At 34.9% G+C, this 144,179-nt stretch overlaps 5 protein-coding genes and 2 long non-coding RNA genes across 9 annotated transcripts; 4 read left to right on the forward strand and 3 right to left on the reverse strand.

Annotated features, from left to right (window-relative positions):
* Positions 1–1,748: 1,748 nt before the first annotated feature.
* Positions 1,749–14,025, reverse strand: LOC128996899 (uncharacterized). 2 transcript variants are annotated; one of them, XM_054422425.1, is made up of 6 exons: positions 13,973–14,025; positions 5,389–5,577; positions 4,550–4,740; positions 3,831–4,025; positions 2,942–3,076; positions 1,749–2,191 (listed from the first exon to the last, which is right to left on the reverse strand). In XM_054422425.1, the coding sequence occupies exons 2-6, from the start codon at positions 5,540–5,542 to the stop codon at positions 1,976–1,978; spliced, it is 891 nt and encodes a 296-aa protein (XP_054278400.1). In that variant the 5' UTR covers positions 5,543–5,577; positions 13,973–14,025; the 3' UTR covers positions 1,749–1,975. The 2 variants fall into 2 exon arrangements, with proteins under 2 accessions (XP_054278400.1, XP_054278399.1); XM_054422424.1 differs by having other exon boundaries at positions 13,898–14,009.
* Positions 14,026–18,579: 4,554 nt separating this feature from the next.
* On the forward strand, positions 18,580–21,036 carry LOC128996219 (uncharacterized). Its single transcript, XR_008491031.1, has 3 exons — positions 18,580–18,732; positions 19,514–19,587; positions 20,911–21,036. It is a non-coding gene; the product is annotated as an uncharacterized LOC128996219 (long non-coding RNA).
* An 871-nt stretch (positions 21,037–21,907) lies between these two features.
* On the forward strand, positions 21,908–31,642 carry LOC128997380 (restin homolog). Its single transcript, XM_054423016.1, has 10 exons — positions 21,908–22,030; positions 22,878–23,017; positions 23,750–23,819; positions 24,261–24,540; positions 26,123–26,247; positions 27,077–27,178; positions 28,012–28,170; positions 29,569–29,727; positions 30,257–30,412; positions 31,481–31,642. The coding sequence occupies exons 1-10, from the start codon at positions 21,971–21,973 to the stop codon at positions 31,640–31,642; spliced, it is 1,413 nt and encodes a 470-aa protein (XP_054278991.1). The 5' UTR covers positions 21,908–21,970.
* Positions 31,643–31,858: 216 nt separating this feature from the next.
* LOC128996794 (peroxisomal N(1)-acetyl-spermine/spermidine oxidase-like) lies at positions 31,859–35,089 on the reverse strand. Its single transcript, XM_054422269.1, has 3 exons — positions 34,973–35,089; positions 34,001–34,267; positions 31,859–33,244 (listed from the first exon to the last, which is right to left on the reverse strand). The coding sequence occupies exons 1-3, from the start codon at positions 35,053–35,055 to the stop codon at positions 31,915–31,917; spliced, it is 1,680 nt and encodes a 559-aa protein (XP_054278244.1). The 5' UTR covers positions 35,056–35,089; the 3' UTR covers positions 31,859–31,914.
* A 2,655-nt stretch (positions 35,090–37,744) lies between these two features.
* Positions 37,745–42,634, forward strand: LOC128996255 (uncharacterized). The gene is made up of 3 exons (XR_008491035.1): positions 37,745–37,845; positions 39,860–39,958; positions 42,592–42,634. It is a non-coding gene; the product is annotated as an uncharacterized LOC128996255 (long non-coding RNA).
* Positions 42,635–44,390: 1,756 nt separating this feature from the next.
* LOC128997381 (uncharacterized) lies at positions 44,391–67,886 on the forward strand. Its single transcript, XM_054423017.1, has 16 exons — positions 44,391–44,612; positions 45,157–45,186; positions 46,078–46,101; positions 46,778–46,810; positions 49,145–49,258; positions 50,486–50,590; positions 51,347–51,475; positions 53,769–53,798; positions 59,845–60,107; positions 60,894–61,047; positions 61,389–61,556; positions 62,332–62,391; positions 62,763–62,871; positions 63,493–63,564; positions 66,329–66,461; positions 67,609–67,886. Exons 1-16 carry the CDS (start codon positions 44,391–44,393, stop codon positions 67,781–67,783), a joined length of 1,821 nt encoding a protein of 606 aa, XP_054278992.1. The 3' UTR covers positions 67,784–67,886.
* Positions 67,887–70,095: 2,209 nt separating this feature from the next.
* LOC128996324 (uncharacterized) lies at positions 70,096–112,256 on the reverse strand. 2 transcript variants are annotated; one of them, XM_054421576.1, is made up of 5 exons: positions 112,185–112,256; positions 101,303–101,369; positions 93,608–93,659; positions 72,554–78,358; positions 70,096–71,183 (listed from the first exon to the last, which is right to left on the reverse strand). In XM_054421576.1, exons 4-5 carry the CDS (start codon positions 78,347–78,349, stop codon positions 70,449–70,451), a joined length of 6,531 nt encoding a protein of 2,176 aa, XP_054277551.1. In that variant the 5' UTR covers positions 78,350–78,358; positions 93,608–93,659; positions 101,303–101,369; positions 112,185–112,256; the 3' UTR covers positions 70,096–70,448. The 2 variants fall into 2 exon arrangements, with proteins under 2 accessions (XP_054277551.1, XP_054277552.1); XM_054421577.1 differs by lacking the exon at positions 93,608–93,659 and having other exon boundaries at positions 112,185–112,250.
* Between the last annotated feature and the right edge of the window lie 31,923 nt (positions 112,257–144,179).

Genomic DNA, 144,179 nt, shown 5'->3' on the forward strand with positions numbered 1-144,179 from the left:
TGTAACCTAATGTAAACCACACAACGAAACCGAGATCTAATAGAGAAAAATCTTCACACCGTTATATCCTAAGTTCGTTTATCTACAGGGTAAATGGTAAAATGAACCGCCATCTTGTAAATTGTACTATAGTACATACGACACGTAACCAATCTTAAGGGTGCTTTATCAGTTACCATTAATGATCACTTTTGTTGATTTATGCTTTGCGTAAACCTCACCTACATTTTTGCTGGGGTGAGTAGAATTGTTTAATTAGTGTTTCCGAAACGAGAAAAAATTTCCTTTCAAAATATTAGATGAAATATGATTAACTGTAATCAAAAAAAGACTTTTAACTCACCAAACACAAACTTCAATTGTAATGTTTGCTAAGGTTTACAGTTTTTCAAAATCACATTTTGAGAACGCTTTAAATGTTTATCTCACAATCCCAAGTAAAAAAGTAGATGAGGTACCTATATTATTTTAAAACCTGAAAATAATTACTCTATACTAAAAGCGATGTGAAAATGTGTGGATGTGACTAGTCAAATCTTGTGCGTTGCTCTGAACCGATTCCTTTGCTCCACTCTACCTACTAGTCTAAGGATGAGGTAAAAAAAACTTTTGTACTGGATCCCACAGCTGAAAATAAATGAGTTTTTAAAATGGACATCAGGGTTTGCATAATACCATTGACTATTGGATACAGAAGTTGTATTAATAGTCAAAGATAATACTCTATAGCAAGGCAGGGAGCAATCACCTGACTTTTCACAATTGTAATACTTAGCTTAGCAAGTTTTTAAAATCCCAATCTAACCTAACTAAAATTCTTCAGATTAAATCTCAAAGAGGGTGTAGTATTTTTCGGTGTTGAAATTTTGGAATCTCTCTCGACAGCACATAATTGGTTTGAATTTATGCTTAAGATATTCGTCAATTTTCGTATACTCAAAGAAACAATCTAAAGAGTTTACAGGGTTTCGCCCTTTTCGGGAGAGGCGAGATCGAATAAATTTTGGTGTGAATTGCCTGTAACTCTTGGGAAGGAATAGTTGTGTATACAGGGTGATTGATATAAGTGTGCCAGCCGTTTTATTCGAAAACTATAAGAGATATCAAAAAAAGTTAAATAGTAAGTGCCTTGGATTTTTTATTAAAAAAATGGTAGTCAAGTCAAAAAAATTATTTTAGCCGCCATTTTTCCAATATGGCCGCCAACTTTGATTTTTCTTATGGAACACCCTGTATTTTATGATGTATTCTGGTAGAAAATGTAATTTTAAGACGATTTTATTCTTGTAATTTTTTTCATAAACCTAACCGTTTCAAAGATAATAATGGTTAAAGTTTTGAAATTTCTGCATGAGAAAGAGTTTCGATAAAGGCCTAAGCAAGCATGCCAGCTGTTTTATTCTAAAACCATTCAAAATTTCACAACTTAAACCATTATTATCTTTGAAACGGTTAGGTTTATGAAAAAAATTACAAGAATAAAATCGTCTTAAAATTACATTTTCTATCAGAATACATCATGAAATACAGGGTGTTCCATAAGAAAAATCAAAGTTGGCGGCCATATTGGAAAAATGGCGGCTAAAATAATTTTTTTGACTTGACTATAATTTTTTTAATAAAAAACCCAAGGCACTTACCATTTAACTTTTTTTGATATCTCTTATGGTTTTCGAATAAAACGGCTGGCACACTTATATCAATCACCCTGTATATTCCTTCTTTTTGAATTTATTTTGAATTATTGAGTGTTTTTTTTAAATCCTTTGCAAAACATCAATTGAAGATTATGGACTAGACATTCAAAGGAACAAAGGAACAAAGAACAAGCTAAATTGGTAAAAAATAAATATTTCCCAACAATTGGGTTCAGCAATGTAGCTAGCAAGCACACAAAAGTACATTGCAAGGGATAATTTACGTTAGCTGTTGGAGATCACAGTATAAAAGATGTGTTGACTTAGCGAGGGTTGGGTCAGTGGTGGTACTGCTTGCTGGTGCACGGCTGCACGTCGTCCACCGGCCAGGAGGGAGGGCGAGGCTGAGAAGTGTGGGAGGGGGAGGGGGGGACTGGCCGCTCCTGCAGTGTCATTGTGCTCGGGTCCTCGTCCACGGGACTGTACTGGCCTCCGTCACATCTCGTCAGCATCGACAACACGAGGGCCTCTAGTGCACATATGTACCCTAGACACTGTAACAGAGAAACAACACGTTAGCCTGTGAGGAATAAGACATAAAATAATCCAGATCTATAGCAAAGGTTGTTTGTAAATGAAGGTCTCCGCGGCCAAGTGGCTTGTTCCCATCTGTATCCTGACATACCTTGTACTCTGATTAGATTTAAACAAACTTTTAATTTAAAAATTTAACTAAAAACGGTTTAAGGTACCAACTGCTAATTTACTTCAACACCAATTGACAGACAGGAACAGAGTAAAATGTTGGGATAAGAAATTGTACCTAAAGAGAGTTTGGATGTGGTCATTAACCATTGTACAATGTTTGGAAATGGAGTAGGTTGGCTAGGGTCGTTAATCAGTCTCTTCTTAGGCAGTGGCCAATGTTTAGGGAACTCTGTATGCAGATAGCAGTTTGACTGAACGAGAGATACTGAAAGGGAAGCTCTCAATAAGATTCGGCTATGATAACAAAACTTAACGTCAGATAGGGGTGGAACAGTAACAGTTCGGTGTTGGGACAACCGAATGGTTGCTATAACAAAATTAGAACATTCATTCAAACTAATGTGTAAAAATATTTTATGGATTATAATTGCTCGATGTTTTCACTGTTGTAAAAGATTATAGTTTTATTTAATTTGATTTCATATTCTTTTGGACCTGAAGGCAATGTCAAAGTGTCATACTTTTAGGTCTACAGAGGCACATTAACTTAGACTTCTTAAGTTTGCAGGAAAGAGATCAAGACCGTATTGACTCACGGAAGTGATGAATAACTGATCTCTCGTCCACTTTGGCACCCAGGGGTAAGTCTCTGAGTATGTGTGAAGCAGATGCAGCACCAGAGATGAACTTATCAGATACAACAAGCTCACACTCACATAGAAGAACGCATTCTGAAACACAACAACATTCAAAATCAACAAGCCTTATTGTTTAAGATGGGGAAATATTTGGTAGATATTTCTAACAAAATTGGAAAACTTTTGAAAATGTTGAGTAGGTACCTATTTGTTAAAATAAAAAAATAAAACCCCATGTATTCTAAATCAATCCGGCCATGATGCACAATCACTCTTCAAACACTACCTTGGTCAAAATCTTTTTATCGGCAAAAAACTAAGTATTGTTATATTCAAAATTACATCTGTGACAGTCACAAACACGTAATACATCCATCACAGCAAACCTGTAGTCTAAGACAGGTTTTAAAAAAAACATAAAAAAAGCTAAATGTATCCTTAGATCAACGCCCAGTAGTGGTAACATTTACTGAATGAGTGTCCTACTTACGTTAGCTGCTGCAAGGAAAAATTAAGTTTTTAATACATTTTGAAAGTGTAGGCTACAACACTTGCCAAAACTTTCATACACTTATTTGTTTACTCTAAATGATCATAAATTAAAATTAATTTGGTTAAGTACTGACAGCGTCCCAACTCAAAACAGAAATTCAAGCTTTTCCTGTAATTTTTACATAGCCTATTCATGGGGATGTTGGTAAAGAACTTCTTGGTCAGGTACAAATGGAATCAAGACAACATCGCAGCTTGTCAAACGAAAGCCTTTCCAAAATATTTCAGGCACATTTTTCCTAGAGCTTTGCTACTTTTAATATCAAAAGCATGAGAGGACAGAACCAAGACTCACCAACTTTCCCCAGTTGAATGGAAACAAGTAGACGACATGGGATATGTCGAGGAATAAGAAGAGGCAGGTAACAAGCAGACTAAAGATGGTGACAAACATCATGAGTCGCAGTCGCCCCATCAGCGGCAGCATGAACAAGCCAACCTTCACTGTTCCTGACGAGCAGAGACAGGCGAGGCAAGCGATTGACGATATCTGGAAAACAGATTTTTATTTACAATGTTATATTTTTGGATTGGACTACTATGAACATGGCATCAACTTAAATGATTCCTGATACCGTACATCCTGTATTCCATACATTGCTGTACTCTAGCCTCTTTGCCCTGCAGATGTAAGGGAAGGTTACAGATACAGGAGCGTAAACAATTTATAATGTAAAATTTCAACTATTAAACATAAGCAAGTGACACACACACACATAAGCATATCACGAGATTCAGGAGCAAGCTAGAGGTAGAGCACAAGACTTCAGTCCTCGAGAGAGAATCAAGGTTCAAATTGCGCTAGTCACGAATAGATTTTATCTGAATGATAATGCTGCGACCCTCAAGGTCTAGCCTGAAGTAATGAGAACACGGTTTTGGCCTATAGCCTACCTCCATAGGATCTGGGATGTTAAAGTGAGACATAAAAAAAGACAAAAGCCAGATTATTGTTTATTACTGCAGAAGAAACATCATAAATATTTTTAAAACAAAGACAAAGTAGGTACTCACGACCAGTAACAGTCGTATGATGCCGGTGCCGCTTTTGACGTGAGTCTCGTCGCAGTACAACACCACTCCGCTGAAGATGGAGTGTGTTGGGGACGAGCCCGGAAGGTGTTGCTTGTAGTTTGCGTGCGAGTCCCATGACCTCACAGTGCCTACGTCACCTGGCGTCTCCCCACCTCCACCAAGCACTCCTCCTGTAACGGTCACATTACGTAAAATATCTCTGGGATTATATGAAGACTAAATGTAGCTGATAGATGTTAACCCTTAGTGGTCAGAGTACTTTAGGTTACCTTAACCAGTCAAAGGTAAATTTCACATTTGGTCGATCACTTAGGTAGATAGCCATTGGTAGGCATACTAGCCAACATGAAAACCAAGCACGTTTGGAAGGCTAGCATAAAGACTTTCAAATTTCTATGCCAATCAGTTTAACAAATTATAAGAGCTTGTTTGGTTTCAATCTCACACTACCTTAGCAAACTCTTGATATAGTAATGGCTACTGCAAGTAGTCTTTGTCATCTTATTAATAAAGTTGAAGTATGAACATGTTTGGAATGTTTTAAAATTTAACTAGACAGCACTGAACTAACCAGCAACAGTGGGCCGACTAAAAACCCGCCCAAGCAACTGTTTTACATGTAGCCATCTTGATTAACACTAATATTGTATACATTTTTTAAACCAGTGAAAACCGTTGGAAATAAACAAATAATATCAACATCACTCTCTCCTATTGCCTTCTCCATTCAACATCTACTGTAGTCTAAAAATAAAAAAATGCCCATTTGGAGCAGAAATAAAACAATTTTTTTAACCAGAGGAACTCGGTGGTCTTACCAGTTTGGGAGCCTGCGATCTCAAAGTCTTGAAGGTCCTCCGGGCGATAGCTCGCCGGCTCGAGTTCCCGTAGCTCCTCCAGTAGGACTGATATTTCGTCAGCAGCGTACAAATCAGACACTGAATGGAGGTAGTGGCTACAGTCCGACTGCATCACACCAGAGCCATCTCACTCATCACTCCCTATATCTGCGGCAGACAAACATATTTAGCTTTGACGAACCAATTGCGATTGCAGTAACTTTTTACTAAGGCCTGGCGCACACGGTCAATTTTTTGACCGGCCGATAAAAAAATCTGCCAAAAATAAATCGCCCTTGATTCATATCTAGGCGCACACAAGCGATTTTTAAGTTGAGAAATTTAAGTTTTCGAGTGGGTAGCTATCCTTGGACTTTCCGGGCGACAATCGCCTCACCTACAAATCTACACCAAAATGCAGATTTTAAAATCAGCGCAGTTCTCGATCGCCTGTGTGCATGCTTCCATTCTAATACATGATGCACAGATCGGCCGATGAAATAATCGCCTCAAAATAATCGCTTGTGTGCGCCTAGCCTAACACTGTCTTTTATGCACAGTTGTTTTATCTGGTATTTAATGGCATTATGTTGTTGTTAAGAGTAGGCTAAATGAACCATAGCCTATTTTGTTTGTACAACATTAACTGCAAATAGAATCTGAACATTTCTTAAACTGATGTTTGAGTGACCTAACTTTTTATCCAAAAACCTTGTGCTAAGTTCAAGTCATCATGAGTACGGCCTAATAGTAAGTGGAATAAAGTACGGTAAACTAAAATATATTTTGTAAATTTAAATTTATATGATTAATGTACATTCATGAGTTAATTTACTTTTTAATGAGGAGCCAAGAGAAATTATTACCAAAGATCGTCCAAAACTAAAGGATTGCATGACCAAAAAAGAACACAACTTAAGGTTCTAAAATCTATCTAATTTGCTCTGTATTATAACAAGCTAGCCTACATGAAGTGTTTTATATTAACAAATTATTTAAAATTTAAATATACGGTAGAACCCCTGTTAACCAAAATAAAGGGGGGAGAGCCGTTTCGGATAACCAATTTTTCGGTTAACCCGTCATATGCTAATAATAGCCTATGTATTACCACGGTGTGTAGGAAAAATTAATTTAAAACAATGTCTATAAAACAGTGTTTTATTTCAGCTACAGAAATGTTACAATGGGTTAGAACATACTTTAAACTAAACAACTGAAGTTACTAAAGCTTTTTACCCTAAGTATTACTTATATTTTAGCCCTGTATTATTTTATGAAAACGTTTCGATTAACCCGGGTTTTGGTTGGGTTCTACGGTTCTACTGTATTAACACGTTGACTGCGCGCGCCGACTTTACAGGCGCTCCCCAGTGGCGGACGAAGCCCCGGCGCGCAACCGAATCAGCGAACGCAATTGGCATTCAAATATTTCAGTCTGACGAATCACAAAAGAGCAGTGGTGACTGTGCTGCGTTACCCCGAGAGTGGATGTAGTTCACTGAAACACCCAAAGGTAGCAGCACTGCATGGATCCGTATCCAGTGTCTTTGTAATGTGGGTTGAAGAGAAAAAATCCCCGAAACCGGGACAAAAGCATTGCCAGACAGGATTTTACGGGAAATTTTAGTACCAACCTACACCAAAGTAAAGCTCGCATTTTAAGCTGGCAGGCTGGCAACGATTATAACGTCTCCGTCTGAGGCTAAGCTCACACTGACTCAATATATTTCTGTTGGTCTGGTGCCGACTTTAGTCGGCGCGCGCCACCTGGGAGCGCTGGCGACGCCGACTATAGTCGGCGTGCGCAGTCAACGTGTTAAAAAAAGTTGTAAAAATTGTGAAGGGCCTAACTTAGCCTATCTTCTGTGTGTATTTTGTAAAAACCCCTATTCACGTCATATTGTGCTGGCAGCACTTTAAGCAACTTGGTACACTCCTAATTCGAAATTGAAATGTCGCATTTAACTGTGTAGCCAAAATCAAGGACATGAACATCTTCTTTAAGGATGAACAACTTAATTTTTAAGTAATCTCATAGAAGGATCAACAGATTATCCTCCTTAAATTGGCCTAGCTAACAACTACTAAATAAGAAACTTTACTGGATTTCCGAGCTGGAAAGAGCATGATAACCCCCCACCCCTTCCGCTAACCTTACCTAAGCCCAGCCCCTGCAATGCTTTTGCTGGATACCAATGTAAATTATAAACTATACTCTTAGTATTCATGAGACAATATTACAGACTAACAAACACTAACAATCACAAACACGTCATAATGCACTAGCTAAATAAAAAAAAAAAAAAATGTTCTAGGAACATCAAATGTTTAAAACACTAATGTAATCAACACGGTACAAAATGAATAATTACCTTAACATCATGCAAAATGACTAGGCCTGAATAGTAAAACTTTTGTTTTTAGTTTAATACATTCTGTAGTGTATCCTATCATAATTTGTTACAGAATAACATAAAAAAAACAGAGTACAATTGTAAATATAGGTACTAATACATTTATTTTTAGTCTATTTTGTATAACCAATTAAGTTTACGACAATCCATTTAACCAGTGAAGTTAGCCTTAAAAAATTAGTTTAGCAACAATTGACTTTAAAAACATTAATTTACAGGAGACTAGAGATTCAGATGAAGCATTAAGTTAAAATGTCCTCATACGCATTTCAATCTCATACCCATAGGCCTACTCATACTGTTTGGGTAGCCTACGGTACTAAAATTACCCAAACAGTTTCATAACACAGGTAGGCTAGGCCTAATCAGATTTTTTTACCTTACTTAAATAACTCTGCACTAAGTTAAGTATGAATTTATGGGAGAAGGACTGCCACCTTGCTACAAACATTGCTTTTAAAAAGCCATTTAAAATGGCTCAAAATATTTTTAAGGCTGCAGAAAACCTCCTAGAGGCCTATATAAAAATACAAACCGGAACCACCTTGGACTAAACACACTTCCTGAAGTGTAAAATTGTAGCCTACAAAATTAAAATGTTTTTTGGAGTATAACTTAAGTGGGGAATAGCAATATTAAGTTAGTCACAATAATTGGCTGGAATTCAATAAAATTGACTCTAACTTAACGGTACCTAAGTCCAGAGTGCACGAAGATTCAGATTAAGATTCTGATTTTCAGCGACAGGAATGGCACTTGCTTCAAATGGAAGTGGCTGTAAGTTAGTGGCTACCGGATTTCGAACCTGCGCGCAGGCACCTGCTCACCGGAATGAATTCATCATTCTGGTTTCAGATTTCGCTCCCTACGCATAGGCCCTACTAACTTATTTAGTTAAATAAATTTTGCTTTTATTGTAATTTTTTAACTAGTGTACCTGTTGCTCAAAACGAGCAATTGCAAAGTATTACAGGTGTTATTTTAAAACGAGTAGCAGTCATAATTTCCGACGACTTATAAAGAGTTGACTCAAAGATTTTATGGAAATCACAGTGGATACGCGTCCGGTAACCAGACGTGGATTAAGCGTCCGGTTGTGGGGTCCCGGAACGCCATTACCACAACGATACGGTATTCGGCCAGCGTTGTTCGTGGTGTAGTGGATAGAGTGCTCGTATGATAACCAAGAGGTCCCTGGTTCGAAACCCATCGGTTTCTTTAACTTTTTGCCCCAGATTTTGCTTTGAATGTAATTTCTTCTTAACTGTACATCTTTTGTTTGAATTTTTGGCATTTATAATTTTATGTTATGAAGAGAATTGAACCTTCATTTGATTTTAGCGAATTTCCCATATAGGGAATAAGCTATTACCGTAGTACTCATGGTAAGACCTGGACGCGGGACCGATTTTTTTTTCGTTTTGAGGTCCCTAGAGGCCAAAAACACCATCCGTTCAAATTCATATATATATATATATATATATGTGTGTCCGTCAGCATGATAACTCGAGCAAAAATGATCCGATATTGATGAAATTTGGTACAAACGTGTAAACGTACGTTAATTCGAACGAGTTCGCGATCCAGCATAATCGGACCATGGGAACGGGGGTTTACGGGGGGTTTTATGGGGTAAAAATAGGTTTTTCCCATTTTTGACCCAAAAAACATAAAATTTAGCAATTTCTTTCCAAACTATTTTGTAGAGCTTAAAAAACAAATAATTTAGTATATTGAAGCGTTATTATGCGACTAATGGTTACGGAGAAAATTCAAAAAAAATGTAAATTTAAATTTTCTATGTTATTCTTATGGAGAATAAGTAAACTGTTGTAGTTTGCTTGTTTGTGAAATATTTTGATCAAATTTGGAAAATGTTTTCATTTTTTACTAACTATTCACATTTTACAAAAAAAAAAAAACTATAGGGAATAAGCTATTACCGTAGTACTCATGGTAAGACCTGGACGCGGGACCGATTTTTTTTCCGTTTTGAGGTCCCTAGAGGCCAAAAACACCATCCGTTCAAATTCATATATATATATATATATATATGTGTCCGTCAGCACGATAACTCGAGCAAAAATGATCCGATTTTGATGAAATTTGGTACAAACGTGTAAACGTACGTTTATTCGAACGAGTTCGCGATCCAGCATGATCGGACCATGGGAACGGGGGTTTACGGGGGGTTTTATGGGGTAAAAATTGGTTTTTCCCATTTTTGACCCAAAAAACATAAAATTTAGCAATTTCTTTCCAAACCATTTTGTAGAGCTTAAAAAACAAATAATTTAGTATATTGAAGCGTTATTATGCGACTAATGGTTACGGAGAAAATTCAAAAAAATTGTAAATTTAAAATTCCTATGTTATTCTTATGGAGAATAAGTAAACTGTTGTAGTTTGCTTGTTTGTGAAAGATTTTGATCAAATTTGGAAAATGTTTTCATTTCTTAGGCCTACTAACTATTCACATTTTACAAAAAAAAAAAAACTATAGGGAATAAGCTATTACCGTAGTACTCATGGTAAGACCTGGACGCGGGACCAATTTTTTTTTCGTTTTGAGGTCCCTAGAGTCCAAAAACACCATCCGTTCAAATTCATATATATATATATATATATATATATATGTGTCCGTCAGCACGATAACTCGAGCAAAAATGATCCGATTTTGATGAAATTTGGTACAAACGTGTAAACGTACGTTTATTCGAGCGAGTTCGCGATCCAGCATGATCGGACCATGGGAACGGGGGTTTACGGGGGGTTTTATGGGGTAAAAATAGGTTTTTCCCATTTTTGACCAAAAAAACATAAAATTTAGCAATTTCTTTCCAAACCATTTTGTAGAGCTTAAAAAACAAATAATTTAGTATATTGAAGCGTTACTATGCGACTAATGGTTACGGAGAAAATTCAAAAAAATTGTAAATTTAAAATTCCTATGTTATTCTTATGGAGAATAAGTAAACTGTTGTAGTTTGCTTGTTTGTGAAATATTTTGATCAAATTTGGAAAATGTTTTAATTTCTTACTAACTATTCACATTTTACAAAAAAAAAACAAAAAAAAAAAAACAGTTTTACCCTCCCTGATGCAGCACACCTAAGTACTTGTTAAACTAATTCTATTTAAATCAAGAATAAATGTTATATTTTTAAGTAGACATTTCAGTATAAATCCAATCAGTCAAATGGAAATTCGCTTAGTCTGCAGGTTTGCTGCGGCGGGGGTATTTTTCATTATCAGCAAGTTTGGTTGGATAGGTTAGGTTATGACAGTAACTGCCGGACGCCTAATCCACGTCCGGTTACCGGACGCGTATCCTCTGCGTGGAAATAGTCACGATGTAAGTTAACAGTTTGATACACTCAACATTTCTTGTAAATAGGCAGACCTATCTTAAAATTTTCCAAGCTGGTCTTGTTTTAGCGAATTTCCCTATAGGGAAGTAGCTATTACCGTAGGTCTCATGGTAAGACCTAGGCCCGGGACCGATTTACTTTTTCATTTTGATGTCCCCAGAGGCCAAAAACACCATTCGTTCAAATTTTTATATATCTATATATATAGATAGATATATATATATATATATATGTGTCCATCCGCACGATAACTTGAGTAATTTTTGTCCGATTTTGATAAAATTTGGTTTGAAGGTGTAAGGCGGGATACACTCGAACGAGTTCGCGAACCAGCATGATCGGACTATGGGAACGGGGGTTTACGGGGGGTTTTATGGGGTAAAAATAGGTTTTTCCCATTTTTGACAAAAAAAAATAAAATTTTGCAAAATCTTTTCAAACCATTTTGTAGAGCTTAAAAAAACAAATAATTTAGTATATTGAAGTGTTACTATGCGCCAAATGGTTACGGAGAAAATTCCAAAAAAATGTAAATTTTAAATTCCCATGTTATTCTTATGGAGAATGAGTAAACTGTTGTAGTTTGCTTGTTTATGAACATATTTTGATCAAATTTGGAAAATGTTTTTATTTCTTACTAACTATTAACATTTTACAAAAAAAATTTTACCCTCCCTGATGCAGCAAACCTAAGTACCTGTTAAAATAATTCTATTTAAATAGGAAATAAATGTTAAATTTTTAAGTAGACATTTTAGTGTAAATCCAATCAGACATATGGAAATTCGCTTAGTCTGCAGGTTTGCTGCGGCGAGGGTATTTTTGTGTTTTTTTACAAATGAACAGGAAAGTAAGTTGCCAATGAAATTAAGTTAACTTAATGTCACGGTAGGCCTACTAACTGTAGGCTATTTCATGCGATTAATGTAACATAAACTTGTACCGTTCGTGGAACTGTAACTTAGGAGCCTATAAATTAGATTAAGGCCAAGGTTTCATTGGGTTGCTTTGATGGTGTACAAGTCAATTAGGCCTAGGTATAGGTAGGTATAGCTTAAGGACCTCTGCCTACTGAACAAACATGAACAAAATTAGGTTTAACTTAAGACAGGGTTAAAAATTACTTCTTAGTCCATCCACAATTTTGGGCCTATGCCATTGAGAAGAAACTAGTGAAGAAAAAAGTACGAACCAATAGTTTGTAGATCAGCCTAGGCCTACAATTTATTTGTTTCTTTAGCCATTTAACTTGGAACCTGTTGCAATATGCTAGGCTACAGGGATGGCAATTGGTAAGACAATGTTACTAGCTTTCAAAGTTGAATATTTTCATTATTTAAATTAACTTACTATTCTTATGAATTTATAGCCACAGCCTTTGGTATTCACTTAAAATTGCATGGTTTGACACTAGAATGACGCTAAATTAACATGATACCATTAAACGCAATCCACTATCATTCCCTTAAAAATGAATTAAACAAGTCACACTATCACTATAACTTAGGAGCCTATAAATTAGATTAAGGCCAAGGTTTCATTGGGTTGCTTTGATGGTGTACAAGTCAATTAGGCCTAGGTATAGGTAGGTAGCCTATAGCTCAAGAACCTAGCCTACTGAACAAACATGAACAAAATTAGGTTTAACTTAAGACAGGGTTAAAAATTACTTCTTAGTCCATCCACAATTTTGGGCCTATGCAATTGAGAAGAAACTAGTGAAGAAAAAAGTACGAACCAATAGTTTGTAGATCAGCCTAGGCCTATTAATTTATTTGTTTCTTTAGCCATTTAACACATTGGGTGCGGCGGTATCCATATGGATACCTGGAGTCCATCACGTAGAGGCGGCGGTATCCATATGGATACTTGGGTCCTCCTGAAATTCAATATTTTTCTGTGGCTCAGCCGTTTGATATTTCGAACTAATACTTTGTAGCCACCTGCGTTGACACAGTTGAATGACCGTGGTGACCTTGGTTTCTATTTTTGTCGCGTTATCAGTAGGGGGGGGCGGGATGGGGGTGGGCGAGCGCGCCACGTGCGTTTGTTTACGACCCTTTGCAGAATGTTTCCACGTTAGCGTGTAGTGGGTGACTTGCTTTTTGTTGTGTTGTAGGTTGGTAGTAAAATTTCCCCATAAAATCCCCGTCTAGCAAACTTAAAAATCAACTTTTTGTCCCGTCTTTCTCCCTCCAATTGTTAATACGATGGGACCGGCTACGTTCCAAGCAGTGCTGCTATATGTGAGTGTTTAGCGAACTACGTCGACTCTTGTTATAAAACAGGACATCACCGCACGTTATTTGCTATTCGTCATACCGAAATATGAGAGCCAATCACCCGGCAATCGGGTTTGTTCGACGCTGCGGGCTGCGCCGCACTGGGGCTACGCCTGCTGTTTGATGGCCCGCAGCGAACGTGTTAACTTGGAACCTGTTGCAATATGCTAGGCTACAGGGATGGCAATTGGTAAGACAATGTTACTAGCTTTCAAAGTTGAATATTTTCATTATTTAAATTAACTTACTATTCTTATGAATTTATAGCCACAGCCTTTGGTATTCACTTAAAATTGCATGGTTTGACACTAGAATGACGCTAAATTGACATGATACCATTCAACGCAATCCACTATCATTCCCTTAAAAATGAATTAAACAAGTCACACTATCACTATACAGACACTGTTACACTTACGTGCATTAGTAATAAAATAAAATCACAAACTGCAGAACAAATGCTTTACACATTTCCAATAAAATGTAAATATACCTTCGACATTACACCCAACATATACCGTAAATGACATTCGGCGTCCATGATGGATGGATATTTTTTGGATATAATTTTCCTCTTCTCTCTCAGTACGTACGCTTAGCTTTGATTTTAATGAAAAGAAGAAAAATATACATAGAGGAATTTTTCATAATGAGATTTGGTCTCAGTAAGTTACTATAAGAAAAAATATTGCTATAAGCGCCTAATAATACTCCCTTGGATAAGCATAATATCATAGATAAAACCATAAAACTTGTGTTAGTTAGTCTATGATAAAACCTTGAGGAGTATGTTTATGATAATGTTATATCTATGATGAAATGAAATGAAATGAAATGCTTTATTGTCGTTAAAACTGAGTACAAAGTTCATGACAATCGTCAAAAGAAAAAGAAAACAATCAAGATGGCAACTAAAACTAAAACTCTAAACCAAAGTACTCTTCATGTTTATACAGGCAAGCCTGGGTTAGAGTAGTTTTTAAAACATGTTTAAATTTTGAAACACACAGGTTTTTGATGGATGCAGGCAAGAAATTGTACATTTTAACACCTTGGTACTCAAAACTATTTTGAGTGGCTGTATACTTATACCTTAGTGTAGACAGATTATCTTTAGATCCTAGTACAATAGTTGTGAACATCAGATATCTTTTCAAAGTGAGAAATGTTTTCTTTTACATACAACAAACTTGCCAAAACATACAAGGATGGAAATGAGAGAATGTTAAGACTCACGAAAAGGGGCTTACAATGTGTTCTTCTATTCACACTACAAATTAACCTCACCGCCTTCTTTTGTAAAGTAAAAAGCAGCCTGTTAGCATAAAAACTGTTGGCCCACAGTGAGGTACCATAGGACAAATAGCTATGAATGTGGCCATAATATATACAAATAAGGACATCATCTGAAACAGTGGACCTAAGTGCTCTTATCATAAATATGCCTTTTACAATTTTAGATGCTACAAAATCTACATGTGAAAACCACTTCAAGTTTGACTGCAAATGAAAACCCAAAAACTTCAGAGTGTTTACATCATTACCATTACTGCTTAGACTAATAGTCAGGTCCTGAGTCTTATCAGCATTAAGACATAACTTGTTTGCATTACACCAGTCGTTAATAACAGCAGATTTTGTGTCCAATGTGTCTGTAACATCATTCAAAGAGTTACCCCGTACACACAAGGCCAAGTCATCAGCAAAAAGAAAGCTTTTTACAGATAAGTCATTAATATTACAAGGTAAGTCATTTATATACAGTATAAACAGGGTAGGGCCCAATATAGAGCCTTGGGGCACTCCGTGGGGCACTTGAACAGGACTAGAATAAGTGCCATTTAGATAGACTTTTTGCCATCTGTCACTAAGATAAGATTGAAAAAAACCTAACCAAAACATCATCAAGGTTATAGCAAGAAAGCTTATTCACAAGGAGATCATGAGCCACTGTGTCAAAGGCCTTAGACATGTCGTACGATCTGAACACTATACCACTTTTGGCCTCTAAACTTTGAAAGCAATTTGATATCAGTGCCTGGGTTGCTTGGACAGTGCTGTGTTTGGGCCTAAAGCCAAACTGACTACTTGCTAAAAGGTTACTATCCTCAAGATACTGAGAAAATCTACGATGTACGAGATGTTCCAAGACCTTCGACACTGCAGGGATAATAGATATAGGCCTATAGTTAGCAATGACATTTTTAGGCCCTTTTTTATGGACTGGTATAACCTTAGAAATCTTGAACTTGTTTGGGTAGCAGCCTTGTGTTATACAAAGATTAAATAGGTAAGTCAAAACTTCACTTATGTAACTAGAAGCTAACTTCAAGATGAGGACATTAATTCCGTAAATATCTAAACAAGAGCTATTGTTAAGACTGTTGATGGCTGCATACACCTCTTCTACAGTAAATAGTCCAATCCTAAAAGCATTGTTGTCCTCAATAGTCGGAAGAGCGTTGCAAGAGGTCAAATTTCTAAGATATTGCTCAGGACCATTTGAAGAGGCGGGAACATTACTTCTCAGGTTTTCAACACAGTCGACAAAGTAGGAGTTCAGTCCATCGGCAGTTAGGCAGTCAGGAATAGACAAAGGCTTACTATTACAGTTGCTTATTTCATTAATGATTGACCAGGATGTTTTAGAAATATTACTAGAGTTTAGCAGTAAACTGTTGTTATGGTCAAGTTTGGCTTTCTTGATTTCTTTGCGGTACTGCAACTTTAATGAGTTGTACTTAGTTTTAACTTCAGCAGTCCCTGCATTACAAAACAAAAAATATAGCCGGTCCAGCTCATTTTTCATATTTACAAGTCCTTGATGATACCACCTTTTGTTAGGTTTGTTGTTAAAACCGACAGTAGTTTTCAAGGGAATCGAACCATTTAAGGCCCACAACAGTTTGTCAAAAAACACTTTGAATTTAGCATTTAAGTCTAGGCTATGGTCATATAATTCAAACCAATTCAACTGACTAAGGTTGGATAAGAATTTTAAGGAATTCTGAGGATTTAATTTCCTAGTAACCTTTCTCGGTAAAGAAATTGGATTAGATTTAGAATATGACTCGATGTTCATTGACAGAAAGGCCGCATTATGATCTGAGACAGGAGTGTGTATAACTGAGGCTTCCCATCTATCTGGGTGTACTGAGGTCACAATATTGTCCAAGCAGGTACCTTTGTTTACACTTCCAGCTGCGACATTAGGCCTAGTGATTTCATTAATTGCAGTGTGAAGACCAAAACTAGATATTAGGTTTTTAAGTTCCCGGACTTCAATGCTGTCAGACAGAAAGTCTATGTTAAAATCACCTGTGCAAAAGAAGTCAAGTTTCACACCATGCATAGTTGAGAAGACATCATGCAGTTTATCCAGAAATAAATAAACATTACCTGAGGGTGGTCTGTAGAAGTTTACGATCACTGTTTTGTGCTTAACGATGTACACCGCTGAGGCTTCAAACGTGAGTTCTTCCACTAATATACTCAAATTTAACTTGATAAAACCATACTCGTAATATTAAACTATAAATAACATATAGGTATATTTCACATTGGAAATTGACAATTTAACTGCCTCATGCAATTATAAAGGTATTTTGATCAATGATCATATACATTTAATCCATGATCAGATCATCAGATACCACTGTGTAGCAAGTTGTCAATTCTTTTTAAATAAATTTGAATGTATTTACAATTATGATAATAAGGAAAAGTTTTATGTTTTATCTATGGTTGTGATCAGTTTAAAACCAATATTTATTTAATAATGTTATGACTTTTCATATAACACATGATGTGTATAATCCAGGGTCACCGGAATCACGGCCACGGAATTCTACCCTGGAAATTTACTCCCGAGAAAACATGCCTACGTCATTTTGACGTCACAGGTCTGGGGGTGGATTTCTGGTGGCGAACTCTTAGGACGGATAAAATAAGAAGGCCTCCCATTTCAATCAACTCACATTTCACGGTTTACTTAACAGCATATCAAAATTCCAATAAACCGGACATTGGAATTTTACCCCCGGAAATCTACACTCCATAATCAAATTAGACAAGTCTGACACCGGAATTCCACCCCCGGAAATCTACCCTCCTTGGTCGGCCTCGATACGTATCAACCAAGATTCTCATGGATGTAGTTTAATTTATTAATCGTTACCTAGAAGGTAATCGGTTAAACGAAGAGACGTTGATTTACAAACCAATTATTAAAATTATCTAAAACAACCACGAATCTTTGCTGATACGTAGCGTACCCGACCACGGGAGTAGACTTCCGGTGACGGACTTGTCTCATTTGACCACAGGAGGTAGATTTCTGGGGATAGATTTCCGGGGGTAAAATTCCGTGGTATTGCAAATTACTTTACAAGCAAACAATATTACAACATTATTTGGAAATTTATTGTTGATTGTTTAATAATATATTTGTGGTATATTTTTAATCGCCGGCAGTTTCTCAACCGTAAATTTTAAAATTGGTGTTTGCCGTAAAAAATAAATAAATGAATAAATAAATAACTAAATAAACAAACAAACAAATAAATAAATAAAAAATAAATAAATAAATAAATAAAATAAATAAATAAACCATGTACTGTATAGGCCCTGCTTCTCGTGACGTCAAAATTACGTAGGCGTTCATGGGGGTAAATTTCCGGGGATAGAATTCTGCTACTCCGACATCTTGATGGATGTTCCTCAATGTTTGTGTGTGTGTATTACCATAGACAGAATTTGTCTATGGTATTACATACATTACATACATACATCACATACGTTATACATCCATCAATATATAAATTTGAAATAACAACTTCACCAATATTTCTGAATTTTTAATTTTATTTTTATTAAATAAAATTAAAAATTCAGAAATATTGGTGAAGTTGTTATTTCAAATTTATACTAATTCTAATATACCAGTTCTTCTTGAAGATCCATCAATATGTTTATAACCAATGGCTTAATAGTGGCTCAATGGTTGGTGTATGAAAAAACCCCTAGCAACTGGATCTATTTTGTTTGTTGTAGCAACGAAGATGAAAAAGTATGTTGAAGAGAGATGGGCAGGACTTATACATGTAGTAAACAAAAAATCTCTACATGTAAACAGATAACTCCATCAAAATTCAGTATAAGTGTTTTAGGCCACCCAAGGAAAATTTTTATGATTTATCTCTGTTACTATTTATACAAATTTTTGTTTGCAGCTCTACATTAGTCGAAATTCAAGTAAGTTTTTGAATGAAGTTAAAATAGATAAAGTGGGTAACTTACATTTATGATATCGTTTTTAAATCTTTACTATCATACTAGTTTAGGTCCTTTGTTAAATTACCTACATAAGCCTAGCAAACTAGGTCTAATTTTAAAAGTTAGAATAATTCTTTTAGAACTAGGCCTAGCCTACAATGATGTTTTTATCATGGTGGGAAGGGGGTATAAGAAACTTAAAAAAATTGTATGCCTTTGAAGCAACTGACTAACACACACAAAGGTGTTCAATATGTAATTATTAGTAGATTCTGGATAATGTACGGTTACTGTATTTTAACGATTTTAGAAAAGGAAAATTCCATCTCCCCAGTGGACCCCTCTCTGGGTTGGACAGGTCAATCTATACATTTTATTTGTAAAATCCATTTTAAACTGCATATGATAACTTATTTGGTTGGAATAGAAAGTTGTCAGTTGAACTGGAATGTCAACATTTTAGTTCACAGGCAGGGATGTATTCAGACCGAGTTTTCCCTACAATTGTAGGCCTACTTAAACCAATGAAAACATAAACTAGGGCCCGCCAAACATTATAACTTCAAGGGGAGGTGAGGCCTGGCCTAATATCTTTAACGGGGCCTGCCAAAGCATGGGTACGGCCCTGCTACCGTACAGACTAAGTTTACCGTTACTTTTAGATAAGTTAACTTACTTTAGTTACTGTAACTATGGACTATGTCCACCCCTTGACTTGAATTTAGATATGTTACATACTGCTTTTAACATTTGCTTACAGGATGGACGAGGGAAATAGTAGAAGGTCTCTGTCCCCCTACCATGAAAAATGTTTTCCACCTTATTGTGACAATGGTATGTTGAACGTGGCTAATAAAGTTTACTGTAGACGTGTAGATAATGATAACTTAATGTAAGTATCTTTTGACATACTTATGCTAGGCTTAACTCAGAATGTTATATAAATGCGTTTTAAAAGTTTTATATTTAGATTATTTTCTCTTAACTATTATGATATCAAACCATAGTTGCTTTTATGGGTAATTTGGTATTATACTGTGGCCACATATTTTACAGCGTGCTGCGGCGGTTATGTTAGGTTGGGTTATCATAAATATGCTTGTAAGACTTTCCTTGTTTCATTTTAGCGAATTTCTCATATGGGGAATGAGCTATTACCGTACCGGTAATACTCATGTTAAGACCTGGACCCGGGACCGATATAATTTTTCATTTTGAGGTCCCTAGAGGCCAAAAACACCATCCGTTCAAATTCATATACATATATATGTGTGTCCAACCTTTAATACTTAAAGTAACTTTTAGGTAACCCAAATACTCGAATAGTATAGTGATAACCCAATGACAAATGGCATCTGGGTCTAGAAATGAGCTCGCTTGTAATTAAATCAGTGTCCTTTATATTTCAAGGCGAGCACTATAACCACTCAACTCCCCAGGAAATTAGGTTTAGTAAATTTAGCCTACCCTGATAGGCTTCTTTGTTAAAGGTTTTACTTCAGGACTGTATACAGTAAAAATCCAAAAAGTATAAGCTTCAAAGGAGGTCTTGATATTTTAAAATCAGAGTTACAAAATGTTGTACAGTAGAGTCCCACAAACTCGGCACTCGATAACCCGGCAGTCTGGATAACTCGGCCATCACCTGGCTCAGAAAATTAGTGAATATTTGAGTCCGAGTTCAACATGGACTCAAACCAGCTTAAGTTAAATCACTCGCAACTCGTACCAAGGATTTGTTGTAATATATCTGATGACTTAACACTGACTTGTAGTATATAAAGAAGGCAGGTAAAAGGATTAAAAATTGTATTGTTTTTATTTTAAACCCTAGTTCCCAATAACCCGGCATTTCACAAACTCGGCACCCTTCCAGGCCACATTACGGCAAGTTTGCGGGACTCTACTGTAATGACAAGTTATTTTATGGAAAAAAATACTTTAAAAATTATAGGGGTACAAACTAAAAAGTAAAAGTAAAAGCTTTGCATTTAATAAGTTTTTATCAGGTAATCCAAAACCAAAGTAAATATAATAAATGCCATGGCCATTCTATGATTTACCCCAGCTTATTTTTGAGTTTAATCTTAGCCTATATTGTTTGATGTCATACGAGGAAACTTAATAAAACACACCTACATTGTTTTGTCTATAAAGCTCAGCAAATCGACAAAGCAGTGGTCTCCAAGATGGACAGAGGAGATTTGGAAGACAAATATATAGTTTTTGCTGATGAAAACTTAGAACTGAAAAAGCAAAATAGAAATCAAGAACGACAAATTCAAAGGTAATTTGATTATTAACTGATTTAAATTCTTTTTCAAAATTGTCACAGTTTTCAAAGGATTCCTATGATTTAGAATAAAAAAATGTATTTACATCAGTAGAACCTCCATATGTTTTAAAATATATATCCGACCTAGTGTCCATCTGTCTACTATGACCTGATAGCCAATAGTACCAAGGGTGTTTGGTTAACTGAAAAGCTGATCACCGATGTTGCGGTAATCACTGCAGACGAATACCAGTGTCAGAGACTGCAAGACATTCTCAAGACATTCTCATTGTAGTGCCACTATTGTGGGAGAAGATTACCGGTGTCACCAGTATAATATAATATTCAACCAGTACTATATAACAGTTATAGTAGGCTACTGGTTCAAAGTGTTTATAGTTTAAAACTTAGTTTAAAAATACTTTGTAGAATAACTTAATAATACTTTGTAATTTACATCACATTAGCTAATGCACAATATTGTTAAACATGAGCAGTGGCGGTTCCAGGGGCGGGGGGTATGGGAGGGATATACCCCCTGAAATATTTTATATTTTATTACATAACATAAATAAATACTATTAGCTAGAGCATATTTTAGAGCTGAAATATGTAAAAAAACTTTTTTAGGCTTTAAATTCCACATTTTTTCCGTGGGGGGGATCCCTGTACCCCGCTTTTTCTGGGGAATATTCCATATCGCCCAGACCTCCCGGTGGTAATCCCCCCCCAAATGAAATCATTGAAATCCTGGCACCGCCTCTGACATGAGTTTTTGAACACACTACTATGTTAAGGAATAAACTCTTGATACTAAGTTTTCAAAGTCGCTTGTTTTTTACTTAATGCAAGTTCTAAGCAATTGAAAATCTCAGGTTACAGACAGCAATACAAAGACAAGACCGGCTGGACAAGAAATCTGGTTTGACCCCTACTTCTGTAATGGCTGATAGCAACAAGGTCGCGATATTAGAATCGCAAAACAAAAATCTTCAAGCCAAGGTACTGTAATAGCTCTAGTACTGGTTTAAGAACTTTCTAAATTTAGTCCAGCTATGAGAATACTTATCTCTGACCACTTCACAGTATTTATCTCAAGAGAAGTTGTGGGTTGATTTCAAGTTTTGTAAATTAATAAGAAACGTGTTTATGACTAACGTACTGAAGGTTTAAATGGAATAACCTCTCACAAATCTATTTCTCCAGAAGGCTTAATCTTGTTAAAATTTCTTAGCATGAAATGCAATTGTATTACCGTTTCACTAAATTATAAAATATCAGTAGCCTATAGATTTGTTTATATCAATCCCATAAAAAAGATTATTAAAAACTTAATTCTAGAAAAAGGAGGATAGCTTAGGTGTAGGCCAAATAGAATGTACACAGAGGAGAGACTGTACACACAATGTTTTTGAATTTTTACAAATCAAAATCCTGGCCTGTAGCCTTTCTTTAAGAACAAAACTCAATTCTTTTATAATTAGAGCTCAATACTGTAAATCCATCACAAGTAGTAGTCAGGATCCTAGCTTGGGAAAGTTACTAAACTTTACATACATAACAAAAGTAAAAATCTTAATTTCTATTAAATGGACAATCAAAATTGAATATTGATTTAGACCCTCATAAGCAATCCACGGGTTATAGTTCACGCTTTACAATTTTTGATTCTGGAACCCATCTGATCTGTAAAGCGATGACTACCTGTTAATTGTTTTGTAGGAAAAAGTTCTTATGAAAAGAAATTGGTAGAACTGAATTAATAGGATAGAGTACTTTGTGTAAAGTGATTTAAACCAGTATTGCTACCATAAAATGTGACACTGGTGAAAAGATGAATCTCTTTCAGGTGAAAGTATTGAAACAACAGTTAATGAATCACAGTTACATCCACAGCAAAGAGGGAAGGATCAATGATGCTAAGATGAAGCAAGCTCAAGTGAAAACACCGAGAGAGTTGGAGTACAACCCCGTTCCTAATCAGACACAGTGAGTTTAGAATAGTTTAGTTGGTAAAAACATATTGCAAAGACATATAGGCGAGTGAAAAATACAAAGGGATATTTGAGAGGTACCATAGCACCATGTTTATCAGTAGCTAAGCATAAAAATATTGACTGTAGAGTACACTAGTGTAAAGCTATTTTGCTGTTCCAAGGTTTGATGGAAGTTTTAGCCTGGAACCATTTTCACATTTACTAGAGTGTCACGTCATTACTTAAAGATAAAAATCCAGTGTTCAATGCCACTTTTACTCGACTTAGATCACGCTTCTTTATTGTTGATTATCATGGTACCTACCATTTTTTTCATATTCATTATTTTTTTTTGGGGGGGGGGCGGCTTGATCCCCTGCCCCCCTTATTTTTGCCCCTGTGTGAAGTAGGCATTCCTTCCATTCTAATCCTGAGAAAAGTCAAACCTTTTTAATAGTTCAAAACTGAACCTACTGTTCTTGATCACAGATATTTTAATAAATGGTCCTGGGGACCCCAGAAGACAAGATGTACTTTATTTTCTCCAATCTATCAATGATTTATTTTCTAGTCTATATTTTAACACATATTTGAATCCAGTCTATCTATGGTTGGTCTGCTACAATATATATTTTCTTTTAAAATTTGAATTCCTACTAGAATATGATGTTTAAATTATTTAAATTAACTGTATTCAATAGAAAGTTGAAGTTCATTAAGTTTGAGCGAAGAATGTATTTTGCAGATCTGCTCGAGATGCAAAACCTGACAGAAATGTAGCTGCTTTGAAAATGAGGATCAACGAACTAGAAGATGTGAGTAGATTGAATTGACGTACATAAATAGGCTAAGATTTGATCTAAAACCCAATTTAACGCAACTTGGAAAATATATCCTGGGTTGATAAAATGCCAAAAAGGCAAAAATCTTGGTATTTTAAATGATACTATCTTAAAAATGACTTTGACTCAATCTTTTTGAGATTTTTTAGTAAGGAATTTGTTTTCTTTTGTTATCCTATCAAAAAAGTAAAGAGCAAATTGAGAAATTCATCTTTAAGTAAGAGAGGATTAAAAGTCATCATTCATACACTCTAAGTGCCACTAGATATCCAATTAAAAAAATCATGTTTGTGTAATATAGATAAACCAGATATGAAGGAAAAAGTTCTATAATAGTCTAGCACCAGTAAAATGTACTAAGTACAATTCCTAACAGTTTTTAAGATACAATATTTTCAAAGTCATATATTTCAGCAACTAGAAACACAAAAGAACAAATACAAAGCCAGGCTTGCTCAACTGGAAAAAGAACTAGCAGCTCTGGAAAAAGAGGCGGCGAAAAGCGGAACAAGCGTGAACGAACAACTGAGTGAAACGTCCAGACAGGTGAAGGATAACACGGAGTTGATAAAACTGAGAATGCAAGCGGAGAAACAGGCTGCTGAACTGGAGGAGCTGAGAGAGAAATTGCAGAGTGCGGAAGAGAAAACTGAGAAACTAAGAGAACAGCTCAGAGACTCCAAGGACAAAGTTGGTGAGTAGGTTTCTGCATTCTTTCAAGGTGATACACAACATTTTTCGAACTTTGCAAACCAAAAATCATCTTATCTATGATATAGTGATACGTTTAGTCATGGTCAATCCACTGTCTGAGATCTACTGCGTACCACAGAGAAGTAAGATACAGAGGATACAAGCTTATGGGACAACCGTGCGCCTATAGCTATATTTTGGGGCGGAAATGTACTAGTATTGATCAAGAAAGAGCCCGAACGGCCACATAGCATATTTGTACAGCAGTTGTACCGCACAGGGCCTTTCTACAGCGTGAGCACTATAGTACGTGATGGCGAGGGGGGAAAGGAGAGCGGAAGGAGATGATGAATAGAATTTGCTCTAGACACCTCTTAAGTGTACCACTGAATGTATCCTCTGTTTCTTACTTCTGTGTATGTCAAGGGATTAGTTTAGATACAATATTGCTCCATTTTAATAAGATTCTCAGAGATAAGTATCATTACAAGAAACTCACTTAAAATAAAGGAATGTAGAAAGTGTTGGGCAATGAGGGTAGTGAACAACTGCAAGTATAGGCTACATACAGGGTGATTATAAGTGTGCCAGCCGTTTTATTCGAAAACCATAAGAGATATAAAAAAAAATGTTAAATGGTAAGTGCCTTGGATTTTTTATTTAAAAAATTATAGTCAAGTCAAACAAATTATTTTAGCCGCCATTTTTCCAATATGGCCGCCAACTTTGATTTTTCTTATGGAACATCCTGTATTTCATGATGTATTCTGGTAGAAAATGTAATTTTAAGACGATTTTATTCTTGTAATTTTTTTCATAAACCTAACCGTTTCAAAGATAATAATGGTTTAAGTTGTGAAATTTTGAATGGTTTTCGAATAAAACAGCTGGCATGCTTGCTTAGGCCTTTATCAAAACTCTTTCTCATGCAGAAATTTCAAAACTTTAACCATTATTATCTTTGAAACGGTTAGGTTTATGAAAAAAATTACAAGAATAAAATCATCTTAAAATTACATTTTCTACCAGAATACATCATAAAATACAGGGTGTTCTAGAAGAAAAATCAAAGTTGGCGACCATATTGGAAAAATGGCGGCTAAAATAATTTTTTTGACTTAACTACAATTTTTTAAATAAAAAATCCAAGGCACTTACCATTTAACTTTTTTTGATATCTCTTATAGTTTTTGAATAAAACGGCTGGCACACTTATATCAATCACCCTGTATATTATAATAGAAAGTAGACATTAAATACAAAAATTTGGTAACATGACCGTGTCAGCAATTAAATTACATCAATAGTGTAAAGACACTGAACCAAAAGCTCAAAATAACCTGAACCAAATGCTGTTGGAAGCTAAGTTGGTAGCCTTTGGATCCATAATAGTGATGTTACTGATGTTATGGGTTCGGGTCTTGGTACCTGCCACTAAATTTGATTAGTTCAGTAACATTCACTCGTTCACTCACTGTACCGGCTGGATAATTTGTTTGTGCCAACAATATTTCCCTCAATATTTTTATAAGCTTTTGTTTGTTACATTTTGATTTTCCATCTTAAACTTTTATCTGTTGCAGATGACCTGGAGAGACAGTTAGAAAAAGAAAGAAACAAGTCGAGATCTGCAATATCACAAGCCTCTAGGGGAACCACACATATGGAGACCATCCGGGCGCTAGAAGAGCAGATCAGAGACCTACAGGTCAGTGTGTATTAGTATCATTAGTTTGCACATCATTATATATTAGTGACCAATATTGGTTTTATATTATCTGTCGTGAGATCCAAATTGTAGTTTTTGTAGATGCTAGATGTTTCGGCAAGCTGCCATTGTCAAGCATACAGTCCAGGAATGCTCATTAAAAAATCCGCTTGCATAGCTTCGTTGTTGACACACATGACACTTAACACACGACACATAAATAAATAATACTTTTGGTTGGATAGGCCTATCATGGGTACAAAACATTGCCGTTACACGACCGGGAACAGACTCAGTACTCGCCGAAACATGTAACATTACAAAAATTACAATTTGGAACTGATGACAGGTAATATAAAACCAATATTAGTCATTATTACAGTTCCGGGGCTACTAAAATGAATTTTAATATATTAGTGGTCATGGTTTGAATTTCACTTTTGGTGATAAGCTCGTGAAGTTTCAAGAATGAGTGAAAACATTTTAAATTATAGATCAAATACTAGTTTTGTAACGGTTCTTATTTTAACAAGCTGTAAAGCTTAAGCTAATGTTTTACTTACAAGTAACAAATAACAATATAGGCCCAACTCACCTACCAATATGAAGGTCTCTGTTTGGACCCACTGCAGTATCAAGTCTAAACCAAGACTGTTTCCTAAAAAACAAATATATATATAATCATGTTTTATTAATCTGTAATAGAAGTTTACACAACATAAATTAAATGATTGGTCATGGTGTTACCTTGTATTTTGTCTAATGTAAAAAGTCAACCAAAGCTACGTAAGTCAGCCAACGTAGACCTAAAAAATTTCTGAATTTCCAGAAAGAAAAAGAGACATTGAAGGATACAAATGACAAATTACTCCAGCTGACTCAAACTAAGAGCGAGAAGAGTATGAAGATGCCTAGTGGACATTCCATCCAGGTACGTTTTGATCAGTTCGGTTTATAGCTGAGAGTTTACTAACTGACTTGATTAGGTTAGTCAATTAGCTTGGTCGATTAGCTGAGTTGATTGGCTGGGTTGATCAGCTAGGTTGATTAGCTGAGTTGATTATCTGAATTGATTAGGCCTAGCTGGGGTGATTGACTGAGTTGATTCGCTTATAGATGATTTTCTGACTCAATAGCTGGATTGATCCAAACTGTACCAACAAAATTGTTATTCAACCCTTTTTCTAAAACATTGCTTAATAAAGTGCTAGGTTTGATAAGGAGGTTTAACTGTAACATACCTACCTCAAGTTTGGATGAAAAAACCTGACTTACCTCAACTTCCACACAACCATACCTTAGTCCTGCAATTTGAACCTTTTAAAGTATTGCTTGTCAAGGGGTGTAAACATACAGGAGACTTTCGGATCAACGCAAAATATGTAATTTGTGACATCAATAGGGTCTGAAAATATGTCAAGAATTCGTACCGGCTACTACATTTAAAATTTTTACATCCAAGCTACGTTTACACGAGGCCATTAGAGCAGGCAGGTTAGGGGACAGGTTACTTGCCTCTAATGTCTTTCTAGTTTCCTGAGGCAAGTAACGTGTCCGTCAACTAACACGGCTTTACAGCAGCGCCTACACACTTAGCAATACCGGAGTTCTATTGAACCAATGTATTTTACCTTCAGTTCGGCGATACTCCCAAAATGTTGCTGTGAAGTGTTTAACATTTTACAGTAAAATGTCAGTAGTTATACTGTAAAACTTGCAAGTTGAACTTTTCTAGTAAATACAACTTAAGTAAAATTTTTCAAGATACACCAGCTTGAAAAGACATTGAAAGAAAAGATGGAGGAGCTGTACGAGAAAGAGGCTAAAATCAGTGATCTTGAACAACAACTGACAGAAGCTCAAAAAGAAAAGTCAATAATTGCGCCTCATCAATCAGTAAAATCCATTCAAGTAGAACAACAGGTGAGTCAATTTGATCAGAAAGTAAATAAAGATACGTCTTATAACACTTAAAACATATATTTACGCTTATATTATATATATTATATAATTATTTGAGTTAGTAGATTTGTGTTAAATTACAAAATAATAATACAGTAGACCCCCTCTTAACCGACCTCGTATTAACCGATAATCGGATTATCCGCCTTCGAACGTAAAATAATACAGTTTGTTTTAACCGACTTTGCTTTGAGAGCAGCTCGGTTTAACCGCCGCTTTCTAGGAATCTCGGCATTTCCCCTCCCACGCTGGGCGATGAGAACTGAACCATACGCTTATCTCCACAGGATATGACTAACAATAAGTTATTTTGTGTTGATCACAAAAGATATAGCATAGCCTATTGTCAGTTTGTCATCATCGTTCGTAGCTCGAGCACATCTGATCTGATTTGTTATCTGTGCGGCAAACTTATAACATCATAAACTGCGTTACGATTTTGAGAACTGATTATCTTATCGCCGGAGTAAACAAACAATGCAACTTGTAGGGAAGGGGGGTTAACAACTCCAAGGTCAAGATAGTTTTTGTGCTTGAGCCTCCAGTGAGAGGCTATAAAAACGTCCTGTCTTGTAACAAAATGGTCGCTTGTATCTTTAATGTCGACAAAAGGTTCTGTACTGTATTACGATGTATTTGGAAAGCATCAATTAATACATTACAGTACTAAAGTTATTAAAATAGGAATTTTATTGACTCTTGCGTAGTATTATAATATATTCCACTGAAAGTAGGCCTATTTGACTTAACCGTGCTTTGTGTTTATTTGTGACTTTTCTATCAATATGAAAAAGGAGATAAGAGTAGTTTATTTGATAAATAATGCAAGTATGATTTCAAAATAATGATTATATAATTCCAAATGAATAGCACTTCATTATGTTATGATTTTAGGGATTGCCCGTTTTATCCGACCTTTTGAGTTATCCGACCTAGGTCCGGTCCCATTAGGGTCGGTTAAGAGGGGGTCTACTGAAGTCACAATACGGACTATATATAAAATTTCTCTCCTTGGTACTTGCTGTATTTAACCCATTTTATTATTCAACACCACTAATATTCCATTTAGGGTCATAATTCAATAATGATTGCCAATCCTGGACATAGATTATTTAGTAGGTATGCACAGGCCCACTTTTATAAACGGGCAGACTGGGCATATGCCCAGGGGCGCCAGAGGTTTGGGGGCGCTCACCGGGTGTCCCCCAACCACTGCCTGCCCACACTAGGAAAAAAGGGGGCGCTGCTTTTGTGTTTGCCCAGGGCTCCACTGACCCTTAACGGTATGCGGCCCTGGGTATGCAAAGTTATTTGTTATTTAGCTTTAAAAATATATTTTACAATGTTTATTATGTTTAGATATCTGAGCTTAAAAAGGCATTGAAAGAAAAGATAGAAGAGTTGGACGAGAAAAAAGCTCAAATCAGTGAGCTTGAGAAGCAATTGGCAGAAGCTCAAAAAGAAAAGTCAATAATTGCGCCTCATCAATCAGTAAAATCCATTCAAGTAGAACAACAGGTGAGTCAATTCGATCTGAAAGTAAATAAAAATACGTCTTATAACACTTAAAACATATATTTACGCTTATACTGTTACTCACAAGACGGTAAATATGCAAAAGATGGTAAGTGGTGATCGATTTCGATTGGACACTCCAATCATCATCAGACCCAATAGGCGAATGACAAGAATCTTGAATGGCGTCCCTACTTATATCCTATTGGCTACCAGAAACACCGGCCAATACATTTTTATAAGTACAACTGGAATCAAAATTTACTTGTTCAATTTGATCGTAAATCGACCTAATGAGAAATTATTTGAGTTAGTAGATTTGTGTTCAATTACAAAATAATAATAGTCACAAATTAACTACGGACTATATATAAATTTTCTCTCCTTGGTACTTAATGTATTTAACCCATTTTATTATTCAACACCACTAATATTCCATTTAGGGTCATAATTAAATAATAATTGCCAATCCTGGACATTCTTTGTTAATTAGGTTTGAAAAAAACTATTTTACAATGTTTATTATGTTTAGATATCTGAGCTTGAAAAGGCATTGAAAGAAAAGATAGAAGAGTTGGACGAGAAAAAAGCTCAAATCAGTGAGCTTGAGAAGCAATTGGCAGAAGCTCAAAAAGAAAAGTCAATAATTGCTCCTTCTCAATCAGTAAAATCCATTCAAGTAGAACAGGTGAGTCAATTTTCATCGTCAATTGACTAAATGAGATTATTTGAGTTAGTAGATTTCTGTTAAATTACAAAATAATTAAAGCCTCAAATTAACTACAGACTATATAAATGTTCTCTCATTGGTGCTTACATTTAACTAATTTTATTATTTAATATTCAATACTACTAATATTCCATTTGGGGCCACAATTTAATAATGATTACATCAATCCTGAGCAAAGATTATTTAGCTACTAGTTGCTGTAGTCGTGCTTCACAACGGGAAAAAATGAGTTTCATAATCATTAAAATAGATTTAGAATAAATAATCCATCATAAAGTTTAAGATTAAATAAACCTACCACATAGTTGTGTAAAATATTTTATTTTATGTTTTTGGATCAGCTGTCTGAAATTGTGAAATAGGCATTTGACAGTTCTGGTTGTTTACATTTAAATGTAAAAGCAAAAAGGTAAACATTGTGAATTTTCTCATGCTTCCATGGAGACCATTTTTTACTATTTAATTTCTGACAACAGCTGGAGTTTCATAACAATTTTTGCTTCCCGTGTTAATCTTACAAACCTTTAAAGGGCCCTAGGGCCTAACTCTCTAATTATTTCCCTAAAATGAAAGTTTCCTGCACAACTTCAAGTTTTTTTTTTTTTTTTTTTTTTTTTTTTTTTTGAGGTTTGCGGTCTCTTTTAACCTTGCATTTGCCTGTCCACATAGACTACAGATCTGTGCGTGGAACGTATCCAGCAAAGCAAGGGGTGAGCCGGTACAGTACAAAGGTGAACTGTACTGATAAAAGTTTGTGGCAGTGACCAGGATCCGAACCCACAACACTTCTGCCTTGGGCCCAAAGTCCGTGATGCTACCAACTGAGCCACCGACTCACCAAGTTAAACTCTTTCCAATGACACCAAAAACATGTCAATCGGTTCAGTAGTTTCGGAGGAGTAATTGTCACAAAAAACCTGCTTGCGTATTAAATAAGTATAGATGTGAAGTTACTTATGATAAAAATAAAACTAGCATAGTTATTTAGCGTTTACAAAATGTTTTTACAATGTTTATGATGTTTAGAAATCTGAGTTTGAAAAGGCATTGAAGGAAAAGATAGAAGAGTTGGACAAGAAAAAAGCTCAAATCAGTGAGCTTGAGAAGCAATTGGCAGAAGCTCTAAAGGAGAAGTCAATAATTGCTGCTTCTCTGTCAGCAAAATCTGTACAAACAGAAGTAAGTTAATTAAATGACTTTAAATACTTATTCTTTGAGAACCGCTATTCACTAATCATAAAGTTTCGTAACTTTTTACTTAACTTTACTGTGTCCTAATAACCTGTTTTATAAGGATTAGATTTTCTGAGTTTGCTAGAGAAAAGAATCCAGTTTCAAAATATACATGGTCATAGCCTATCAATGATGGTTCCTATTAGTAAATGTAGTATATACAAATTTACAAATATGAACACATTTTAATAAACAATTTCTCACAAGTACATGATATTAATTTAGAATCAACATTTCAACTGGTAGTTCAAGCGCTCTTCTTTGTCAGTTTGCTCTTGAAGTCTGATCAGTTGAATCAATCTTTCCGCTTCTCTGATGCCGCTGGATTTTGCTCCTTCTACTGTTCCGAACTGCACCGGGCACGTGGCTGCTCCGGCAAACAGCAGTACAGGGTCGCAGAAGTCTGTTTGTTCAGGTAGAGGAGTCGCTAGGTTGAAAAAGTCCTGCGAATCCACTCCAGGGCCCGTGGTGGCAAACGCTCCTAGGAATCGAGGATCACTTGACCACTGCGTCCTCTTGATCTTTATCGGGTCTGGAACATCTTCTTTGCAGAACATTTCCTTCAAGAATTTCACAACATCGCAGATGACCTCTGGGTCGGATAGAGACTCCATACATTGAGCTTGTGGGCCTGACACAGTGAGGCACATTATGTGGTCACTGCCGTGGATCGGTTCCAAGGATGTTAACCCTTTCATCCATCCTTCTCGACATTCCATCTCCTCCGGGTCAAAAGTCATTTTCTCAATGTCTCTCTTCCACCTCCAGAATGGCTGCTCGAACTGGAGAAATATCTTGTTTGAGTGACCAATCGGAATCTTCATAATGGCATCGAGTTTGCCAGCGGGCAGGCCAGGGCAAAAGAGACAGTCGGCGTATGCTTTCAGTACTCCGATTGGAACGGTGATAATGACGTAGTCAGCTGGGAATTCTTCCCCTGAGTCGGTGATGACAACAGCACGGGGAAACACGTCTGAAACTCCGCCCCATTTGATTTTAACCACCGGCTTGTTGAATTGAACAACATTCTCTGGAAGAGATTCGTATAAAGTGTTGATTTCAGCAAAAAATCCGAGAGGAACCATGGTACAACTACCGGGCAGCTGGAGATAGTCACCGAATTTATTGGACACTTTCAAACTATCGTCGTGACTACTTTTGGCCAAGAACAAGCTGGCCAAGCCAAGAAACAGTCGTTCTGCTTCCACTATTTGATTCCGTGGAAACATTGCAATTTCCTGATCGATTCTGCTCCCAATGAATTCGGGAATGCTGGTTCTGGTTTGGAAACTAGATGCAGCTTCGATTTCATGAGCTTCTGCCAGAATTTGTTTAAAGGTTTGGTAAACTTGGAGGCTGATTGGGTGTGGAATGCTGGAGCCGTCACTTTTGAGTAGGAGTCCTCTGCTGAAGTCGGCACCGTTGAGTTGAGGTGTCATCAGACCATCTAGGAACATGTCTTTGGCTATAGGGTTTGTCCCTGAGGATTTAGCAACATCTGAGCCCAGTTCAATCACTGCATCGTGGAACCAAGTGGATTTTATTTGACCTCCAGGTCTGAAAAAATAAATTGTTTATGCAGTACGCTAAAATGACAAACTAAATAATTTATTAATCCAACCTATTTATGTTATTATAGAAATTAAACTCAAACTCTTTATTTGCCATAAAAAAACATTACAAATTTGAGCATAGCTCATGTAACAGATGGCATGTCAATTATAACTAGAGTGTAAATTAATTATTACAATTAATTACAATTGCAATTATTACAATTAATTATTAAAAATCAAATATAATGGATAAGATATTATCACTGGAACCAAACACGGTAAAATACTCATCAAACTAGCCGAATAAAAGCTGTGAAAAATCTACATATATTTATAAATATATGAATTATATATTGATCAAACAGATGTGCGGAAGCAAACGGATCTTTAATTTTGAAGCAAATCTTTTAACTTCTGGTTATGTTTGTTTATTATTTTTCTTTTGGAAAGCTTTTATGATGGTCCCTTGTGAAGTAATTTTTTCTTCTTCCCCCCCCCCCCCCCCCCCGCTCCCCAGAAATACCTGAAGTAGTAAAGTAGTGTAGCTTTAAGTGTATGATCCAATAAAAATGAAAATCTCTTTATTACTATAAAATATTCTCATGATTTCTCGTGACTTATAACATTATACATCAAATGATCAAAGAGTTCTACACTTTAACCAGTAATCTAGGTTCCTCTCTTAGCCTTTTTAGAGTGTTCATTTATTACCAACAAATGACAAATTGACAATAGCGTATCATTTGGTTGCAAAAATTACCTGTCAAGAGCCTCGAGCACAGTGACATTCCCAACACCGTTCTCCAGAAGGTGATTGGCTGCCGTCAGTCCTGACATTCCTGCGCCGACGACTACTACATTGGCGCTGTATAGCGGCACCAACGGCACAGCTGGTTTCACATCCTCACGAGTCATGCAAGTTACCGCATTCTCCTCAGTCAGCTGTCCCTTCTCACATATTGTCTCCTGCTTGCCTTTCAGAACTGTGTTCAGACATTCCTTGCATCGTTGGAGGAAATTCACATTTCTGAAAAATTACATAGGGACATTTCAATATAGTTACGGAATAGTATGGAATGAACAGTAAAGAGAGAGAAAAGAGGTTTTCAACAGCTATCAAGAATACAAGAGTATCAAATGAAATGATAAGAATTTGAGGGGTAGTTGATGAATAGAAAAAATGTTTGGTCAAGTAAGAAGAGTGTGAGAAGAGGGTGTTCCAAGGAGAATGGAGTTGAAAGGAGTCTGAGAGAAATGTGTAGAAGAAGTTGGATGGATAAGGTGAAGAGGAATGTGGAAAAGAATGCGATTGAGTCCAGTTAAAATGGCGAAATTAGTTGCTATCAACTCCAAAAGAGAGCAACACTTGCTGTAGAAACATACATAACAAATTAAAAGATATAGTTATTTAATGTCTAAGCTCAAACTAAAGTTATTTTAAGTTGATTGCCAATGTTGAAAGGTCCATAAAAGCGAACTAGAAGAAGAAGAAGAAGAAGAAGATTTTGTAGTCCTCATGTCAATCTTGGATTTTTAAGTTTCCCATCACACTTAATGTAGGCTACTTTATTGTAGTTTGCTGCCTAAACTGGCTTGATATTAGTGATTTTATCTCTCTATACCCTCAGCAATTATCATACGGTTGTACATCGTAACATTCTAGATATTAAAAATATAACTGTAATATTTAGGTTAATTGCGTTAGTTTCTGATAACTTGAAAAAAATCTTACCTCGTTGGTGTCCAAACGACAGCATATCGCTGTAAATTTGTATTACGTTGAGATAATTTGAAAAGCAGCCGAGTCGTATACATTATTGAGCAAAACCAAAGATTTCTTGCACTTGTAAAAATTTTTCACTTGAGTGTCATGGAGACAAAAATATAATTGTTGTTTCAATTTGTAATATTTTTTTGGACTATAGAAATTAGCTATTTTAGTTGTGTGGAAAATAATGACAAAATATTACATGTAATTTGAATTTCTATAAAGAAACTGAATATATTTTTAAACAAACAATAAAAAAAGTTATCTGTTTAAAGTCAACAGTTTTGTACTAAGCTTTATGGTTTTATTTGTGTATTATCTCAGGATTCATTAACTATGTATCGATATCCATTTTGTGGTTAGTGCTGTAGACATGCATCTTTGACCTAAAGTCGGGACCACATAAGTTTGCAATTAATTGACTAAAATTACATGTTTTGTACATTTTTTATGTTTTATTTATAATTAAATTCTATAAATCCTGTTATTTAGTTTTAAGCTTGACATTATCTTTTTTATTAAACCTTTTGGCTAGTCTATTCAAAGAGTTCCTCAAATGTTAAACAACTATTTTATTTATTATTACTAAATACATTTTAAGAAAGGACATTATATAATATTAGGCTATAAGAAGAATGACGAAGCACCTGTGCATTTATCTGTAACCTCTGTACGTTATGTGCTAATAAACATGATTTGATTTGATTTGATTTGAGGGAGGAGCCTTTTTACCATATGGTTTTGAATGAACCAATGAGAACCGTGCGGTGTTGCCAAATCTAATAATGCCAGCTGATTTGAAAATATTGCTTTGTATATTTTAATTAGTGTTGTCAACGGGCGATGTGGCAACGTCGCACTAGCCTTGTCTTGTGATTGGCTGCCACCAACTGCAAACTTACGTGGTCCCGACTGGAAACCCCTTTCTACAGTACTAATATAAGTGTTTTTAAGTGTGTTCATTTGAAGATCTGTAACCTTTTGGAACAGTAAGGAACTTCAAAATTCTATTTGAGCTATGAATTCCTGCTATTTCAAACCATAAAACATAAAACCAATTTATCCACGTTTCAATTTTATACATTTCTGATTGGAAATATTTCTTGTCTAAGTTGGACATAGTCATAAGATTTATTTACCCTAAAATTTTAAGGTGCAATTTTTTACAAAATTGGCCCTGATTTCTACAATACTTGGGTTCCAAGGGGTTTTAGTAAAGATCACACTCCAGGAGAGAGAGTAGAGTGAGAAAATCTCCCTATTGTATAAATTTTCTTTAATCGTTTTGTGGAGTCACTTTGTTAGAAATCATGGCAGTGTTGACTTGGACACTTCATTATTTAATCTACATTGTTTATGTGCTAACTTCACATCCCTGGAAGTTAGTTGTATGGAACCGTGGCACATATTATTTGTTGGGTTGCGACTTTATCATGTTCGGCAATATACATCACTTCAAGCAATATATCACTTGTAATATACATCACTTGAAGTGATTGTTCGGCAACAATCACTTCAAAAAAAATTCCCATTCACTAAACAAATTACCCGCAACTCATGTCTACGCACAGGCCCTGCCTATGTAGACACATTTCCATATAAGTTGATTAGGTATTTTTTTTTTTTTTTTATCTCTTTGTGCCATTTAGTTATAATATTATTTTGTAAGTTATTTTTAAGACAAGGATTAAGTAATTTATTCTGTAAAATACCATGAATTGTACTTTTTAGTTGGGAAATAAACATCATTTCATTTCATTTTTAAGAGTTGTTAGCCTCCGGATTACGTTTGAATATTTATAATGGTTTAAATACCTGCATTCAGTAATCCAATATGCTGCTTGTGGCAACTATAGTTTAGATTGCCCAAAATATTACATCGGACAGACTTCACGCTCTTTCAAGAAGAGGTTCAGAGAACATATCCCCAAGAAAACTACAGGCCCACAAACTTCAAATTTCGCAGAGCATTTAATTTCACTCAACCACAACTATGTAAACATAAATAGTAATATGGATGTTTTACATCTTTCCCAAGACCGATCAACCATTAACACTTATGAAGAATTTGAAATATACAAGGCAGTCAAAACAGATGGTCAAAATGTTTTCTCATTCCAATCGAATTCCATTTATAACACCGCAATCAAAATACTGGATGGGGGAGGAGGAGAGAAGGAATGAATGCGAGCCGGCAGTGATAAGGAGACAATGGCTGACGTCGTACCGTTAGACCACTGACCACCAGTTCGAGCTACAACTTCCACCCGGTCGCGGCACCTGTCTCGTGTTCCCGAGTACTCGGTATTTTTAATGTTAAATGTTCGTGTCAATGTGCGTTTTCGTGTGTTCGTGTTCTATGTACTTATTTATTAAATGACGACCTTCATATATGGAAGTGAATAACGACGCCTTGTACGGCCTGAAGATGGTTCCCTGTGAACCGAAACTATAGTTGCCACAAGCAGCATATTGGATTACTGAATGCAGGTATTTAAACCATTATAAATCATTTCATTTCATTTACATGCTAAAACAGGTGTCACATTGACAATTTACGGGATTTGAACTTGAATCCTTGCGGTCTGAAGCCTCACGCTCTTCCACTAGACCAGCTCGCTCCCATGAAGAACATTGGAACAGTGTTGGGTTTCTGCTAAATTAATTTAAATTTCATTCCATTAGTCAACTAATTGTAAATATTAATTTCACATTAATTTTTTTTATCTATTTGACAGGTCAAGGCTCCCAGTAAGGAATGCGAGAAATGTGCAGACTTAAATGAACAGCTGACTTCAGCTTTGATGGATATTGACAGGCTAAAAGCCCTTCAAGAGGTACTCGATTATTTTTGTCTTGAAGTAATTGCATAAAAACTCTGGTGGTTAGTTAAGAACATTTATTAGAACATAGTATTATAAAACTGTTAATCTTCATTCGAACTTGAAACTGAACATTAGCATTGTTAACAGCAGGTAAATAAATACAACAGCTGTTAAAGACATTACTGTACAGTAAGGAAAACATGTACATGAATTATAGAAATACTAGTGCACCTGTTGCTCGAATTCGAGCAATTGCAAAATATTTAAGGCGTTTTTTTTAACGAATAACAGTCACAATTTCCATTGACTTAAAAGAGTCAACTCAAAGATAATGTAATCAATCACTCCACTCCAGTTATCAAAACTGGAAACGAACTCACTCTGAAAACGAACACTCTTGTGTTTATGTGTTTACTATGAATAGCTGTAATTATTACAAATTATTCGTCTTTTTAAGTATTTTCATGATGGATAGCCTCTGGATCATTAACATTAGCAGAATATGGTTTATGTTACCTTGCCTGAATGATCCTATGTAGTTGTCAAACACGACAGCTGTTTCGTGCTACAATGAGCACATCTTCAAAGTGAAGAAACAAAAAATCAACTCATTTAGCCCGCGGTTGAGCACGTCAAAAAACACATAAAGTACATGAAGTTCACACAAAAACACATATTACAAACACTTGGCCAAGTACCGCGAACAAGCGACGCGGCGCCGGTAATGTGTAGGTCATGACTCCGCGTCGCTTGTTCGCGGTACTTGGCCAAGTGTTTGTAATATGTGTTTTTGTGTGAACTTCATGTACTTTATGTGTTTTTTGACGTGCTCAACCGCGGGCTAAATGAGTTGATTTTTTGTTTCTTCACTTTGAAGATGTGCTCATTGTAGTACGAAACAGCTGTCGTGTTTGACAACTACACGGGATCATTTTAGGCAAGGTAACATTAACCATATTCTGTTTGAGTAAACAAAATCTTTTCTTCATAAGAAATACATTGGGATTTTGATGGCCTGTGGGGCAAAGCCCGAAGACTTTCATTACAGGAATTTGTGAAAGGGGGCGTCTACACTTAAAATACTTAATTTTGACACCTCGTTTGTAAAAATCCTTCAATTATTAACGGAGAAGTAGTGTTTTGTAGAAATCGCCTTCAAGTATTATATATAAGGATATACAATGTTCTTCCCCATTTTAATTGAAAAGCTCATCTGGGAAGTTCGTTACTTTGTAACAAAGTCGTTGAATCTTCTGGGTGGATTAGTAGTACAGTTTGAACGCTGCAGTACTTTATTAGGATCCAGATCTTCATCTTTTTGTAGATTATGTTATATTTTGTTGACAAAGAAGTTTTTGAGGTCATGGAACATTGAAAATCTGAGGTGCTGGTCTATAAGACACAAATTTCTCCTTTTTCTTGTTGACTTCTGAATGCAGTTGGTTGATGTGGCGTTTTATAAGACTTCCACTTTCCAAGACTTTCCAAGAGGATTAAAAATAGTGTAGTTTTCCAATATTCTTAAAAACTTCACTGAATTCCTATACGTTTGTGTAGCTCTTAAAAAATCTAAGTTGTACTCGGTCGTTTTCATTTAGACTTCTTGCGGGTTTGATGTAATAATTTAAAGGTTTGATATATTTAAAAGATACTACCAGGAGTCTTGCTTGATTTAACATTTGCATTTGAGCTTGATGCTTTCAATTTCAATAGATCAAAGACTTGTTTAAACTTAAAGTCTAGGTCTTCAATCCATTGTCTACCTAAAAGGGCATCAAAACCTTATGGAACAATGTGTGATTTACAAAACCCTCCTAAGGGTGATTTACTCACATATTCGATATTGACAAGAAATTTTTCTTTCGGCTATATGATGTTTCCGGAATATGATTTGAAAAGATATATAATTTCTTGAAGAGGCGTGTGATGATCGAGACATTGAAAATTGTCCTGTATAAACAATGAATATTATATATATTAAGGCTCCAGCGGTAATTTCAAATGATTTATTTTATGTGTTTGACAGGACGAGGTTCCCAGTAAGAGCTGTGAGAACTGTGAAGACTTAAGTAAGCAGCTGACTTCAGCTTTGATGGATACTGCCAAGCTAAAAGCCCTTCTAGAGGTACTCGATTATCATTATCTGAATGGAATTATTATGAAGTTTTAGTTGAATTATCTTAGTTTTCTCTGAAAATGTTTTCAAATAACCCTAAAGACTTTCCAGAACCCTTTGATAATTTCATTACTGAGTGGTTCAAGATCCGATAGTTTTCCTTAACACGTTCGCTGCTACAGATGTTCCGAAACGTCAGCCGGGCCACGGCTCCAGGAGCTAGGAACGTTCCGGAACGACACTGTTCATTGTTGTTTAACGTTTCCATGGATCAGCTAGGTTGTCACGAGCGCCCTATACTTTGCATCTTTTGGGGAAGGAACTTTTCTGACAATAAAAAATATAGTTTCCCAAAATCACCACCAGGGGCCTTTTGAACAGGGCTTTGTCCCTCCTCTTTCTTGCTAAATAGCGACACTACTTTACCAACTGTAACCTGGGTAGTGCTGCTATCTATCAGAATCACTTAGTACTATGTCCAACCAAAGCCAACATTGCCATCCAGTATAACTTCTGTTGTTTTTACTGTAATTAAGTGTATCGGTGGCAATATTACACAGCGGCAAGCGTTTAGTTCAGCTCCTGGCGCCGTCCTGACATCTAGTGGTCAGCAGCGAACGTGTTAATCAAATCAAAAGGTCTATGTTGACTCATACATTTTCAAAGTTAACAGAATAAACTAATGATTAGTGGAAAATGTTTGGAAATGAGTGAAACATAATATAGAGGCATTTAATGATGAACTTGAAAAATATCCAAAAGCACCTACAATTATTTTTTGCTTCTGTTTGGACCCATATACAACAACAAAAATGACACTAACTACATTATTTACTTATATTAGATTAGATTACAGTTAACCTCCTCTTATCCAGAAACCTTATAACGGGGTATCGGTTTAACTAGACTACTCTCGGCAGAAGTGCAATTTTAGTTGTTGGAAAAGTTTTAGACCAGTGATCAGCTTTCTACATACAGTGCTCTCCCACATTCAAGTACAAAATTTGGTTAGTTTTTGAGTGATTCCCGTGGTTTTTTTTTTAAGAGGTTGGCCTCCTCTTTTAACCTTGCATTGCCCGTCCACATAGACAAACCACCCGTGCGTGGAACGTATACAGCAAAGCAAGGAGTGAGCCGGTACAGTACAAAGGTGAACTGTACTGATAAATTTTAGTGGCAGTGACCAGGATCCGAACCCACGACATCGCTGCCTTGGGCCCGAAGTCCGATGTGATGTGAATATATAGTCAAGTTGGGGAACGAGGTAGCAAAAACAAACAAATAATAAGAAGGGGGACAGATGTTGATGTCCTAGGTTTCTTGGAAGTCAGTCACCAGGAAATACAATAAATTATATCTTCCGGTTGTTACAAATTGTAATAGTTGTTTGTGGTTAAAGATTTAAAAGATTAGGCTTCAAAGTCTTGACATCTGGTGGTTTGTAAAGTTTTACTAATTTTACGTAATCACCATTATTGGCTTATACAGGGTGGCTGAAAAGTAACTTGCACCCCCCCCCCCCCCCTTAACTTTTCAACAATTTGATATATTCGAAATCGGTTTGCGGCAACCTTCTTAGATATGAGGGGCTACAATAATTATGGTAAATTTTGAAAATTTTGCCCTTAGGGGTAGCGGGGTAGAGGTAGCTCAACATTTTGAAATGGCAAGTATAGTCGAGTTTGCTATCATTTTATAGGTCTTGAAAAAACAAAACAATTGACATAAAGGTAAAATGATCGACCTGTAAAATGGGGCGCATATGAAAAGAGCCCCAAAACTCAGGCAGACACTTGAAAAACGCCCGGACCTCCAAGGTCCCTCCCAGGACGGTGCGAAAAGAGCCCGGGCTCTTCTAGAACTACCACAACGGGTCTTCAAAGGAGAAAGAACCAAGTTGAAATACATGAATTTATTAAAAATATTAAAAGATACACTGTTAAAAGATACATTATTAAAATATATATTATTAAAAGATATTTACGTTACTAACAGATATAGTCTCAGTCTCTTTACCTAACCTAACCTAACCCAACCAAACATAACAGTATAACACTATCTCAGAACATGATTCAGCGTCCTCCTCCTCAGATACCTGTGGAGACCCGGGCTCTTTCCATGCTTAAGATTAGTGAACCTTTTTAGGGATTAAAATTTCGGGCTCTTTTCATGTGCTCCGGTAAAATGATACCAAACTCAACTATACTTGCCATTTGAAAAAATTTTGAGCTACCCCCTACCCCCGCTACCCCTAAGAGAAATTTTTCAAAATTTACCATAATTATTGTAGCCTCTCATATCTAAGACGGATACCGCAAACCGATTTCAAATATCTCAAATGTTTGAAAATTTAAGGGGGGTGCAAGTTACTTTTCAGCCACCCTGTATAGTATGCATCACACATTCCTTAATTTAATGAGTTTTAGGGGATGTCGATTTACCTGAAAAACTGTGTTCCGGACCCGCCTCGGTCCTGGCAAGTCCGAATGAGAAGAAGTCCGCTGTAAAATTCCATTAGTGAACCATTAGAGAAAAAAAATATTATTGTGTTTGATTTTGAGGAATAATTTTTAAGCCCACTTGTTTAGACTTTCTATGGACATAAAAGTTTGAATCTTACAAGCTTGTGTTATATTTTTCAGAGACAAAAAACTCCACCTCCGACTCCAAATCGTTCGGAATCTGTAAGTGTTCCTTAAAAGATAGTCTAAAATAATATTTACAAATAAAATAAATTCTTAATATATTTTTGTAATAATAATAATAACAATAATAATAATGTATAAAATTTTTACAGTACAGTATGTACAAACTACCAACCAAGTGAATTTCATCCCTCTTTTTAAAATAGTTGTAGACCATAGCAAAATTTAAATACATTTTTAGGATTTATGTTTATTTTTTCTTGTTTTTTCTTGTTTTAATTTTAATAAGATTTACACACACAAATCAAATTGTGTTTTTTTTTGTAGTTTTTTTGTAAAAGTTGTAAACACCCTAAAAAGTTGTCCGAATTAACCCAAAAATAAATACTCAGCCGAGAAACTACTTCCCTATTCGATTTTGTAAGGTACAGTATATTGTTTATTATAATCTATATTTGTATTACAGGATGAAGCTGTGAGAAATCTTAACCATAGATTGGAGGAAGAGCTGAAAAAAGCATTGCAGGAGTTGCATGCTTTGAGGCCGATCGCAGAGGAGCACATGGATAATGTAAGTGGATATTCTGTAGTTGGAAACACATTGCACAAACAGATGTATTTAAGTTGAGGAAATAAGTCTTTTAAATGAGGTAGCTGAAAAGTTTCCTTTTGGTCGTTGATTTCAAACATAGAAAACTTCCTTTTGTACAAAAACTTTGGGCCAGAGATTTTCCAAACTCAAGAAGGCCTACAAAACTATTGTAGTGTAAGGGTGATTTTTTTACAAATAATATAAAATCTTAATATATTATATTGATTATTTTTTCTATCTTATCTAAATTTAAATAAACTTGGGACTGTTAGATAAAATCTCTCGTCATTAAAAATATTTGTCTCTTTTTCAGTGTCGGAAACATCCACCTATTACAAATTCAAAAGTAAGTGTTTTTGTTTTTCCTCTTTGTAAACTTATGTTAAGTTCAATCTTTTACTAAAAGTCATTGCTTCAAATAAATACATTTATTAATTTCAAACAAATAAATACTATTATTATTATACAAAATTATTTCTCTATTTTATAAAGGTCTTAATACTTTATAGTCTTAATATAGTATTTGGGTAGCTGAGTGGTTATAGTGCTCACATAGTAACCAAAAGGTCGCCAGTTCGATCCTGAGAAAAGTCATTAGCTTTTTGATGGTTTGAAACTGTCCTTGGTTATTGGGCTTTTAATAAATAATGATCCTGGCTAATGAAACAGCTGATCTTAGCCGGTAACAAAGCTACACAGATCATCTCACATCAATCTACACTCAGGCCGGCCACACACAGAACCAGGCGGGTCGGGGCGCGACAGGACACGACGAGACGCCTGACTTAAGCCCTGTCTTGTTGCTGTCACACACAGAATGAGGCAGGGCACGTCAAGTAAAAAGTTTAGCCCCCATAAACCTGAAAATTAATATAGGATTTTTTATTCCTGAGCCTTGAGCCAATTTAGCCAACTTTTAAATTTGACTTTATACTTGGGAGCAGAATAGAAAACATAATCCAAAGTCATACCTCCAGAGGAGTGGTTTTTGAACCCTTAAGATATGAACGTTGGCCCTCTCTTTCCTCAGTTATCAATACCAAGATAAATTATTAGTTATTCAACCACTGTAGTAACATCATCACTGTATAGTCTTATTAAAGGGTGTAATCTTTGGTCGTATAAATTGTTACAGTCTTGTATGTAAATTGTATCAGTTGTAAAATAATCCTTATCAAAATTAGCCCGTAAGGGAATAAATCACATGACTGTGCATGCGCAGAAAGTTCTGCCCGGCAGCGACTTGCCTCGGGGCATAATTTTGGAGACCTTCGCATTTTGCCATGAGGGCGCCTGGGGGCGTCTTTTCGACGTGCCCTGCCTCGCCCGGTCCTGTGTGTGGAGCTCCATAAGCGCCCGTGCAATTCCCGTCACACAAGACGCCCCGGGGCAAAGTGCCCTGTCGCGCCCTGCCTTGCCTGGTTCTGTGTGTGGCCGGCCTCATCCTTCACTCTTATTTTTGTTGAAATACACACCTAGGCGTCCACATCTCAATTGATAATAATATGATACAATAATGTATAAAAACGTTTGAGTATTTTATGCTTTTTGGAATCATTTTTATCATTGAATATGATGAAATGAATATGCTCTTTTTTACCAATCATTGTAATTTCTCAATGGAAGCAATTGAGTCATCATATGATTGTGTGAATCAACATTGGTATCAATTAGAAAAACTTACAAAACAAAAAATAGCTAAAATAAAAATATTTAATTGCATAAATTACCACTTGACTCACTAAAATTTTTAGATTTAGGTGAATTAATTAAATAAAAAAAGTGAAAGGTGGGTAATGAAATGTTAATTTGTTTATAATTTCAATATATATTTAATTATGAATTTTAGTATAGAAATATTTTTAGTTTACCAAAGAAATACTGATATTTGGCCAAGAAAATACTATCCTTTCCTTGCATTTTATGTTTTGTTAAATTTTCACTGAAATTAATTTAACTTTTTTCCACAGTCGTCGCAATTTCCAGGTTCAACCGTCAGTGTAAGTATTGACTACTATTAAAATATATAAATTTTTACATTTTTCTGTAACTGTTTTAAATATTTATGCGACTACTTTGTAAAAAGTTTCAAATCAAAAATATCTTTTTCTAAAAATAAAAGGATATAAAAGGGGATCTGATGCACAGAGTTCCTTGGTTTTGATGTCTCATTTTCTAAAACTCCCTTCGAACATTTATTTGGAGTTTTGACTATTTACAACTGTTATAAATGTGTCCAATCATGCCAAATCCTCTGAATAGAATCAAATTAAATTTGGGACATAATATTAGGCTGAAAAGAAAATGTTCTAAGCCTTCTAAGTCCCCATTGTATGGCAAGCAAGCGATATTTAATTCTATTTAGCCGACAAAAAGAGAAGCAATATTCTGTTTTCATAGCTCCCCAGAGCATTAAAATTCCTTAATTTTAAGTTTTTGCTTGATTTACAAATTTTTATTGTTACTACTAAGTAGTAGTAGATATACTGGCTGGGTAGCTGAGTGGTTACAGTCCCGTCTAACAATCAAAAGGTAGCCAGTTTATCAAGGGAAAATTTAGTCTTTATTTTTGATTATATATTTAGATGGGCTCAAAACCGAACCCAGCTGTCCTTGATCATCCTGACTGATAAAACAGCTGATCTTAGTCATTAACAAAGCTAAATAGATAATCTCATAACATTTTACACTCATACTTTGCTCATGGGTTGAAATACACACCTAAGTGGCGTCCTCATCTCAAATAATTGATACCTAAGACTTATTAAAATGAAGTTATCAAATCAATAGGTATTTTTGAAAAAAAAAAATACGGTTAGGATTTAGCAATTTACTATAAAAATATTTTTAGTAAATAATGATTGTAAAAAATAATGTGTTTTATTTTTCAGTTCAAAGAAGCTGTGGAAGTTACAGTAAGTAATGTACAGTTAACTAATTACTGATACAAGTTTGAATAAGATAAGAAAATGTAAATTATCCCCATAAAAATAGTAACATGACATTTTTACATTATTTGCGATATACACCAGAGTAGGCCTATTTTATTTTATAAGTTTTTTGTAACTTTCATTTACATCCTATGTTTTCAAGCTCATAGGTTGGTATATATTTTAGCAACGGTTAGTCCCTTGTAGGTCAACGAACAAATTTCAGGTACATTAGAAATGCCAATCTTATGTGGTGCAGTGATGATTTCACGAAAATGCAGACCAATGATGATTATATGTAGGGTCATTAGATCAGCCCTATATGAAATTCTAACATTAAAAGTTGAATGAATCACAATTTCATTTTATTAGCTTCTCTTACTAAAAACGTCTGCATTTTTGTTTAAATGCTTGATGCAAAACGTATTGTTCCTGGATATTTATATACTAAGTTGAGTATTGCAACATATGTTTATCAACCTGATTTTTATCAATAACATTCTAAGGCACATATTTACTGACATATTGTGTCTGACACTTAGGCCAATATTTAATGTAACTGCAAGAAATACAGTAATTACTGCCTCCTAAAAAACTGTAAATGTACCAATAAAAAAGTCAATTGTAAACCCACTTCATAGTTATTTCATTGTGTTTTCAGCACAAACCAACTCCAGTTCACTCTGAAGATTCTGTAAGTCAGTAAACATTTTAATTCTGTTTTAGTTTAGACTTTTTATTTAGTTTGAAATTTTATTTTAATTTTATCTTTAGAAATACCAAGATTACAACTTACAAGTAATGTAAGTGAAGTTAATTACATAGATTTTCAATCCACCAGTACAGTATATCTTTTGTTAAATAATTTTGTATTCTGTTAGTTCCTTGTAACAAGTTATACGCATTTTCGCTAATTCATAATAAGCCAGGAAACATCAACAACTTACAATCAAAAGAGAATTCTTAAGTTTTGATTAAATTGAATGGTTTTGTAGTCAATTTTTTGTTCATGTCAAATCCACAAAAATGTTTTCTTCATAACTTTTTTCCTCTCTGTTTTCAGCCATGTGTTAAAAAATGCTTAGCTATTAAATAAAATCAAACCCATGTGCTGATAAAAATTGTCCGGTTAAAGAGATGACGTTTCCGTCAAGTGTAGTCCAGTTAAACCGATGTCCGGTTAAAAGGTTTCCGGATAAGAGGGAGTCTACTGGAGTGATGGATTATTTATTTATTTTTTGTGGGGAATACAACATTTTTACTTGTCAAGTTTTTGGTCTAGAAGCACAAAACCAATCAGTTTCTGTGGCAACAATAATTAGCAAGTCAAGTAAAATTAGTTTGTATTATTCATGGTTTTCGCCCCAGAATAAATTCCCAGTTACCACACACATTTCACCATGGTCAGTAAATCTGTTTGTTTTCAATTAAATTACCTATTTAAATCTAACAATAAACTCTAAAATATTTTGTTATCGTTTGTGATAACCGCTAGATTGAAGAACCTCTGCAATTGGCTGGACCACAGAGAAGAAAGGTACAGAGGAAACACGTTAAGGGACGACCGTGCGCTTTCAGCTCTGGTATGTTGTGCCGGAAATATACCTAGTACGAGCAAGGAAGAGTCCAAGCACTGTGCGGAAATTCCTATCGCACAGTGTCTTCCTCCACCGTGAGCGTTGTAGTATATGATGGCAAGGAGGTGGTTTTGGACTTTGTCCCAGACACCAGCTTTAGTGATAGACACCACATAAGTGTACCATTGAATGTTTCCTCTGTACCTTACTTTTCTGTGGCTGGACCTATCTTGAGTCAACACAATGTTTGAATGTTACTATATTGTTAATTCCTTCTTGTCCCTAAATAAGTTTTAAATCTTGATAGGTTTACTTTTGTTAGTTTAGTCACCTTAAAATTGTATGAAAACATCTAGTAGTTGTTGCCATGGCAGACAAAAATAGACAATTTAATGGTTATTAACCTCCAACTCCAGCTTATGGTCATGGTTATTAACTTTTAGTGTTGTTAACAAAAATGATTGTTAGGCCTATATTTTTAGAAAAAAATATCTTAAGTTCAGGGTTTTTCAGTTTGAAATATTTTACAGCACCAACCCAACCCGTTGGAACCCTTTTAAACCAAATTCTAAATTTATTAGACAATAGAGAATAATCCTTGTTTTTTGTTGTTCAGAAAAGTAATTAGGGTAAATAAGGTAAAACTAGCTAGTAAGGATTACAAGGATACTTTATAACAAAAAATTAAACATTGTTTCTTAAATTAATTAAATTCAATGAGATTTTTAATTACAACTGCCCTTCTTCAATTTGTCTGTTGGATCCGTTATCTTATTGATTGTATAGATGGGTGGTACCTCTCTTTCCATTTGAAAAAAAAAAAACAATAAAATTAGCCAATTCCAGAGAAAAATGTTGTCTATAAGTTTCTTAACTGTAATGAATGTGAATTATTTTGCAGCCTATGTAGGCCTATTCTGTTTTCTGGCTGAACACAGTAGTTTGGTTGTTTTATTTGGTCGATTTTTATTATGCTAAAACAATTTTATATTATTTCATAGTTTGTTATTGAATATATATTTTTTGTAATATCTTTGTAAACGTCTTTATGCAAATTCAAATTATATTAGTTAAAATTCTAGATTTAATTAACGATTTTAATGAATTAATGATCATTTAAAATTACAACCAAGTGTTAGAGAAATATATCACCTAGCCTACTACATCAAATTATTGTATCAATCAATAAAACAAGTTATTTAATTTTGTATAGTTTTAAAATCCAGGATTTAATACTTTTGTCAACAACGTTACCAACTAAGGTGTTGTTAATACTTTTTGTCAACAACATTGATTGGATTTATCACCTAAGGTGTTGTGAGCTTAAAGATTTTGTAATTTAAATCTGACAAAAGATGACAAAGGAAGATTTCAATCATCACTGTATATAGCTTATACAGTTATACAGCTTGTTAGCTAAGCCCAAAGTCACACATTTTTTGCCTGTACAGGTCCATTCTAAGAAGACGATTGACAGTGACAGATACATAGCTCTGACCAAACAGCTTGAGCAAGCTCTGTGGGAGAATGAACGGCTTAAGAAGCAGTTGCAAGAACGAGGCGGGGTACGTAATTTGTTTATGTAACTTTTGAGTTTACCATTGACGTTGAAAAATAGTAGACTATTCATTATTAGAAGACAAATCTAAATAAATTAAAAAAATACTTTGAAGAGTTTTTAGCAAGAATTTATAAGCCAAAGAGACAAAAATAAATGGTATCAATAAACGAAGGGTGAGCGGTGGGCGTAACCGGTTATGGGTGATATAAAAAAAAATTTCAGTAACTTTTGAACCCTAATGCTCTGTAGCTCTGTACACACACTTACTCAGACATCACTTAAAAACCACTTTGAAAACGTATGTTTTCACCCAAAACTCAAACTCAAAAAGTATGAGGAGAACTATACTTTCTCCATATACTATGTATGGGAGAGAAAGTAAAAATTATGTACCTCTATAACATTCAAGTGAAATTTTATAAAAAAAATCTCAATAATTCGAACTATACCCCAGGCAAACTAAATTTGAGTTAGCATAGTTCACTGAATGTACTATACAGTAGTTGAATTTGACCAACATGTAGGCTTAGTTCACAATAGATATACTTACTTACTTACTCCTGTGGCCACACAAATCCCAAGTGATTTTTGGCCTCGCCAACAATGCTCCTCCACTGCTGCCTATCTTCTGCTGCCTCCAAACTTGCTCCTAACCTCCTGAGGTCCTGCCTCACTTAAGGTCATTCCATCTTAATCTGGGCCGTCCCAGCGGCCGTCGTCCTTCTGGTTGCCCCATCCATACCTTCTTAATCATACTGTTATCATCTCTTCTATATACATGTCCTAGCCATCGTAATCTTCTTCTCTTTACCATTGCTATGATATCTGGGTCATTATAAAGTTCTCTTAATTCTTGGTTCTTCCTTATCCGCCATTCACCATTGTCATTAATAGGACCAAACACTCTACGTAAGATTTTATTTTCAAAAACTATCAATTTCTTTTCATTTTGCTTTGTAAGTGTCCAGACTTCTGCTCCATATAGTAGAACTGGTTGTATTATTACTTTATACATCTTTATTTTAGTTCTTCTGGTCAGGAGTCTACTTCTAAATAGTTTTGTTAGACTCCAATAGCACCGTTGAGCTGCTGTTAATCTACATTGGATTTCGTCGTCTTGTCTGCTTTCACTTGTTATTGTCACTCCCAGATATAAATAAATTTTAAACAACCGCACACATTGGGTTCAAATGAGTATTACATTTTGTTAATAACCTGTGATAAATTTCAGGATGAAGCTCTGAAGAGACAGAATCAGATTTTGGAAGACGAGCTGAACCAAGCTTTACGGGAACTAAGGGAAGTGAGGCCTATTGCGGAGGAGCACAATAAACATGTAATTTTTAAAAATTTAATTAATTCTGAAAACATTATTGATTTTGAGTTTAAGTCTCATGCTTATTTGAAGACTCAATGCCTTTCAATGGTATAGTGATAATTAATTAGTCAGTATACTCAAAATCAATCACCATTTACCACCTATTTTTTGTGTTACAGTGTTAGTGTTTACAGTGCTTGATTTCTAAAGGTTGAAGCGTTTGAACTACAACCTATCGGGATCCATGTGTAACCAAATTAGGAGCATTAACTGTTTGAAATTACAAAATATTAACATTGCTCTTGTGGTGGGCAAATCCAAGGTGGCCATTAGCTTCCCTGGAGAACAATTCAAAACTACAAATAATATTTCTAATCTCACATTTCACTCGATATTCAAATTACAATTACTTTGGTGTTTAAAAAAAAGTATTTTTGGCAATAATAACTCCCCAGCAGATGTTTGAAATTATCCAAGATAGCCGCTAGCCAGCGGCAAATTATCCACAATCAGCGGCAATGAGAGGTTATAAACAAAAACCTCTCTTATGAGTAGGGATTATTAGGAATTAAAAAACGGTTGTAGGTAAAGTAGTGTACGCAACTCACATAATTAGCCTTAATGACACTCGTAGAACTTTTAAAGGTACCTTAAACTTTCTACTTGTGTTTTAAAGACTATCTTTAAGCAATCGTTGTGTAAACTACAATCATAACACTGTTAATGTTTACTGTATTTACCCTACAATTATTAAAATCAAAACATTTCTCACAGTGTTCTGCTCTGCGGACAGAGATAATCACGAGAGAACACTGCCATCATGCGGAGGAACATTTGGAGCCCGAGTACGCAAAGGAAGTGTCCACTGGGCAAACGATACATACTACGTTCACTGCTCAACAGGTATGTACTCCTCTCACATTAAATCATTGTTTTGGTGATATAGGAATATAAAAAAATATCTACTTCAAGGCGTTTAGATGACGCACTTATACTGTAGTAGTATATTACGCCACTAGTTCTGAAATGTAGTGTTTACGAGCATGATAGCATGATAATTTGGTTAACATAAAATCTTAGACTTAAGATATAGTACAATTCAATGAAATAGACGTTTAAATCCTGTGTTAAAGTTGTAGCGCAGTTCTACAATTAAGAAGAAAGTAGAAAAAGTGTGTTGGTGAAAAATACAGAGTTTTTCTTGGATAGGCCTACCAACTTTTAACCATACCAAACTTAAAGTTAAACTTATCCCAAGCTGTAGCATCTTTGATGTCCCCATTAGTTATCATTGTATGAAAAACTTAAAGAAAAGATATGCACAGTCCCCACTAATCTGTCCTCGTCTAGTCCCACTGCTTGATCTGACCGTGCTATCGCCTATCAGTGACATTGATATCGTGGTAAAATTGTGACTTTTCGTGATCGTTGTGTGGATATTATCACCGTCTCCTAAAAATCAGAAAAAATCTTGTTGACCACCTGCGACCACGGAAACATCATCATCGTTTCCGTGATCACAGAAACATCGCCATTGGTTTTTGCGATCGAGGAAAATCCTAGACAAATCCCACGGTCAGAGAAAAAACATCATCGTCTTCGGCGATTACGGCAAAATATTAAATATCTCCTGAACTCACAGGGGCATTATGAGTGTCTCCACCAATTGCCGGAACTATCGTTGTTTGTGGTCTGCGGCCAACTCCTGAATATCTCCTGCAGTAAAGGAGACATTATCGTATTCTCCCACAATCCTGTCAAAATATTGAACGTATCGCACAGTCATGGAAACATTATCATAGCTTTCTGCGATCGTGTGTGATCAATAAATGTCAGTGATCAATTAGTTTGGTTATTTAATTATTAATATGCTCCTTGGATAATGCGACCTTTTCACTGTACAGACCATAGCCTTGGCCCTATGAAGTCAGATTAGAGGGGCTGTACTGTATCACAATATGTAGGAGGCTCTTTCAAATATGTTCATTTTGGGTAATACTGACTACAGCTGGTCTATTATATAGATAGTTATCTACCAAATTCAATGCTAGAATAAACTTGAAACTGTGTTAACCTATATTGAAAAATCTTTTAGAATCTTAGTTTTTTCTTCATAATATTGCCAAACGGCTTAATCATTTTCAAAATAAACTTATCACACACTTTTTTAAAAATTTCTATATTTCGGCATTAGCCTTCTTCAGGAACAAACACAATAACAAATAGAAGTGTTTACCGGGTCTGACTTAGGGGAGGTACGAATGAGGCATTAGTTCAAAATTCCACCGAGAACAGCGCTGTAGTAGAGAGCACTTTGGCAATGAAGGTTTACTAATCGCAAAAATAGTTCTGTCGTTCTGTTCATAAAATAAAATAATAAAAGCCTCAAATTCAATTTTATAATTTTTTAATTATAAAATTTAACTATCATAACCTAACCGAACTAACCAAACTTGCTGATAATGAAATAATATAACAAAAGTTTAGAAATAAAAAATAATCTGTTTATTAAATAAAACTAGAAATTGCTCAATTAAAATTGTGTAATGACTTAATAATAAAATTAAACTGTCATAACCAAACCAAACCAACCAAACTTGCTGATAATGAAAAAATCTTGGACAAAAAGTCTATGCAACCAGCGGGATTCGAACCCGCGACCTTCTGCATATCGGCGCGGTACGCTGACCACTAGACCACCGAGGCCGATGGCCACAGGCCGTATTGTTACAGTAATGGGGTTCCTTCAGCTAATAAGAAGTCCACAGCTGTCATCGTAGGCTCTTCTGTACCTCCCCTGAGTAAATACCGTGTTTACCACTCTGAATCATATGGTTTTAACAAAAAAAAAAAAAAAGATTTTTGCTAAAACCATATGATTCAGAGTGGTAAACACTTCTATTTGTTATTGTGTTTGTTCCTGAAGAAGGCTAATGCCGAAATATAAAAATTTTTAAAAAAGTGTGTGATAAGTTTATTTTGAAAAAAAAAATAGAATCTAATAGAGAATTTTGTCCTTAAGTTTCTCACTTAACACAATAAGAGAGACTTTTTTCTCTTAGACCAAAGGTTATTAGAAAGTTCTTATAATTATGAGAGAGGCTGTTTCATTAAAAAATAAAGTTACTGTTTATAAGCAAAATTTACAATACAGTAATGTTCAAACTAAATGAAGTGTTAAATAAATTTATTTCAGGCGTCCCCAGTGCCGTCTTATTCATCAAGGGTAAGTTGCGTTGATACATTCTGTAATACTTATAAAGGTAGCCTACACCATAATATACAATTTATGATTTAAAGTTAAAAACAATTATAGTTATAGTTAGTTTTCTTGCATTGATCTACCTTATTGCATTATGCATCAAAATTAAATTAGTATACTTATTTAATACAATAATTCATAATTACAGCACTAATCGAATTGTTCTTAATGTCTTTTGCATTTCATGTCTGCTTTCTACTTTATTCTTATTATTGCTCATATTTATTACCAATTATGCTATGTTTATAAAGTGATTAATCCTATTTAATGTATATTCCAATGTAAAAATGGTGTTACCGTTGAGAGAATAAATAAAAAATAAAAAAAATAAAATAAGAAAAAACAAACATTATAGGTTTAGTATTGTTGAAAAAAAAGTTTAACAGATATTTTAACAAATGCTTTTTTTTGAAGCCACATTCAATATTGCAAGGTGTACTGTATAGATCAAATTACATTTAAAACAGTTATAATTTTTTATACTTATTTCCTTAAATTGTCATTCAGCATGCATTAAAAAAGGTGAACTTCTTTTCAAAAATAAGTTTAAACCTTGGTCTGCCGAAGTTTCTTTTTTAGAAGAATATAAAAATAGTGACCAGATATGTTTTATATGGTATCTGATCTTAACGTAAAATAGGTATAAATGCTATTTCACAAAGTAGTATGTACGCAACTACAGTAATATAAATATATATGGTTGTCATATGGTAATTTGTAAAAAAGAGGAGAATTTAGCTGGCGACCCCACTATAGTGAATAAAAATTAACCGGCTAGCAAAATTGTATAGGCACCCACATAGCACAAATATTATAACAGAAATGGTATGGGTCATAAACATAAACAAAATTATGTCACTGGCCTGATGTTAAAAACGTTTTTATTAATATTTAAATTGAAATGGAACCATCAAAAAACTTCCAAAACAGTTGTTACGGCTATTAGTATAGACATTGGGCCAGTGACGTCATTTGTTTTTGTTTATTTATCCTTACCGGTTTTTTTCATATTCGTGCTACACATTGTCAATATTCAAATACGGTACGCGAAAGCATAAAATGCTGCATTTTGCTTGTCACAGCTCACTAATAATAACGAATAACCGAATAACGTAAACAAAACACTCTCTGTCTGCTAGACTTGGTCGTCAGACGCGAACTGAAGGACTGAGAGCCAATAAAACAGACTGTAAACTAAGTACAATTCAATTCAATTAATTCATTTCAATTCAATTACATTGTTGGCCAAAGTGAAACCAAGGAATATAAAAACTTAAGTAGAGAGTACAAAATTTGCATTACGAAATTGCATAGCAATATTTGCAAACGCAAACATTTATTTTATTCTAAAAGCCACAAAACAGCCATTTTTGAGTAATTTTAGTTTAAAAAATTAAAATGATGGCCACCTGCATACTACGAGGAGATACTTTCACTGTGAGAGTTATTTTAGATGTATTTTTGTCTTATATAGCATTAAAAACCATATTAATGTCAATATACCTATTAAAATCTGGGGATTGCTCTTTTAGCTTGCTAGTTTAACAGATATTAAGAAGTTTATTAAGTTGGCTGAGTTGGGAGTATATGTAATTCAGTCTTGTTAGGCACATCCTTAAGCTATTTCCCGTATTTATGATATTGTGTACTGATGTTGCTGTTACGTTTGTTAAGAACCAATATTTGTCTCATGGCGATCAAAGGGTCTAAACTGTGTATGTTTATGTTTAAGATCCAAAGGTAAATCTTTTTTTTACACTAATCACCCCTAGACAGATTTTTTTCTTCTAATTATATTGAACATTCCTTGATCTATTAACAACAGCAAACACAATGTTTTTATAATACAGTTATACAAGCATGTTCACTGCAGTTACTCACATTATCGAAAGCTGAACTTGTGTGATGGCTTTAGTTTGGTTTGTTGTATTTTCATGCATTTTTCACACGAGGACAAAAAGGAAAGAAGAAAACAAAAGTGGCCTGATGCAAAATCAGTGATTTCAAATTCAAAGAAAGAAGAAAAACAAACGGAAAACATTGAAATGTAAGTAGGTTGTTGTATCACCTGATTAATACAGTTTTATGATTTTTTAGTGTAGAGATAAAGGTATGATTATAATTTATAATTCACAGCAAAAATATTGGTAAAGTATCAAGCCCAATTCAAGTGGCGCAAACAGTAAACAAAAAGTTTTTCTTAATATGCATTATATTTGCAGATATTAATGATTTTTATAATAGTAGGCAACAACCTATTGTGCGCTAAAATGTTGTTTAAAAACCATTAATGCTACCAATAGAGAGTTTAAAATATTTATTTATTTTTATTTATAAACAAATTTCTAGTTTTGGCAATATCTACGACTAGTCAAAGATTTGTGAATAATTAGTGTATTTTTGAAGACCTTACTTTGGTTTTTATTGTGTTTTTGATATAACCTCTGTTTGTGTATAATGACATTCCAAAACAAATGTGATTAAGATTAAACATATTTTTATTTGTAAAAATTACCTATGGTTCTTAATCTATTATAATTAATGTAATGCATTTTCCCTTCTTTATAAAGCTAGACCATGTAACCCTCTTTTCCCATGTTATAGGGAACTACCCAAAAAGGTAATGGAAGAGAAAATGGTGAAAGAAGAAAAATCTTTATTTGGACCAAAAGAAGGGAACCAAGATATAAAACTTCAAGCCCCAGAGGAAATTAGTGTTGTAAATAAAAATTCACAACTAGAAAAAACGGATAGAACCGAAGAAAAGTCAAATACCGAGTTTGGAAATATGGAATTGACAAAGTTAGAATCCCTTTATGAACTTAGCACAATGTTGGAAGAAATTGAGTCGGAATTTCAACATTCTGAGAGTTTGGAAAAAGATACATCAAAACCTCAGTTGGGGAAGGTAGTGGTAAATGAGAGTCCTTCAACGACTTCTGTTGCACAGTCGGAAATCTCAAGTGATGGGTTATCATCACTTGTTCCTCTGGCTAATGCAAAAAGATTGCTTCGAAGGCGAGCTAGACCTCCGTTGCGATCCTCGACTCTTACTTTATCATCACTGCCAGCCAAAGAAGATGAGGTTTGTAGCACTGATCCTAGTAAGAGAAAAAAACTGAGGTTTAATATTGCTTTTTTGGTTTTAGAGTCTATTCTAGTCATCTCCACATGAAGAATTAATCAAAATTCATTCTCAAATAGAAATTTGGAATCATTTTTATAGGCAAGGAGATGTGTCCACTTTTGAAGCTCTTGCTTTTCCGCTCAATATCTTTGTCTTGATTAGCAGCCAACATAAATTTCTCTGTTTAGTTTATAAGATAATGAAAACCATATAGTTAATATAAGGTAGAAAACCATATTCCACAGATCAAATTCTCTATATTTTCAGGCTCTATGTCTTCTCAATTATTCAAAAACATAGGAAACTTGGAACAAGATATTGAGCTTAGATACTCGCATGAAATCTCAGAAACTATAACCTTCATACTGTGAACACCCACTTCCCAGTTTTTTTAAGAATAATAATAGAGTATATTTAATTTTTACAAATTTACCTTATGTGGGTACTAAGATAAATAATATTCTAGTCACATTGTTTATGCTTGCTCTATCTGAAAAATTTTGTGAAATGACTACTAATTTTTTTATAGCATTAAGATGCTTGTTTTTACTGAATAAAAATATGAATGCAACATCTTGATAACGTTTTATTTCTAGGATGACTTTTAAGAAGATTAAAATAGATCATTAGCAAGTAAAAAATCATCAAAAGAACAATTGCTATTTCACTCAGGTAAAAACACAATAAATTATAAAGCATGTTACTTTTATCCACACAAAAATATTGGCATTTATCTTTGGCACAACCTGCTTCTTTCAGATTGTTACTTCAATGAACATTTTTGCACGCAACTCTCGGTATTGTGTTATAACACAGTTAAAGGGAAATTGTGTTAAGCCTAGGCTATGGTAAGATTTTTAATTCAGATAAAAAGATACTCTGGTAAAAATTAAGGGTTGGTTTAGTATATTTCCCCCATTTTAATGCAAGGGGGGGGGGAAGGTTTTCCATTACTCAAGGCATTCATTGAACTCCCGTCTCAGCCAAGCAGGGAATGTGCTTCTTATTTTTGACATAACAATGTCAACTCTATATTTCCAGTTTTTTTGTTATAATATTGTTTGTGGAAATTCTGAATAAAGTATTGTTCTGTATTTTTCACACATAATGTATGTATCAATATCTATAAGTTTTTAACTATATTGCCTCTTCTGATTAAAGGGTACCGCTTTGAGTTATGTCTTTTATTTGAGTTTTGCATGTATTGTAGAAAACTATTGTAGCTTATATTGATTGATAAATCTTTATATTTAATGGTAACTACTTATAAAACATTTATATTTGCATTTTGCGTCTGCAGTAAAATTCAATGCATGTTTTTTGATTTTTCTAAGTAAAAGCCAAAATATTGCTATAACTGCTACGTAAATATGTTAGATTTTATATGTATTATTTTAAAGGTTTGGTCATAAAATTTTCTAGTGTTGAAACACTTCCAAAGTAGAGGATTGAAAATGAAAATAACTTAGAGAATAATGAAAACAGTACCTATAATACAGGGTGACACAAAGGAACCGGACGTTTTTTAAACAGCTGTTCCATTGTTGTCGCACGTGGTAGGAAGATTGAGGTTATGTCATTACCTTCAGTGAGGCTTGCCATTTTTTTGAAATGGCTCAATGGACCCTAGACCATAGCGTTTTCGCATACGATACTTTTGTCAAAAATGGTGAATCCGTCGTCAAAAACCAGCTGGAATTCCGTCATCATATTAATATTGAACGCCATGGAACTTATCCAAGCCTAAATACGCTATTAAGATGGGTTTCTGGGTTCCGAACAACTGGGAATATAACTAGAAAGAAACCACCAGGCCTTGGTAGAACTTCTAGAACACCCGAAAACATCGCTAGAGTGAGAGCAGCATTGATAAGGAGTCCAAGCAGGTCTGCGTGAAAACATGCTCAAGAGTTGAACATGAACTGTGAATCGGTAAGGGGAATTCTTTGGAAAGATCTTAAGTTTCATCCTTATAAAATACAGTTAGTGCAGGAAGAACGGGTTATTTTCAACAGGACGGTGCTACAGCCAACACTGCAGACCAATCAATGAGTCTTGAGGCAAATGTTTCCTAACAAGGCGATTTCTCGATTTGGTGACATACCGTGGCCCCCTGACTTGTCCACTAGTGATTACTTCCTTTGGGGGTATTTTAAGGAGCGTGTTTATGCTCACAAACCACACACTCTAGAGGATTTGAAGTTAGAAATCACAGAAGATATCAATGGCATTGAACAAGACCTCCTGACCCGAGTTTCAGATGATTTTCAGACCAGAATGAACATTTGTAGAGAAGTACATAACCACCATATGCATGACGTCATTTTCAAAAAATGACTGTTTTGTAACAAATGGCAAATGTTTACCTCAATATATACCTTATTAAAACCATTTTATTCCTTTTAACTACCGTGTACTACTTATTTAAAAAACGTCCGGTTCCATTGTGTCACCCTGTATTGGAGGAGGAACGCTTAAACCCATACAATCCTAAATTAAATTAGTATAATACAGATAATTTTCTAAATTTAAAGCAGTTTTCTTCATTTGAGAGTTCTTACAGTAGTCAAACTTTTATTTTTGAAGATAAAATTACCTGTAGGACTATATTGTAAGACAAGAATGTGGTTGTAGATGGCATCGTTAAAGCCAAAGCCAGAGGTTATCAATCTGACCGATCCGTCAATGCACCCATCGTATGCCAGCAAACACAAGTTACGTCAACAGAAGTCATTGTCTCTCGAAATGTCTGTTGTTAATTACGATTTGCACTCGGACAGAGAAAAAAAACAAAGACTATCACTCAGTGAGTCTGACAGAGCAAAAAGAGCGCTTCTTAACTACCAAGATAGAGAAGATGTCTTATGTGGTTTTTTTGATCAGGGACGACAACCGTACGTTTCCCATGTTTCGCCACCACCCTCGGAACATTGTGTGAAGACGGTGGACATAAACGATCCGGCCCAGCGGGCAAACTTGGTGATCGTCTCAAAACACGATTTTGAAACGGTGCTGATGCAGAAGAAGAAGTATACGACAGAAGTGGAAGTAATGGAGCCGGCAGACGACAGACAATCACTCAACTGTAAATTGGAGATCTGCATGTTCGACTTGGACATTGACAATAGGATGATGGAGTATCTGTCGTAAGTTAAAGTAGCTATGGAGATTTATATATTTTTTAATTTTCCCTTACACCCTAAAACACTAGGCTATTTCGAACCATTGTACACATTACTTTGGGCTGTGTGTAGAGGGTTGTGTCGTAATAAATAGCTGCAATCTGTTGGTGAATGGTGAGATTTGAACCTGAGGACCACAGTGACTGAAGTCCCACGCTCTACTGGGTAGGGCAAACTTCAGTTTACAGTTTGGCTGAATGGTTGGGAACAAGAACAGGTGCCTTCCTGCAGTTTCCCTGTCATGGGCTGCATCATTCACTACTAAAACTGTTCACTATTGACTTAAAACTTTCTAAAAAATACGCAACCTTGCCAAACAAAACACTATTTGATGCTAGAAAGGTCATGATTAGCAAATGGTAATTTACACTTTTAATGGAATGACAACACGGCTTATGCATAGATTAATCAAATTTCAAGATTCATTTTGTAATACTTTATAATTGTGCAGCCATGTTTCATGATTAGAACAAATTTTTCATGACATTTACAAACTGAATGTTTTATTAGAGTTTCAGTGATTCATTGTTTCAGTTGGTGCATTTTTTTTTGAGTCACTTTAAAATGGTCTACAAAACTACCAGTAACTCTATTAATTGTCTAAAAAAAGACAACGTACCTTTATCGTCAGTAAAAGGAACACACCTTAAACCTATAAATAAAATATATATCTTGTGTACATCTATCTCCAGTGTAACTATAAAAGTGATTTGTATGGTTAAATTAATGTTTCTGTTTTATAACATACAGAAGCATACAGCCAGAGCCCAAGGTGTATGTAGAGTGGAGTTTCGTCGGGTTAGATCAGAGGACAGCGCCACTGCCAGCGGAACGGGCTCTCTTCTACACCAACGTGATGTACTTCGGCCCCCTCAGCTCTGAGATCAAGCACTACCTAAATAAGGTATGTCATGATAATAGAAGGAATAACTGTTTTGAAAGTTGTTGTATAAAATATTTTTTTAAATTTTAGCAAGGTGTGTAAGAGATTAGCTACGTAAGAAACAGGGAACAGAAAAACCTCTTACGAGTATATTTTAAATGCTCGAGAAAAATAACCAATTAAAAAAAAAACAATGTATACAATCAGCAATAAATTGTGAGCATCATGAAGTTTTATGTATTGAAAAACCATTTAAATGCTGTCAGGAAAACAAAAATTATTTTCCAAATTTTAAGGGTTTGAACATTCCTACTCAGATTGTATTACACTCAACACGTTCACAATGTTGACCTTGTCTGTAGGTAGAGATGCCAATAGACCTGTACCTGGTAAGATCCTCAGGGCATCCTGTGAAGGTGGCTGAAGGCACGCTGGACATGCTGCAAGCCATGGAGCAGCCCAACAGATGCTTCATACGCAGTGTGTTTCTCCGAGGGAAAGACCTACCTAGCCGCTACGCAACAGACAGGGTCAGTTAACGTTGCTTTTGAGACTTCACAACTTAAAAGTTATGGTTTTGTAGTACTTATGATAGAATTAATGAAATTAATATGACTTGGCAGTTGGCTTTGTAGTTAATGACTTGGGATTTGGCTTCCGTTAAGGATCACACATATCCATCAGGGCTTGAAAAATATTTATCATTAAATCAGAGCCGAATTTAGGTTACTTGCGGCTCTAGGCCAAATTGATCCTTGTGAAACTCCAAAGGTGGAACCTCCCAGAGATTGAGGAGGGATTGTGAACATCTCTCAAGATCAAGAGGATATCATCATTCATTACTAGTCACAACAAATAAAAAAAAAAAAAAAAATCAATGTTAAAAAAAATGTTTTTGTATAATATGCTGTGGCTTAGTTGGCCTAGTGGTAAATCAGGCACTGCCTTCAATGTCCTCAAGTGATTCCCACAGAAATAAACCAAAACACAACACAAAAGCACAACTTAAAAATATTGATCCTTAAATCAGAGCCGGATTTAGGTTACTTGCAGCTCTAGGCCAGTTTGACTCGAGCGACTACTCCGCGTGAAACTCCAAAGGTGGAACTTCCCAGAGATTGTGTGATTTCAACACAAATAAACCAAAACACAATACACAACTTAACATTTGGAACAAATACCAACAATCGGTCAACAGAAATATGCCTAACAGTCGGTAACAGTGAGCTAGATTGTGTTAGTTTGTAATGTAATGTTTACATATTGGCTCCCATGAAACTTATGCACTTGTCTCATTACTTTCAGGCTATGGCAACCGTCAATTGTTCATTCATTCTTCATGAGTGCTGTGTTGGCGACCCACCAGTAAGTAGAGATTGTTACTTTGATGTGAAATGGATCAATACTGTTAATGGGAATCAGGTTGTCTTTCAAGAGGCACTACAAAGATGTTTTGCAGTGTAGATTTGTCTATTTACTGTTTTGGATCATATTAAAACATTAAGACGTAGAACAATCGTAGGAATTGCTGTGAAGTCTTTGTTGAGTTAATTAAAAGTAAAATGGTTAAAATACAATAAATTATATATTTTTCATGGAATAAATTTGTAATCCCTCAATGCCCTCAGTAGCAGGAACATACTTTTACTTTCATTTGTGTTGACTCTGTTGATTTTGTACTCTAACTTTGGCACAGAATTTACAATTCAAATGCATTCTGACAAAGTGTTTCTCAGTTCAGGGACCAGCTAGAAGTTGCCATTGGAACTTTGTACCTCAAGAATAGAGACGGTGGGGTTGTGCCTGATCATGCAACTCATATTTACATCGAGTACGCTCTTTTGGGTGAGTGATTTTGTCAATTACTATTGCTAGCTGTTTTGGTATATGCAATGTTATGATGATTGTCCATGAATTGAGTTTTAATTGAGATCCCTTTGCAAGAGAGCTTGTTTAAATCTGATTCCAACTGTGTGTGCTTGACTTCCTCCTATCACTAAGCTGATAGGTCACCAGCTGTATGCTACTCTCAGCATTGTCGTGGTAGCCGTTAATGATGGCAAGAAAATTTGACACTCTTACCAAGTTTGAATTTTATAATGTGATTAGTTTATTTTCCTTTAAAGGGTACAACCCTGTTTAAAGTCCTCACTGGTTGTTATATTTTTATGGGTAAAGATATACAGCTGTAAAAAATCTGTTCTTCTCAAGTAGGGAATTCAGAGAAGACAGTAAACGAGAAGACCATCTGATGTTCATGGCGTCTATTGGTTTTGAACAGTAAAAAAATTAGGGAGATTTTTAATTTTAAGAGAAATTTGTGGGACGTTTCAAAGACTACTCTTGACAATGGCGGACCTAAAAATTCACATCACAGCAGAAATAATTATTATATCAATCATATGTTTCCTTCTTTAAACATTTGATGCGATAAATGTAATATTTTAATGTAATTGTTGCTTTCAGGTCACTGTGGTCCAGATCTGGAGACTGACAGTATTCCCAGGGGTGAAGTCATGAAGTTCAAACACAGTAAGAGTAAGTGGCACTCTGAGTTTTACATTTGCTGTTAGTGAACATTGTAAAAACTAACAAACTCCCGGAAAAAAACATCGTTATCCTATACTCTAATACGAGCAATGTTTGCTTGTATGTATGTATGTATGTATGCTTGCTTGCACAAAGATCTCGAAAACGGTTCCGACGATTTTCTTCAAATGTTGTAAATAGTTTAATTCTAGCCTAAAAACGAGTTTACTGCAGTTAGAACTGCCAACAAAAATCTAATTACGTAGAAAAATTAAACTGAAAATCACATTTTTTTAACATTAGTCTTATGGGTTGCTAGGTAACCTTGTTGGCTGAATTAAATAACAAGGAAAAAGTAAACAAAAGACTTGAAGTTGTAGCATGTGTTCATAATAAGCCAACTACCCACAGTATACTAGCAAATTACAAATACAGTACAAAAGGAAAAACATCATTTAGCAAAGATTATACTGAAGATTACTCGATACATTGTAGTCAAGGGTAGCAGTGAGAAGTCTGGGATCTGTTTATGACGATTAGATAAGGGTATGGGCAATCCTAAAATGCTATGGGAAGGGAGGGAAACAGGTCCGTGACGTAGGAAGTGGTGAAGGAAGTAGTCAAGGCGAGCTGTCCGGAGTGTGGGAACTGTTTATGACGATTAGATAAGGGTATGGGCAATCCTAAAATGCTATGGGAAGGGAGGGAAACAGGTCCGTGACGTAGGAAGTGGTGAAGGAAGTAGTCAAGGCGAGTAGTCCGGAGCGTGGGAACTGTTCATGACGATTAGATAAGGGTATGGGCAATCCTAAATAGCTATGGGAAGGGAGGGAAACAGGTCCGTGACGTAGGAAGTGATGAAGGAAGTAGTAAAGGCGAGCAGTCCGGAGTGTGGGGACTGTTTATTACGATAAGATCAGGTTATCTGCAATCCTAAAATGCTATGGGAAGGGAGGGAAACAGGTCCGCGACGTAGGAAGTGGTGAAGGAAGTAGTCAAGGCGAGTAGTCCGGAGTGTGGTAACTGTTTATGACGATTAGATAAAGGTATGGGCAATCCTAAAATGCTATGGGAAGGGAGGGAAACAGGTCCGTGACGTAGGAAGTGGTGAAGGAAGTAGTCAAGGCGAGTAGTCCGGAGTGTGGTAACTGTTTATGACGATTAGATAAAGGTATGGGCAATCCTAAAATACTATGGGAAGGGAGGGAAACAGGTCCGTGACGTAGGAAGTGGTGAAGGAAGTAGTCAAGGCGAGCTGTCCGGAGTGTGGGAACTGTTTATGACGATTAGATTAAGGTTTCTACAATCCTAAAATGCTATGGGAAAGGAGGAAAACAGGTCCGCGACGTAGGAAGTGGTGAAGGATGTAGTCAAAGGCGAGCTGTCCGGAGTGTGGGAACTGTTTATGACGATTAGATTAAGGTATCTATAATCCTAAAATGCTATGGGAAGGGAGGAAAACAGGTCCGCGACGTAGGAAGTGGCGAAGGAAGTAGTCAAGGCGAGCTGTCCGTAGTGTGGGAACTGTTTATGACGATTAGATTAAGGTATCTGCAATTCTGAAATGCTTTGGGAAGGGAGGGAAACAGGTCAATGACGTAGGAAATGGTGTAGGACGTAGTAAAGACGAGCTGTCCGGAGTGTGGGAACTGTTAATAACGATTAGATTAAGGTATCTACAATCCCTAAGTGCTATGGAAATAGAGGGAAACAGGTCCATGACGTAGGAAATGGTGTAGGACGTAGTAAAGGCGAGCCGTGTGGAGTTTGGGAATGGATCTATATGTCTCCAATACAGTACTAAGACTGCTTTCAGAGTGGACTAATGATTTTCCCCGAGCAAAGCTCGGTCCCCAGGTACTGTTGTTGAGTGGAGTACTATGAAATTGTCATCACAAGGAGTTAAGTAGTTAGGTTTTAGGATATGTGTCTATTATTTCACCAATCCTACTCTCATCAAAGTACAAATTGAAGTACACAAATTTTTGGTTTATATGCGCCAGTTTCATTGTGACTGGTTTGATACAAAAATAATTGTTTTATGGTGGTCAATAAAAGAGAAAAAAACTTAAAGAATCTAATGCCATAAGTGAGGCTTACTTAGTCCATAGTCCTTTTTTTTATAGTCAACTTCAACTTTCCTTAGTCAGTTGGCTATTAGCAATGCTCCGTTCCTATATTAGAACTCCTACTACTTGAATCACCAAAAATTTGAATTACTTAAAGAAATAATTAAAAAACTAAAAACTGCAGTATTAGGACATCATTAAAGAAGGCAGAAGCTGCTATTTGTGGCCAAAACCAAAACCTCCCTCCCAATAGTGTAGACATCCTCATCAGAAACACCATCTTTTGTGCTCGTAGAAAAATTTTAGATACATTCCATAGTCGTGCAGACATCATCGTCTCCTGCGGTCATGGAAACATGGTGATCGTTTTTGCATTCACGGCAAAATCTTTAACATCTTCAGTGTTATTATGGACATCGTCATCATCTCTCGCAGTAACAGAAAATCATATTTCATATCAGATATCATATAGAATCTCGTCCCAATTGATTGGACAGTTAAAAATCCAACTATCTGATTCTTTGACTATCTGAATGTAGTCCAGTCTCAATTGATTCGGATAGTAGGAGTTCTTTTAAGACCCAGTTATGTGATACGTTTTTACCCTGAATACACTGTTAGTTATGAAATAAATCATTGATGGTCAAACCACAAGTGATTTTAGCAATGGTAAAGGAGGAAATAAAACAAACTGTGTATTACAGAACTGAGAGTGAATGATGAGAATGCACCTCACTTGAAGGCGATGCTGGAAGACAGAGATCCCAAGCTACTGAGGTTCACAGTGTGCGCCGAACCTTGCAGCTTGACTGCGGACACGGAGGTGGAGACAATGGGGTGAGTAGGGAATACAAGGAGTCCATCAAGGTTACGTTTTAGGGCCGCTTTTTTCTCTCTGTAAAATCTCTGCATTCTAGACTAATTGGGGTTCTAATGTGAGCAGATTAATGAAGGTCTCAATTAAGGATTTTATTGTGAAGGAAGACAGCTTTTTCACAACCATTTTGGTACATAAAAATACATGATTAGCTTGATCTGGATTGTTAAATATATTTACTGGATTAGGAACAACCCTTGACACATGTATATAGGTAATTAGTTACAGTTAATTAGTTTAGTTTTGCATAAAACTCTTTTTCTTTTTTTTTTGTATATTTGGTTGTGTAATTGTATATATGTGGTGGAATAAATTCATTCATTCATCATTCATTCATTCAGTTAATCTAGCTGTCCTTAATTATTAGGCTTTTAATAATTGGTCCTGACTCCTGGCTAACAAAAAGCTGATCTTACTAAGTAAAGTAACAAAGCTCCACAAGGAAACTCACTTAATTCCTCACTCATCCTTCACTCATATTTGGGTAAAAAATAAACATCTTAATTGGAAATATATAAAAACTTAATGGTTGTTTTTACTGACAAGTATAGATTTGTAGATCGAACATCCCCTGCCATAATGGAAAAAGTGCTTTGATATTATTATGAAAATCTATTGGATGGGTCAAAATAAAATAAAATATTGAAAATAAACATATGGTGACATTTATAAAAGTTTAAACCATTGAAGTTATACATTTTTCATTCAAACATTATTACTAAAAGCCTGTATGTGAATTAGGAATTTGTTTCAAACTGATCGTTTTATTTTACATTAAGTTTATCCACACTTTTTTACTGTTAATACTGTTCATAGTTTTTTAAAAATGAAAGTAAAACCACAGCAGGCCTTCTTAAAAAATACTTATTACCATCCCTGTTGATAATACTGCACACTTAGTCTAAATCACAAATCTTCCTACTTTTAATGATTTTCAAAACCAAAACTCGCTAAAAAGTAAAACCAAACATGAAAGTTTTGTATTAATATTAGATTTTTACCTTTTTTGCCTGTGTTCTTGATAATGAACGTGACTTAGGTTCTTATCTGGGTTAACCTAAACTAATTTATAATGGCTTCTTGTAACATTATAATATGTTTGTTTAGGCATGCAGACGTTAATCTAAATGAAGAAATGATAAAAAGAGGCCAAGATTTGGTTAGTTCACAAGTTCCTGTCTACAGCGTGGATGGTGAACACCTCGGTTCATTGAGTGTAACCATACTAGGGATCGGTACACTGCAGCAGATATACGCAGACGGTAGAGTGAAGTCACGATGACAAGTGGGTTAAGTAAGAAGGTTACATTCAAACTGTACACAGATATTTGACATCACAAGAATTATACTGTATTCATCTAAGAATAAAATATGGTTACCACAGATGGTTGCATATTGTTGCACTTTTTTTTACCAAAATTCTCTGCCATTTTGAGATTTGCTGTTAAACTAAGGGAAACTAATTGAAGTTCATGTATTTCGAACTTTAGAAGTGTATAAAATTTGGGAAATATATAACTGTTGGATTTTTTCAAGTTAGCTACTGTTAACCCACAGTAATTCACTCTCAATTTGGCTAACATGAATTCATATGTTACCAAGATTACATTAAGATTACATTTAGTTGAAATATTCTAGCTTGACAGTACACTATTGTCTATTAATATGAGAGTGCTTGACAAGGGGAGAAAACAAAAATACACACACTTCCTTAATTTAATTCCCTATTTCTGTTTCCTTGAAACAAAGAAATAAGTATAAATCTTAGTTAGTCTGTGTGATAAGTTGACTGAAACTCTTTATCTATCACTAATTAAACTTTCCTCTTTACATTTTTCAATAAAGTTTGCATGATTTGGCATTTGAAAACAAGTTTAACAAAGCAATTCTATTACCATTTAGTTTGATGATGTAATCCATGAGGTATAAATTGAAACATAATCACTTTTTGTTTAACTGTGCAGTGAACATTGTAACAGTATTCAAATTGAATTGTTAGAGGGAAAATAAAAGCAGTGGGACAAAGTGACGGGCTTTTAACAATGTTGAATTAAAAGTGTGGCTTGACCTATTCTTTCTTCACTCTTTTATTGGATGGAAAAAGGCTTGCACAGTTGAATTAATCCTTTTGTGTGGAATCTATCACAATTATAAACCTGTGTGTGCTTTAAATAATGGTAGATTTTTATTATTAATATTTAAATTTTGTCTTTCTTACTTGTTATAAATATGTTAGTTGACATTTTAGCAACAGTGAAGTTTGATAACATTGCTGTTATTTTATTAAATACAGTTTTCCAATTTAAATATACTAGTGTACCTGTTGCTCGAATTCGAGCAATTGTGAAGCATTACAGGCGACTCAAAGCTTATGGAAATACTCACGATCTACACAACAGTTAGATATAAACAAAATCTTTTGTAAATATCTTTTTTCAAAAAGCTTATCTTGTTTTTTTAGTGTTTTCTACAAATTTTTCCCTCTTATAGCCGCATTAGGTTGTCTATGACAACGATTATAAATGAAAAATAAATTATTTCTATTTCTTCTACTTGGTTGTGTTCTATGACTTTTTCTATGATTCCATTGTTTGCAAATCGATTATTTCAATGATTGCTCAAGAAATGTAGAACAGTGTTAATTCAGTTTTTTTTTTGCCTATATCAAATTGTCCAGGATTTCTCGCTCTTTTCCATTGTAATAATTACACCAACCCAAGTTTCGTCTACAGATGCAATATGCCAACAAATATCACCTACGTACAATCTCCAAGAAGTTGTAAAAAAGGCAGAAACCAACCCATACAATAGCTATAAGTTAACTCCAAAAGAAATAATTTTAACAGTTACTGTGATATTAGGATTTTTCACTGATTTGGTAATAGAACATTAGACTATATTGCAAAACATGACACGATGCAGAAGAAAATCCAATTTAAAATCAGAAAAACCCATTGCAAATACTGTACTTCATTTTGAAAAATTCAACAAATCACAATTTAAATATTAACAGCTGTTTCATTAAAAAGTAGTGTAGAATTATGCATATGGTCGTAATGTAAACAAATCTGAAGAGGCAACTTTAAAGGCTTCTGGGGCAGAGCCCCAAGGTAATTTACCTCATTCGTCTTTTGATGGCTCATCTACAGACCAAGACCTTTCTTTAGAGACCCCTTCCAAGTTTCTACGCCCAGCCGTTCTCTCAAATTAGCTGTGACAAAAACCCCGTTTTCCTCCATAAGAATAACATGGGATGGGAATTTAAAGGCCACTGGGGCAGAGCCCCAAGGGAATTCACCATGTTTCTCTTTTGATGGCTCATCTACAGACCAAGACCTTTCTTTAGACACCTCTACCGAGTTTCTACACCCAGCCGTTCTCTCAAAATAGCTATGACAAAGAAAAACAGTTTCAAATTAATATATAGATGAAACATGTCATGCCTTATTTTGTATGAGCTTGTAGTACTTTATTTAGTCTGTACACAAAAAGTATTATTTATTATAAACCACAATAACAAACATATGAAGCTCCGGTAAGAAAGTTTAAGATTTTGAATAAATTTTGAATAACAAATCAAAACTTAAAGGAATATCAGAGTGATAACTCTTTAGTTTAATTTTATACAAATTATCACTTTATTTTACACATATTCAGTACACTTGTCTTGAATATCATTACAATCGAATAACTAAAGCTATATCTTAATTTGTTAAACATAAATAATAACACTAACACTTGAGCTTATAATACAATCAGTCATGTCCAGAAAAGTAAGTTGAAATCTTGTGGGTTCTATGGTACACTTTACATTCAACATGTAGCACACGACTGAAATATCTTCATCTTACAATAAATAATTTTTACATCAACAATCGCACTAGTTTGTGTCCATGTCATCACTTTTTACAAATAGTTGTGACTAATCTTTTTGGCCTCGATACATGTTATTCCATTGTTAACAAGTCACTGTCAGCTTCGCCTTTTTTTGTCTTCACACAGCGACCCCTGTAGCAGATTTCTGTTTCTAAGGAGATCTGTGTAGTCGTTGATGTACCTAAAACCCTAGGTTTTGGTGCTTGGTCGTTAGAAGTCGTTACTTCGGGTTCTATTGTGGTCTCGGCGTTTTCAACTGGTTGGAAAATCGTCGTCGGTTCCTGAGTAAATACCTCAGTCGTTACCTCAGGAAGAACGGTTTTTACTTCGTCTTTATTCTGTTCTGACCTCTCAGAATCAGCGTTTTCTTCTTGCTCTTTGGTTTTGGATCCATCATTTTCCACCTCACCTGTCTTCACATCACTGTCAGCACTTGAACTGTTTTCTACCAGTTTCGATTCTTCAGACTCTACAGAAGTGGAGTTTGTGTTCTCTTTAACGATTTCTCCATCTTCCTTTTCTTCCTCGGGGTTTGTGATGAACTCTTTCAGCATGTTCTTGAGGGCGTCCTCAAAGTTGATGGTTTCAACAGGCTCCTCAGCCACCTCCGAGATGACAGTTGTTTGTGGAGCTTCGGTGACCGGTTCAGGCTCTGGTGTCCATGCTGCTTTCTCACCGACCGTCTTCGACACTGATTGGATAGCGTTCTCTGATAGGCTGGCCAGGTTTTGTGACTCGGCTGTCTCGAACATGTCTTGCGGCTTGCGGACTCGCACTCTCACCCAGCTACCACGTCTGCGGCCTCCCTAGAGCACAATAGAGTATACTGTAGCTTAGTAAATTAATGAACCTAAACAAGGGAACTCTAATATAACTAATACAGTCTCAAACCAACTATGTCTAGTATGAGTTCAAGGCAGCACTTGTGGTTCTACATGAGTATCTCACATAACTGATACATATGAGTAAGTTATCAAAATATATGAAGATTAGGCTCTTAAGAAATACAAAATTAAAGTTAATTCGCTGCAAATCACGAGGATAAATGAAATATTCTAGCTTGGCAGTACACTATTGTCTAGTAATGCAAATCAGAAATGACTAACATATTTTAATTAGTTAGTAAAAATTGTTTTATGTAGGTAGGATTGGTTACTAGATAACTTACATAAATTACTAGATATAATTGGTTACTAGATAACCCATTTTATATATTAGATGACTTTTTAAAAATTGGTAAAATCAAATTTTAACATAATGTAATCTTTGCACTTATTTTATTTTATTATTATTATTATTATTTATGTTATTACTATTATCTTTTAATATTATTATATTGTATTTTACGTGAGATTTTTAGAGGTATTTAAAATTTAGTTTCTTAAATGATTTACACAAATTTGTCTAACTTCTTTGATTTCTTGACAAAAAAAAACTTGAACAAATTTTTGTTTGCATTTAATTACTGTTGTTGGAATTTAACTATTCCTAATTAATATTATTTCATTATTTTTTTTTATTTTTTTCCCTTCATTTTAAGAAATTTACTAAGCTCTCAAATGTTTTTATGTTTTATTAAAGATAGCGTAAAAGAAAAAAAAGTTAAGTTAATTTATCATTTTAATTTTTACATCCTCTAGATACTTAATCCTATACTATTGTAGATGTGTAGTATGTATGTATATGACGTAGGCCTATACATAGGCTGATGTGATGACTTTGTCAATGATTTGTAAAAATCCAAAAGACAAATGATATGATTTGATTTGATTAGGAAATTTAAATTCTTTGAATCTGCTGTCGGCTTTGCGTTTATGTATTTTCTTTTATTTAAATAATTTTCTGTTTTTGCATGAACTATTCTGACCATGTACACTCATATTTTTCAGGTTAATAAGGGTATATTTGAAATTTGAGCCCAAAAAACTGTAAATAGAAAAATGGTGAGGTTTATGCACTCTATGGCCAGTTTCTTGACCAACCAATTTTTTTTATAAAATAAACTTAACTATAGCAATGGAGATTAATTTCTACAAAAGTTAGGATCCAAAAAAAGTGTAGTTCTCTTTGATAAGTTTATTTTTTTATATGAAAGACAATTAAAATTATAATAGTGTAGGCCTACTTTAATCCAGTATATTTCCTAAAAGTCTGTTACAGTGCTAAAATCTCTTACCTTTTTGCCTGGGTGAGTTGCAATAATTTTCCGCTTGAGGGCTCCTTCTTTTATTTCATGTTCAGGTTCAAAACTGGCTGACTCTTCGTACTGAACTTTCCTTTCATCATTGTTTTCAGACAGGTCTGAGGCGTCTTTTTCATGAACTGCTTTCCTTTCACCTTCGTAAACGTCAGCCACAACTTGTGAAGTCTCTTCCTGTAGTGTCTCGGCTGGCTTAACAACCTCCCTATAAACAGGATATACTTTTTCTTCTTCTAAATTTTCTTCTGCATTTTGCTTTTGTACTTCGCTTTTTTCACTGTATTGGTTTTCTTTGCCTATCGGAATCCTACTTTTGATATCAGTGTACACTATTTTCTGGTGATCAGATGAAAACGGTGTTTGGTCCTGAGCGTTCTTTGCTATTTGTTGCTGGCTGAAAATATCATAGTAATTCCCGTCTTGAAGTTCAATCTGCCCATTCCAGATGGGAGCGAATGTTCCTTGACCTCGGTTTTCTTGGAACGACGGTGGTGTTACTGGAGACCCTTCTGGTTTAAAGTCAAAACTCGTACTCTGTTGGATCGTAACAGCTTGGCTCCAGTAGTCATCATCTTCTTCAGCTACTGGTTGTGGCTTCGGAGTAGTTTTTAGTGGAGCTACAGGTGTGCGCTGGAAACCAAAGGTCTGCTGAGTTTTGTCTTTTGTTTGGTACAAAGGTTCCAAAATCTCATTGCTTCCTGCAGAAGGAGCGAAATTATCTCTGTCATTCCAATTGTTTACTTGTGGATACTCAGTAGTGGTTGTTGTTTTGGTGTTCACCGGCTTCCTTATCCTACCCCTGCTGGCTGGGAGACGGGTGACTGGTGGTGTGGTTGTCGGTAGTAAAAATTTAGTTGTTCCATATGACCCGGAAGTTGATGGAGTATTAGTTGGCCTTACACGTCGCACCTTATTCCTGTTGAGAATATGCTGGTACCTTCTTGGTTTGTTGGTAGTGGCTTCAGTAGTGGTGGTTGAAATCTCTGTATTGTCAACATACCTGTCAGCAGTCGACTGTCTGTCAGTGCTAGCATAGTTTGGTTCTGTAAAGCTCTGTTCGTTGTCTTCCTCCTTATTAACGTTCTGTCTGAAGGAGCTGACCGATTGTCGGTTGCTATACGTTACACGTTTCTTTGGCACATATTCTTGTGTTTCTTCCTTCTCAGCCGTGTTCCTCTGTCTGTTCAGGTATGTGGATGGGTAGTTTGGTGTTTCTGTCGTTGTTGTCACTCTTGTCGATGCCCGCTGCCTGTTTCGCACTCTCCCTCTCACTCGTACCAGTGATGCTCTAGTTGTAGCTGGTTCGGATGTGCTGGGTACATCGTCCGCAGATTGGTAATGGAACTGACCTCTTCTTGGTGCTTGTCCATCAGCCTGAGAGGAATCACCTGTTACTTGGGTTCTACTATGTGGCCTGTTGTACTTTACAAGTCGTTGTTGGTTATGTTGAGCGTTGTTGGCATCATCTACCTGGGATGTTGCTGTTTCAGGTTGTTGAGTTTGTATTGGTGTTTCCTGAGGAGAAGAGTTACTAACTTCAGTAACATGCTGTCCAAACTGACCAATCGTTGAGGCTTGTTCGGCCTGGTGATTTTGAACACCATTTATTGTTCCCTCTTGTTGACTGTGTGTTGGTGGAATATTTTGTTCATTGATGTATTGATACTGATTACGGACATCTTGGATTGTTGGTTGTCTTTCTTGTTGGTTTTGTTGATCAAAATATGTCTGTTCAACTGGGTTCGTAATTGGTCTCTCCGACTGAAATTGACCTATATTTCCTTGTTGAGCAAGTTGAAGGTTTGAATTTTGTGTGAATCTTTCTTGTTGGAAGTTGTCATTTTCGTACTTAACATTCTGCTGTGTTGCTGGTACGTAATCAAATCCATTTACTTGGGGATTGATTTTGACATTTGACTGCTGAATATTCTGGTTTTGTTGGGCAAATTGTGCTTGTGCCAACTGGAATTGATGTTGTAGATTGTCTTGGTTTATGACTTGATCGTCTCCCAGAGATACAGCTGGGTTTTGAAATTGTGTACTTATCTGAGATTTGAGTTGCACATTGTCTACTGGCTGTTGAATGAATTGCTGTTCATGTTGAACGGGGAAGACTTTTTCTGTGGTCTGTATTCCAACATCAGCTCGTTCGGTTTGAACAGCATGTTGGGGTACACTGGCTGTGAAGTGGGTATTTTCAACCAGTCTACTTTGATCATGATTTTTTAGATGGTGTCTATTTGGTACATTTTGGTAAACCATGCCACTGCTTGTGTGTTGTGTGAAGTGGCTCTGTGCAGGTTCAGAGGGCTGTTCATAGTTCTCAGTGGTTGTTGAAGTGGTAAGTCGTTGTCTACCTCTGAATCTCTGGTGATGTCTCAGGGAATCTTTTCTAGACCCTGTTGGCCTTTGAGTCCTAAAACTCTGATCATCTACTTGCACCTCAGATGTAGCCGCTGTGGGAACTGCAGTGGTTTCTGCTGTTATCTGACCATTATAACTGTTTTGCTGTTGCTGATATTGCTGAAAGTTTTGTCCATTGTCGACAACTGTCTCTTGCTGAATGTTTTGTCCACCCTGTCCAGAAAATTGATTTCCTGTAGGCACATTGGCAATAAATTGTTCATTATAGTATGTGCCAGTAAAGCCAGGCTGCAATGTGGAAGGATTGTTAACAGACTGTGTCTGTAAGGGAGAAGCAGTGTTTTGTACTGAATAATCTTGACTGTTGAAGGCTAGCTCTGGCTTTGGAGTGTACTGCTGGATTGGAGTTTCTGTCGAAGGCTCTAAAGTTGTAGAAGGTGTTGTGACAGGCTGACGTCGAGAGTAAGGTCGCCCATCATATGGCCGCCTTGTACGAGCCTGTGGCCTTCTACTCGGGGAGGTTGAGGTTGTATAGGCTGATGAACCTCTTTGAGACCCCCGGCTGGTACCTCGACCCCTGTAAGACGGGGTTGTATAAGTTACTGGGTTCGATGTAGTAGCTTCATCAGTTGTTGAAGAATATGATGGTGTGGATGTTCCAGTGAAGATCTCGTCTTGCAGGGAGTTTATCAATGGCGGTAACTGTGGGCTAATGGGAGAAATTTGAGCTGGTAAGGTGTACTGATCAGAGTACCTCTCTGATGTTGAAGCTAGTGCGGGTTCGTTGAAGAAAGGTTTATCGTGAAAAGCAGTTCTCAATACAGTATCATTTGATACAACTACGGAACCTATGTGAGGAGCTGGGAATGGTATTTTAGAATAACCAGGCGGTGGGTTAAAGTTCAAAGGCGCCACGAAAAATGGCAATTTGTCTACTTTTCTCTCTACTCTGTTACTATCCAGCGAGTTCAAGTAAGGAAGTTCAAACTTAATGTAACCAGCAGGTGCATTCAAATTAGATGGCCCAACAAATACCTGAGGAGAATCTGGCCCTATTGTATCAAGGACTTGAATTGATTTAGCATTTTTCAGCAATCTTAAAACATCGTTTACTTTAGTATTCTCAGTAGTTTCCATATAAACTGACAATGGTGGTTGGTTAGGAGCTAGTGTGGTCTGTGGATGTGGTGATGTTGACGCAGGTGGGGCCACACTTGAAACTGAATGATGGTCAGGCTGGAAAGATGAAATTTCGTGTTCAAATTTATTGTTTGGGAGATTTTGGTTGGACCAGAATTGTTGCTGGTTTTGTCTTAGTTCAACATTAGAACTTTGCGTCCCAACTGTAGATGCCTGGGCGAATTTAGCCCTATCCTCTGATTGTTTTTGGTAATCCTCTGGGAATCGGCGGTGCTGATGGTCTTGTACGCGCTGTGTGTTTTTAGAGCCCTCAACTTGAGGATTTCTAAACCTCTGGGTCTTTGATTGCTGTGAAATTGCTGGCTGTATTGTTTGAGTTACTGGTTCAGGTGCAAGAGTAATGGGCTGTCTAGTTTGAACTGCAGGAGCAACAGTTTGAGATTCAGGTACATTAAACTGTGCTTGAGGTTGAGCCTGCTGGGTTGCAAATTGCTGAATCTGCGGTTGACCAGGATTCAATGTAATTGGCTGATTGATATAATGCTGTTCCTTTCCTGGCAATGGCGGTTGCTGGTTTACTTGTAGTAAGTGTTGCTGAAGGAACTGTTGGTTTTGATCAGTGAACTGCTGGTTGAATTGCTGCCTTGTCAGCCCTTGGCTGTTAATCGCCTCTTGTTGATGCTGAACTGGTTGCTGTTGGAAGTTGTTGTTTTGGAACTGTCCAGACAGCTGCTGGTTTCCATTCAATTGTTGTGCATTGAAATTGGCCTGATCTTGCTGAACGTCCTGGTTAAAACTGGCAAATTGATTTATTGGTGGTGGTGGTTGTTGTTGTTGTTGTTGTTGTTGTTGTTGTTGTTGTTGTTGTTGTTGTTGCTGTTGCTGAGCTCGGAATTGCTGCTGCTGCTGACCAACATTGTGAGTTTGATGGTGATGGAACTGTGAGTTTTGTTGATGTGTGTTAAACTGTGGATTTAATATTTGATCTTGCTGAAACTGTGCCTGAAACTGAGATGCTGGTTGGTTGAATTGCTTTGTATTCTGAGTTTCTAACCTAAGGTTTTCTTGATTTTTCGACAATGATTGCTGCAAGAATTTGTCCCCTTGGTTAACATTGAACTGCTCCCTTACAGTGTGTATTTGGCTATTAAATTTTTCCTGGTCGACTGGTGGAAGCTGCTGTTGAAACTGCTGTTTTACATGTTGATGTTTTGATGCATGAAATTGTGTATTGAAGTTGTTTTGATCTTCAAAATGGGGCTTCCTAGTAGAAAAGGCAAAGTTTTGTCCAGGGCTAGTGAATGTATTGCTTTCTGCTCCTACTGTCTGTGCAGCCACACCCTGGTTTGAAGCTAGTGACTTTTGCTTACCAAGATTTCTCGCCCTTTGGTTGAGTGTCTCTACTGGAACATACAATAGCTGGACTTCTTCTCTTTCCCCTTCATCTTTTTGACTGTCAGTGCCATTTACCGAATATTGGAGTTGAGGAGCCGGCGTTTGACTGACAGCTTGTTGATTCTCAGTCGGAGTTTCTGGATTTCCTGCAGTTATTTGTTGCAGAAATACAGGTCTATCAGCAGCTACTTGGAAATTTTGGTTGTTGGCAGGAAGTACATTCGGCAACAATGGACTCTGCTGCTGAACTTGAGCCGGGTTTATCTGTTGAACATTCTGAGGAGGAATGCTTGTCTGTGGGAAGAACGGAGCAGCTACAAACTGAGGTCCAAGGAACAACGGCTGGTTGAGGTAAGGTTGTTCGGCAAGCAGTTGCTGATTGAAATTGATCAACTGTGGCTGCCTGTTCGACTGAGGTGGAGGCTGGAATTCGGAACTGGGTTCTTGCAAAAAGCCTTGAGCCTTTTGGTTCAAAGGACCATTGGACTTTAAGAATTGAGCTTGCGGTCTGTTAATGGATGGAGATGTCTCTTGCAAGAACTGCAGTGGTTTCCTGGGAGGAGGTGGGGGCTGTTGCTGAGTGTATTGCTGCAAGAATCCTGTGGCAGCTGTCTGGAACAGTCCGTCAGGAGGAGGTGGAGGGGGTGGCAGCAGTCTGGCCTCCTCTACTCGTGGTGGAGGGGTGAGAACACTAGGCAGACTGTTGGACCCCTGCGCTCCTTGGTCCACGGGGCGACAGTTGGCACAAGTCAGAGGCACCCAGTCGCCCTGACGTCGCTCCGCTGTGGCTGGCTTGCTCCATCTGTCTTCCTCAGGATGCACCGCTGACACCAGCAGCAATAGAGCCGTCACTGCTGGCCTGACTACTCCCATTGTTGCTCTCTGAAACAAACAAGTATTGATTAGTTATTCTGCTATGTTCAAATATTTGATCAAATATACTAACCAAGTTGAAAAAACGTCATATTGAAACGGCTTGAGATATTGGAACAACATTTTTTAACGTCTCTTTTATTAGACAAAATTTTTTTAAAGAGTGTTAATGTCTAGAATCTACAGATGAATATTTGATTTTCGTTATTTATTTATTATTTCTATTTTAACTAAACAGATTCACTATGACTTCTACAAAAACGATGTTCTAGAAATCATAGGGGAAAAAAATAAATAAATACTTTTTTGCCTCAACCACTCATGAAAAACTTGCATTAACATATTGAATAGTTAATTAAGAAAATTTTTCCACCAAAACCATGATTGGAAGTTAGTTATTTAGCTTGTAAAAACTGTATAGAACAATTGTACAAGCAATAATGTGTATTGCTGTCTTGAATTGAAGTACCCATTCTCTCTAAACAAGCCCCCAATCAACACAATACAAGTTTTAAAGTACTCCAAAGATATTCAACCCAGTGTTATTATTCACACAGCCTACTTCTGTCACGCCTCACACCACCATCACGTCGCAACGTGTGACATAAGCTTGACCTTTCGGCGTGGCGTGCCACTTCCGTGACGTCACGCTCCAGCTCTTGACACGCTCAATTTGCCGCTCGTCGCGCAGTTTCACGCTAAATTGAGACGTTACAAATGTAAACAGATAGTTTTTGTTGAGGTAATCTTCGGTAAGCGATCTCGTGGCGGAGAGTTTTGTTTGGTTAACTTTTAGGCTAAGGGGAAAAGGCTGTCGTTCAATTTGGTTGGGTTAGTAAGTTTTGAAATCAATTTGAAATTTTTAAGTTTGTAAAATAGAAGAAATATATCGTATATGTAAACTTAAAAACGTCACCTAAGCCTGAAAGCAAAAATATGAACATGATAATCTTCCACCGTCAAAGTTGGCCTCAAAGGCGTGATCTTCGGAGGTGACTGTGACGTTGAACTGACGAAAATTAAGACCAAAAATGCACTTGATGTTGAAATTTTCAATTTAAAATTAGTATTGATTGCCTCAAAAGTGGATTGCTGCAATGAACTTATTACTTGCTATTACTATTTATTATCACTTTGTTATTACCATTGTTATTACTTTTCTAGTTAGTACTATTGCAAATGCCATCTCATATTGTATACACACATTTTGTAAAAAGGTGCAATCCGTTGGGGAAATAAATAAATAAATAAATGAATCCTAAACGTTGGACAGTGCTCTCGCAAACGCGCGGCCATCTTTTACTGTATACCTCTTCAGCACAAAGAATTATAATTCAATATAGGTGATAAATTATACCTGTGAAAACCACGCTGTAACTTAACGTGGAATAACGGTTTGCATTTTGTACTTCACTGAAGTAAATCTTTACAATGAACCAGTTTGCAATGACCTTCCTTATAATCCTGACCATAGAATCACCTACTTTTGGTATCTAACAAAGCTTAACATCAAATTCAAAAGTTATCCATCCCTTCCATACTCACTCATTTATCCCCTATAAAAAGATCCTATTAAGTAAAAGGGAGATCTCTAAACATGGAAAGTTCACTTGAAAGTAATGTCAATTTTTGTGTGTCGGATAAGTGAAATTAAAGCCTAAAATCAAGTAAAAGTCATTGGTGGCTAAGTGGATTTGAACTCAGTTATTTATTACATAAGTGCCGCACTATTAGACGAGCCACGCCCCCTTATTAGGCCGATTTTGTTGAAAAACCCCATACTTGCTAGAAATACAGCATTTTAAACTTTAAACTTTTATGATAGACTTTCAAATCCAGACTTGGCGACTAATTAAAGGTTACTGTTGAAAAATGAACAACTTGCTACCCCATTACTAGAGTCAAAACGTAAAGAGAAAATCTGTGGATGAATGGGATATTTTCTTGACCACACCACTGCATGCGGTGAATGTGGCAGTGCAGTAGTTAATGGGCAAACCGCATGCCCAGCTCGCCGTGTAATGCCCAGTTGCCCACCGCAGCACGCGAACACACAATAGTGTCGCAATCTCTCCTTGCTCTACTGCCCGAGTAGTGCCCAGGTGGACGACGGGCACTCTGACCTTTGCCCTCAGCGACAGTAAACACCCCTGATTGTTACCTGTTCCATCTTGTTTGAACGTACTGATTAAACAGTTTCCCAACTGGTGTGGAAATAGCTAAGCGTGGATGTTGTTTGTTTGTTTCTAGAGTAACAATGAGGTAAGAATCAGTAGGATGAGATAGACTTGTAGTATGGAAATAGGAAGACTTCTTAGTCAAAATGATATCAGAATAGGTCCATGAGTAGGTGGCCAAAGCTGAGATGGAGATACGAAATCAGAAAAGACCTAAGACTGAGAAGAAGAGAAGAGGAGACAGCGGATCGGGATTCTGAAGGCAGTTCGTTGGCGAGGCAAAATACCGTTCTAGGTACCGACGACACAGTCAGTTAAGTATTGTATAAAAGAATATTTTCAAAGAACATGCAAATAAGTTGGGAATTTTCTAAGTAAGAATACTAACGATCTGAGTGTTGATTTAATTTAAACTAGTTTGCTCTGTCCGCTCTTTGCAACGGGATAAGAATTCAGTGGATAGTAACGCGGTTCTTTAAATATACTGTAAAACTGTTTAAATACACCTCTCATTGATCATGGGAAGCAATAATAATCTCAAATGTACCGTAGGCCTACTGCTTATTTTAATGAATATCCACCCTACGCTGTAAATAAAACATGTGATTGGAATTTCTTTCATCTGTTTTGATTTTCTGTTTATATTTTGTTGTTATTTCGTCACCAGTATGGCAACCCACAACACCCATGTTACTTTTTTTAATGTTCAGTCCATTTTGTGCTTATTTTTGAGCCTATTTTAATTTATAAAGGGATTCTGCACATCTTCAGGAAACTGGGAAGAGTTCTTAAGTAGTGAATATTTTCCTCATCTAAGGTATGTATTCCTTTCCCCCTAAGTGGACCTAGAGCTTAACTTATGAGTCCTGGTTACCGTGTTACGAATTCCAATAATTAATTATCGGACTAGTAAATGGCTGAACTTTTTCCCGAATCTCTTGGTAAAAAGTATCAAAATACGGACTAGTACAAAATTGGTTAACATTTCCTCAACACCGTTCTACTTGTCCATAAATCCCTTGGAATCCAAAGAAGAAGTAAATATCACAAGAGAAATGAATTCCCGAAGATCCAATCAAAATTCACCCCAATTCCAATATTCGTCGCCGTTTCGGAAACGTGCGCCGGTCCTCATTATGCGCCGTGGGCGGGGTTCGTTCTCCCGCGCGTTTCTGGGTTACAAGCCCAGTTTGCCAGCGAGAAAGCTCGATGATAACAATTAATTCTACCTCTAAATTAGCGAATTATTCCTCTGTAGATGAGGAGTCGTCGAGAAATGCGAGTTTCGCTGTCACGATTATCGAAGTCGAACGGAACCGCAGACTTAATTAATCACATGATCACGCACTGTTTAAGCAGTTGAAATTTATAAGTAATTGCCGTAATAATACAGCGGTCTGGAATACTAATTGGATTCTACTGGATTTGAAAGTTTATGTCTTTTTCCTCGATTTGAGATGTACCGTAGTTCTCGGTAGAAAAATTGTCCCAAAATGAGAGAAACATCTTTTTTATTTGAATAAGAATACCTTGAGTGGGCAAGTGGGTTTTGAACCACTGGGTGATTTCATTATCACATGGGAAACGGCATTTTTTGTGATGAATGGGATTTTAGACCAACCCTGCCTCTACTTATTCATAAATTTACAGTTTGAAACCTTTAATGCTTTCTTTACTTTATATGAAATGGCGTAACCCAATCAATGCAAGCGTGATGTTACAATGTTTTTTTAACAATACCATAGACAAATATGGCATTATGTTATGTTTTTACCTCATTGGAACGAATTGTTGAATGTGGGGCAGTTTTAACAATACAAACTACAATTCAGTCTTCAGGCTAAAAGTATGTATTTCAAGATAACGTACTCTTTTGAGTATTTCTAAAATTAATTTCTAAAAACTTACTAAAATATTTCGGTCACTTTGTAATTTAACTTAGTGGCTTATTTAGGAGGCCCGTTAAATTTGTTTGAAACAATCTGTGTCCTCCTAATTCTGATGTCTACTTAATTAAGAAATTCGATAAAAATCAATACAAAAGGTAGCCTATATAGTTTATACGATTCACAATTAATCGAACATTTCTCTAATAAATGTAACATTACAATAACCTAATTCAATGTAGTAATATTATATTTGTATTATGTACCTACGCTACACGAAAAATTTGTGGACACGATAAAGATAATTAACTTTATTCATCTAATAAAATGCTTGGATTTTGAATTGAATTAATCAAGTCATAAATCAGAGATATTAAAACTCATTTCGACGTTATGTAGGCAGTTACAAACTTGAATTAGGAATATAAACGTGGAACAAATGCGTATAAAACCAACTAGTGGTACACGATTCTACACAGCAAAACGGTGATTCGGTTTTATAGGCCTACAACGTCGTTTAATGAGAATCCACCATAAAAATATAGTGGCAGATTTTGCTGGCTACAATTTAATTAAACGATTACACTTGTTCAAATCCTATCATGTGACAATATTAGTATTTAATCTGAAGTATCCGTATACGTAGTATAACGAAAATGGGTTTTAGATTGGTGTAAACAGTTGAAAGACGCGGTTACTTCTACCTTTTATATGACCTTAACATTAATATACGTCTTTGTGAAATTGGGTGGTCAAAACAAAACTTGTTGAAGTGGTAAAATGTTGGTAGGCGAATTAAATTTACGTCAAAATACACACATAATACATTTATAAAATTTTTATTGTTATACTATCTATTCTTTGCATACAATAATGTTTTCCTACAGTTAACTTACAGTAAGTAAGCTAATTGCTGAATTTACTTATTTTTCCCGCGCCGATTTTTGCCGCACTCTAGTAGCCTGATAAGCACAAACAACACAAAACATTGTGATTTTATTAGGCACGTAATAAGGTAAATGTACCAGTAGCTGACAGTGCTCCAGTAGCTGACAGTTTGAGTTTCTTTACATTATAATGTGGTCTCTTAAAAATATTTACACATGATTGCATTGTTAGAAGAACATATGTTTATTCTTGATTTGTTTACAAAAAAATCAGTTAAATTTAGCCCATACTTGCGAAATGGTGGTGGTTTGAAAGCGACCCTGTCCGTACACATCACATTTAGTCGATTCCCTTAATGAAATTGTTAAGAAAGTTAGTTTGGTTTTTTGTCATTTCGCTAAATTTCTTAAATAGTATTAATGATTAGGCTCATTATTTTGATCAATTATACCTTTGTTGACAATTTCATGAAAAAATTGGGGCGTTAGGGGTTTTGGATTTAAAATTATATCAATGTCAGGCATTGGTACACAAAATCCATACAAGTTCCAATAGCTGACAGGGGATATTTGCTACTTGCACAATATTAAATTGGTTTCACCCAACGAAATTTGCATGCTATTTATAATTTATGTGATCTCACATTTTTATAAAATGATTTTAATTTTTTAATTTATAAGCCAAATTATCTTAAAAAATGTATATTTTTTTAAAATATATATAAAATATATACAGGGTGACAAACAAGTCTGGAAACGGTTTAATATCTTTTTAAATAAATCCGTTAGAAAATTCAAACCTTTCACATCAACTTACATGTATGAAAACTACTTTTTCCAAGCATTATCATTTTTTTACCTCTACCAGGGGACGGCCCACGAGGAGTAGGTACATAATCTTTAATGTAAGCATATGTTGATATGCACATCATTTTAAAGGTCTGGTCAAGTGGAGTTCATTGCCAGAAACTGCGTCAAAAAAGGTTCATCCGTTACAAAATGGCGGCTGTCCAAAGTTCTTGTGGAATATACCCGCACAGGCCTTAGTATTCGTAAATACTCGTATTAAACATTAGCTTGAGAGCTGAAACTGTATTTTTAAGTCAACTAGCTCATAGATTAATATTATAAAATCTTCAAAACAAATTTTACCGAGTTTCAGATTTCCCGGCTAATGTTGAATATGAGTATTTACCAATACTAAGGCCTCTGTAGGTATATTCCGCAAGAACTTTGGACAGCCGCCATTTTGTAACGGATGAACCTTTTTTGACGCGGTTTCCGGCAATGAACTCCACTGGACCAGACCTTTAAAATGATGTGCATATCAACCTATGCTTACATCAAAGATTATGTACCTACTCCTCATGGGTCGTCCCCTGGTAGAGGTCAAAAAATGGTAATGCTTGCAAAAAGTAGTTATCATACATATAAGTTGATGTGAAAAGTTTGAATTTTCAAACGAATTTAGTTAAAAAGATATCAAGCCGTTTCCAGACTTTTTTGTCACCCTGTATATATATTTTAATGTAAATATTATTTATTTTAAAATATGTAAAATAAATTTTCTTAATAACGTTTTATGTGATTTTATAATTTAATTATTAAGTTAGATTTTATTCGTCTTATAAATTATAAAACCTTTAGGTTTAGCAGCTAATACATTTAAGTTGCAGTGTCAGCTTCTGGGACAACTGACTGTCAGCTACTGGTACAAGCACTTTTTTCACTGTCAGCCACTGGAACACGTACAAAGGTTGAATTAAGTTTAAAAATGTTATAAAATATATTTAAAAAACCCTTTTTGTATGACAAATTTGAAAACTACACTAAATTTAGAATCACATAAAATCCGTAATATCTCTTTAGTTCCTATTTATTCAAAACCACGGATTATTAAGTGCGTATAGTTTCTTATACTGTCAGCTACTGGTGCGTTTACCTTACGTGTACGCTTGGAAATAATTGGGCAAATACAGATACTACGACCATTGACTATTGGATACAACGACTATGATCAGCTGGTGCAGCTTTCCCCATTCAACGCTTGGATTTAACCTAACCTAAAACCTAACCTATACGTGTTGTATAGTGTTTGAAAGACAATATTATTTACTAGAGAACCCGTGCGGCTCAATGAGCAGCATAGTATGAAACATAACGCCGAGGAAAACGTTATGCTAAAATTCGAGTAATTCTAGTTACAACTTAGAGTTGTTTGAGTTAACATGTTACAACAAAGTTTTTCCAGCATTGAGAATTGAAGAAAACGGTTGCCTTACTGATAACCTGTGTTAAGTAATTTAAGTTGGGTAATTTTATTTCTTTGATTTGAGGCATCCCTCTAATCAAATGAATTTTCTTCGTAGAGAGTCCTGAAAAGTGGGGCGATATCAACCATTTCATATGTTCCATTTTTACCCACAAACTCTTGGCTACCAATTGGACAGCCATAATCTGCTTTGAATTATGCTAAATCAGCAACACCATTGGAAGTTGGTCACCTAACGTATTTTAACGTGTTGTCTGTCAGTCTCACGCCTCACGTTGTTTAGTAGAGTTTCTCTTCCGTCCCAAAGTTTTGAAAGTATGGATTCGTTTGTCAAAATAGGTTGAATAACTCTTGTAGCTATAAGATTTGGATAGAAATTTACATTTTCTCTTTTTGAACAGCGTATATTATTTTCCTTTCCTGAATCAGAAAAATAAACTTGACCGTAACTATACATAAACACCGAATACATCATAAAACACTGATTCCTTCACTTATGTTTTGTCTAATATTGCCACTAAAACTTTCAATAGCAAATGAGTTTTTGAAACGTCTTATTTTTGACTTAAAATGTCTGGATTGTGTTGGTGAATTCAGTCAAAAACTTTGTCCGAGGAACTGCCAACATAAAACCTAGAAGTTAGAAGTAAACAATCCATTTCCTTTTTTTCTCAATTGGAATAGAGCAAGTAATACAACAGTTTACAATAAAAGCAAAAGGTCCACCATGATTTGGTATAATCTTACTACTTGAACTTATAGTCAAGGCATTATTATAGTTTCTAGTAAATGTTTTGAAATACAGTATCACGATCTGGCAGGGTCAGAAGTAAACATTTCTTGCATGCATTTATTTGATCTGACATTAGGCAATTTAATTTAACACGTGACAACACTATGTGCTTCGTACAGTATATATTTTTCACTTCCAAAGTAAGTTGCATAGCAGAAGTGGCAAATATTATTCATCTCACTCATTGATCTCTATTACTACATCTCACTAAGTGAATGTATATCTGGATGGGTATCTGTTAGACCAGGCCTCTCTTTTTCTACTCTCCACACATAAGTTAAGATATTTTATTATTAATTGTCTCCTCCTCCCGTTTTCAAAATTTCTTCTATGAACTTAAGACATTTCTGTTCTTCCAACAAAACTGATTAACTGTTTAACTTGATCTTAACCTACTCAATATTACAAACATTAATATTTACTCCCAAAAAGCTAATGCATTTTCTTTTTATAAACAGCTGTTTTTGTTTTTAAAATTGTTCTATGTATTTCTTATGGGGAAAACCCGACCTTTGAGAGGGTCGCACGCCCTTAAGAGTAAGAGTTTTAAAATTCTAAAACCTTATTGCAAAACTACATATTGAGACGAATCTGTTGACACCTTAAACGTTGAAATCGGTCCACAAATAAGGGAGGAGTTGCGTTAACAAAAAACTGCTTCACGTATTATATATATCGATATGCTTAATAGTAACTGTAGGTAAAATATAATGTGTAACGCGAGCGCAAAGTGCCACTTCGCACACTAGTTATACAAATAAATAACTATTTCACGGTTGTAGATAGTTATACAATATTATTTCATGTTAGTAAATCAAATTAATTTACTAAATTTCTAACTATGGACACCAAAATAGATAGTACTTTTATTTTTACCTTCAGCTAAAATACAACAAAAACACTAACCGATCCAGTGAGTGACATACTTGCAACATAAATTACTTTAATTGCACAAGTCGATTCAATATAATTACCTAACCTGGTTGACAGTCGGTTTCGTAATCTATAAACAGTTTCTCCAGTACAGTTATGTTACGCAACAAGCTAAACATAGGTTATTGACATATTTGAACGTGTGTGTGTGTGTGTGTGTGTGTGTATAAGGGTCGGTTTTTACGACAATTATCTGGCGTCGAACATGTATGTGTTCAAACAAAGCAGAAACAGTGTCGTACCGTTTAATGTACAGGTCACCGGTTGGATTTTATCGAAGTCATGAACTGTATTTCACCTCCGCAAATCTGTTTTACGGTTACACAACACAATAAAACGACAACTGCAGCACAGTTTTTGCACTTTCACTTCTATCACAGGCTCTATAGCAAAATATCGTTAATAACCACGTAAGATTTAACGGGTTTTCCGGTACATTTTTTATATTCTTGTTTAACTTTACGAAAAATTGTAGCGCGGATGTTGTATGGTAAGAGTTCATTGGTAAGTTATAATCTGTCTGAAGTGCTTCGCATCTCTATTTTGGCAATGTGTAAGGCTAAAGCTGTGTCAATGATGACTATACTCCAACAACACAACAATTTAGGTGGTTTTAGGGGAAAAAATCTATCCCCACTTGACCCTTCCCTTACCTTTAAAATAGGAGCTAAAAAGTTGATTAAGTAACATACATTATGCACAAAAAGATATATGGGTTGGAAGTTCCCCTCCACCTACATTTTGTGAACAGAGTAGGTATAGGAAAATACATATGGGAATGATTTAATTTAATAGTATATTCCTTTATAGTGGCATTGATTAAAAAATAACACACCAGGTCTATGTAAACGTTTTGAGTATTTATCTCTGGAATAGAGCAATTTCTGTTGTATAATACTTAAAACATTGTTATTGTCGCTTATTGTGAATATCTTATTGCTAGTTGGTCATCATAATATGATGTTCTGCTACAAATCACAACGTACGATGTGGTTAACACTTTACATCCCGTTTAAACTGTACATATATTTTTTTATGAGTGATAGTCTCAAAACTCTAACTAATGTCTACGATTATGCTCACCGATTTAAATAACTATTTAACTAAACATTGCCCAAAACGTAAACAATTGACGACAAGAATACATTTTAGAAAAAGTTTTTATTTTCGTGGCCAACCTGAACTTATAGCCCTCACGATCTCAAGTAGACGTCACACACTTGTTACAGACCCGCCAAACTGTGCGAGCGTGCACGCGTCAAGAGATTTGGCGGCAAAAGTAACAGTATCTCATTATTGCCTCACGTTCACCGCTGTCCAGTCATGCTCTACTTTCAACCATTCAACGTCTGATCGTTTCCTGGTCTCTGTCTGTACTTTCGTTTGTTCATTTGGACAGAATTCTCCAAGTTTAGAAGGGAGAAAATGAATCAAAGAGTAGGTAATTCACATGCACTATAACGTAGTAAAAGTTGTATGGGTAATTTGAGGTGTTTGCCATTCTTCTATTCTTCAATTGGAAGTACTCTTTGTAACTATGCAGAGTGAATTTATAGAAAATTTTCTAATTCTGTTATCTTTTTATTGGAAAATAACACTCATTCTGAAGCAGTTAAATGGCAAATTTTTTTCACTAACTTTTAGGTTGTTGAAATAAGACCAATCTTGTTGTTTTCTTTACCAATGAAAAACAGTGATGCAATCCCAACAGAATCAATTTAACATTTAAATAACAAAATTAAATATTTTGCAACTTTTCTGATTAGATGTCGTACTTAAGCATAAGCATAGTATCTCTAGTATATACAAGGTAAACAATTTTGTCAAGTACTTGCAGCCAGCATCTTAAATCTTTACTTTCCCTATGCATAAACCACGGCCGTTGTGTACCATATTTTATGTTGATTGACTGAGTGATTGATAGGTGAGTGTAGAATGGAATTAGAACATGTGTGTAGCATTGCTAGTGTCTAACAGCTGTTTCTTTGGACAGGATCATTTAAGCCCAATCAAGGGTGGCCAGTTCTAGATTCGAATCCTAACTCAAAATCAAATACATTTTTAAAAGTCGAAGCAACCAATAAGTTTAGAAAGCTAAACACACCCAGGTTAGCAGGATTCATTAGCAGACAACTGTTTAAGTGTTTACCTCACAGCCGGTCGCGACATAGGAAAGTGTTCGGGAGTCGGGAGTAGACGCGAAGGTCAGGACTAATAGAGAGAGTGAGAGAAAGTGGGAGTGATCCAGAGTCAAGGTCGCGAGTCCCCGGGGATGACCTCCGAGGTACAGGTTCTGCCGGAGGCTGGGGAGAAATAGAAAGTCATCCACCTGCAGACGTCTACCAGCATTTTGAGTTTCTAAACGTCCAGAGGAAAAGATGACTGGAAATTAATTATTGTGATGGCTCTTCAACGTTGATATTTGAAACTGATTGACGTTCTGATTGATATTTCTGTTCGTAACAGCAAAATCCTCTTTCATTTGAGTCTTCAAGAGATGAAGCGTGGTTAGGTTGGCAAAAATATTGGCCGACGGTTTAGATCGTTTGCTGCAAATCTGCAAGGCAAAGTAGAACTCATCGGAATAAGAACTGCACTTAAATTGAAGCTCCAAAAGTTTCGTATGGGTTTGGACCGCTTCCCCAAAAAGGTTTGTGTACCTGCTTGAAAATTTTCACAGGTGTAGACTATAAAAAAATCAAACGACGAGGTAATCTCCTGAAGACCAAGTTTGGAAAGTATAATTTTATCGTGGACGCAAATCAATATTATAAATATTTACGTAACACACGCTTAAAAATTTTCGTGGTATATGGTTGAAATCTTTATGATTTTGTCCGATACTCGTAGCCGAAGCTGTGTAGCAAATAGCAATTTATTCTACTTTTATATACACATTATTACCCTCCCAGCAAACCTAGGTACTCGTTAAACCTAATGTTGTTTAATAGAGTTAATTGAAAATCAAATCATGCGGCGGGGTTATTTAAAGCCTGGTAGACATATTATCGCGGTATATATCGAAAACTACTTTGCATGATTACTATAGAAGCATTACTGAGAAAATAGTTACCAACTATGTTATCCAACTTTGGATATGAATGAATGAATAAATGAATGGTTAATTTTCCATAAAAATGTTACATAAATATTTACAATTTCATCGATAATTAAAAATGTAACAAATAAATAAATAACACAAGTATATACAGTGAAAATTCTAAAAAATTACCTGCTTATAGAGTACGTTATCTATAAAACAACTAACAGTTAACATTACATTGTCAACAGAAATAAAGTTACGCTTGTGGAAAAATGATCACAGCGATTTTTCGTAAAGATAAATTAATAGATATAACCTTTTAAAACTGCAGCTTTAATTTGAACACAAAAAACCCCTTAGCGGGAAAGTCGACGTCAAAAGAAATCTTGTGATACCCTTTAACCAACACGAAACTGAAATTAGTGAAAGGGAAAGCAATATGTGGCCTTTTCCCCGATCCAAATTTTCGATTGGTATTCGATCGTTTTCGTGAATCTCAGTTGGCAACGAAATAACCACTTTCGACGTGAAATTATGGATCAATCTCCAAAAAATTTACGAATGTTCAAATCGATTTCATCGACTACTCGAAACACTGCTTCAATTTACACGGACAAATTCGACGATTGAGGATTAATGTAAAGGAAGCAGGAGGTGATTTTTTTATACTTAAAAACAGCTGATGAGTATTCGCCTGACTTGGGAGTTGTGTTGTACCTCTCTCTATTAATGTAAAATACTGTTTGCAAAGAACGAAGGCAGCTTATCTCTAGAGCAGTTTTAGGGAGCTGAAAGTTGACGGGTGGCGTCGTCCTGTAATCCAGCTACTAGGAGGTCACGAATTGTGGATATTTACAGGCATGCACTGTACTCTCTGGTGTGGATTAACGTCCGCACTAGTGAGTACTACGACTATCCGCAGTACTATCCTGATAATTAGACCAATTCGTAAATACCAAGGCAAAAATGTGGTTCGGATTCCACTATAAACTGCAGGTCCCTTAGTTGCCATTAGCTGTATGGGCTATTAATTAGCAGCTGTGTCTAAGGAATATCGGCCTTAGTCACTAACAAGACTACAAGATTGCGCCACTCATCCTACACTCATCTCCATTCATACTTGGCTTAAAATACCTACTTTGTATGGTCGCCATTTCATAGAACAGTTGACAAAAGAAGGAAGCACAGATTTTCAATCGTTTTGTCGAGTCAATATGGTTATGTCACTGAAAGCTTCAATAATCCTAGGAACAAAACTTTCCTGATCGAATTTAATGGATTGATGCGTGTTTTTATAATCAGCCCATCCAAAACCAGATTTTCCCGTCCAGTAAGAGTTTTTAACCCTATAAGGAGAGCAACAGTAAAACACAGGCTGTTGGACAGGCTTGCGACACTTTGCACGTTGCCTTGGCGCAGTAGCGTTCCGTTCACTCATTATAGTAGAAGTAGACTACAGACTTTATATCCATTGTGTTAGCCACACTGTGCTATACAACTGGGGCAGTAGAAACACTATTGTCCAGTAGTCGTGTTAAAGTGGTGAGTATTGCGTGGCGCACATTATCTTCTTTGTCACACCATTTAAATGAATCTAATAGTTGACTGAAACTAAAGTAGTTGTTGCATTTTTGTCTAGTCTATTGGCAAAGCTGATCCAGACGTAGAGCGGGTTCTTCGTTTTCCTTGGGGGCCGTGTTCATACAACTGATAACCAATGGATTTAGCCGTGACCTTCTACTTTTAACGAGAAATGATGTGTAAAATAGTTCCTGGATATGTCTACCACCTTGATATGTAAAGATAAAAGATGGATACAGTGGCTATACACAAAACCCCTTTAAACTAGATTTAAACACAAACATTGTCTAAGGGGGGTTTTACTATCAAGAACTTCAAGAGATCTTCATTATGGAGACAGTTCTCCGTACAGAGACCAAGATTTTCAAAATTGGAATTACAAGCCGGCTCGAAACACCGAGTAACTGCATTTTGACGAAGTTAAAAACATTGTTTTTGGCGGGACTTAAACCCGCAATTTCTGGCCAAGTGGAAGACTTGCCGTGCCCTACCCTTTATCGAAAACAAACTAAAATGGAGAAAAACTTAACGTTCAATTTTATTTCACACGCTCCGATCTACGTAATTGTGTTATCAACTTAATTTTACATCAAGCTTAACTTTACATCAGTTTGAAAGCGTAAACGGTTTCCCAGTAATTATAGAATGTTATGCGGAGTCAACATAAGTTCATTTTACAAAAGTTTTGCACCCGCATGAATAATGGGTTGTTATCATATGACAAGTTCAAGCTCGCTGTTTGGAACAAACGCTTGTGAGTTTGTTGAATAATGAGCTACTTTAAGCCAGATGACGCCCCCTTGATTGAGAAATTATTGTTAACAAAGATCTGATTCGCTTTAAACACATTTTTGCAATAGTTGCAATTAAATATAAAATTAGTTTTCCAAATATATTTCCTTTATTTTCTTACTATACAAACAGATTCCAACAACAAATAATTTTGTTGGGTTAAAAGTTTTATCTAATTTAAGAGCGCATAAAAAGGATGCGCAATGTTTCTGCCAAATTACACAATAGCTTAGGGCTGAATTGTTTTCAAAAACATACAAAAACACATTGTTTTCAAAGGGACATTTTAATATTAATTAAAAGCTAACCGATCAAATAAAATAAAGGATTTTTACTACTACTTTCTTTTTATTTTGAGACTTAATATAAAACTGGGAATAACTCATGATTTCAAACATTTTTAAAATATAAACCATTCCCATCAGAGATATAATGATTGATGAAACAATTTATGTATTACAAACAAAATATAGTTTTAAAACGAGTACACGTAGATGTAATCAATCCCATCTGGTGCGCGGTTTTGTTCCTAAAGGCACTCCCGAGTCCCGAAAGAATATTCACTGCCAGGCTCTGCTCCGAAATACTCAGCCTTTCGGAGCAAAGCCGAATCTAACCTTCACTTAACGATTTAACACATTCAGAATAACTTGTTTAAAATGTATAATTTGAACTTTTAACATCTGAAAGACGAAACTTTAACCAAAATAGTACGATGATTCATATAACTTTCTTAACAACAGTAAACATTAACCAAACGTAAAACCCCTGCCTGGAGGTATGTTTATCCGTGGATCTTGGTAAACAAGCGACTTTGTATGTTGGGTAAGAAGGGTAAGTTGGGTAAATTGGAGGGTAGATTTCGCAAAAAGGAGGGTAAATTTCACAAGTTACCTTAGTGAAAGGGGGCGTGTCGCCCGGCGCTGGCGTTCGAAATGACCCGTATCTGCGGACAAAACACACATTGTAATGTAAATAATAGCACTTTCCATTAGGTGTAAGTTATATGTCATTATCAGAGATATACTGTGCGATAAAATATGAAAGGGCGCGGAAAAATGTTGATAATTCAATATAGTCTATTTCAAAACTGTTTCAATACATTAACGATTTGTCATTGTGTCTGGAGATCTAACAGTGAATCGATCTTACTAATGATCCTTATTCTTTCATGTAGTTATATTGTGCAATATTGATATAGTTTTTGCAATTTTAAATGGGTTTTTATGTTGAGCTGAGTCTTAAACTATGTGACACTTAATGCGTGCTGTCATACAGCACGCATGTCATACTGATTTATTTGTAGAAGTAGGTGGTATAAATAGTGAATACTGTAGCACAAATGTTAGGCAAAACCTCATTACATACCCCACCGAGAATATAGCTGTATTTTCGTCTTCTACCATTGGGTTTTATTCATAAATACGTATACAGGGTGTCCCGGAACTCTCTACCAATATTTTAGGGCATTGATCCTGGGTAAGAAACGTACCTAAATATCATATTTAAATTGTCCGGAAATCCTTAGTTACTCACACAGCCGACATTTTGTTTTTTTCAGTTATTATTTTTTTCTAAAGAATGGTTAAACATACGAAATTGAAACTTTGCACAAACATTTATGACAACTAGACAAAATTACAAAAAAATTATGAAGATTTTTAAAATTCATAAAACAAAATGGCGGCCATTTTAAATTTTCTTTCTTAAATAACTCAAAAACCATTGATTTAAAAAAATTATAAATGGCCGCCATTTTATTATATGAATTTGAAAAATGGTGATAATTTTTTGGTAGCTTTGTCTAGTTGTTATAAATGTTTGTGCAAAGTTTCCATTTCGTATGTTTAACCATTCTTTAGAAAAAAAAATAATAACTGAAAAAACAAAATGGCGGCTGTGTGAGTAACTAAGGACTTCCGGACAGTTTAAATATGATATTTAGTTATGTTTCTTACCCAGGAGCAATGCCCTAAAATATTGGTAGAGAGTTCCGGGACACCCTGTATGTTATTTATTTATGATTACTTAGGGTTTACTCTAACTTGGGATGAAAGAGGTTTACTGGTCCTTTTAGTATTTGGTTATTTTATTTACTAGGCGGCTGACTGAGATACTTTTTTGATGCCAGCCCGACGTTCAGTGTGGCAAAACCACACCCGATTGGGATTACTTATTGTAGGCCTAATCGATCAAAAACACACAAATTTAAATTGCTAATGCAACCTATGCTAAGAACACACACAATGTTCATGTCATCTCGAAACCATTTTGACGAAATATAATAAAATGATTTAAGTATCTCTTCCTCTAGAGCGCAAAACAATTCTTGTATCTTGGACTACAAGAATCTAGGCAAAGAAGTACAAAAAAAAAATGGCCTAACGTTATTTGATGTTCAATCTCGATCTTTAAGAGATAGCCGTATTGATGCACTGGCGGAGTGGGTTTATTATATTATATATCTTGGCTACCGGGTGCGACCGAAGAAGACACCTTATGGTTGAAAAGGGTAGAAATAGTTCTATCACCAAGATATACGAGAATCGCTTTGCTGTAAAGAGCTTCACAACAACGATCGTTGGAATTTAGTCGGTATCGGTTTCAAAATAAGACCAACATCGCGGGGCCACGGCAGCTACAGAGTAGACTGGAGACTGGATACTGGAGCAGCCTGTATAAAAGTGGAAGTGGTCAAACAAGTGTACTAACTGACCTATACCACTTGCAGGCCGCTCTCCTTCTGACAAGACGGGGCTGTACTTTCATTTGGCCGGGAAAGATCGACCGAGTCTCAGTTTGGAATACATTTATCATAATTCCCGACCAGGATGGGGACACTACTATGAATGAAGGATGCATTGTGTAGCTCTCTTATGGGGTCCAAAATTAAAAACTCGAAGCTCGTTGACAGCTGGGCTAAATTTTTAACCATCAAAGAACTGACTTTACTTAGACAGTGTTCGTTCCTTGAGACTAATTGAAAAGTAAAGCTTAAGTCGCACGATTCTTATCCAGCATGGTGTGTGCTTTTAATCTAAAATGACAAGTTTCCTTTGTTTAAAGTCGATTGTTGGTTATGTTGAGCTTAAGTTTAAAGAACTTTAGTAGACAGTGTCCTTCAATAAGATGACCTAATAGTGTACCAAGTGATGTAGGAAGATTTCTAACTAATCTGTCAGCCTTCAGGGCATGAAAAGTCGTAAAAAACTTTCATTTTAGTAATCAGTGATGAAAAGTGTACACAGTAATCCTTCTAAACAGCATGATAAATATTATTCTCTAATATGAACTATTTTTCCTATCAGCACCCATAGAAGGTTTTCTTTTAAGAGAGAAACTCACAATGGGAACCTTCATTTCTACAATAGTGTGAAGAGGATCAAGCGAAAATTTCAAGGCAGAGCGCAAAGTGGTCGCAGTACTTAGAAGTTTACTAAATTAATCATTGAGGCTTCAGATTGTTTATACCGTTCATGGCCATCATTATAGTCGGTATCTGCTGATTTTATACGCTTATGTTCACATTTCCTTAGAAGTTAAAGTAATATTTATTGTTGCTTAGTGCAGAGGAAATTTCTTCGTATGCCTTTAGATGCTTACGAATCCATAACGTTAACTTTAACACAGTTTAAAGATTCTTTAATCTATCACCCAACATTATGAATCAGCTTGATGATCCAAGGAGTCTAAAATAAAATGTTTGCAGTAGAAACTCAAGGGAAGAATACCAGTTTAGGCCTACAAGCTTGCACTTTCTCCCAGCAACTATGAACGTTGATTTAAACAAACGTAATGTATTTGCCTTTCTCCTTTAGTATCCACGACGAAAGGACTTTAATGGAAGTAAGAGTGAGGCGTGGAGATGGAGATACCGAATCACAACATTGCTTGTTTGCTTGTTTAATGTAAATCAGCAATCTCGTGCACGCTTAGCTGTAGCCTAATCTGATGTGAACACCGAACATAGCCAATCATGAGCGTTTACTGTAAGATTTCTTCCAAATCCTCAGTGGATTTGGACAAAAGAAAGATATGATTCGCACCTCTACTTTTCTAAACTTCAGTTGTAGATTGCTTAAAATGCTAATTTCTTCTACGAACACACGCAGAAATAAATGTAGGCTGTACAAATTCAAAATTTCCTATGTGTCGATAGCATTTTAAGATATCCCTAAAATATATAGTGTAATAGCATAATAACCGACATATGAAAATTTAGAACTTCCATTTATCACACATCATTAGAGTCTTAGATCAATAATAAGCCTTTGGATCCCAGCTATAACTCAAACGCCAGCTTATGTGCTTTTACGTAGCATCAAGGACCTCATTCTCGTTTGAGCGGCTGGCATGAACTAGACTCCAGACGGTGATACTAAATTTAAGGATTGGTTTGAAATGGGTCGTTATGTGTAGGAGTAATACACATTCGTGTCCGACAACGCACAACATAACTGGGTGTGGGTGAAAGGGCCTATAAAGAAAACGGGCAGAGTTCTCAAAAGGAAAACTCTGCTGGAAGTGAACCCCGTGTTTGGAAAACTCTCGAACCAAGAAAACTTTGAGAATACGGGTGACACTTCTCTGCCGATTAGTGACGTTGGCATGCAGAAATCAGGCTGCCATTGTGCTATATTATTGAAGCTATCTGAAAAAAATGTTTTTACGTTAGACAGTAACCAGACAATGGTTTGGACCGTCTCCTAAAAAAAAAAAAAAAATGGTAAAGGCGTGAAATCGTATGTACAAACAAAATAAACTACTGTATTGATTATATTTCACATAAAAAGTAATCCACATTTTTTATCCTGCTTTAAAAAATTTGCCAGATACGTTACCAAAGATTAGCTAAGACAGTAAGTTGTTGAATTAGTGTTCACCGGTAAGCACATTCTTGACTCAAGACCCACAGAGAAAATCCCAACACAATATGTGTCCAATGTAAGATGATTCTTACTCGGCACGTGCCCGCGCGTGGGCGTACGTACACCACAACAGCCTCATTGACCTTTCTTCATCTTTCTCCTGCGATTCTTACTTATCAACGCCGGAGTAGAAAGCGAACATTCCGGTCACCATTTCTTCTAATGGCGTTTTAAACTTCTCTCTGTGATTGTGCGTGCCACTAATGATTGAGTTTATTGCCACACACCGTGAAAGGCATTTTACGCGTGCTTTCTTTCAGTCAATTGTGCCATCGCGTTATAATAAATTAAGGTGATGTTCTTTGATATATTGGATGTGGCTGAGGCTTTCATATTGCGGTCTATATTTGTGGTTGGAATGGAATAGATTTTTAGACGCCGACATGCAAAGTCGGTTATTTTATTGCAAAAATGAGTGAGAATGAGTACTGAATGAATGGGATGAGGGATGTGTTACAGCTATTAGTTATATATCTAGGATCGTTTTTTAGATTTCAATGATCAAAGGTAGTGTAGTCTAATTTAGAACCGTCAACAGATTCTGGATTTCTCAGATCCTTATATGTAACCTGTTCGTTAATAGGTGAGTACCATATTCACTTAGATTCTCTGATGTTTTCACAAGATATATATTACAATTGCAAAGACATCTTACCAAAAACATCTTAGGCTTTGATGGAAGGGGTACTCAGAAAGTGTTGTTCTTTTGAGGAAAATCCTGTATGATACTACAGTACTACCTATGACTGAGATCGGGACGCCACCTAGCGTATTTTGGCTGCATCCAAACTGATTCGCGTTCAGAAGATAGGGTTGCATCGTAGTCCCAAAGATGGATGACTGTAACTACAGAAGAGTAGACACAATCTGTATTATCATTCATCTTTGATGTACAGAAGATCACTTTAATGTCTCATCAAACTATGCTGTAACGCATCCAAAAGGTTGGCCACCACCGGGTCAACTACTGGTTCACCTCACGAAGGTCAAGATTCCGTTTTCTGGACCTATAACGTTTCAAAGCACTCTGAACCCTGTGACTCCGGTAATTGCTCTGATTGAGATACCGACGAAGGAGTTGTGGCAACCGCGACTGATCCGAAGGTCCCTTGGTCAATGATCGGATGCTTAGGCAACAGTGTCTCCGTCGCTGGGTGTCAGAATTGGAGCAGAAGTGACTTAGAAATGTGACGCTTCATTCGTCGATTTAAGATTGATTTGACTACCCTGTCCTGTAAAATTTCAGGCAGGACTGTAGTTGACAGTTTAGTTGAGTGTCATGGTACGATTCTACGAAGGAATACAGTATTACATTATGTACAGGGTGTTTCCAAATTATTGTATTATAACTTAAGAACAGTATGGTACGGTAGTCCTATTAAAATGCGTAACTGAATGTAGAACAATTATGATAGCTCGGTTGTTTGTAAGCCGGATTTGAACAAAAAAGTCTCATTTGATTTAGAGTCAAATTCTCTTATCTTTATGATCATAAAAACAATTTACGGTTTTCATGAAATTTATAATTACAGATTTTAAATGGCCGCCATATTGAAACGGTTTGAGGTATTGGAACGAAGTTCTTTAAGCTCTTCTAAATCACAAATCTTTACTAATTTTGAGATTTTTATCTTTAAAAATGCCCAAGATATAAAATAGTTAAAAAATCACAAACAGACCGATGGACAAAAATGTAGGCATTTTAGACCCATATGGTATTTTATGTTTGTCTTAGCCCAAAGAACAAGTCCACAAAATATGTTCAGACAATTTGAAAAAAAAACCCGGATATACAACAAATGCAAAATGTCTTTATTTAAATTCAAACATCTGTAAACTTTTTCTCCTTTTTTGTGTACTATCGGGAAAATTATTTAAACTAAATCGCCCAATACAGAATTATAAATTTGCAAACATTATAAACGCAAATTGGTTCAGAATTATACTTAATTACTGACTCTTGATGTCAGATTAGCATTTAACGTACAGAAATTTGAATGTCCCTCCGCCATTTGCTAAGTGAATTTTTGCCTAAAGAATTATAAAATATTCAAATTGAGCCAATAACTTACAAGGAATAATGTAAATTCTCCATTCTACGTGGAACAGGAAAACATAATCTGTATTGGTATTTAATTTATCAAATCTTACATGATTAACCTATGCTCTCCACCTTCCAATAAGATAAATCCTCACTTATCTGGAATAATACATAAACTAAGTGAATATAAGCCAGGATTGAGCGCAGCGCTTAGTAGTAAACTGTTCGTAAAATAATTAAAGATTTATTAAGTCGTTTAAGTCATTAAGTAGTTCATTAAGTGGGGTAGTTTTGAAAAAAAAAAATTGTTTTTGATAAAATGAATTTGGCATATTTATAAATTCCGATTTATTAATTCTAAGTTATGATGTATACTTCAACGCTTTAGTTCAAGTATGGCAGCAATTTAAATAGAAACAAAACGAAAATATCGTGCCAAGAGTTACGTACAATTATTAACTTTGGACATATCCATCAACATTTGTATGATTTGTCATAGGTTTTAAAAGGGAATGATCTACAAACAACCATGGAATTTTTATATATCAATTTAATCTTTTGTACGATTTTACTAGCCCATCATCCAATAAAAAAATAAATTAATTCCTTAATCGATCAATATGCAAATTGTTTAAGCATGTTTTGATAAAGCGATTTCGTCAAAACATTTGGCATTTTTATCTACATACCCTGCAAAAACGTACCCTTTTAGTTAAAAACAGACAACTATACTTAATTCACAATTGAAAATTGCGTATTGACGAGCCTGGATGAATTTACGTTTTTTGATTAAAAACTGAAAATAACATCAATAAATTTAAAAAGATGTTAAAAAATTGTCTTTTTCACAAACCACTATACTCGTTTGAGGGGTTTCAAAACTCTTAGTCATAGTCGTAGTATTAAATTTTTGATTTGACAATATTATCATGTACTATGTGTGCATATTGTGAATAAAGATGATTTTACTCTGACTTTGACTTTTGGAGACAGATTTTGCACACAAAGCTTGTTTATTTTGTACCAGTACCCATCAAATTGTGCGGCAGTGGTTTAAGTTTAGGGAAGATCTAGACACGATCTTTTAACCAAGCAAAAGTAAATATTTTGATCGCAAATGGTGAGCAAGGGCTACAACAAATGAAACATTACTTTGAGATTTAGAAACTAAAAACGAATATGTACTTTTGTTTCTGATAGACAGCTAAACTATTTTCAAAGTAATAAAATATTAATCTCTTCTTTAAAAATTAATGGAATGCATTTCCAGGGATCCGGTCATGGTCTAGACCTGTGTTACGCTTGTGGTCTCGGTTCAGTCCTCTCCAGACAGTCGACCTTCAAGATGTTTTGGTCCTTTTACAAAACCAGCTGTTCTCAATCCAGTACTACCCTTCCCATAGAACAATCAGGTTTTGACTCTTCAGAACAATTACCATCTAAGTAAACAATTCTTAAATTGTAAGATCAACGATACGTTTAAACGTTTAACGTACTGGATCTGTTGAGATTTTTCAAATGGTTGGTATCATTGATTTTATATACCACGAAGATAGTACGTAAATTTCACTTTTGTGGTGAAGAATAATGATTTTTGTGAATACAAACTATTATGCTTACCAGTCTTGGTTGCGATGTGTTTGATTCTTTTCGGACTAATAGCTTCTCATTCTCTTTACTCCTCCTCCTAAAAAAAAAAACGGGTGATATTAAAATAACAGTAAAATTCATCAGTTATAAATTCATTAATTTTATAATATAACGGGTCGCGTACTAGCCAATCACAGATATGTTTATGCAATGTACAATTTCATGACCCGGCGATTAAAAATCCGCCTTAAGTGGGTTCATATATTGCATATTATACAAAACAAATAAATTTAGGTATCTCAGGCAAGGTAAAGTTTTTTTCATATTGTAAATCTTTCCTCATTGAAGAAAAATGATCGTTGATTATTATATTTAATTTAAATTTATATTTGCTATATACTGTCCTATAAGTGTAGAACTATTGTCGAAATGTTGGTAAACAAGTTTTGTAAAATACATGCCAAATTACTTTATTCAACACAATTAATAATTTATGATAATTTTTTGGAGGATTAAAATAGTTCATTCATAATAGTACAGTATTCATACAAAATATTGTGAATGATCATATAAAAAAAAAAAAAAAAAAAAAAACTGGTTGTGGTTGGTTCTTGGTTGTGTTGCTAGCCTAGTGGTTAGCGTCTCGGACTACGGTGCGGGAGGTACGGGTTCAATCCCCGGCGCATCCACTAAACATTTATTCTCTCGTGACTCTCTCGTGAAATGCCACTGGCGTTGAAAAAAAAACATGTTAACCCTAGCCACACATTTTTAACGATAGCAACTTTTCGACATGTTTCAACTCTCCTCACCAAACGTTAAAAAAACCCCTACAAGGAAAGTTGTATGTACTTTTGGTATTTTCAATTTACATAGTCACATAGTCAGTGTTAATTAGCATAAAACAAAACGAACACATAAGAATACAACGAGAAGTACCTATTTAATAAATATCGTTGTAACCGGTTTAACGTTTGACCACAGTTACTTAACCCCGGTTGTGGTCGTTTTGGGGTTATTTAAATTACACGTCCGAAACCCGAGAAAGATAAAACGAATAAACCACAATTTGAGGATTACAGTCATAACGCAACCAGATTTTGAAATTGACAGATAAATGCATAGATTAGTATTTTCGTGGTTATCTATAATCATATTACAGGTAAACCAAAACCACAGAATATATAATTTGCGGTTTTATTAGGTTTATTATGTGTTGCTCTCAAACTCTTCATAAATTCTAGTATAAAGAGTTTTTAAAATAACTTTGTTTATTATAATATGTATACTTTGTATATCTATGATGTTTAATACATTACTACTGTATTTAATCCTCTTTTTATCAATAAATATAACAAAGATTATTTAGTTGTATAAACTTTAGATTTATTAATCGTTGAATTTCGGCCCTGCAAATATTCTTCTTATTTTCTTCATAATATAAAGCCTGTTTAGTTTGTTTTATTTCCGGGTTTATACGAGTGTGCTTATGTCAAATTCACATTTTTTTATATTTTATAAATAAATGGTTTTCTTTGGTTAAAGTAGTTTGGAAGTTGCCAAAATATTAAGAAATAAATAATGATAATTAAAATTCACTCTACAAAGAACCGAATAAAAATACCTAAAAACTGTCTTCGACTGATCCAAAAGAATGTTACATCTGTAAGAGCGTAAAGTCTAGGGGCATTGAAAAAATACGTTGAATATTAGTTTAGCTTTTAGACTAGTTACAACTATCGATCTCTAGCTGTAGTAATAATAGAGATCGATGGTTACAACTAGCCACCTTCTATGTCACAATCGTGTAGAACCTCACTAACAAAAACTAAAGATAAACTCAAACCATCTAACTATTTGGTTGAAAAGAAAATGCGCAGTTAACTACTGGGCATTGTTAAGGATGATGGGAACTGCAATTGTATCACGATGAGATAAGTTATTTAAGGATGTGACCGTGTACACAGGATGTAAGCATTGAGAACAAGGAGTAATTATATAATAGGCTTGGGAAGGTCCACAGATCGAGCCCTGAGATTCACCAATATGAAGACGAATCTGACTGGGAATTAGAAGAAAGGTGCCAAGGCGACAAAAAAGTTCGTCTTCGTGCAAAGTCATGTCCTTTGTAGCTTCTGGCCCAGCGACGGATATAATTAGGATTTTATGGAAAAAAAGGTTTCCGTTAATTAATTTTGGTAAATAGTTATGTGTGGTTCTCTTTCAGGATAATTTCTTCGGGTCTGATGACTTAATATTTGAAATGAATCAGCAATCTTAATTCACTTTCAGGAACTTTTTTCACTTCTTCAATTTTCAGAGTAACTCTTTAATTTTTTTTTGACTTTTCACACAAGTCCTAGACCTTATGTAGCTTTTAATTCACATATTTTTCGCCTGTTGTACTTTTTAGAACTTTTAGACTCATGAGATCCTGAGAGTTTAAAGAAATGTAAAGTACACATGGATATCTTTAATTGAGACGTATGCAGTTTACTTTCGTTAAATATGTTTTGAAACAAATAACAGGTAAAGTTTATGAGCCTAGGTTGTCAACAAACATAGATCAATAAACATTTTTATTGTAATAAATTACCATTCCTCTAACCGCTAATTAAATAAAAATAATATCATAATAATGATGACTTACGAAATGCATCACCTCTTGCACTTTGACAGCTTTGTAGTATGAAAATATTGAAAAAAATTATCTCGGCTAAGAGAATCTAAACGTTAATGATAGAAAAACGCAAGTAATTAAGAGGGTTTAACAATTATAGGTCCTTGAATAATCGAATGATGATAAATAGATGTTGTTGATTAAATTGATCTTATAAACTCGATTGGAGCGTTAAGGCTCATTTAAATGAATCTTAGATGACTGCGTAAAAATTGCCATGAATTTAAACAAGAAGTGTTTTTTGTCTGTTTAAATAAAATATAGTGCTGTATAGTTATACATCTTCTAATATATAAAATTCTCGTGTCACAGTGTTTGTCTGCAAACTCCTCCGGAACGACTTCACCGATCGTTATGAAATTTGGTGTGTAAATTCTGTAGGTATGCGAATCGGACGTAAACTATTTCCCGTTTCTAAATTCTTAAAAGGGCTCCGCCCCAGTGGCTCTGGAGTTTCCCATGTTAACCTTATGAGAAATGGAATTAATGAATCTTAACAGCTGTTTCAATTAAACAAGTTGGTTCTGTTCTATGATGTTCAATAGCATTAAAGTTACAAGGATTACCAACAGGGTGCAGCACTATTATTTCTTTTACATTTATGACAACAGCTAATTTGCAACCAAAAGGTGAGTGAGCGTAGCGAACGAACTTCAACCTGGAGGCGAGTGAGCGTAGCGAACGAGCTAACCTGGAGGCGAGTTAGCGTAGCGAACGAGCCCCAACCTAAAGGCAAGTGAGCGCAGCGAACGAGCTCCAACCCAAAGGTGAGTGAGCGTAGCGAACGAACTTCAACCAGGACGTGATTGAGCGATGCGAACGAGATCATCTTGAATATTAAACGTAACGGTACTTTCTTTCCATCGGTCTGTCTTAGGGGAAACCTATAACTTAGGCGATACGAAGTTCGCCGGGTCAGCTAGTAAACTTATAAAATCACGAGGTGTTCAGAAAAATTAAAGATTATCTATACACATATTTCTCAGAAGAATAAAAGAGAGAGAATAAAAAAACATCAAAAATACCAAATTCGTTTTGGGGGTTATTTATACGATATGCATTGTTGAGTTAAAATATCCACAATTACACGTATTTAAACGGCTAATTTCAAGGGTGGTGAAAATTTTATCAGTTTATAAAAATTCCTAAATAAATCTCATAAATATTTCTCAATAATTGAATATTTTCAGGGCTACAAACAAGTGTACTACATTAAATGCTTAAACAAGATTCAATATTTGATTACAAACAAATGTGGAAGCTAATAACGCGAGCTACCGAGCCAGATAGGGCACGGAAATTAGGGGAAGGTTTACTTAGAGATAAAGACTCATGTTAAGGCATAATGAGAGGCATTAAACATGTTGAGGCATAATGAGACACATTTGTAGTGATTTTGGCAACATTTAATTGATGTAAGCTTAAATGTTAAGTCTTTGATATCCGTCCTAATGCGTCTATTTTTGAATTAATTTTTGACATTATTTAGATTAAAATAAGACTTAAATATTGATGTAAATTTAATTCTTTATGACTGTATACGTGCTTTTTGTCAACGCAACATAGAACACCAACACATTGAGCTTGTCGTTTTAGTGAAATTATTTCACAAAATATTGCACACTTAGACCTATACATCATGAATTTATATTTGCAATTGAGCCTAGGTGTTGAAAAACAACTATGAACAGTTTACTATAATTGATTTTAGGTTATAGAAATGTATTAGCCAAACCATCTTCAAACTCTACACGATTAAGGTCTTGCTAAAACTCTTCTTAACCCAAAAATGTTTGCTCTTCAATATCCAATTCATTAAAAAGATCTGCATAGCTGAGTAGAAGAAAGTAGAGTTTACAATGAATGGTTAGAAGTCAGAAAGTGTCTTCAAAGGAATTGGCTGCTCCAGATCGACGCAAAGACAGAAACGAATGTCATAGTGACCTACATGTAGTTTCCACTATTCCACTCAACATCTGTTATGTCCATAGCTCACTTGGTCATTGCCAATTTGCGGTCTTGTTTCAATGAGCTAATTTAGCTCGCCAATCCCACTCTATTTAGTTCATGCCAATCACAACTTGTTTGATTGGGTTTGTCGGAATTGATTTGCGGTTTGGATAATGTGAACGATAACTTTTTTTTAAATAGTTGATTAATTAGTATTGCAAGCCTAATAGGTATTTTAAATAGTAGAAAATTAGCTATTGGGGATTCAGGGGATAATAAGTTTTGATTTGTGTTAGTAATGTGATATAAACATCTAAAAATAATTTTAAAATAATATATTTACAACGAGAATGATAAAAATTTAGTATGAGAATGAGTATGGTTCCATTTTATTCCTGACGGATTTTAGTTGCCAGGGTCCAGCATTAAATATAACAATTTGTAAACCTTATAACTTTAGAATATATTGTCATATTCAATGATAGAATTGATAGAACAACACATAGCATAGACGCACTGTAAAATAGCACTTTTGAAAGGACTTGCCTACAAATAGTTAATGAGCCACAACAAATAATGTTTAACTCACTTAAAAAGAGAATGAAAGTAAGAGTAACTATCACCGCCACTATCACCATACTAGGTGAAGGACAAACATTTAAACTTTCTTAAAAGTGAAAGGTTTAATATGATCAACGACTGGTGCTCAAATGTGATAAAATATTAGAAATAAATTACTGCTGGTTTTAGTTTGTTCCAAACCCATAAAATTTACGAGATTTAACAAAATTAAAGTTTCATAAAGAGTAGTACTTGTGGTACGCTGAAAAGTAGAAAGACAGAGAGTAGAACCTAGAAATTACATCCCCATGTTAAAGCTGTCACCAGTTTTTATTAAATCAAAATTGTCGTAGATGATGTGGGCCACCGACAGATTGTGCTGATCCTAATTAATAATTTATGTCGAATACACGAACTTTTTACCATCCGTTAATAAGTCAAGCGAATTGAATGACTTTTGGTGAACTATAGCAACTGTTATGACCCACCAAATAGGTCAACAACAATAAATAAGGTAGAAAATAGAATTTTTACATTAGCAATGGCTGGCTGACTCACAACAACCAAATGGCGACAGCTAGTCTATATAGATGGAATGTCTACTATAGTACCCATACTGAGTTCTATGATACAGCCACTAAAAATGCTCTCTAGAAACATTGTGGTTTTGGCGTAATCTGTAAACATATTGTTCAAATCGAATTCCCAATTTAAAACCCCTCCTCTTTATTCACTCTTCCTGCAAATCAACTTCAATTATTATCAACCCAACTATATAACATCATTTTTATTCGAATAATTCTGCAAATAAATTCTCAATATCCACGTTCAATTTTACGTTTAAATCCACGTGTTTCTACGTAAAAAGGTCAACGACAATTCTGCATTACCCTCACGCGCGAGCCTTTGTCATGTAAACTGCTTCCAACGGTGCCGTGTGTATCCGTTTAAAAATAGTTTACAAGTGTTAACGAACTTTGAATGGGCTCTTTGACGAAAGAATTCTCTATTGTAAATTAGAAATCACCATATTTCGTGTGACATTGGGAAAGTGGTTATGCTTTGTGAACGAATTGGCATTAAGCAGATTTGTGGAGTGAATATTTTTTCAGTTAAGTATTTTACACGTGGATTTATGTAGTACATACAAGTATGGACATGATAATGGTTTAAATATTGGTACATAGCTTAAGTGATAATGTAAATGTCTGCAAGTTTTCTTAGTACGTTTTAAGCAAATAATTAAGCCAAATGGTTTAACAGATTTCAAAGTGGCTAAGCAAGAGCTACAAAACCACTAACAAAAACGTATAGATTCCTAAAACATTCATTACATGTCAAACTTCAGACATGATTTGCGGAAGGATCACAACATTAATTGAAATAAGCATTAATGAAGTGTAACTACTTTTTGAGTAATTAATATATGTGGCTCAAAAATCAACTTCTATCTATTCTGCATTGTACGGTATTCTAGAAGGATCTGCCGGCGGAGTCTCGTAAACATTCTGTTTTTCCTCAGGCTTATAGATTATCGCTACCTCAAGGCCACTTTATTTGTGCGAATGAAGTAATAGAAATCTCTAGTATGTAAAAAAAATGCTTAAACAGGTTTGTAATCTATGATTAAATTCTTGATGATCTAACCTACAGATACTATAGGCTACGAGAATCGGAACCGTTTAATTTTACTGTCACAAAATTAACTAGTTATGTATTATTGTACCAAAAGTACACCAATTTAACAACTTAAGTCAGCTTAAATAATGACAAGCAAGAAAAAGATATTTCAATTGATATGTTATCAATCGTTCAACGAACACTACACCAAACTAAGTTAAGTAGCTTGTATACATTACAAATATATTTAATAAGGAAAATAAATGTATTATTAAGTTTAAACTTCTGAGATATGTTAATTTATTTTTAAAATATATACTTGTAATAACATTTTATACAGTTTAGTTCATAAAAATGTTAAGCTATATGGAGGTTGAATATAACTTGTAAAAAGAAAACTGCTAAAGAGTCTGAGTTTAAATTAAATACTATAAACCAAAATAAATTTAAAAAAATCAAATGAACTGCTTACAAGCCTTTAAGCTTATTTCTTCCATATTTTCAAAAGGTCCACCTATTGACTTTGGATATTGTAGAAGGAATTTTACAACAGAAGAACATATAGAGAATGTGCTACTATTGCAATCATTTCCCTGTAAATCTTTTAGATAATACTAGTTATGGGGATACAAGATGTTGTGGCCAACAATAAATTATCCAATTTTTATTCCACGACTTAAGTTTTGGTGAGTAAAAATAAAACTTCTGTCCTTCTTCATTCTATCCTTTGTGAGTGGCTCAATCGAATCTAGTTCATTTTATTTATAAATTTATTGGCAAAACTTTATCATGGGGATGGAATGTACACTCAAACTAAAACAAATCTATATTTAAGAAATTTTAAAATAAATTTTTAGGGTTTTGAATAGTGAAATTCAACAGTAACACTTTTCTAGACTTCATTGTTTAGGTGTAATGTCTTTATGGCTCAATAAAACGAAAATTTGAGAGCACCTCACCACACTTCGGTAGAGGTTTGTTATTTTTATACGCCGTTACATTTTATGGCTCATTTCAAAGGACTCCTATTTCAGTTCACGTAGACTGCATGAATCTCTCTTTATATTATACTTGCATATAGCCTAATTTATAAAATTAGATTCTCTTAATTCATTTTAAAAGGTTTCTTTTTAAATATTTTGAAGAGTGTTTGAAGATGTAATACAATCCAATGGCATTCCATATGTTTTTCAAAGTAATAATATTACTGTATATAATACAGTAATACTAAATATATAAAAATTACTGTAAAGTAATTGTAAATAATACTGTTGTTTTGAACAATTATGTGGGTTTACTAAATTATGGTTTGCACAATAATAAAAACTAAAACCTAAAAATATCTTAGCGCACAGTTAGGAGGTGTGAAGCATTAAAAAAAATGAGGAAATTGATTTTTTAAATGATAGATTCATAAGCTTCCGATTTGTATTTGTTAACGAATTTCCCATAAAGGAAATAAGCTGTTACCATAGGCCTAATTGTAATACCCAGGACCCCCGGGACCGCTTTACTCTATGTATGTGTGTGTCTTTAGCACGATAAACCCACCTAAAAATCATCCAATTGTAACAATATGGTACACACGTGTTAACCGACGTTTATTCGAAGATGTTCGCTAACCAGCATTATTACACAATAGGAACAGGGTTTTGAGAGGTAAAAATTGGAATTTTCTCATTTTTGAACCCCAAAATATAAAATTTTTCAACTCATTTGGATTCCCAACCACGGGGTCACAGCATGATCAATGACTTTAAAACTATTGGTAATAGAAAAAATGTTTGGTAATAGAAAAAATGTTTGGTAATAGAAATATTTTTTGCGATTGTACCAATGAGCCAGCGCCCTTATCTTCTTAGATAATCCGACATAAAGATTTGTCATATGAGGTTTAATAAGTATTCTAAATTTTACCTAAGCCAAAATTTATTTTGGTTGTTATTTCGATTCTGATTTCATTTTTCATATTGATCGGAAAGGATTAAGTGGAATACATATTTAGTGAAGTTTTAGATACTTACAAACAGTTTAGGGAGGTAAAAAGGCTAATTGACTAATTTTCTAGCCCAACCTTATAAATAGGGAATATTGTTTATGTTTATGTTGAATGTACAAGTATAATTCTATCATCGTGACAATGTCGTTCAAAATAGATAAACAAACCCCTTCCTTATTGAGTAAACATTATTTTACCGGTATAAAATAAATAGAAAAATATATACAATTTAATCGACTTAAACATTCATGTCTGAATGATCAAATGAAAGCAGAAGATTTCTCGCCCCTACAGACGCGAAACCTAGTTAAGTTCAACAATACTAATGCTTCATCATGCTGCACTCGTGATGAGGGCCATGACCCCTTCGTAACTTGTCATTAGTAGAAGAGAAACTTCGCTGTGACAAAACATCTCTGATGGTGTGATTCACAAGATGATAGTGACGAGCAACAAGATGTTAGCTTCCGGAACTAAAACCGGAGGTGGAATTTTGTCTTGTGTGAAGCAAATAAAAAATGTAAAAAGATACCGTTTCATGTAAATTGTAACAGATGTCAATCTTTGTACGCATTTAAAGCGTTAAGACGTTGTTTTCTTGATGTGTTCATCGGTTTGTATGTTACATAAGACATATATTGACAATAGTTTTTTTAGATTTTGAATAGCTCTGTAGGGTCTAAACTGAAATATGTCAAAAAGTATAACACTCCCCTAGAATCTTGATTTGTCAGTCATAAAAACCGGTAAGTCATGTTTAAATTTGTGTAAAAAGACCTTTCTAGGTCTAATAAGTGTGTTGTTAAAATTCACAGGAAGCTATAACGCTCTTCACTAACTGCATAGTTAGGTTCGTTCTAAGTTAGAACGAACCCATGTGAAAGTAAATAGGTCGTTTAGCTCGTACATGTATTTGTTTGAATATGAACAGACTTTTTGTAATATCTACAGATATACAATGTGTCCAAACGACAAAGAGACCTCAACAGGAGGTTTGACTGAATTGGATAAGTAAATGTGTTCGAACTACTAATAATTATTAGCTTTGAGTGGTTTGAATACAATATCGAACGAAATCCTTTATAATTACTAAAATTAAAAGAGCAAAGAAAACATTTCTGGTGTATAATTGTGGTTAAACTAAGAGGCATTGATAATTGATTCAGAATAGGCTACTTATAGTTTTGTTATATTCGTGTTGTAGTTTACATAAGTTTCAAACATTATGTGATGATTTTCCTTATTTGTTTGAGTAACAAAGTTGAGATGATTTTAGGATGCATTGGAAATATTTTGAAAGGTCTATAGACTGATGGTTCGTAATTATGAGAACTAATATTATTAAATGTTAAAATTATTATGTTTATTGCAATCTTAGAGCGTTGTTGAGTATGAATAATAATTTTATTTATTTAATCATGTACTTACAACAAGCTATTCTAAATTTGGTTTGAATAGACAAATTAATTTAAATATGTAATCCTATGCTTACTCCGTTTTGCGGATTAGGCTTAGCAGGCGATTCAGTAAATAAATTCTTCTTGGTAATTATTAATTACTTGGTGAATTTTTAAGAAGCTAAATTTTTACTACCATCCAGAGAATTTTTAATTATTTGTGTTATTTAACACTTAGAAATACTAGTGGAACCCTAATGAGCTACATTTATTTTTCACTTTAGAAAAAAAATATAAATACAGAAAAACATTTTTATTAAAATCTTTCTTAAACTTTTATTTTTGTATTAGTAATTTTTACGTAAGCTGACATAAAAATTGTTGAAATTCAAGAAACAAAATATTAACCTTGTTTTAAACAGAATATTTGAATACTCATTAAAGCTAGAAAATTACAATTAAAAAAATGTTTAAAATTGGGCCTTATGAAGATGGGATATTAAGATCAATATCCTCAACATATTAAATTTGTCTATAAATATTTCTTCCTGTTTATTTAATTACAGTATAAGGACGAAATACACTGAGGAGTCTTAGAATTCGACCATCCGTGTGGATAAAAAAATTAAATAATTTGCCGCACTCAAAAACATCCTTACCTTAATTCAAATTATCTAGGTATTTTTAAAATAAAATCCAACTCACCCAATGAACGTTAGCCAATTTAACACTAGTCCGAGTAGCTCACACTCACTCACCGTACCCGACTGATCTTCGGCAAAGACTGGTTGACTGTCAGGGCGTTGGTACGGAGAGGAAAGTGGTCCATGACTCTCAGGGAGGGGGGGGGGTGCAAGGCCGTCCGAGAGCACTACCACTTTCGGTCTTTTTCGAAAGTCGGAGAAATGGCTTTTGTAACCCAGCCCCCGTGAGGCAACCCCCGCCATTAGATGGCACAAGGGTCTCCACCCGCACGAAATGGGAGTAATTGTCGTAATGAGCTTCTAGTTGGCATTCCTAGCATGTCTCTTATCTCAGCTAGGATGAGTGTAGAATTTTGTAAGAATTTAAAGTTATGAACTTGGTTTCTTTTCAAATTGCTAGGAATCTGGTTACACCCGTGTAGTTTAACCTGTTTCAAACCTGGTTTTCAAATTAATTTTACGGCATGTTAACATTAAGTCCGTTCAAATTTAGAGTGTGTAAATGTTTTCTTTAATTTTTTGGGAGATTGGCTGAAATTTAAAATTATTATGATTATTTACAACCTCTTTTCCTTAACTTTTGCCTTAAATTCCCTAGTATTATCATCAAATTAGTTAGACCCTTAAATTTGTTTGAATTAAGGGAGGACCATTTAGAAGTCAAAGCCGTTTCCAAATAAAACTCATACAAAAAAGTACATATCTTTCTTAGCAGATTTTACATAGAAGAAGTCGACGGTTTAAAAATATAAGCAACATTTTTGAACAAATATTTGAATACAAAAGTTTAAAATATTTACACGTAACCTTTGATAGCAACTACGGTTGCACTTACTTTAACAAACTTATGTAAAAAGTGTGTTAAACAATTATAACAGAAAACATCTCAAACTTGACAATTTAATGCTCACTTACATACTTAGCCTCACCAAATCTTGTAAAAGAACGATTTGGTACATATTAACAGACTAAAAGTTTAAAAAACAATCATGAAATTCCAAGACTTTACTTATATTTTTTAGTTCAAAAACATTTCAAACCACGATATGGAAGTCTTTAACATGAATAAATCCATAAACCAGAAACCCCTAATAAAATATTGGTAATTGTGTATTAGACACTTAAATTAAACAACTGAAATGGATAAAATTGAAACAAAATTTAACGCAGAGAACTTTGTTTACAAAAGTGTCCATTGAATACAATTGCAAAAGATAAATCCCCAGGCAGCGAAAGTGAACTTAGTATTCTGACACTTTCTAGTTTCAGTTATACAGTATCATTGCATAGCTTAAGTAAATTCTCGCTTTTCCTAAAGATATGTTATTTAATATATGTTACATATGTTATTTTAGAATTTATTTTGGACATTTTCCATCACTGTTAGAAAAGCAAAAGGAATTGTATTTTACTAATCAAAATGTAAAACGTCCAAAGATTTCTTAAATAATATAAAATTACCATCATCATATAACAACTTTAAACAAAGCGTTTCATTTTCTTCATTCATATGACTATTAAGAAATGTAGAGAATAACAAAGGTTATGTTATTTCATAATCAAGGTTGATATAATAAGATTTGTCGGATAAACGATTATTGTTTACTATCACACAGTCACAAAGAATATATTTTGAAGTTTATTGTAGTAGGTTTTACGATTATATAAAAAATATAGCAAATTCCTATTTTTTTATATATATATATTTAATCTATTGTTGTTTCTTTCTGAGATTTACGTTTTGAATATTGATGTATCTTACAGTAGGTAGACAAACTAAACAAATTGTCCAGCTATATATAGTTTTATAACAAAGAGAGCAAAGTTTACCATGGGGGGTGCTAATACCGAAGTTTTGTCTATTGGTTTTAATTTTTGTGACAGTCGTTTGGGAATTGCCTGGATTTTACTTTATTGTTTAAGATACGTTTCTCTTCCAGTTTGCTCTGATTAAAACATTGTAAAAAATAAAATAAACATGATTCAAAAGTGAACAACAATCTTGGCGGCTCAATTGAAAGGAGTAATAATATATTATTCTAAAACTCTAATGGGTAAAACAATGTTTGCTTTGTGGTATAGCATTTATAGTTAATAACATATTTTTACACAGCCTAATTAAAGAAAAGAGTGTGAATAATTTGAATCCTTAAAAATATGTAGGAATCAATAATTGGACATGTTAATGCAAATATATAAAAGAATTACGTATATTTTAAACATGTACAAAGCATATACAATAGTTGGAGGAATTTACCTAAGAGATTGCAATGAAACTTCAAGATCTATTAGGGACGAATTAAGGATCAAATATAATCATGGGAAATCCCTTGAAACCTAACGAAAAATCAACCCGTCCGCACCCTTAAATAAATCACCCTGTAAATTAGTGAGTCATATACTCATATGACATTTTAAAATATACAGCGACTCAAAACATAGCATATCTCCTACAAGATGAATGACAGAACCAATCCCCAGCCAACATCAATCCGAGTAGACATTGCAAAGTCAGCAACTATCTTTCTAGATCAATCTCGAACATGAATCATATTTAGTTCCACTATATGATGGGTTTGCGGATTTATGACCAGTGCTCGAAGTAATCAAGGGCTTTCCCTGTTTTTACACGTAGTCTTAAAAAGAAAGTGTCTACAGGCACAGGACATGATCTAGTGTTATGTAAGACACAAGATGAGTGACCAGGTCAGTGAAACTTGCATGTCCTGAAGCTCTGGGACAATTTTACAATTCATTTATCCATCCTGGCCTAGTTTGGATCATAGTTCCACTCATATACGAGACAGATAAACCAGAATATCAGTCTTAAATCCGGGTCTAATGTTAAGCACAATTTGCTTTATATAATGCGAGTAGAAATATTTCCCTTAAAAATCTACGGTCGGGTTTGGCGACTATTTATGTTCGGTTACTTAATGAACGTGAGTTAACAATTTTTTTCCATTTATTTGTTAGCAATTGTTTTTAATAATCAAGTTTAGTATGCAATTGTTATTGTTGTGTTAACAGTTGGGTTGTAGTTTGAGGATATTCAAATGCGCTATTCTAAATTTTTGTAATTTGTTAAACAACTTTTTAATTAGGTTGTTTTGACAATTAAACCTATCCTAGATTAGTTAATTTAAATAATCGCTATAGTTTTAGCTAACAATCCCTTGATATGATGGTATAGCTACTGGTGTACCTAACTATAAACAAAAAAGATATGCCTTTTATACCCGGTGAACGTATTGGGGAACTCTTTACTAAAACCCAAACCATGGTAATAAATACAAACTGAGCTCAATAAATCAAAGATGTTTTCAACAACCAATGTAAAATCCATAGATCAAAGAGGTTTCCGACAGCTAATGTAAAATCCGTGTAAAAATGATCTGAGAGAAAGCGGGGGTCGCGGTCTACTTGACGTAGATACCATCGATATTGCTAATTCCCACACTTTTGCTTTTTAATGCAAATCCCATGCAAAAACCTAGAAATTACCCTTCATCTTGAGTGACATATCCGGGCATTATAGGTTTTTAGAGACATTGATATCGTGCTGGAAGGTGATTAGAGTTGAAAACTTGGGGAATCCGTAAGGCTTAGCTAAGAGTAATTACACCTTTTTATTAGAATACAAAACTATTTTTAGTTGAGTGAAATATAAAAACCTTTAAAGTAATACTGACCAACTGGAATTGCGTCTATAGTGCGGTAATAGTTTGCGGTGCTAAATATAATGGAGTCTTGCGTTTAAGAATCCATCACTGATGGGTTTATGTTATTGAAAACGTCGTGACATAACTATTTAAAATCCTTAAGCAGTAAATCCCACATATTATTTTATTATAGTATTTTTCAAGTTTTCAATTAGCTAGAAAATTACATTAGAAAACTACGAAAATGTTCAATTTTTTTCTATTTAGTTAAAATAATTTACATTATTAGTTCCTGCTTCGTCTAGCTGTGGTATTGTACTTTTGAGCGGGAAAATTTCTCTTTTTAACATAGGAATACCGTTGTATTTTATGGTACACGTTCACTCCGGCTTCTTATCGGGAGGCGATATGTGACTGCTATGAATGGTATTCACTAATGACGCAAAGCTAATGTTGTTGTCGCGAAGAAAGAGCTTAGGGCGAGGAAAGTCCGATGGTTTCCCAAAGAATGAGTGTCGTTTTAAAATAAGACTTCCTAAGGCATCTGACTTGTACTTAAAATTATTGTATTTAAAAATGTCTGCAATTCTTTGCACTCTTCTAACAGGATGGTTCGAATCTTCGATTTTTGATGGTTGCTGATCTTAGTCAGTAACAAAGCTACACAGATAACCTAACAACATTCTACACTCATCCTTCAATCATATTTGGGTTAAAATTTGCACCTAGGTGGCGTCCCAATCTCAATCGATTATGATTATCATCCGGCTACAGAATATTTGAATCTACTGTAGAAAGAAACTACAAACCCACCATTAAATATAGAAAAAGAACTCAATTGTATAGCCAAATTTGATAATCCTTTTGGCTTTATTCAATTAATTTTGTAGCAGAATAACTTGAGAAATATTTAAGTTAAGTTAATTAAAGTAAAAAAAAATAAATAAAATAAAAAAAAAAACTAAACCTAAACAAGGTGGTTTAATTTTTCTCAATTGTTTAAATCCAAAAGTGTACCCTCGATACTTCACTAAGGAAAGTTAAGGACGTGAATAACACATATAACTTACCGGGTTTTTATCAAACTTTATTAACTTTTTTCTAAAATATAAGCAAAGTCGGTTTGATTATTTGCGTGTATACCACTAACCAGCACAAAATACATGCTTTGGGCAGAAACCATACCTTTATATAGGCTCCTGTATTTATTTTACTTAATATAATAGCATGATTTTATTAGGTTGGGAGACAAGAGACGTTCTCGTAGACAAATGTATCAGTGATTGTAACTTCTCTCCATTATATTTCAGATTTATTTAAGAAACTATATAGGATAAATCTAGTTTTGAAGACATACAATGGCACTTAACATAATAACTACATTTTAACTAGTAGATAAACCCTTTTGTTCACTAACAGGTTTAAAATATAGGTAAACATAAGTTGACGTTAAATGTACACTTTCATAGTCTGTATAATTGTTTCCTTAATTTTTCTTTCTTCTCAATATCACAACAATTGTTTGGTAACAAAAGCGTAGACGTACATATTGATTTTTAAATGAAACAAAGCAATGAATGCTATAAATATCACGCTTAGGTTACGTTCATTTTACATTGGCTTCCTTGCGATGATACGGATGGCGATCAAGACAAAAGTTGCTTCTAGTGGACGATTCAATGACTCCTAGCATAATTAAGATGTTTTGTGTTGTCAGATGCAATCAACAGTTGAATGGTCCAAGATGTTGGGACCCCTAGAGAGACACAGGCGCCCCACGTCAGTTGCGCCCAAGGCGGGGAAAGCCCAGACGTCCTAGGCGCAACAATCGACTTGAACTCATCAGGTGAATATCAAAGTTAGTAGCTGTATTGTTGGTAGCTAGTTGGTGTTTGGGGGGGGGGGGTAGTTAGTTGGTAGCTGGAGTAGTTAATATCCTCAAAAAGTACAGAATCTCTGGACTCGTGACATTTCTTAGAGCGGATACATAGATGATACTTGGCTTTTCACAGATCAATAAATATATAAAACTGCCTAAAGCGTATTCATGAAGTTTCAAAGAGTCATTTACTCTCTAAAAAGTATCTATAATGTTTCGTAGAGTATATCTGTTATACTATGCACATACATAATGTTTTCAAAGAGTACAAATTCTGTCTGAAACGTACTAACACAATTCCATAGATTATGGATGATTATTAAATAATAACTTACTTACTTAATATATTTTGTAGTTTATGGTATCAATGCCATTTTACCGTATAAGTGAATCTTATAAGAAAAGAGCACAATTATGTCTCCTATTATGTCTTAGGACAACCATCATGTTGCTGAAAGTAAAATAATTGTCAAAAAAGTGTCCGAACCTATAGGACATAATTCAGTTCTTGAATTCTTTTGGATTAAATTTTTAAACAATTAAGAAATTGCTCAATCTAAAAATAAATAATTTAAATTGTGAAAAATCCAAATAAATTCTTTTGTCACAGACTTACAAGTAACAAAGCTTCAACTAACAACAAATATAAATATACAAAAGGACATTTTTCGATTTAATTATTGAAATATTATTCGTTGAGATTATTAAAATCTATCGATTTGTGATGGAAGTTCATTGATCTCAGATTAACAGTAACGCCACGCCTCGGTGCCGTTCTGTGCTATAACCTGGGTTTAATAGGTGTTATAGTCCATTAAATACAATCGCGTGCATTCGAGTTAAATTGGGTTTGTTATCACTGAATATTCGACGTTTATAGCCTTTGTGCTCACACAATCATGGCTACCAACTATTGAGCGTTAAAATTTAAAACTGCTGGTTTTGTTTGAATTAATTCTCTTTCTTTTTAGTTTATTGCATTTTTGTTATATCTGGAAAAAAGCATTTTTGGTTTTTTCTTTGGTAATTAGAATGTAATCACACAGCAGAGGTATTAGAGTTATTCCTATCCTTGATGATTAAAAGTTTGTTAATACCCCAATATTATATCCTAATGTCTTAATAATAATAAATAAAATCGTTGATATTGAACAATTAAGTTTTGTTTAAGTATTTAGTAAAATTAGCATGACTACTTGGCTACATTAAGGTCAATGTTAATTTTTTTAAATGTTTAATCAGTTGTTTAGCGAAATACGAGTTTTCTTGAGGTAGTGGCTTTCACCAATTAAATGTTTAGACCTATTAAGTCCCTAATTCCAAATTTTAGTCTAAATATTTTCGCTGGATTTAGAGAAAAGTTGTACAAACTAAACAAATAAAATAAAAAATAAACATAACTCACTAACAGATATAGCTCGTATTTGGAGAGTATAGAGGATTCCATCCAAGAAAATAGTGAATTTGTTATAAGTTCTCCTAGCATTTCACGGCATTATATTAAAACATTATGTTGACATTTTTAGTTTATTTGTAGAACAATGATGTTAGTGTATAGTTTTTTACTATAGTATATCATAATTTAATTTCCAGGTTATACGTAAGTTTAATAAAATACCATCTTTTAAATATAGACAAAGGTATAATAAGGTAAAATATACAAAGTAATTGCGTAAAGTGAATTTTGCAAACTTTTGTACGTTAATTAACAAAAAGTCCCCTACGGCCTATTGTACGAGAAACAATTTAGCCACACGCTGTTCCGTGACTTCCATTTTAGTGCATACGTTTGCCCATAAATTGAATGTAATACAATTTTTCCAATTGTAGGTAATAATAATGACTGTAATTATATGGATGTTTGATAATATGAAATCATCATGTGGAAGTGTAATTGCCCGATACGTAATTTTGCGGATCCATGCATTTAAAAAAGAATCCAGCTATAAACTAAAAAACTTTTACATGAAATAGCTAAAATAGTTAAACGAACCCTGTGATGTATACTTACAACCAAAAGCTATCCACTACAAAGACAAAACATCCACATCTCTACATCAATTCGGAAACAATAGCCAGCTGCAATGCAATATTAAAGACAACAATTAAACACTTAGTTTCCACAAAGACCTGTAGCTGGAACAAAAGGTCATTGTGCTGAGGTAGGCGGTACTGACGCAATATCATCAGCATACAATAACTCCTCCGATGATGCCGAGACTTTGCACATTCTGATGATTTCTATCGTGGGCTGCACATGTGTAGGACCGACTTTAGTTCCGTGAATGTCAACTAACAAAGAACGCGATTCCATTGTACTTGTATAATCATTAAACTGTTGCGTTCCAAGATCTTTGCGTACTTGCGTTAAGTGAGTTAAATAATGTTTACCCTAATCTTATAACCGAATTGTGAGACGTTAAAGGTTCTAAATTGAGTATGTTATCGTAGTCTCCCATGTTATTATATTTATATGTGTTCGTTACAACTATAGCTCGAGTAAAAATAATCAGATTTAGATAAAATTAGGTAAATCGTGTAAACTGATGTCACTTCGGGGTCCACGAACCTGTATGACCCCAAAATGGGAATGGTGTAACAATTTATTTAAACATTTCTACCCTAAAAACATAATATTTCGTAGTTGTTTTCTAAACCATTTTCAAGGGATTCAAAACACCTAATCATTATGAAAGAAAATAAAAAATCTGTAAATTTAAAACTTGTATGCTAATGGACAATAAATAAACTGTTGCAGTTTGCTTGGTTATGGATGCGTAAAAAAAATAAATTTAGCATTGTATTGATTATAGGTGTGTAACGGCATTAATATTGGGTTTAAATAACCAAGTTTTCATCCTCTGTATTCTCACCTCCTTGCGAACCACGGGCTGATCAACTAGTTTTATACGAAGAAAATAAAACTTGTACACCTTCAAACATGTGAACAATATTATATGCTAATTCTAAATCCACCTCATCTACAGTGAGAATTCGAACTATTCTTAGATTCCGACTATTTATACATTACTATTTATACATGCGATAACGGAATACGTAACATTGTTCTATATAGAGTCTAGCAACAATACAAAGTTGGCCTTGATCTTGTTAGATCATTGGATGTTTCCATTGTTTGTTGGGACCTTCCCCCGTGGGATGCCACAGCCTTCCAACAATATCCTTCGTGTGAGGTAATCGACGTAATCGATGTGGCAGTGGTGATTGGGAATGTCGATTGTTGTGTTATGAGTGGTTAATTATTGATTTAACAGATTTCTTAAATTGGTGTAGACAATATTTTAACACTACGGTAGCAAATTAATCTTACTAAATAAAAAAGATGTCATGTATCATGCGGAATGTTATTTAAAATATTATTTACAGAGTATAGATTTCAATGTTGTGTATTAGCATTGAAAATTAACTTACATAATAATTAACTTACGTATAGCGCAGATTTGAACTAATCTACTTCTTAGGTTTACAATTTCACAAAGAACTCTTAATCAATTAGCTTTCAAACGTTACAATGTTCAAAAATATCAACACTATAAAACATGTTTGCATCCAAACAGGTTATATTTTTTTTTACAATATAATGTAAAAATAAATTTTGTTTTCTTTCTTCAACTGGTAACTTCACATTCGCAAAAATTGTGTTTTGTCTCTTATAACACTATTTATTTACCCCTCTTCATATGTTATTTAAAGTTGAAATGTTGTTAAATTACATCGATCAGGTTTATAAGTAACGTAGGTGTTTCTAAATCACAATATAAAGTTTACGGAAAGTAAATAAAATATAAGCCTAATGACAATTAAAACATATATACAGGGTGATTTGTACTCAGTGTGACAAAATTTTATTGGTGTAAGTACAAAGTAAATGAAGTGTGATGATGCATATCAAATGTTCCAAGTCTAAAAATTAGCTTCCCAAAATATTATTTTATGTTTTTCAAAAATAACAATGTTTTTAAACTTAATACAGCGATTTCTCAATTACCTGTATATGGATTTGAGTAGATAATGTCATTTTCGTGTTCTACATTAAATTTTGAACAAGAATAATGGAAAATGACGGAGGATCAGTTGTAAAAACTCCATTGTAAATAGATTCAAAGATAAAAATTAAGATGTTTGATAAAAGTTTTAAAAACAATTGTCTATTACATTTTTCACACCATGTATACAAGAAAGTGTCGGAATATGTTAAAAACTGGGCCATTTTATAAGCTTTCTAACCATATGCTACACTATTGAGGTTTAGATACTTTTTTTTGTTTTAGTGGTTTGGATACCAGAAAACAGGGAGCTTTTTTACTGTTTTTACTGTTCAAGCTGAAACAAAAATACAACTTTTGCTTAATACCTGCCGACTTTCTATGTTTTAAATGTTAAAGACGCCATGCTTTGTAGTCTTCAAACCATTAAAGCGTACATAAGCAGACATAAACCTCAATAGTGTAGCATATGGTTGGAAAGCTTATAAAATGGCCCAGTTTTTAACATATTCCGACACTTTCTTGTATACAGGGTGTGAAAAATGTAATAGACAATTGTTTTTAAATTTTGTATCAAACATCTTAATTTTTATCTTTGAATCTATTTACAATGGAGTTTTTACAACTGATCCTCCGTCATTTTCCATTATTCTTGTTCAAAATTTAATGTAGAACACGAAAATGGCATTATCTACTCAAATCCATATACAGGTAATTGAGAAATCACTGTTTTAAGTTTAAAAGCATGGTTATTTTTGAAAAACATAAAATAATTTTTTGGGACGCTAATTTTGAGACTTGGAACATTTGATATGCTTCATCACACTTCATTTACTTTGTACTTACATCAAAAAAATTTTGTCACACTGAGTACAAATCACCCTGTATACGCTCATACTGTTAACCCACAAGACGGTAAATATAGGCCTACATAAAAGATGGTAAGTGGTGATCGATTTCAATTGGACACTCCAATCATAATCAGACCCAATAGGCGAATGACCTATTATTGAAACTGTTTAACAATTAACATCAAATCGTTGTTTGCAGTACCAGTATACCTTAAAAGTAATTTAAACTATTACATACCGTATAAAACAGTTTTTAATCTTGATCGTCAACATTACTGTTGCATTTTCCCGGTTTAATTAAACACTATAACTGAGAAACTGCTATTCCATAATCAAATCGCATGTCAAGTACAATACAGTCAAAGTGAATTGAACTACGAAAATTACACTGAATAATTATAATCGAAACGTTCCACGAAGCCGATCAACAATTCTAATTAGATTATGTTTTAGCTGAAACGGAGCGACAAATTCGTGCAACGCATCAATTGTTACGTTATGTGATTATGTGAATTGAATTCATTGTTACTGTTGTTTTAAATATTAGTGCTTATAATGGCAGATAAACCAATCATTGACGTTATTAATAATACTACTTGGTTGATTTTTAATTTAAATTTTAATATTTAAAGTGTAGTATCACGGTTCCGTAACTTTGTAGTCGTAGTTTGATATAACGCTTCGATAGAACGTGTATATGTAATATGACGTGATACTATAATATGGTGTGTTACTGAAATAAAAAACCTAGGGTTATACGTCATGTTAATATGGTTTGGCCCTGAAAAATGATGTGGTTAATTTAATTAAATAAAAATTCCTTGATGTACACACTCAATGTTAGGGTCACATCGTCATTTCACACACTTAACATGTCTTAAACAAATGAACTAAGTTATGAAATTAGCCTAATATTTCTAATAATCCATCAAAGCTGAATCTAATATAAAAACATAAACAATGAAAATCAAGAAAATATACACACTTAAGCTTAAAGAGCCAGCGATCGCACAATTCAAAGATGACATAAGACCCGTCAACCGATATCATGTGTACAAAGATTTCCATACATTGGAAAATATTTTAGGAACTAAAACTTAGAGATTGGCTAGAAATTAATAATTCAACCACCAACAACAAAAGCTCTGTTGTAAGCTTCGGCAACATGAGGAGGTATATGAAACGTGGTCGCGAACGAACTTGATGCAAAAATTTAAATCTAGCTATAAAATATTACGGTAAACCTTTCTTGAAATCGAAAAACAATTGATGAAAAGATGGTGATTTCTCTTCAGAGAGAAATTAATTTTAGCTAATTAATTTTCGGTACCCTAACAGTAATAATGTACTATTTTTAGCACCAGTTACACATTAGCGGTAGGACGCTTAAATACAACATGACAATTGACTTAAATACAACATGATATTGTAAAATGATTTAATAATAATATGACGCAATTTGTAGTAGTATGACTTCATGACGTATTATCATGACATGACGGGATACTGTCATATGACGTGGTATGGTGAGTGGTATAATGGTATGCTGTAAGTCAGTTTCTAGGAAGCGATATGGTCCAGTAAACATGGTCACTAATCACATTCTACAGATCAACTAGATCTTATCACTTCACTCACACGGATTATGTAGAGGACAACAGCACATATATTTTATTTTGTAGCTTTCTTTTTATACGTGTTGTTACCAAACGAAAAATACATTTAGTCACTATAAAAACCAATATTTATCAAGTGATTTATATACTGATATTATAAGGAGAAATATTATTTCGTAAAACGTATAGACCTAAATACCATACAAAATCTTCATAATAATTGAAGAAGGAACATAATTTATTTTATAATTTTCCATGTATAAGTAGAAAGAAATCACGAAGTTTACGTGTTTATGATCGAAAATGGAAAGAACTATTTTTCACCCAATACATCGCCGTTCCCATAGTCCGTTAATGCAGATTTTTGAGCTCGTTCGAATAAACGCAGGTGTACATGTTTGTACCAAATTTAATCAAAAACATTTTTGATCGAGTTCTTGCACACTTAAAAAATATATGGATTTGAATGGATAGTTTTGTGGTCTCTAGGGACTTTAAAACAAAAAATAATCGGTCCCGAGTCCAGAGCTCACCATGTCAGTACAGTAATAGAAACTAACTAATAAATTCCTAAAATAAAAACCTCACTTTTAATACTTTTTATACAGACTTTTAAACTAGTTCAGAAATCAGCATAAAATAGCGTTTATTTAAAACATTTTTAGTTTTTCATCTTATTATTCCCTTATGCATTACCATCTCCTGTTATTACCTAGTTTTACCTGTCATTAAGTGTTTACAAGCTGAACAACTATATCAACAAGTAAACTAAATTGATTGTTAAGCTAATCCGAAGTGCTATTACTGTACTAACTCTTGTAGGAAGATGTTCGGCTAAACCGCCTTGTTTGGATCATGGGAGAATTATCAATAATAACCTCTTCCTTTTTCTTAACGGGGAGAAAATGTAATAGCCTGATCAACTAACATTTGTCGGCTTCACCTAGCATATCCCGTACATAAAGGTAATAGTTCAACAAAGCCTTTATGAGATTATACATATAAACAGTTTTTTCAGTAGTCCAAAGAAATATGAGATAACTTAATATCTTAATATATATATGAACCAAAAGGATCACGATATTTCTAAAAGCCCTTAAGCCACACACTTGAATGAATGGTCTTGATGTAAAACTTCCCCGAAAAAAATATCTTTTCGACAAATTCACTCCTGAGGACACATACCCAAAACACATTTAAAATATTGCTTTTAAATACTACATTTATTTTATCTGCAATAATTATTTGTTTACTTTTCCCTGGGTTAACCATCTGATTCGGATAGATCTTATGTTTCGTTACGAAAAAAAGGTATTAGTTTTGTTTATGCCACAACTAAAAACATATTACAAATACAGTACATAAGAGATCTTTATTCAAATAAACAATAAGTTCAATTTGGCGTCGCCTCTATTATCCGTGGTAAGTTTGTAACTATTACTTATATTTTGTTTTAAAAACTCATCATTCTCTTCTTTTACTCACCCAGTAGCAAAGCACGGTTAAAAATGTCAATGCCTATCAACAGGCAATCTGTGTTCTATAATCCTTTATCCGGACTTCTCTTATCCGCACACAATACGCTCTGTCCGAGCACCATTCTACGATTGTTACATGACATATTGTGACCAATGACATAACCGTGTCTTCAGCCGCGCCGATTTCCACGGAATGTCAGCTTTCATCCTGTGTTTGGTGTTATGTCAACTGCGTTATCCGGTACATCTTCAACCACCTTGCTGGGCGACAGCTTTCTAAACCGATCCGGTCATCCGGTTCTGGAAATCGATAGAAATGAGGATTTGGATTGGATTCAGATAGAATTTGATTTGGTTGGTTGTGAGTGGAGTGTTTAAACTTGAAGATATTGGAGCTCAAAGAGACCATAATGGTTAAATTCGAATTACAGTTTGTCATAACGGCTTAAAAAAATTCATAGTAAAAAATTGTATAATTAAACTTTAACTTGAAAATGTAGAACGATGCACTCAAGTGCCTTCGTATTCAGACGATATAAAAAAATTTAAGATTTACTGAAGGGAATATGTCTTCAAATTTAACACTTTAAGGATTTATTCTATCATGTTGTATTTGAAAAAAAAAACTTTCCAAAGGAGGTTAACAGTTAACGTCTAAGGGCAATATTTATTAAAAATATTGAAATCGTGGCCACGAGAATCAATTTAACAAGCCAGGTCCTCAACAAACCAAGAGCTGAAAACAAGAAGTTTAGTTTTTGGAGAAGCCATAATGTATGATTGCACAACCTACCTCAATAACGAGAGGTATTTTGTGACGTAATCATACAGGATTTGACACACGATTAGTTTAGATGTAATAACAATAGCAGTTCGCCTACACAGTTGGAGAAACCGAATACAAAGTGCATAAACACTTTCTCTGTGTGACAAAATGTCATCAGAGGCGGGGTCCTACTTTCTAACGATAGATTTGAAAATATAGGTGTAAAGATATGTTGAATAGTTTGTTCTTCCTTATGAGCCTACTTAGAGAGTGTATAAAGTCACAAATCTTAAAGAAGAAACTTTGTTTTGTTTGCAGAAATACTTCTCATCTATATGCACTTGATGTAGCATTTTTTTACTCGTAGAGAACATCGTTCAGTAAGCCTTTCATACAGTCAATGGTACTACAGTACTATTGAAGCTCTGGTTTTCTATTTAAAATTTTCAAATTAATGTAATTTATGGGGATTTAAGCTTTCTGCAGATTACAATAAGTAGCTTCTTCATCAAGCAGGACTACCAACGTGACATTCAAGAAAGAAAATAGTGTTCTTTGTGGCAGTTGGCTCTACAAATAATAAAATTCTATCACTGGATACACTAAAAAAAATGGAATCGACTTCATACGATAGTACCTATCTGTATACACTATCTTGACGGTAGTGCCTGAGTCAAGGTAATATATTTTCACTTATAATCAGTAAAAGGATTTAAAGTTGAGGATAAGACAACCCAACAAATCGAATATACAAATATTAAGTAGGCCCTATAGTTAATTGACATTTAATGGGTGACAGGTATTTAAATACACTTTATGTATTTAAATCCTTAAACTAAGTTACAGTCTTTATTTATCTTTATATTGTCTACGTTTGTTTGTTCGTTATTTCATAAGTTTCTTTACTATTACATGGAGAACACATAGTTCGTTTAGTTTGAATTGTTATTAAGTATGTCCCCACTTATTAAATTTGTAGTTCCCACTTAGTTTGGATGTGATTCCGTTTGTTAATTAGCAGGGAAATAAATCCATGACCAAGTCAAGGTCAACAAATAACGAACTTCCTAATCTTAGTCACTGAGTCACACTCTCAAATGCCAGAGAGGTATTAATGTGAGGAGTGATTCAGGTCAAGCACTGTGGCTAGATTTCATGGCCCCCACATTTAATTGTGGGCCCTGTTACCAGGATCTGGCTCGGGCCCCCCTACCAACCGGGGGGTCGGGGGGTATGGAATACCCCCCAGTCTACCCCCGGGGAAATTTTGAAAATGTCATGTATTTTAGTGAGTTTTTAAGGCAATCTAGGTATTAAATTTGTGAGTGGTAAATGGCACTTTTGCAGCCTTTTTTAAGGAAGAAAAGAGTTCTTCAATGAGTTTTATAAGACTTAAAATTACAGGAATTCATCAACTAAAACTATTATATCAATACACAAAAGCTCCATGCCTATTAATATTTTGTCTTTTTTATATCCCTGTAAAAGGGTTTGGATATCATAACTGCTATAATTGTACTTTGTAATATGGAGTAGGAAAAAAACTTACGTAAATCGAGTTTAACAGCTTACACCAATGAAATCATATTTTATTCAGTGACAATTTTCATCAAGAATTTTAACAATACTACATTTTTGGGAGTGGATGCCTGAGCTGCCGAACTTGCGCGAGTAGTCACGGAGAAAAACGAATGCGCACGAGTAATGCCGAGAATGACCGATGCTGTTGATGCCGATGCTATCCAATCCATGCTTTAGTACAGCTTCCCGCTTCGCTTCCAGCTTCGCTTCCCGAGCGAATTGGGAAGAAAACTTAGGTCAAAATTATTACAATCTTTCATATTTTAAAAACTCCAAAAGTACCTAAAGCATTTTTAAGTTTGTGTCAAATAACCTAGATTGCAGTTATTAATTGAAATACTCCATACATAAAAGTGCAACCGGTACCAAATGTTGATAAAACGGGACAAATAAGCGTCCCGAGAGGATTTGTCGGGACGGACCAGTCCCCCTAAAACGGGACGTCTGGTCACCTTAGCTATGGTACATAGTACATGTCAATTTTTCGATGCTTTACAAATTTTATTTTAACTTATAACTATAAGGATTCATTCTTGAAACTATCAGTTCAATTTTAAAACCAAACTTTGTTTATTATGGGGGGAATGAGGTAAGAGTGGCTAGGCGCCTGGCGGGAGGAAGGGGTAGAGGGAGTTTGTGGAGCCAGCCACTGGGGCCCGAGCTGGCTGTTCTGCTGTTGTATAGTTTATACGCACCTATAGTATTTAAATATAAATAAACTACCTTAGAATCTAGAATTAATACATTTTAAATTATTAAACTTTGTTTTTTGTAAAATATATATATTTTTTTATCTTCAATTTATGATCTGCTGTAAAGTGATCTTCAATGGGGAAAAAAAAGAAAAAAATGGGTAGGCCCGGGGCCCCCTGAGGGCCCGGGCCCTGTGACCAGAGTTGCACCAGCCCCACCCTTGTGGGGGCCATGGCTAGATTAGATAAACGTGATCTTTGTGGATGCCGTGATCAATATTGTAGTACAGAAATGTCAGTGCCTAACGTAGATAATTGTAGAGACTTTGTCTTCGGACGGTAATACGTCAGGGCGAATAGTTTTAAGGCAGGAAATGCTAGTAATGTGCAAGTGTAACGTGAATTAGATAGCCATACTACAAAATAAAATTTCTAATTGTTCCAACACTGTATAATTTATCACAAACTAAATCATCAAAGTGGTTAATGAGGTCAGAGGATGACAAAGCTGAGAGGTTCTTATACTACTGACTAAGATTGCCGTTTTTCAGGACCATTATAAGCTAAATTACTAAGGGCAGATTTGGCCAGGAGCTCCCAAAATACTACTGACCTTTGTATTGGTCCGTCTATCATTCGATAGCCATGTAAGCACTATTACAACTCAACTAGCCACTTGATTATCCAAGACTGTTCTAAACTAATAGATCCAGGTATAAATATACATACTGAGAAGTAACTAACCTTTATTCAATCTATATTCTATTGAACGGAAGTAATTCGTCTAGAAAATCACGGAACGGTAAGATAAACAGACTTAAGTGCATTTCATCATACCTAAATAACGCAGGACCTTGAAATTTTGATAATGGGGTTTATGCAACACTTGATATAGTGGACCAGTGTGGGACAGAGGGTAGGGTTCAAGGTCCGACTGGGCGGCAGCTGACACTATGGGCGGCATGGGCGGCGAGGCAAATATACAAACCAGCCAAACCACCTCTCGCCTCCTCGCAAGTTTCTCTTTCAACTTTTGTTTTCTACATTGCATCCTGTTTACTGAAAGAAGTGTTTAGATCACTTTTCGAGTCAAATGAGATTAAACTAATTCAACAAAAGCAATTATGTTAGTATATTTTAACCCTCACGAAAATTGAAAGATTTGAAGTATGAGTAAATGAGAGGCTGCTTACAACTAACTTTTGTATATGCTAGTGAAAACTTGTTTTAATCAATAAATGCTCCTGAATGCTGCACGTATTCAATCCTATTTAGCTTACAGTTGAGTCTGAACTGCAGTGAACAAAAATGCGATACGGAGAACAAATTAAGTGATGAAAGAACAGTTTCAATTTTAGTATTGCTGATTTGATTGTCTAATTGGACATTTGAACTACAGCTGTACATTTAGAACACAAAATCTATCTGATAGTTCTAGAAAGATATCAAAGTGGACATTCCGTTCGATAACACCGACTTCCCATCTATATGGACCAGCTGTAGCCAACTTATTAAAAAAGAATGTAGTTGTGTGAGCCACCCACAGAATGCGCTAGTGTCTAAAATTCTGTTTTATAGCTTATTTTTTGTTGCTGACTAGGTTGATGGGTTGACAGTTGCTATAACTCATCATAAGTCATTGATAGTCAAAGATAATACTAAAGCAAAGGTTCAATAGAACATTTTTTCTTATCGGTAATTTATGTTACTAACGAAATTGACACTACCTTAAAATATTGACAGCAAATTAGCAAATAATATGGCCGTACATAATAATCTATGGTTGAAGGCTTTAAACAAATTGAGTTGTGTTTTAACATGGGTGTGTGGTTTCTATAAGATCTTGTGCATTTTAAAAATATCCTAGCTACATCTCTACTGTTATTATTGTAAATACCTGGAAATTAACAGTTTTCTACTTTTTTCACAGTGGTTGCTTATAGCAAACATTGAGTGACGATACTATAATGGGCTTTAGAACAATTCGTAAAAGGTAATAACTAGAGCAAAGTCAAGCTTCTAATCTAATGAGCCCCATTTTGTCCAGCTTAGTTTTACTTGTAAACATGTGCAACAAAAGTATGCAAATTATGCAGTTTTTTGTCATCGAGGTTGCAATATTGAGTCAACCCAGGGACCCGCCCGTGTCAAAAACAGCTGATTCGAGGTCGACCACACCTCTCAGGTGATCTGGATATATCAGCTGACCTTTGAGACACTCCTCACGTGATACACGTGATATAAAGAAGACCCTCATAGCTAAATATCACATCAAAAAAACATCGGGAGAAGACAATTTAATGGTGTGCTCATGTGACTCTTAATTGCACTAAGGACGTGTACTTGATTTTTTATCATCATTTTACTAACCTTTTAAATTACTAAGAGCATATAAAGCCTTTAAAAATGCCAGAGAGGGTAGGGGGCGTGATCTAGGTCAGAGTCTGTGGCTAGATTAGATATACGTGATCTTTGTAGTCGCTGTGATCAATATTGTAGTACAGAGATGTCAGTGGAAAACTTAAAGAATTGCTTGTCTTCAAGCCAACCTTGAAAACAATCTTGGTCTTCGGAAGCCAAACGATGTATTTTAACAGGCGAAGATATGGGCTAGATCGTCATAGTAAAACTCCCATACAGATGTATCTCCTCATCAGGTAAAGATAATTTTAAGCAAATTTCATTTGTAAAGCTACACTCAGGTGCACTGTGGTCAGTATTTAAGATCATTTTACAAAGTTTCACAAAGTTTTTACTAAGTAAAAGTTTTACTTAAGTAAAATAAAGTTTTATTTCCGTAAAACTAAGTACAAAGACCAAACAGAATTAGCTAACGGTCACACTTAATCGTGGCTGGCATCAAACAAAGGATACAGATTTAACATCAGGATGAGATGTCTATTTGTACTTGCAGTATCCAAGTGATTCATAAGTTCAATAAACACGTATATAAGTTACAATAAGTTGTGACACGTATATAAGTTACAATGGGTTACCTCAACAAAGTGTAATCATGGAAAACGTAAAAGATACACCAATGCTTCTTGTTTTACACAGCCGTTTAGAATACCATAAAGAATTATAAAAGGCAATACAAATCTTCAAGTATTCTAAGATTTTATATGGACACTTGACCAAAGCTACAGCCAGACAATGTCCGTAGATGTGATGAAGGTGACCAGACAAAGCACATTGTTGGGGGGTGATGAACCTGGACACACACACGGACACAATAAAATACGGACGAGTTGCCGTGTTTTCTCCCACGATGTGGGCCCACCATCTGTTGTTCTGCTGTAATATCATCCTTCAAGTCAACTACAGTAGATGTTCAAAGATAAACATCTCGACAGTGTTAAAAAAAAAAAAAATTATAAAGTAAGAAAACTAATGCAAGCCGACCTCCAAAATAAGCTAAGTTAACCTTCAATCTAAAGTAATTGAGTAATATAACTGTAGAACAATAGAAGCATCCTTGAACCGATCAATCTATATAAATAATACACTACATGAAACTTTGTCGGTTGAACTCCTCCGCCATTTCCTAACCGATTTTATCCATTGACGTCTCATTGGAAAGAGCGTGTTGCGTAGATCTGCAAACTGGCCTTAAATTTTTGCAAAAAGTCCCTTGGGCTCTGCCCCAGTGGCTTTGAAAGTTCCCATGTTATCCTTATGAAGAACATAATTGTTTACATTTTGATAAGCTGTATAATTTAATTGCTGTTATTTATTTTTAAATTCAATGAAACGCATTGAGTACATTTATTTAATATTTGAGTTTGTGTAAACATAACCCTTAAGACGGATCGTGTTAGTATGGTTGTATCTTAAATTTGTGTATTTATCGTTGTTTTGTGTCACTATGACGGGTCGTGTTAGCGTGATTGTAACTTAAATTTGTGCATTTAGCTATAATTTGTTTATTTGTTGTTTTTTCTTTTAAATGCCTCCGACGCGACGACAACGAAACATAGACAGGAGGTGTAATCGTGATAACGACCGCAGCTACAGAGAACAGTGGCGCGTAATAGGCTTAACTCATCACAGTCACTACCTGACCCTGGACAAACTCAACTATTAGGTTACAAATGCGCCCTTTAACACTACCCGAAAACGACTTTTCGTTCTCAATTGGCCCTCTATCAATGACCTGTGTTGCCTGTACAGCGAGGCATTTTGAGAAGGAGAAAACCGGCCGGAATGCTTTAGGTTTATCAATAACGAAGATAAACATGGTCTGAGTTACACACCAGTAATCTTTGAGTTGGCTCTTTTAAACTCATTGTAAATATGACTGTTATTCGTTTTGAAATAACTCCTGTTATACTTTGCAATTGCTCGAATTCGAGCAACATGTACACTAGTTAATAATTGATAGGGAGAGGCTGCTGTTGATTGTGTAGTCAAAGCTTTAAAATAAACCTTGGAGGCCATGTGAACATTAATCCGAAATGGCTTTGGCTTTGTGAATGTAAGGCCCACACAAGCCTTAGTTATGTATATACAAAACGAACACTTGTATTTCATTAGATGTTACTTACTCAGTGTTCAACAATTTCCTTCACTAAACGCTACACAATTTATTAAGTTTAGTACAAACTAAAAACAATAATAGTATTAAGTATTATGGTAATATAAAATCCACAAACCTGCATAATTACCTCGTCAAATGAACACACGGATCAAGGCTGAATTTATTTATTATTTGTATAACAGTTTTGTTTCAATCGAAGGAAAATTGATAGTAATTAATTATAACAGTCCTCTGAATATTTCTAACTACTTAAAGACTAACGGGTTCTGAATGCCTCCTGAACAGAATGAGACAAACATAAGATTTGCTCCGTTGGCGTATAACTCCAAAAGATACTGCTTCGTGGATATATTTCTCCCTACGTTTTTGAAGCATTGCTTTGCCATGCACTTTCAGAGCAGTGTCTTTCGCAGTAGAGTCATGCAGGAGAATCTTGGCACCGCAATGTGTACCCTCATACAATATCATAAGCTGTGTTAACATTTGAGTAAAAACGCGAAAAAAGTCCCACATTGTCTTTGCAAGCCACTTTCGTACTATTACTTCAAGAGTTACCAATTAGTAATCAAAATGTCCTGAAAATTGCAGACTCTCCAGTTAATTTGCAACGTTTTACTATGTCAATTAAACTTAAAGGACCACTAACCAAATTTATATTCCCACAGCTTTGCTTCCTGATTGCATCTGGACAAGTCAAACAAGTCCTGAGCCGAGGGAAGTGACGGAAGCTGCGGAAGCTATAACGCTGACAGGTTGTTGCTGAAGTCATGAAATTACACATATCAGCACCAACGTTGCCTGAAATGCTTCCTGCACTGAGATACGCTTCCGTCCACTCCAGTCAGGGGCTGTTGATTATGATTTGGTTATAACATAATCTACAAGTTTTGTTGAGCTTGGAGAAGGAGGTAAATAAATTTACCAGTCGTATAAGATAACTAGTTATAAAAAACCATAAAAATTACTAATTAGGTACACTATAGAGAAAAGAAATCTGAAAACACGAACGAATGATACATTGGATAATTAATTACTGCCTCTTAAATAAAGAATGAAGATTTGCAGAATACAGAACATTGCATTATCGTATTACTGCCAAATTTCCATGTAATTAGGATAGGAATACCAAAGGGAGTAGTTTTACCCGATATGAGTACAGAACGTGTATAATGGAGTGAAATGCCTTCTGTGTGTTACTGTTTAAGCATATTGGAAACAGGTAGGAGATCGAAACGTTAAGGGCGACTTTTGGCGACTTATTAACTTGACAAGACCTTTTTTAACTACCGGTATTGATAATAGTAATTCCCAAAGTAGAATTTGGAATAGAACTTGTTACAACGTGTTACCAACAAACTGTACCAAACTATATAAGAGCTACGATTGATGTTGATGCTGGTGATCCTTAATTTATGCTCAGTGGTTTTTTCACTTAGTGACTACCAAATCTGGTTCGTTCCAAAATATTTATACTTCTAAGAAACTGTACCAAGGTATTTAGGAGGTAAGATTGGTATTGATGTTGGTAAAGTTCAGTTGTTTTCCACTCGTGACTAACAAACCCGATTCGTCCGTGCCAAAATATTTATACTCCTAGAAAACGGTACCAAAGTATTTATAGGGTGCTGTACGGTGATCCTTTTAAGCTCAGTAGTTTTTCATTTATAACCTGGTACCATCGTTAAAAACTATTTATACTCTCAACAGTCAACACACTAAACCAACGCAAACGCGGTCGCAAGATGGTGATTGTCTCCAAGTACTTGGATTTCCCTGATATTATTGGTGTACTTATCTCGCCCTTCACCCTATCATATCCTTGTAGTCACGTGACCGGGACGTGAACGGGTTCAGCTCTAGCTTATCACAATATCAAGGTCACCTTTCGCTCCTGAGCCGCTGTTAAATCTACAGCAGTTCGTGCTGCGAGATTCCCTGGAAATTGGTTTGGCCTTGGCTCGCCTTCGGACACTTTGTTGTGCTAGGAACTAGGTGATTGGAGTTTGTTTAGGGCTTCCAGCAAAGCTAGAAGTGGATGGAGTTGAATTTATTCTCGGTTACAAAATTTAAACCCGGTTAATCAACTTTTGGATGTTGGACTTAAGAAGTTCGTGATAAATTGGAGTAATTTGCGTTGAGCATCCAGAAAACTTAGGAAGAAGAGTTGCGATTGAATTAGTTATCTTTTTACGTTTATTGGTGGTTGATGTTTTGGCCAATTTGTTATAAAAATAGCATATTTGTGTGAACCAGTCACAGAATAATGCGCTGTTTCTAAAGTTCTATAATCTACCTCATTTCTTATTGCTGAACAAGTTGAAGGGTCATAATAATTGCTATAGTCACAACAATAAGTTATTTCATTGGTTAGATTTGGTAAAATGGTTCATGTATTCAACAGAAATTAGTAATTTAGATCACCACAATGGTGGCTTACATAAACAACGACTATTTTGGTTTAAAAACTGGTGACAGCTTTATCATGGGGATGGAACGTGTGGGTTGAACTATACCTACCTAACTTTTGTATACTGGAGTCCTACTGTAGCAATAAAATAAATAGGACACAGTTAAACGAGTTCCTTAAAGATTGTGGGCTACTGTCAAAATACCTCTTATTAAGTGATAAAATTATAGCTGACGCTGTAGTCCACTAAGAGCATTACAGATTCAGTGTTGAATAGAGTATTTGGGTTCAGAAGTGTTTTAAAGAGGGGTTTTACCTGTTTGGCTCTATTTTTGAATAAGATCAGCTGTTCTTCCAAGACCAATTATCAAAATCCTAATGATCAAGGACAGCTAAATCACTAAGTTGGTCAATAAAACCAGCTGATCCTTTGATTAGAAATTAGTTGATATCAAGGATGACTGATAACTAATTACAATTATGTTCTAAAATTAATATTACAACCTGTTTTAGACATCTCTAAAGAATGAACTAGTTTCTTTGATATTGCCTGGAAAGCACTCATGAAAAATGATTCTCTTTCTTATACTTGTTCTAGGATTGTTCTGGCTCATAGCTGTTCCCGAGTCCAGATACAATATTCCACCTATCTAGTTACATCAAACGTAAGTGTTTTCCGTAGTGGTGCAAGAATAGTTGGTTTCAAAGAGGTTTATCTGTAATCAATAGCCTGGGAGCGCTATGTTGTCGGAACCTCGTAAATTTCAAAATCCACTTTCACTTTCCCTAGACTCTTACTTTCTTTGATCTATAGGGTTTCCCCAAAATTTGACCTGTCGACCTTGAGAAACTACTACTTGATATATGTATTTACTTGACCTGTAGTGTCACGATGACGTCGTTGGGAAAGAATGCAACATCTGAACAAATCTCTAAATTATAATTTTCTAGTTACATTTTCTTGTTTGTGTCGTGTAAAGTAAGATATATGTTTGTTACACTATGCAAGCTTAAAACCAGTGGAACTTGGAGGCATTTTATGCAGCGAAAGATATAATGCCTCACTAAAAAAGAATCATGATAATTTTTTTTTTTAATGTGGTGTGTTTTGCATGTGTTACTTAAAAACACTGAAACTTCTCTTTCTGGTACTAGATGTACATATATTATAAATTTCATAAGATTAACAAAAAATATATAATATTAGCTAAGCTGTAAACGAGAATTTAATATTTTCTGGATTGTCTAACAAGACGAAGTCTAGTCAACGATTTTATACGGTAAAAAGGGGTTTGACTAAATTTTAAAAAACCTTTACAGTACTTAAAGTTAGCGATTTTGCCGTAAAGATTGGTTTTGACAAACAAATAAATGATTTTGTCTAAAAATACTATTAGGTTGCTCTAAAAATTGTTAAAACATTGACAGAAAATGCTATTTTCGGTAGCGAGTATATTTTTAATTAATTTACTAACTACGCTTATGTCATATTCTGAACAAACAGTAAACATGCTTTAACCTCAGAATACCAATTATGATAATACAAAGGATATTAAAATGGCGTTTAAAGCTTTCACTTTCACGATAGGCGATTAAGATGTTCATGAATACTTCTTGATGCAAATTTCGGCCCTTAAGTATTTCAACTACGGGCACCCCGGGTTTTATGGATGGGGAATTGATGCTAATCAAGGAAGATTGTTTTAGGATCTTTATAGTCTTCGCGTTATTACATCCGAAGAGAGCTTTCACCAACAAACACTACAATGTTGATGATTTCTAGAGTTTAAGCGAATCTTTTGTAGAGGGAAAATCTGTGACGCCACCCAACTGCAACCTTTAACATTTGGCTACAAACACACCAATGTAAAGTTTACATGAAATGTTCATGTGTAGGTTGTGGTCAGTAAAAAAAACTCACTTGTGTTTTTCACTTAAACTATTAATCCATAAATCCCATTAAAATCATAAATACGTAGACTATAAACATATTAACTATCAACAGTAATTTAACTTACGTAGAGATGTGTAAGAGCAAATAAGTAAGGGGAGATTTAAAAGTTGTTTACAATCTTTGCAGTACAGTATCTTCCATTTAACCTATTGTCACTGATGTCAGAAAAAAGAATACTACAACAGGGTAAGGATATAGTCAGAAGTTAAAGCTTTAGTTCTGTAATGTAGAAGAAATATAGCTTTCCCAGCAAAATGGAACCTCATCTACTTGCGGAACAGAAGTCCTAGTTTTGACACCAAAAGCCATAAACTGATTTAAATGATAGTAAAAATGCCTTCTAAGTATTCTTGGATCTTGTTTGGAAAATCTAATAATACATGGAAACTTTGTAAATGCAGTCGCGTAATTTACATCAGACACCTTACAGACTATTTATTAACACTAATCATCCCTTAATTGAAAGTACATTCCCCTTAGATTGCTCGTACAGACACAACTAAAAATTAAAACAAACCTTTTGCAGTGACAAAATAATGAATTGGGTCTTGCAAAATAAAAATAAACACTTTCATGGTAATATTTATAATACATATTCAACCCAAGTATGCTGAACATTCCCGTACTATCGATACGTAAACAGTAACGCTACAGTAAAGCTTGGTATCCAAGGGTCGACGCTCCAGGGCTTCGCCACACCCAAGCATAGTGAAAGTCTCACACTCTCTCTACGGATCAACATTGGTTTTAGGCAAGACCAATCTCTCCACCGATACATCCTCAGCAGATGGATGGAAGTTGTCAAAGAGACAACTTTGCAGTGAGAGATGCTCACTTCCTAGCGTTTTTGCTTATCTTCCAACATTATTACTGTTGGAAGACATAAACAGAAGTTCTGCGGGAGTAGCACTTCTCCACTGAAGTGCTTTACCTCTTACAAAATGGTTGTCATAGGAAAATATGTTCAATCCTACCCATAAGTTTGTCTGTTTTTACAGTTTCATCTAATTATTTTCGAGCAGACGATATTGGATCGGAGTGTCCAATAAAAATCTGTAACGATTTACAATATTTTGCCCACATTTGCATGAAATAAAGTAGTTTTGTTCACAGTACAAATTGTATAAGTGTTTATCATACACAGCTGTATATAGTATAATATATTTGAGGACAAGATTAACAATGGGACAGAGACACAAAGTATGGATTCCGCAATTTTTGAACCATTGGCTTTTGGATTCTAGAGGACCGGTTAAAGCGATTTATTCAAATTAGAATATATGAATATATAAATGAATCACACACGGTGTGTGCTGCGTTCAACAAAAATTTCTCCTATTTTTCCACATTTTCATATTTTTATGACATTAAAAATTTTATCGTTTTTCAGAAAGTGCATATTTCAAGCTTTGGCTAGCTTAAAATGATAGCGGATTCGCAAAAATATAATTACATTAACATTTACGCAATCTGTCCTTGGCTAAACCCAACTACGTTAATTTTATTTTCTAAAACTGGCTCAAACTTAAACATTGTAGGTGAATGTCTAGTCATATCATTAGTCAAATATTGACCGCAGCTGAACGTCAAATGATAGATATGTGTAGAAGTAGAGAGGTTAAGAGAAAGGTGAAGGTTGAACACTTGTACATCAATATTGTGTTAATAAATACATCAATTGCTTCCTGAACAACATGCAAGGTTTATGAGGCGTAAGGCTAAATGATCGGTACATTAGCCTACATTGCAGATGTATCTTAGGGTGCGTGAATTAACTCTACAAAGACTTATTTCAGGGAAAGACTTTTCAAGGACTTGACAATGTTTGCAAAGCCCTAAAAAGCTCGAGGGAGCGAGCCGGTCTAGATTTAGCGCAGGACTTCGGTCCTTGAGGTCCCGGGTTAAAATCCCGCCAAATTACCAATGGATTTTATATAAGTGATAATGTCGCAACCCCTATATAGGTGTAGACTGAAGTGAAGTGAAAAACAATAATTCTGGGCTCTTGCCTAGTATCCTAGGACAAAAAAGGAAAAAAAACCCTATTTAAGTATTTTACTTTTAATCCATCTACGGGTTAATTAGGTATAGTGTGAAATTTGGTTTGAATTGCAAATCATTATTTACTATACACATTACTGTCAATGGAAATTTTTATGTTAGACATATGTGTGAGAAAAGACAGCAATTTTAATGTACTGTATGTATATTGAGTTAACTATTACCTTATCCAATAGTCAATGCTATTACACCGTAACTAGATTAAATATTGAATAGATAAACCAGTAGTTTTTTAACTTTAGTACTTGATTTATAAAACAACGCTGTAAGTGCAGTTTTTTAATTAGTAAATTTTAATATTTTCTGTTTAATGTTTTTACTACAAATTTTGAAATTTAATTAAATTACTTGCATTACACCAATACCACATTTTTGTCCTAGGAAACGTTCTATTATTCATTGAGCTGTAAAATAAAAAAAAACCTTTATCGGATATAAAACTATTATCAGCCTTACAAAGACTTTCAATCCAAGCCGCAAAGTACGAAATCCCTCCGCGTCGATTGTTGTTCAGCATAGATCCAATCTGCGAGTCGATATCTGCAGCATAATCTTAACTTGTTCCCCATTGTTTGGGCAATCTGATGCTGCTGCTAACACCGCATAGCGGGCTAAAACACGCACACACACACACACACACACACACACACACTATTGTGACATTCACTTTCCCTTGATGGATCTTTGTATTGACTCTTGAGATAAATCAGCGAATGACTGACGAATTTTACCGCTGTGTTTCCTGAGCCCCTTTTTGCGGTGTGAAAGTTTTAGAAACCCTTTAAACGTTTCTCCTGCAAATTCTTCTTGTATTTTGGTTTGATGACATTACCGAATAACTCGTTAGCGGCGTCAGCCGGTCGTGGCAATCGAGGGTTTGTATGTTGAATGTGTTAGATCTTAATAGCCAGTAGAGTTGGTTACTCAATAGTAATTAACTGCAAATATTAAATTTTTAAATTTTATACATCTTCTTAGGTTCTTTTATACACTGATTGGTAAATATAATATTTAAAAATACCCTCATCACAGCAAACCTGCATACTAAGCAGATTTCCATTTGCCTAGTTTGATTTTCACTTAAGTCCACTTAAATAGCATTATGTTTAATAAGTACCTAGGTTTGCTGCTTCAGGGAGGGTAATACAGTGTGTTTTATTTTTAGCTTGAAATAAAAAATAAAAATAATAAAATAAATGATAAATAAATAATAACTAAATAACAAATGATAAATAATAAATAAGTAAATAAATAAATAAATAAATAAATAAATAAATAAATAAAATCTATAAAGAAGCAAACTAAAACAGTTTAATTATTCTCCACAATTATAACGTAGAAACTTTAAGGTTACAATTTTCCTTCGTTTTCTCTGTAACCAACAACGGTAAAAACATGGCAACATACTACTGTACATTATTTTTTAAGGTCTTTAAAATAGTCCAGAGAGAATTTCAAAAATGTTATGTTTTGAGGGTATTGTAAAGGATAATTTTTACCTTATAAAACCTTGTTTCCATGGTCCGATATATTTAAATAACAGTTACCCGGTGCGCGTTGCTGCGCTAACAACCATTATTTTAAATGGTAATTGGTTCTTTACGACAAATAATAAAAATGTATACCAAAAACAAAAATAGAATATTTATTTAACTTCAGAGTATTTTAATTTTTCCATCATTTGAATTTTGTGATATTTAAAAATAAAACAGAAAAAATCTTGGCCAGTAAACAATTTATGGTTTAACATTCAGTCCTTTTGTATGCATGTAAAATATAATAAAAATCTTTGTTCTGGGTTTAAATATTTCATTAATGGTTCGTATAGTTAAAAAGGTTTTTATCGACACTTTGTACTAATAGCTTTATTGTTAAGGTAATAACATTGCGTTTTTGTAAAAGTAACTAAAATAAATCCTGTACAGCATTTGCGACCTATATTGAACTTCATTGAACATTGCACTTCCATATCTCAAAGATTATTTATGTTTCAAAAGATTTTAGGTTAACAAAATAATTTCTAAATATATTTCTCGAAAGCGATTTTAACCCAGAATCAAATTATATTTACAACCATTCCTTCATCCAATAAAGCAAAAAGTGCGCATTAGAAAGCGACTCGATTGACTGAACAGCAAGAATGGATGTGTGATTGCAACCACATCCACCTTTAGTGGAGAGCTTCCTCCACCACAATGGCAGCTGGTCATCAGATCTGATGATCGAGTCTTCAGATCATCAGGTGCATCAGATGCTATTGAGCTTCTGGAAGTTGCCCAAGTGGATGTGCTGAAGGTTAAGTGCATTTGGAGGAGGAAAAATCATTGTATGATACATAGTTAGTAATCGTCTCGTAAGGGTTTTTTACATCAAAATAGGGAATTATGAGTTGCTAAGTAGTTTGTAGTTGAGTAAAAAATATTTGTTTGAATTCTAAAAAGTGGGTAAGATTGGTAAGAAGAAATTTTTTTACCTAACGCCAAATTTGTTGTGTTCATTGCTGATTTAGAATCCTAACTCTCCCATGCATCGACATTCTTGAAACATATTATTCGTCAAAGAAAGATTTCTTTTGCGATTCATTACTTTGAGAGAAAACATATTTTTAGCGGATGTGCTGAAGGTTAGTGCATTGGTAGGAGGAAAAATCATTGTATGATACATAGTTAGTAATCGCCTCGTAAGGGTTTTTTACAACAAAATAGGCAATTATGAGTTGCCAAGTAGTTTGTAGTTGAGTAAAAATATTTGTTTGAATTCTCAAAAGTGGGTAAGAAGAGCATTTTTTTACCTAACGCCAAATTTGTTGTGTTCATTGCTGATTTAGAATCCTAACTCTCCCATGCATCGACATTCTTGAAACATTTTATTCGTCAAAGAAAGATTTCTTTTGCGATTCATTACTTTGAGAGAAAACATATTTTTACCCGTTTTTAACGTAACTCGCATGATTTTCATTTTCCGAACACTCTTCCTTCAAAAGGCACTTTATTACAATTGTATCATACTGGCATTGAAATAATGGGTGCAGGAATGCAACCCTAAGACAGATTCTGTCCTTAAACAGTGACTTTCTGTACTTGGTAATTTGAGTTGCGTAAAAAAACACCACGTTTAACTTTATACAACACAAATTATTTATGAATATATTATTATATCAATTCATAATCATTTTTCTTAAAGGCCATTCTGCATAATAGTGGGCTTTACAGTAAATCCCTTGAATCCCAAAAAAGGAACGAAGTCGTGATGCATTTGGCAATGCAACTGTTCAAATGAAAGTGTTCGAATCTGTGGTTAGAGGCAATTTGATGACTCGACATCGGATTAGCGAAAATAGCGAAAGTATTCTTTGAAAGGTGCAGACGGTACCATAGAAATGGCCCGACGAATAATAGTGCTTTAACAGTTTTGCTCTGAAACCAAGGTTCAATACATATATACATATTCCCTAATGGTTTAATCAAATGCATGTTGTTATTTATATTTTGCCACTCTATTGTTGTTATTGCATATTACCATGTTAAATTAATCTGTTGCCAAAATCAATTCTTGCATCTGCATAAGTACCTAGTTAAACTTTCACCCCATTGTTCTTGTTCTGGTTGATTCTCGTTATGTTTGTTGTTACTATTCTTGTTATTATTGTATAATGCTATTTTTTCCAATCATTTTGTTATTGCTATTATATTGTCATGCAAAACAGTACTATCTGCCAATGTATATCATTGTAATAATGGTGTTTCCGTATGAAATAAATAAATGCATCAGATCTCAGTAGTTAAACAGTTACATTTAAATACAGGGCAAAACTACAATTAAATAATTACTCAATTAGATCAGCTAAGATACATAGTGAAAAATAAACTTTATTCTTTAAAAAATAAAGTTTAAAGTTAAAGTTAAAGTTTAAAGTTTAAAGTAATTTTTGTGCATTTATATGATGTGTTTATCCAAACTGTTTTGTATCAGGGATGTACATTAAATTTATCTAATTCACCTAGAGAGTGTTTGACATTTGGTTCATGCGGAATCATTTGCCTTACATCTCATCATTTACCATGATGGTACCACAACGTTTCAAGAGGTTGCAAAGTTTTCGTTTGCTACTAGTAGCTAAACACCTCTCAAGGACAAAAATACTTTTTCTTTAACTCTGAACTACCGAACTACTCTCTAAACCTTATTCCTCTCACTTAGTAAACCCCCATCTAAATTTTTTCAACGGACGTTTTGTGCTGAACAAATATACGTCTAAAAACACGTGTAATAAATATATTTTCACCACACTATGATGTTTTTTGATGTATTACATACGTTAATTGGTGGCTGAAAGTTAGGTTTTGCTGGCCATGCCAGCTGTCATCGTAATTTGGGGACCGAGCCGGTTTTTACATCCCGGGGCCGCAAAATCAGCTGTCTGCTTGCATATTAATTACACAAACAGTATCCATAGCATTGAAATAGAATTGTTTTATTTTCAACGTTGCCTAGCAACTCTTTAT

Source organism: Macrosteles quadrilineatus, unplaced genomic scaffold (assembly GCF_028750875.1).
Source record: "Macrosteles quadrilineatus isolate MER2022 unplaced genomic scaffold, UCM_ALF_1.0 Scaffold_6__1_contigs__length_79288215, whole genome shotgun sequence".
Lineage (NCBI taxonomy): Eukaryota > Metazoa > Arthropoda > Insecta > Hemiptera > Cicadellidae > Macrosteles > Macrosteles quadrilineatus.

Coding starts and splice junctions, on each gene's coding strand:
- LOC128996794 (XM_054422269.1), bottom strand. CDS start 35,055: ATGTATACGACTCGGCTGCTTTTCAAATTATCTCAACGTAATACAAAT. Junction 34,268..34,972: donor GTCGTTTGGACACCAACGAG/GTAAGATTTTTT, acceptor GTAATTTTTCAG/AAATGTGAATTTCCTCCAAC. Junction 33,245..34,000: donor GTGCTCGAGGCTCTTGACAG/GTAATTTTTGCA, acceptor TTATTTTTTCAG/ACCTGGAGGTCAAATAAAAT.
- LOC128997381 (XM_054423017.1), top strand. CDS start 44,391: ATGACTGTGCATGCGCAGAAAGTTCTGCCCGGCAGCGACTTGCCTCGG. Junction 46,811..49,144: donor CAGTTCACTCTGAAGATTCT/GTAAGTCAGTAA, acceptor TTGCCTGTACAG/GTCCATTCTAAGAAGACGAT. Junction 49,259..50,485: donor AGTTGCAAGAACGAGGCGGG/GTACGTAATTTG, acceptor GATAAATTTCAG/GATGAAGCTCTGAAGAGACA.
- LOC128997380 (XM_054423016.1), top strand. CDS start 21,971: ATGGCTGATAGCAACAAGGTCGCGATATTAGAATCGCAAAACAAAAAT. Junction 22,031..22,877: donor ACAAAAATCTTCAAGCCAAG/GTACTGTAATAG, acceptor AATCTCTTTCAG/GTGAAAGTATTGAAACAACA. Junction 24,541..26,122: donor AGACTCCAAGGACAAAGTTG/GTGAGTAGGTTT, acceptor TATCTGTTGCAG/ATGACCTGGAGAGACAGTTA.
- LOC128996324 (XM_054421576.1), bottom strand. CDS start 78,349: ATGGGAGTAGTCAGGCCAGCAGTGACGGCTCTATTGCTGCTGGTGTCA. Junction 71,184..72,553: donor CAACTCACCCAGGCAAAAAG/GTAAGAGATTTT, acceptor ATTGTGCTCTAG/GGAGGCCGCAGACGTGGTAG.
- LOC128996899 (XM_054422425.1), bottom strand. CDS start 5,542: ATGCAGTCGGACTGTAGCCACTACCTCCATTCAGTGTCTGATTTGTAC. Junction 4,741..5,388: donor GATCGCAGGCTCCCAAACTG/GTAAGACCACCG, acceptor TGACCGTTACAG/GAGGAGTGCTTGGTGGAGGT. Junction 3,077..3,830: donor CATTCAACTGGGGAAAGTTG/GTGAGTCTTGGT, acceptor GTTGTGTTTCAG/AATGCGTTCTTCTATGTGAG.